General features: G+C 35.5%; 1 protein-coding gene across 1 annotated transcript; it reads left to right on the forward strand.

Annotated features, from left to right (window-relative positions):
- The first annotated feature begins 27,297 nt into the window (after window positions 1-27,297).
- On the forward strand, window positions 27,298-118,998 carry LOC149554441 (MICOS complex subunit). The gene is made up of 11 exons (XM_089828493.1): window positions 27,298-27,521; window positions 63,105-64,001; window positions 83,554-83,691; window positions 84,258-84,398; window positions 84,588-84,665; window positions 114,701-114,793; window positions 114,917-115,036; window positions 115,264-115,341; window positions 115,607-115,786; window positions 118,190-118,294; window positions 118,386-118,998. Exons 1-11 carry the CDS (start codon window positions 27,447-27,449, stop codon window positions 118,623-118,625), a joined length of 2,145 nt encoding a protein of 714 aa, XP_089684619.1. The 5' UTR covers window positions 27,298-27,446; the 3' UTR covers window positions 118,626-118,998.
- The last annotated feature ends 25,181 nt before the right edge of the window (window positions 118,999-144,179 follow it).

Genomic DNA, 144,179 nt, shown 5'->3' on the forward strand with positions numbered 1-144,179 from the left:
TATGGTCAATTTAGGCGAGGAATAAATTAAATTTTCCAAAAGAAAATAGGACAGAGGCATAGGGGCCGATATTTATTAATAGCTATGAAAAAATAAATACCCCTGACATAGTATGTCTGTGCCAGTTAAATCTTTGCATTTGTCTTTAATTGTTGGGAATTAATTAACATTCATTAATGGTTGGAGTCGGTTGGCATTTATCTGGGTATGATAAATTTAAAACATGATGGTTCTGCAAATATGTTCTTCTGCGTTTGACATTGAATATTGTTCGTCCATATTCATGTCTCCCATTTGTCATCCAGGTCTCCGAAGCAGGTGTTGACAAGAGGAATTGTTACCCATTTACTTGTGCTTTTCATTCTCTGATAGCTTCTCATACGCTATCTCATTCTCTATCAGTGTTTTGGTGTGTTCAGCTGAAGAAGGTAAATTGTTCCAGTACATAGTAACATCTGCTCCACAGCCTATGCTTGTTCCAGCACCAAGTGGTAAGGACTCTTTCTGAATTTGGGCATTTCATCGGGGAATTGGGTTTAACTGATCTCCAATTCATATGGGTTAAAAGACTTTGAATTTTTTTTAACTGGGTTCTCAGTTTTAATTCAAATATGAAGGTGGTTTCTAAAATATTTTGAGATGATCGACGCTCATTAGGCTAAATTGTTGTTTGGTATTTGTTTGTTTAGAAAATTACCTATTTGGGTTTATTAAAGCACAAAAAGCAAAGCACAGGAGCGAAGAACAAAAAACTTATATAAATAGAAACTTGAACCTCAAAAACCCTCAGGAGCGGAATATCATATGTAAATCTAATTGATAGCATGGGAAAGTCTAGAAGCAATCTTGGCAACTAGGGCACCTACAAGTAACATCTAAGCTTCACAGTCAATTCAGGAGATCCATTTTTGCTCACCTATCCAGCAAATGATAATCTTTTGTAGCGTTCTGCACCAATACTCTGTGCTTTACATGTTCTAGACAAGTCTTCGTAGGGGTGTGGAACAGTTTGGCATCCCTTCAACCTAGTCGTAGCTTTGAAGGCACAAAAATGCCTACATCTGTTGGAGATGTAAGCAATTCGTGAACTAAAAAATTACCAGAAATTTTAAAAGCTCGGTAGAAAGCTGAAAGGAAGCTAAGTCTTTCACATTTTTTTTGACCTAAAGAAAAGGTGGATTACAAAGTGCAAGAGATTCTAGCCATGGCAGTTTTGTGGATCTAGTTTCCCGCCTTGGTATTTTGCCTACCTACATGGATCAAATGTGTGACATTTGTACTACTGTGCTTTGTAGTTTCTGGGATCCAGCATGTACATTTTTGCTTGAATCATTTCTCTACATATACCTTTGTAGGGAAACTGAGCAGCAAGGAGTGGTTTTTGATGCAAGTAATGGGGATGGTAGATATCACTTGTTCGCCATGGATGGACTAGTTTCATGGGGTTTTGCAGTTCTAGGTGAAGCACCACTGTGTGAAAAGCATGGCCTGCCTTACATGAGCGCCACATTCTGGGAGGCTAATTTCATGATGATAAAGACCTTGAGATGTTGAAGCTTATGTCCAAGTGCTTGCTTTGGGAGACCCTAAACACCTATGGCTGAAAAATGATAAGAACCCCCTGGTGGTATTCATTTACTTAATTTTGATATTTAGATCTATATTTTTGCATTGTTCTTTCTTAAAAGAATTTAAGGTTTCTATTTTCAAATTCGTCCTATATTTCACAATCTCTATTTTTGAGTTCTAGATTGATGGGTACATATATAATTGGATTGTTCTTGGTTTTAAAACCTGTAAAGTGTCAAAAACAGGTAGTCCAACAGCGAAAAAATAGAGAAACAACAAGCTCATCCAAAATCAGGGTACTTGGAGCTAAAAATACTGAAGTCAAATCTCAACTACTCTCAACTGTTGCAAATACGGCCAAATTGTTTTTCAACGGGTATTCCTGGTTGATCAGCCATGACGACTAAAAGCCATGAGGCTGTCGATTATAGAAATCTAAACAAAAAAAAAAAACAAGTGGAGGCCCTTACGGAAACGATTTGTATCAGAACCCTTCACTGTTTATTGTAAAATAGATTTTGCAGAACAACATTTGCTCGTACGAAAGAACTTTTGCCTAAATACAACAACTCAACAGAGCTTGCTAAAATATAGGCCTCTATCAGGCACGCTCAAATCCTCACAAATATGAGAAGACGAGCTACCAAAAGGCCAAACCAATATTGAAGAGTAAATAGAAAGATAAGCCATCTATACACACAGAACGCATATCAAACCTGAAACAATTTTCTAGAGAAAGTAGTGAAGGAAGCAGTATCAACAAATGAAAAACATACCTATTCTCTACAACAAAATCCTAAGCAAAATACATCACAGAAGGAGAAAAACATACCTATTTTCTGCAACAAAACTACTTCTCAGAAGCATACAGAAGGGACTGTCCAATTTTCCCGATGCCTCCGAAATCAACAATTACTAATAAATAGGAACTTTAGATGACCAGAATTGAAGAATCCAATTAAATGCAGTCGACAGACAGCCGAAAAACATTCCCCAAGACAATGAGTAAAAGACAGACCAAAGAATTGTGACCACATTTTCTCCCAAAACTGACATCTCGTTGACAATATGACACCTATACAGTGCACAGTATAAATCCAAATCAAAATACGGTGGATTTCCTAAAGATTTAGATTTGGGAATTGGCTAAGCATAGTGGTTCAGATAAGACAATTGACGAAACATAAAGCCAAGCAATAAAGACTACAAAGAAAAAAATGTCATTGACAATACGCTTATTTAATGTTAGATCAAATGTTGTCAAAATTGGCCAGATATTGTTCAAAGATAGGTGAATAATATTAATGAAATCACTATTGCTATGTTCCATCCATCCGCCAGCATTGCCACAAATTCATTTTTTAATACAATGGAAAAAGCTCAATACCCTACTGTTCACCACAACAGCCAATGGGAAATTTGAATTTAACATGTTCTTATAAATTAAAATAATGGCATGAATTCAAAAACATTATGAAACTAGGTTGGAATGCATATATAAAACATTTCAATTGGTCAAAACTTATTGAAAATTTGCATCCACTTGGATGCTATAGTATCCTGCCATACGGCAGGAACTAATAAAAACTAACTAGCTGAAGGTGCCCATTTATCTCTCTGGAATTTATATGGAAAGGTAACTAAATACCCCCCTTCAATTACAGAGGATTATTTTATTAGCTAAGAACCCACCCAGGACTCTAGAGGAATAAGACATTCCTAGCTAGAAATAATTTTCAAAATAAACAATGAACTATAAAACCAAAATGTCTAATCACTATCCATAGAGAAACAAAACTAAAATAATAATAATCATGCTAAAATTAATGCTATGCATGACTCTTGGGATAGCCTTTTTGACTTCTAAGCACCCTCTTTTATGACAATAAACAAGGTCAAAAAAAACAAGTAAACTAAGAATATCCTATGCCAAATTACAACCAATCCTAGGCGTCATCATTTGGAGACAAGAAAAGGGTATTAAGGAGATTTAAATTGACCTTGTCATAAAACTTATTGCCTTCCTAGACAACGACATATCCCTTGAGTTTAGGAATGGAAAACAAAAGTTTTTATGAGAGGAAGGTACCTTGAAGAGTGTGCTTCCTCTCCCATCCTTTCCTCACCTACCTCCACCCACCTAGGCGCTCATGTGGCAAGGAGGAAACTTAATAAATGTTATTGTGCTAAGTTTTAAAAACAAAATCTGCCTTATACAAGGTTGACTATAAAAGCATGCGTTTGAAAAGAGAGGAAGGGCTAGGTTGCATAGGGTAGATTGGTATGACGGCTGTAGTACTTTAATGATGGAGGCTAAGATCCCTAGTCTAAGTGCTTAGATGGAAGTGGAAGCAAATAGGAATAGTTAAGTAGTTTTAGTTTTAAAAAAAAACTAGATTGGTAGAACAAGTGGGTTTGAATTTTAGTTTAATTTTCATCGATTTTTGTGTGACACTCAAATTAACAAGTTATGTTGATATATAGGTTGGATGTATTTATTTAATTATGTAAATGGTCATATTAATATGTAATGAGTTTAAGAAATTTGAATGCTAGGACAAAGGGGATTATAGATAAGTGGGGATGTAATGGGTAACTAGTGATATGTATGATATTAGTATTATATATATATATATATATATATATATATAAAATTTAAACTATATTATATTATTTTAAACTATATTATATTATTTAGATATACATTATATTATTTAGTGGTTATTTTGGTCGAGAGTAGAATAGATAAGATAAACAAGTAGGGCACTTAATTTTGAATATGTGATCAATACTTGCTTGGCCGTTGCCATTGTTCTTAGTCATAATTACCGATGTTTTGGTGTCAATATAAGGAGGTACAGGACTAGACGGTAATCTGATCGGGCTAATATTCGCACGATAATACCTAATGTAGTAGCTTTGATTTATATTAAATAATAACAATGTTAGCATTTTCATGGAAGATGTAAACTAAGCATAGGAGGTATAGATGTTTTTAAGTTATAACTATAATACTAGTTAAGTCATAGTAGTACAAATAATAATGATTAATATAATGATAACCCGAATACTGATGGAGACAAATTGATTGACAATTCATCCTCTCGTTGTAGTTCTCAGTGCTATCACCGTTGTATTTACATAACTTAAATCATACCAGCGCATTAGAGTGTCTTGGTTTCTGTACAGAGAGTAATGGCTCATAATCTAAATCCCCAGGTGGAGCCATCTTGATCCGTTAGTGAACTTAAACGACTTATGATCGACAAATTCAGTTAGGTAATTTCTGGATCTTCATCGTGAACTATAAGATTAGAATGTTATTCGCACATCTAATTGGACAAAGTAACAGTCAAGTATAACCGCAATATGATAGGAGTGTGAACCCCCTTCATAGTGTACACCAAGTCATTCAACTAAGTTAGAAACGTTAATGTATCCTAAAACTTTTTTTTTTTTTTTAAAGTTATGTTTTTCCGTTAAAATTTATGGCAAGTTATGTTCTTCCGTTAAAATTTATGGCATGACAATATAGATAAAAGATGATTTATAAAGAATATATGATAACATAGTTAGAAGGACAATTTAGAAATAAAAAAATTATCAAGCTTTTAAAAAGTATTTTGTACTTTATAAAAAAAATTAAATAATAATTACAACTTTTTGAGTTAAATATGAGTGAAATAGTAAAATAAAAAAATTGAAAATTTGAAAATTTGAGGAAAATATAATTATTGCAATAACGAAATATATTTGACTTTTGAAATTGTTATTTAGTGATGATTAACTTATAATTATATGAAATTTATCCTTAGTTCTAATAATTAGCAAATGAATATGTTTTTTTTGTTGTTGTTGTGGAGAGCTTGACAAAAATATAATGATATGATATTATATTTGATGATGTGGATTGAAATATTAATATCATTTAAAAATTTAATTCAAAAGCATACACTTTAATAAATAATTATTTGTAAAATTATATATCAATTTAAAAAATATTTAATTTAATTTAATGTATTCTTATTTATTTACTTAATAAGTGTAATACTTTATATTAAGTATTTTTAAAATATAATCTATCTTCAAACTATTTAAATATCTAATATAATATATATTATCTTAAAAATATTTTAATTTATAATTTAAAAATAATTATGATTATAAAAAAAACTTACTCTATATTTCCTAGAAGTTATATAATGGCATTTTTAGAATAATAATAATAATTTAAATAAGTTATATTTAAAATTAATTCTTAATATACTATGTTAAAGTATAGTGTGGTGCTGAAATGCACTCATACACTAATTTCATTCATTTAATGTACCACTTTTTAGTTCCTGCAAAATGGCAGGATACTATAGCATCCAAGTGGATGCAAATTTGGAAATAAGTTTTGACCAATCTGAATGTTTTATTAATGCATTCCAAATTATTTCATAATGTTTTCCAATTTTGTTTATTATTTTAATTTATGAAAAAATGTTAAATGTGAGTTTCCTATTGGTTGTTGTTGTGAACAGTAGGGTATCCAGTGTTTTTTCCCCTTTTGTTAAAAAAAAAAATTGTGGCAGAGGTGGCCTATCGAACATAGCAACAATGATTTCATTAATAGTATTGACCTATCTTCTGAAAAATATCTGGTAAAATTCAACAACATTCAGTTTTTATAAATTTGGGATATGATCTAACATTAATTTTTGGTATTGTCAATGACATTTTTTTCTTTGTTTTCTTTATTGCTTTGCTTCTTATTTTTTCCCTCAAATGTCTTATCCAAACAATTGTTCTCAGCAAATTGTCAAACCTAAATCTTTAGCAAATCTACCATATTTTGATTTGGATTTATAACGTGCACTGTATAGTTGTCATATTGTCAGAGAACATGTCAGTTTTGGTAAAAAAAGGTGGTCATAATTCTTTGGTCTATCCTTTACTTATTGTCTTGGGAATGTTTTTTGGCTGTATATCGACTACATTCAATTAGATTATTGAATTCTGGCCATCTAGAGTTTCTATTTATTGGTAATGATTGATTTTGGAGGCATCGAGAAAATTGGACTTTCCCTTCTAAGTGCTTTTGAAAAGTAGTTTTGTTGGAGACCCATTTTTGGCTTTCAACATTTGTGAAAGTTGTAGAGATCAAGTATTTTTCTCCAATAGATTTTTTTTTTCCAATTCTGTATTCATTTGGTAGCATATTTTGCCTAGGGTATTTTTAATATAAGAATACATTTATTAATTTAATCTTTCACTCTAGAAGCTGCACACATTATTTTTTATCTTGCTATATTTATGAGTTCTCAAAATTTGAAAAATGTAAAAATTAATTTTTTTCTCAAATTTACATTTAACTATGGCATGTCAAGAAAATGAAAGGGTTTAACAAAATTTACAATGCGCTTGAATAAATAGATACCCTTGTACACTAACATGTCTATACTAACAACCATAAATTTTTTTAGTAGTTTTCTAACAAAAGGATTTTTCACATCTTTTTTTAGTAGATCTTATTTGTTCTTTTCATTTTGCCATTCCTTTATTGATAGATCTCAATGTGTGATTTGAAACATTCAATAGAAATTAGTATTCAATAGCATAACTTATTTATTCTTTCGATCTTTTTCATTCTCTTGATAGATCTCAGTATGTAATTTGAAAGATTCAGTGTAACTTATTTGTTCTTTCTATCTTTTTCATTTGGTAGATGAATTTCAGTGTGTGATTTGAAACATCGACATAAATGATACACATAATCAAACCTAGAAACAACAATCATTGTAGAAATAAAATTAAATAATAACAAAATAATACAGTGACTTTTGAGAAGAAAAACATACCAAGATCAGAACAATCAAACCAACTAAAATCGTCATCTTGTACAACTCGTACAATCCTGTGCGGACTAAATTTTAGGAACTTTGGGATGCGAAGTAGAGAAGGAATTTGCTTATATGAAGGAGCCTAGTGATAGACATAAATGGAGGGGAGCAATTATCGATGGTTGTATATCTAGACAGGAAGGAAGACTTTGAAAGATTTGTGAGAAAGTAAAATAATATTAAATATATAGCGCATGTCAAGATCTAAAATTCATAAATTCAATGGTCAAAATTTTGAACTACATAAGTTGAATAAGGAGAATCTTATAGTGGAAAAAGCTTGTCGGGTTCCAGTAACTACTCTAAGCAAATCCCTTGGGTAGTGAAGACTAGGTAAAACTAGAAAAAAATTATGAGTACAATCCAATTATGTGGGTCAAATTCTTTGCCTATGAATTTGTTTAAGGAGAAGACTGCAATTCATTATGGAAGAAGATAGGGATGTTGTATCAATATAAGAGTATTTTTACAAGCTTGTTTTAAAAACAACATAATGCATGAGAGTCCCAAAATAGTACGGTAGAATACAATCAAAAAAGGATCAAGGACACACTTTTTTTCTTTGAGTTCAAAACATTGATCATAAAATGTGTAGAAATCCCCCTCATTGCCTAAAAATACAACAAAGAGTGAACTCTTTTAATATACTATTTGCTAAACTTAGCTAAGAAAAGAACACTTTTCATGTCTCTGGCAAACTGCTCTGCTCAAAAAATCTCCACAATCATCAAACCAAAAAGCATCCAGGAATGCAACAAATATTACCTGACATGTCTACTAAAACCCTTGATAGCTTAACTGCTCTCAAAATGGATTTGTCAATTCTAGCTTGACTTTCTTCGCAAATTCCATCAAAACCCACAACCTTGAAGCTAATTAATAATTTCATTGAAATTGAAAAAGTTTAGCAATTCTCATACCCTGGTTTCAATTTTTTCTACATAGGAGGGTAAATTTTGACTATAGCTAAATCACGTGAACTAGAAAAGGGATAATAAAAAGGGAAAAAGAACAAACCATCGCCTAGAAGAACAAGCTTGAAAGTTGGAGGCCCCGTCTTTGTATGTGCATTCATTTTTTGATCAATTAACAACTCAACTCCATAAATTTTCCAAAATCCATCATTCCAGACTAAAATTGATTGAGAAAACAGCAAGCTCATGCTACAATTACTATCAAACCTTCTAATAGCAGAGAATTGTAAACAAATTGGTGGAATCGTTATTGTTTTCATAGAAGTCCTAGTGTCAATTGAAGGTCTATGATCTATTTTCTTCTTCTAATGAGATGGATGAAGAGTTTTGTGGGTAGATGCATGGGTTAATAAGTGGCTGTGGACATCTATTTTTGTTCCAATGGAGGAGAGATTGTTGGTTGTTGTCGTGTTCACTCAGTCATGCATTGCATGTTTACTTTTATTTAGTACTTTGAGGCTCATAACACCTAGCATGAAGTAATCTTAGGAAGGAAATGGTTGGTTAAAGCGGTGGTCATATCATTGTAAGCAAACATATGTGACTTGTCCTCTTGTTTTACTCCAAAGTTTATGCATCTACTTGCTTTACCAGAGGCCATTATCTCTCAATCATGATTTGGTATATTTGGTAGAGAAATTCTCGGTGGTAGTAAAGATTTTATTTTGCTGATCAAGGCATGCCAACCACTCTGATCATCAATTAGAAGACAACATATATCTGTTCCTCCTAACCAGATCTTCTCTAGTATTTAACGTCAAGCAAAATGAATACAAACCCCATGTGCAATAACTAATAATATTTTATAAAACTTAAATATTCCAACGGAGTCTCTGACTGAAGAGGATTAAATAACAAAAATGAATTGTACTAAATGAATTAGAGTCAAAACATTGAAGCTCACACTATATGCCTTCTTAAGCTTCTCAAGAAGAGCACGAACTGAATGGTAAAAACCTCGCATACTATATCTAGCATGCTTTAGAAGCCAATAAACATTATAAATCCGCTTTAACAATGTTAGCGACCAACATCTGAGAACTATTCACAATGTAGATTTAGAGTCTTGGCCTTTTTCTGTGGGGTCCGTAGAATGTCCAATAGCATACTTAGCAGTGTATCTAACAACAACAGTAGATTCACTAAGTCTAGATCCAGTAACCCATAGAGTTTTAGGGCTAGGAACAAATGGATGATGGATCTCTTCCTCAAGCTTTTGGTACAACAATACTGATCATGGGAATGCATTGAAAAAAAAGTTTCTTAGCTAGTTAATCAAAAAAACCATGAATTCAACTCTTGCTTCTGTTATTCTATATATTACCAATTGAAAAAACATGAATTTAGCTCTTGTTTGAGAAAACATGAATTATAGTTTTTAAAAAACTGGAGAAGCCAGGCTTGATTTTCTTTTGCCTCTGCCTCTTGATAATTATGTAGGGTCGACTCCACTCTAAACATAGGAATACTTCATCAATGGAGGTTGTGTGGTAGTTTTCAGCTTTCGCTATGGTAGGAGGAAATCTTCAATGCAGTGAGGTTAGGGTATTAGCAAGATTAAAAATTAAAATAAATTAAAATGTATATTAGGTTACTTATTAATATTGGATTAATATGATCTACAAATATTAAAATTTCATATAAAAAATAATATGATATTCAACAATTATAATTTAAAAAATATTTAAAAATGTGATAGTTGTTAAATAAGGATTGAATTAGATATTGAGAATCTCTCTTTTAGTGTGAAAATGACTTCTAATATGCATTCTATTTGTTAATTACTATGACAGTATAAGATATATTGTATAAATAATAATAACTAATTATTAGCCCATAAAATTAATATTATTAGTTGAATATTAAAATTCAATATTGCTAAATTAATAAATTATAAAAAGACTCCAAATTTATTTGTTTTACTTGTAATTCTAAATTTAAATTATAATCTTTAAATTTTCATTTTCAATAATTTTCATTGTCAATATTTGATTAAAGATATGTTTAATTGTATCATACCATCTCCAATTATATGAACTTTTACTATTTTCAATATAATAATCTATTTTTTCTATACATATTTTATAAATATTATTAATTTATAAATACATTTTTATATTAAAAATTAATATTGATAACTATTATAAAAATAGTGAATTCTGCTATTTCATGACAGCAAACTCATCCTCATTGGGTTTTTGGAAGCGTCAGCACCCAAATGCAAAAGGATTGATAAACGAATGGGGAGATTTAGCAGTCATACGAAAAAAGTAGAGCCAACAATTGAAGCATCCCGAAACCCACAAGATCTGCAATATGCAGTTAAAATTGCAAACAAATTCTCCATGTTAGAAAACAATGAATGTGCGAAAAAATAGAGAGGGTCTTCCTGGCATTCAATCCCCAGGCAAACAGCACCACAAGAAAGATGGGTGAAGGGAAAAAATGAGTTTGAAGGATATTTGCGGCCTCAATCAATTTTCACTCTAGAAAGTTTGAACGATCAATTCAGAGTATTCAATCTCACCAAGTATGCCCTTTCGAAGTTGATATGGGATAAGTCTGATACTACCAAGCCTCCGCAACCCCAAATCTCCCAATCGGGCGAATCTCATGTCAAATCTTCAAAACCCTACCTCCCTCCGCATCGAAGATCTGCAAAAAAGCATTATAAGGATTCCTCATTTCAAAGGAAGACAGATCTTAACGCTAATCCAGTTCATGTGGAAAACCCCATCTACATCCATAATGAAGAAATCGAAGAGGCCTGGAGCAAATGTCAAGAATTAGGATTTTTTGCGGTATGGAATGGCCCTAGCGAAGATTTGTTCTTTTTCTCTAACTGGTTAGAGGAGATTTGTCACGATCAGGTAAGTATCTCTTGCTATTCAGATAAAACTCTTTACTTACAATGTATTAGTGTAAAAATGAAAAAAGAGTTTATGAATGTATCAAATTGTTTCTTTAATGGTCATTCTGTTAAATTTATAGATTGGACTCCAGATTTTAAGTTAGATAGGATGGATTTTAGATGCCCTAAATGGTTTATTATTCAAGCTTTACCGTCGGAATTGAAACAAGTGGAAACCCTAAAAACAATAGGTTCTGACATAGGAGAAGTCATAGGTATAGATACCTCCATGCGGTACTCCAACAATGTGAAATTATTGATCAGAACAAAATTCAAGCAACCTCATGATATTCACAAAAGAGTGGTCACAAAGAAGGCTGCCTATGAGATAATGCTACAGACTTATAAAGGAGAGATCTGAAATCTTTAAAATAGAGAATCTTAGAAAGACAAACTTGAGTTATCTTCCTCGCACCTCAGACTTGGTAAGTATGGTTCCAAAGATAAGAACCCAGGGAAAGGAAATAAGGAACAAATCGATTGAGTTTAACACACCCACAAGTCTGAGTGAGACAAATTCACATTCAAAATCGAGGTGCATGGATTTAGGTCAGGATGACGGAAAAGAATTGGACAACAAAATTAAATCCATTATTGTGATAGGACACAAAGAAAGTAGTGAAAGCAGATGAAAGAAAGAGGCATCTTACAGACGAAGGTCCAAAAAGAAGCAAAAAGCTTCAAGGAGCAATATAGGGCAGGTAAGCAGCTATGAAAAAGAAAAAGATAGATCAGAAAGTGGAAGTAAGGCAAAAAGGAATCAAGAACAGGACACACATAAAGGAAAGAAAGTAAACTTAGACAACATCAATAAAAGGGATCTACACATAGAAGATATATCCAGCATAAAAAATCCAGTGATACAAACATTAAATGGAGAAGAGAAGGAACAAGGCAAAGGACTTCTAGTTTCTGGGAAAGAATCTGTAACAGAGGAGCTGGGAGAAGATAGAATAGAAAGTTTGGAAAACTCTTTACTTTTTGAAGCAGATTCAGTCACAACTGAAGGAGATGGACAATTAGAGGAAGAGAGTCATAGAAAACAAGGCCAGAAGCAAGTTTTAGCAGAGAACAATAACACCCCCATCCAGGAGATGTGTGTAAGAACTTCTAAGTTTTGGCAAACTCCAGCAGCAATTGTGAGTTCCGCCTTCAATCCAACAGATAAGCAAAAAGAGCAAAACACTAAAGGTGTAGACAATACATTGGCAGAAGAGGTACAAAATTTTCTAAACAGAGACATCAGGTTGGATTTTAATTGGACAATGTAAGTGCAGAAGATGAGGAACTAGAAATACTATCTGAAGAATTACTACAGGTATTCAGTTGGGATAATATTGATAATAGCTCAAAGAGCCAGAAGGAGGAATTAATCCAGAAAATTCTTAAATTAGGAGGAGACGATTATTCAGCTAAAGATTTAAGAAAAGATTTAATTAAAATAGAGATTGAGGACAAGAAGGAACAGCTTTTGACAAGTGAGAATGGGACTGAGAATGAGGACAGAGGGAACAAAAGTATTATCAGGGAAGATCCAGATGGAGAACAGTCAAACATAATTCAATAGATCATTAGTGAACTAGGGCACGAAGACCAAGTAGGGCAAGGTGAATTAATAGCCTCAGTTGTTCAAAATGAGACAGAGCACCTAGGGATACAGATGAACCAAGAAGGGTTGAGGTCACCAAATTATGGCAGAATTAAAGGCAAAAGAGGCAGGAGATCCTTAAAGGAGCTCAGAGAAGCAGAGGGATTGTGCAGAGAACAGAGGAAGATAGATCAGTTATTGAAAGTTGGGAAGGGGAAGTACCTTCCCAAAGAAACATGAGGATCACAACATGGAATGCTAGGGGGCCTAAATGCCCCTAGTAAGAAAAGGTTACTAAAACATAATCTTAAAACCTTTGGCTCAGATATTATTCTACTTCATGAAACTAAGCTAAATAAAGCAGAAGGTATAAAGCTAAATAAGATGTTAGGCTATTGGGATTTCAGCTTTCAAGAATCAGAGGGAGCTGCAGGAGGTCTAGGTTTAATTTGGAACCCTAGGAAAGTAGCCAATCAATGTTTGATCTCTAGGACTAATTGGATGAGTGCAAACGTCCAGAGTCTTAAGTCTAATCTACAGTTAATTTTGATTAATATTTATAGTCCCATTAATATAGTAGGGAAAAGAGTAGTTTGGGATGAGATTAGTTCTTATCTTTCCCAATTTAGGGATAAAACTTGTTTGATAGGAGGTGACTTCAATACTATTCTAAATCTAGAAGAAAAGGTGGGTGGCATTCAACACCTCTCCCAAGCATCGTTAGATTTTAAAGTTTGGATGGACAAACATAACATGATCGATATTCCAACAGCTAATGGCATTTTTACATGGAATAATAGAAGAAAGGATTTTGCATACATAGCTGAGAAATTGGATAGGTTTTTTATGATAGGAAATATAGATGAGTATAACTTAAACTTCCAGTCCACCATTCTGCCTATCGCTGGGTCCGATCACTTTCCAGTTCGCTTTGAACTCAGTGAGCCTAAAAAACTTGTTAGAAACCCGTTTAAATGCGAAAAGATGTGGTTTCATGATCCTAACTTCATTAGAAACATTAAAGAATGGTGGTTGCTGGATAAATTTGAAGGTTCCAAGATGTTTGTGTTTGTCTCCAAGCTAAAAATGCTAAAAGAAAGGATTCTTAGATGGAATAAAGAACATTTTAATAATATTTTAAATACAAAATTGGAGATAGAAGATAAACTAAAAATATTGAACATAGAAATTATCAAAAATGGTATGAATATTGATAGCTTTATTCTAGAGAAAGAACTACTCGCAAGACAAGAAGACATTCTTTCCAAAGAAGAAATATTTTGGAGACAAAAATCGCGAGAAAAATGGTTAGCAGAAGGAGATTGGAATACAAAATTCTTCCATAAGTCCACTCTTTATAATAGATCAAGAAGTAAAATCACTAGTGTTAAAAATAGCTTGGGCATTCGAACGGAAAACTCAAAAGAAATTGTAGATACATTTGTATCTCATTTTCAGGAGATATTGAATAATTATGAAGGATCAAATGGAGAGGCACAAACTAAGATGCTTAGAATCATTCCTAAGTTAATATCCCCTGAAGAGAATAAGTCTTTAATTAAACCCATTACATTAGAAGAAGTGAGAGCGGTAGTTTTTGGTATGAATCCGAACAAATCACCAGGTCCAAATGGATTTTAGGCCTTCTTTTTTTAGAAATGTTGGGATATCATTGGGGAGGATCTATGGAAAGCCATAGAAGCCTCGAGAAATGGGGGAGCTTTACTAGCAGAGATCAATTTCTCCTTTATCACTCTGATCCCCGAAGAGGATGATCCTAAGGACCCAGGGGATTTCAGGCCTATCGCATTATGCAACACAATTTATAAGATTTTCTCTAAAATTCTTGCTAACAGACTTAAAGGAGTATTGCCAAAATTAATCTCTGAAGAGCAAACAGGATTTGTCCCGGGTAGATCTATCTTAGATGGCATCCTAACAATCCAAGAGACTATTCATTCAACATCAAAAAATAGAGAGGCATGCATGTTCATGAAACTGGACATTCAAAAAGCATATGATATGGTGGATTGGTGCTTTTTATGCAAGGTCCTCGAAACCTTTGGCTTCTCTCACCGATGGATAAACCTAGTTTTTAAATGTATCTCTACTCCCAAAATCTTTGTTCTCATCAATGGATTGCCTGAAGGATTCTTTGAAATATCTAGAGGTTTAAGACAAGGGGACCCACTATCCCCCTCCCTATTTATTATTATAGGGGAAACTTTTGGGAGAGCAATAGCTAAAGCATACCATAATCAAGAAATCTCGGGGGTCACTGTGGCACGCAATATGCCAAATATTACGCATCAACAATATGCAGATGATACAATTCTTCCTGGAATGAGTGCAGTTTCTGAAGCTCAGGGTTTCAAAGCCATCATTAAGTCTTATATGGATGCCTCAGGTCAAAAAGTGAATGTAAACAAATTAGAGATTTTTTTCTTGAATACTAAATCTGAGATGGAAGATAGGATCTGCAAAATTATGGGTTATAAAAAAGGTCAGTTTCCTTGCAAATATCTTGGAATTACCTTGGAGAAGGGTACAAAATCCAGTAAGATTTGGCATAACAAATTTGACAAGCTGGATGCGAGAATCAGAAGTTGGAAAGATAAATGGCTTTCAAAAGTAGGAAAGATTACAAAGATTAGTTCTGTCCTGACAGCCATTCCAACCTTCCCCCTTTCATGTCTCCCTTTATCTAAATGCTCACTCTCAAAATTTGAATCCAAACTCATAAACTTTCTGTGGAATAATTGTGAAGAGGATACAAAATTGACACTCATCAAATGGGAGAATATATGCAAACCCAAGGAGATGGGGGGGTTAGGGATTAAGAATCTACAATGGCAAAATGAAGCGTTGGGTGCAAAACTTATATGGCAATTGTATATAGAGAGAGAACATAAGTGGGCAAAGATATTATATTCCAAATACCTTAATTCGGATGATCCTTTGTCATTATTTAGAATGATTAATCTACCTAAAGGATTTGAAAGTTGAAATTTTATGTCTAGATGTCGTCCTCTTATTAGCAACTTTCTTACATGGGATGTGGGCCTGGGCGATAATGCGCTATTTTGGGAAGATTCCTAGGATGGACTTCCTCCGTTCACTGAGAGTCCCTTCCCTCAGGTTCTTAAAGATAAATTGGTGTCTTTATGGGGGGATAAATTTGGTAATTATAAGATAAATATTTCTTCAGAAGGCACCTATAAATGGGTTTGGAGATCTGTGGAAGGGTTGGGATTAGATGCCACATCTGCAAAAGCCTATGAAAAGATTTTGTCATATAGGAGTATTAAGCAAGCAGATAAAAAGGATGAACTCTTATGGGTCGCCTCAAATGATGGAAAGTATAGTGTGAAAAATGGATATAAGGCTATTATTCATTCCCAAAGATGGAGCAATATAGAAATTCCTCTCAATCTGTGCTGGGACTCAGCTTGTCTTCCCAAGGCAGGCTTCTTCTTATGGCTAGCACACCAAAACAGAGTCTTGATAGCTAACAGATTATCCAAAATTGGGGTTTTAGGTCCCTCTAGATGTGTACTTTGTAAACAAAACAACGAGGATGTGGATCACCTGTTATATAGATGTCCTTTTGCCTAAGACTATTGGGATTGGCTGAAATGTAAGTTAGGTTGGTCTACTCCTTTGTCAGAATCCTTCATAGATTTCCTTTTAGCATGGCCTACAGGTAGTAGTATAGGTATCTATAGTAAGCTTTGGAACTTAGGCCCATCTATAGTAGCTTGGGAAATATGGAAGGAGAGAAATCGATGCATCTTCCGAGAGGAGGAATTAAAAATGGAAGAATTTTTATTAAAGTTAGAGGCATGTATTGTGGAGGTGATGAATTCTCATCTCAAGAAATCCATGATAGAGGAAGGTTCCTTCTCAATTTGGGATGGCACTATGAAGAAGCATTGGACCAATCTGATTAATCCACCTCAGGTATATGTTAAAAAAACAAGGAGGACAGGGCTAAATGTAGATGGGCACCGCCCATGTATGGTTGGTACAAACTCAACTTTGACGGAGCTGCTAGAGGCAACCCAGGTGTGGCAGGTATAGGATGCATTATTAACGATGATAAAGGTAAGTGGATAGCAAAGAAAGCTATGCCCATCATGTCTACCTCAAATAACTTGGCTGAGTTAGAAGCTTTGGAGAAAGGTTTGCAGCTATGTAAATATTTAAGTTTAAAGAGGGTCATCATAGAAGGGGATTCTCAGATAATCCTAAATGCGGTTAGGAAGAGAGAGACACCCAATTGGGTTTTGAATTCAAGATTGAGAGAGGTACTAGAGATTTTAGATCATTTCGAGGAAACCCAAATTTGCCATATTTTTCGAGAAGGCAATCAGAAAGCGGATAGTTTAGCCAAAAAAGGGGCAGATGGGATAAATTTACAAATTTGTAATGAAGGATAATTTTCCATCCTAGGGAGAGTGTCCTTTTTCCCTTTCTTTTCTTTCAATCCGTCTTCTATTAAGTTGATATAGCTAGGGGATATTTACGTGTTTTAATTTTGGATCGGGCTAAGTTTGTCAAAAGTTTCCTTGATGTTAGAGGATAAAGTTTCTATTTTATGCAATTTGATTTTGTTTCCTTTATTCCTGTGTGGGTTATGTTTAGAGCTTATCTATGACATTGATAAGAAATTATTATTGTTTGTTGAGGTTCTTTTCTCAAATTTTCTTAGATTTGATTCAATACTAGATAGATATTTTATAAGATTTTATAAGCATTTATTATTAACTAGATTGATGGCAAGATAGTTAAACAGGGATGCAAGCTTTTGGTCACTTCACTTAAAACAAAAAGAGCACCAGAATCATTGCTAAGAGGAGTTGTCGGATTCATAGAGTACTGTGCATTAATCTCATTGTAAATAAATATTAAATGTAATATTTATCAGGATATTCTGACTGGGGTATGCCCCTTTGAATTTGTAATAATATAGGACTGAGGTCCTGGGCAAGACTGGAGGTTTTCTTCCCCCGTTCTTTCCTACCAGTGCCCGTTTGAACAGAGGAACGCTATTATAATTATTTTAATTTTTGTGAATATATCATAATGACCTTGGCCGTTTTACCAATCAAAAAAAAAAAACTATTATAAAAATAGTTATAATCTAAATCGTAAAAATATAAGTTAAATAATTTAAAAATATAATATTTATAATTAAACTATTTTTAAATTTCATAAAAAGACTCATCCAAATATTGCAAAATAAATACAATAAAAATTGATCTAATATTATCAATAAGTATTCTTTAAAACAAATTAATAAATAATTAATCATCAATCTGTAATTAAAATGCAAAAAGAATAATGTAATATATAGATAGAGATAATAGGAGATATAGGAAAAAAATAGAGATAAAGAGGAAAGAAGATATAAACAAGGAGGGGAAAAAAATTAAATTTAAAGTTAATTTTATTATTTTGAGTTTAAGAATACCCTATTTATTTGTTCACTACAAAGTTAAAAGTCAAAATCAATATGCAAAATGCCAACTATTAGGTGTTCATTGAAATCTCATGTCTTGAAAGTAGGAAATTATAACTGCCTTCCTCATGAATACTACAATATTAATAAAAAGTGAAAGATAAAGGTACTAGCTATAATGGAAGTGGATTTTACACGTAGTAATTTTCTTTCAAGATTTATAAAATATAATTTATAATACAATATATTTAATATTGATATTTTCACATTCTAGCTATAATGCAAGTGGATTTTACATGTAGTATTTTTCTTCTAAATAAAAAAGTAGTGGTTACAAATTCCATTTACAAAATTTCAATTTTGCTACATTGCTTCATTTGTACTTTCCCTCTTTTATTGTAATTAGTCTAATTTCTTGTATCAAAGATTAAAGTGTTTAAATTTTTTTATATTAATAATAATAACAAAAGTTTAAACTTTTAATTTTATATTCTTTAATGTCTCTTTTAGTGTGAAGATGACTTCTAATATGCATTCTATGTATAATTTTTTACCAAGAAGTACTTTCTATTTTAAACTTTTTCATCCATTTATAAATTTTTACCAAAAAGTATTTTCTATTTTGTAAATAGTAAATTCTTATTATGAACCTTAAAACTAAAATGAGCTGTGAACAAATTGTAAACAAGCATAACATGCAAACTCTAAGTGAATTCAAACTAGATTGTAAACTAAAGTGTTTGGTTTAGTTTCATAAATCCTAAATTTAAAGACTATTTATAATTTGCACAATCTTATGTACAGTCACTTCTTAAAAAATTGTAAATAACCAATGGTCTAGATGTAGTAGAGCTCTTGTTATTTTAATTCTTAATTAATCATCATTTATGATTAATTTTCAGCCTTCTCAATTAATTTTGCTTTTAGACATATCTTTAGTAAACTAGTTTTCTTTTTAGTTATATTTCTTTTATGGCATTTGTAAACTCTATTTATTCATATAATTTGTTAATGAAATAATAACATTTTATAAGCAATAGATATTGTCTTATTGATCTAGAAAATAATTATTGAGTAAAAGGAGCAATGGCTCTATTCTTCCACTCCAAATTTCTTTTGCAGTGGACTAACAAGCGTGAATACCACAATTCTCACATATGCAATCCTTTTATTAAAACCTAGCCTATTCAACTCATCCTACAAATATTCAGTGTGCTTCTAGATTTTGTAAAAATCAGACAAAGAGAGTCTTGTGATTTTGTACATTTCCTTTCTTTCTTCTCTCATGCCCTTGATAATAAAAGTTTTCTCCAATGTAGATAACTTTTGCAATCAATATCAACTATCTTGCATCACCCTCTAGTTCTACAGTGAAACTTTATTGTAAATTAGAACTAGCCCTTCATAAGGGAGTATGAAGATCCCATCATGAAATGGAGAGTTAGCTCAATACTGACCAAATCATACAAAGGCATAGGACTTTTGGTTTAAATCCGACAATTTCGAATTTCTACATGAACTCACGACATTGGAAACAAAGATACCTTAAAGAAATCAGGTACCATTTAATGGACATGCCCCTAACCCTCCTGTCCCATCATCCTCCTTACACCTTAAAAATTAAAATGTTTAAAACTAAAAGTGGTCTTCTTTAAATTGAATTGTTAAGGAGATCATACAATGAACCAATGGGGAATACCATCAAAGTCGATGCTTCACTTGGGACAAAAACAATAGCAAAAGAGATAAAAAGTTGACATTTCATTCAAGTTGAACAACAACAGGTGTAATTAATTACTAGTATCTTTGTCTATCAAAAAAACCAATTATTTGGTACATTTTATAATTATGTTTTAATTTTAGAATTTTAGGACAACCATGTGACTTTTCAAAAAAAAAAATTATTCATTTTGAATATGTGACAGATATTGTGTTATCAAAATGTGTGAATGAATTTATATTCCAAGTTCGGGTCCTCAGTGGGATTTTCCAATCATTGGTGCAATTCAATCTGCAACTTTGGAGCATGTATTGGTCATAGAATTCATAAATGTTGAGAAAGCATTGCACAATTTACTTGGTGAAGAATTCTTGGAAAATAAATCTGGGTCAACAGTTTATTCAGAGATTGTTTCTAAATTCCTCACCAATTGCATGGATCTTTTAGAAAATTGTGAAATTGTAAAGCAAATGACAAATGCATATAAGAAGCCATGCTTCAAACCTGTTGAAGACTATGATGCATACATTATAAAGATGAGTACTAGCCTCATAGGTGGCTTGTTCTCTCTTGAATCTTTGAGCTCTTGTGATGTTACGACTTGTGTCTATTATTACCTGAAAATTGTAATAAGCGGTAAGTATAAACCTCTCGTGGACCATGCATTACTTGCTCACCAAATTTATTTTTTTGAGGTTAGTGCATCAAGAATCTTAGATGTTTACAATGCAATGATACTTCTACAACTACATATTTCTCCTCCTGTAATTTCATCTTATGTAAGAACCATTTGCTCAACAAAAGTCCCACCTACTGGGGATGTCATATAACGTATTAGACATTCATCTATAGGGAATTGAAACAAATGAGCATATTATACATATATGTACATAGTAAAGAACATATGTAATGGATAAATGAAAATGTTTCGTAACCTTTGCAACAAAAATACATATAATTATTTTGTTTTGGATGCATTGTATTTATTTTCCTTTAGATTATCACAATGTATACGTCATAAACCAAATTAATTTGAAATTGAACCACAACTTGATACAATTTAGTTTAATATTAAGAGATCCATGGTTAGGAAAAAAGAAAAACAAACTAGGCATGTGAGTATTACCATAAAATTTCAAAATGAATATCAATAAAGTAATATGAGCCATATTTCTACTATATTTTTGTTTATAAGTTAATATTATTTAGTACATATTCCTTTTCATTTTCACATATTGTATAATGCATTCCATAATTGAATACTTTATATAAAATTGCTTATTGTTTATATTTTGTACAATTTTTGGTTCAGTAATCTTTATCAAAATAAATATAATAGATTTGCAAGGAGTCATTTTGTGAAGTATGTAATTAATTGTTGTCCTCTATTTATTTTTCAAGTGCAGAGATTGTGAAAGAGAAACTGAGGGTTGTGAAATTGAAATAATGTCTCAAAAACAATTGATAATTGACTAATATGTTTTCATCCTTTTCTGCTCACAAAATAACACAACTCTTGCTAAAAACTTATAATCTAGATTGTTTTAAAAATTAGAACTTAATAAATGAATAAATAAAAAGTGATAAGGAGATTTTTTTTTTTTTTTTTAGCAAGTTGAAAACTCTATTGTCACATGTCATTGAATTCAAATGCATTTATAGTTCGTGGTTTCTCAGATGTTTGCAATGTATTGATATTCCTCCAAATGCATACGTGTCCCATTCTAGTTTCATAATATGTACCCATGACATTCTTGAGCACAATGCACTCTACTACTAAACATATGTAAAGAGTAACAATGCGCAAACTCCTCCTACATCATCTTAGTCTTTATTGTACAAATCTTAAATTTTTGTGCCAACTATTTATACAAACCTGCACATTAATTAGATACATATTACTTTCCCACAAAGAATATCTTTAGAAAAATGGATAACATTGAAGTTAAGTTATATCTTATAATTTAATTATTCACAGCAAAAACTCATAAATGTTGCTCGTTGCCAATAGGTTTTCCTCTCTCCACATTGCATGAATATGAATACTCTAAATGCATCTACTATAACATACCCTCCAACAGATGAATTCTCTGAAATTTCACAATCTAGTGTCCTTGAAAAAATCCTACGGCTTCCAAGTGAATGCCAAAGAAAGATATTGGAAAGCTATTTTTATGACAACCATGTTGCAATGTTTTGATATGATGAATGAGAAAACATTGAGCTGATACAAGAGACCAATGAAATTCATGTTCTATCTCCATTCATGACAAATGGAGAATTAATTTACCTAAAATATCTACTATGGGAATATGGGAAGCTTATATAATAATTCGTTGTCAAGATATTTTAGTCCATCTCCCTCATGAAAATTGTACTGCAAAAGAATTGACTGCCATTTTCAATCCAACATTGAAAACATTATTTTGTCAGCTATCACCATTTAGGGCAACTAACGAAAGTGACACACTTATATGCATAATAAACCTTCTCAAATCATATCTAACTCTTTCACTTTAATGGATTATGATATATGATAATATAGAGCTTGTAGGAAAATGATATGATGATGATACGAGCCCTAGCAACTAAAACCAAGCACCATTACTCATACCATTATTTGTTTGAATTTACAAATAGTGACATGTCACCTGGCATTCATCTTGTAGCAGATATTGGAAGATGACACATCCTAAATGGATGAAATAATTTGATGCAGAGCATCTTGCATGGGAAAATTATTGAAATTTTTTTTTGGAAAAAATAAAATAAAATAAAAATATGGAGGAGAGAGAAAGTGATGAAAATTAAAGGAGAAATAATAAAAAAATAAAAAAGGAAAAAGGAGAAAAGAAAGGAAAAGAGTATTTCTATTTTCGAGGTGCATAGGTAGCATAATAAAACAAAAAAAAAAAAAAAATGGTTGTCATTCCATTTATTGAGGTGTGTGGGTAGAATTCTAGAAAGTTATGAATATTGTAGAAAGTTGTGGATATTGTAGAAGGTTATGGAAGTTGTAGAAGGTTGTGGAGGAATTCTGGAAGGTTGTGGATAAGTCATGTATTGGGTGGTAAGTGCCTATTTAAGCAAAGCATATGAGCATTTCTAATCAAGCTCAAGGAGTAGCTTGAGGAGTAGAAGCTTGAGAAGTGGAAGCTTGAGAAGGAGAAGCTCAGGAAGTAGAAGTTGTGGAAGGTGAAGCTTGGAAAGCTTGGAAGGGCTTCAAGGTGTGAGAGAGAAGGAGGAAGTGAAGAGTGAGTTTTCTTGAGACTGTGGACAGAGCGCCGAATGTGAGGCAGTTTACACTTCGATCTTGGATAAGTTGGAGAAGAGCTAGTGGCTGTGGTTTAGAAACAAGGAGGTTGCTTGGTGGCTTGCGAGCACAAGTTGAGATCTTAGGGGTTTCTACCAGAGTGTGGATCTGGACTAGCCTGGGCTTGGATTGGATCTTGAGAGATCTTGTAGAAATGTTAATGTAATTGGTATTGGATTTTCAAGTTTAATAAAATTTCTTGGGAAGCATTTTATCTCTCTTCATGTTGTTGCATTCTTGGTTATGAGTTGGTAAGGGTGGTGTGGCCCTTCGTCAAGTGGTATCAGAGCGTACCGTCGTCAGTGGTATCAAAGCGGACCTTCATCAAGTGGTATCAGAGCATACCTACATCAGTGGTATCAGAGCAGGAGTTCCTGAGTGTACAAGCAAATCGCCAAAGTGTGAGGCAGTTTGTACCAGGACCTTGGTTGGGTGAAGTTTATTAGAGCAGGAGTTCCTGAGTGTACAAGCAAATCGTTGAAGAGTGAGGCAGTTTGTACCAGGACCTTGGTTAGGTGGAGTTTATTAGAGTGGGAGTTTCTGAGCGTGTAAACAGATCGCCGAAGCTGAGGTAGTTTGCACTAGAATCTTGGGAGGACATGCATATTGATTGATTGATGTGGAGATGGAAGATTGAACTTGTTGAGGCATGATTGTAGAGAGTTTGTGGATTGCAAATCCATTGTCCTAGACTTGTGATGTGGTTCCTGATTGTTCGTGCAAGGTGGCAGGTTGTGATCTGACTTGTAAACAATTCGAGGTTGTCACAAGGAGCGTGGGAAGGATTTGTTGCATAGAGTTTACAAAGATCTTGGGAGATGGCTCCAAGAGGATTGGACCCTAAGATGATTGCGAAAATCCACGATATAGTGGAGAGGAATTTTTCTAAGATGTTTTCTCGGTTGGATGCTAGATTGGCTGATCAAGCTAATAAGGTCAAGGTGGAAGAGGTTGGTTTTGCTGATCAGTTTGTGGAGCCTAATGCAGAACCTGCAGAGCAACTAGAGGTTGTTGGTGAAGATATTCCTAACCTTGTTGATATTGGGATGGAGATTGGTTCTCATGATCAGTTGGTTGAGTTTGACATGGAGATTGTGGAGCACTCAGTCGTGGATGATCCAGTTGTTGGTGGTGACTTGTATCTTGCAGAGCATCTTGTTGTGAGCAATGAGGTTGTTGGTTTGGCATGTATTGACGGTGATCTACATGTTGGTGTTGATATGGAGTTTGTTGTTGTTGATGCGGGGTTTGTTGTTGCTGGTGTGGATTCATTAGTTGTTGATGTGAATAAAATTTTATTGATGAAGAATTATGTTCAGTTTGTTCTTGGGAGTGAGCATGCTAATTGGATGGTTGAGATTCTGGTGTTTGATAGAGTAATGTAGATGTGGAAGATTTGCATGGTGGTTTTCTTGTCCCCGTTGAGGTGGAAACCTTTGGTGAAGATGAAGATGGTCATAGATATTTCTTTTGTCGAGTCAAAGTGTGGGACACGCTTTTCTATCTACTGGGGGAGTCTGATGCAGGAGCATCTTGCATGGGAAAATTATTGAAAAAAAAAAAAAAAATTTGAAAAAAAAAAATTGGGAAAAAAAAAAATCAGGAGGAGAGAGAAAGTGACGAAAATTAAAGGAGAAATAATAAAAAAATAAAAAACGAAAAAGGAGAAAAAAAGGAAAAGAGTATTTCTATTTTCGAGGTGCATAGGTAGCATAATAAAACAAAATAAAAAAAATAAATGGTTGTCATTCCATTTATCGAGGTGTGTGGGTAGAATTCTAGAAAGTTATGAATATTGTAGAAAGTTGTGGATATTACATAGAAGGTTATGGAAGTTGTAGAAGGTTGTGGAGGAATTCTAGAAGGTTGTGAATAAGTCATGTATTGGGTGGTAAGTGCCTATTTAAGCAAGGCATATGAGCATTTCTAATCAAGCTCAAGGAGTAGCTTGAGGAGTAGAAGCTTGAGAAGTGGAAGCTTGAGAAGGAGAAGCTCGGGAAGTAGAAGTTGTGGAAGGTGAAGCTTGGAAAGCTTGGAAGGGCTTCAAGGTGTCAGAGAGAATGAGGAAGTGAAGAGTGAGTTTTCTTGAGACTGTGGACAGAGCGCCGAATGTGAGGCAGTTTACACTTCGATCTTGGATAAGTTGGAGAAGAGCTAGTGGCTGCGGTTTAGAAACAAGGAGGTTGCTTGGTGGCTTGCGAGCATAAGTTGAGATCTTAGGGGTTTCTACCAGAGTGTGGATTTGGACTAGCTTGGGCTTGGATTGGATCTTGAGAGATCTTGTAGAAATGTTAATGTAATTGGTATTGGATTTTCAAGTTTAATAAAATTTCTTGGGAAGCATTTTATCTCTCTTCATGTTGTTGCATTCTTGGTTATGAGTTGGTAAGGGTGGTGTGGCCCTTCGTCAAGTGGTATCAGAGCGTACTGTCGTCAGTGGTATCAGAGCGGACCTTCATCAAGTGGTATTAGAGCATACCTACATCATAATTGTCACATCATGACAATTGCCACAAGCAAATACTTATGATGTATAAAATTAGCCTCCATTTTTCAAAAGTTGAAAAATTTAAAACAATATGTATCTACTCATTTGCATCTCAATAATGTGTGCATATCTAAGTTTACCATACTATATCTTTTACTACTACGAACTAGTAGCAATTTCATTAATTGCATTTGACATGGAAGACTAATAATTTCCTCAGTTTGGAAGGTTGTGATATTTTTTCAATACATAAATTTCTTCATTAGAAATCTAACAGTTTATGAATAATGCACTATTAGTTCTATTACGAAGCTATGATGAGTAGTTCGAAATAATGAATGCATTGAAAAGGTGAATGCTAATAGTTCAACTTGTGATGGATTTGATTGCAATTTTCTAATTTAAGATAGTGGCAACAATGTCTTGTTATAATTAAAGAAGAAGCATGCAAAGTTCCCTTGTAGACATAGTCATAATATTGTCCACGCCTACTCATGCATATTACTATGAATAAATTATCATTTATTTATTTCAACTTTTGTGAATTAAGAATTTTATTTTAAACAAGTCTTTCAAATTCTTCCCTTATTGAACCACATGGAGAATTTGAAGAGTAAGATGTAGGACTGAATATATAAAATAAATTTGTTCATCCATTTCACATTGAGCCATAATCTGCTTTTCAGTGGCAAGTTGAAGTGAATATATTCATGTGGCAGGGTTGACACATTTGAGGGACATTAATATACTATGTTAGAGTATAGTGTGGTGCTGAAATGCACTCATACACTAAATTCATTCATTTAATGTACCACTTTTTCCAAATTAGCAAAGTGTAAAAATAAAAAAGGATTTTTTAATGAGTTTATACATTTACTTTTTAATTTAAAAAAAAAAATGAATTAGAAGTTGGAGTGCTCAAATCAATTTCAATTTTATAGTTTTCAATGATTTGTTGGTTTTTAATCTTTTGATATAAATAAAGTTATAAGTAGCATTTATGATATGGTAGTACATTTGGTATAAATAGTACCTACATGTTCTTTATTGTGAAAATTTGTATTTTTTGTTTGAGAAAATTGATTTTCTCCTTGCAAAAATTAGAATAAGCCAATCAAATAAAAGATAAATCAGAATTATATAAATATGTAAAATACAAACATTAGAAATTACATTTATTAACTAAAAATTCTATTGTTTGATTGGTAGTTTAAATTGAAAAATGGTAGTTTAAATTGAAAAATGGAATTGAATGATACCAATATCCTTGCCTTTGGCACGAACTAAAAATTAGAGATTATCCATTTAGTAAAGTGTTTAAAAAAAATTGAAGAAAGAAAACGTTGAATCGAAGTCCATAAATGTTATTACTTTCTGTAATGTAAGCCAGAGTAGGGCTGAAGTTTTTGGAAAAGACGGTGCAGTGAAATCATTGTGAAGGGTTTCTTGCCGCCTATTTGTATATATCTGGGAAGTTGGTATTTGGCATTGTGCTTTAAATCAATTTGCACCGATCAAGTGCAGGGTTTTGAAAAAAATGCGGCTGCTTCTGCTGCACCTCAGAAATAATGGAATAAGAAATACAATATTGCCTTTACGAAGTGTGCGCCAGGTTCGTTAGCTACTTTTCTTTTCCGTTCATTTTAACATTTAATTTGAAACCTGAATACAATTCACTCGAAACACAAATACAAGCTTTCGTTGGGATTCCACGGACGCCAATAAGATGCACATCGTCTTACTGTACAATCCATAGTCCTCGGATGTAGTTTTCGTAAAGCCTTGCTGTCTGATATGATCTGGATAAAATCCCCTGGCATCTGATAGGGTTTTAAGCTTTATTAGAGAGTAGTTTGATCACCTTCTTTGGGTTTTCTTCTGATTTCCTTTTTGGTTTTGATATTAGTTGAATACTGTTTTTAGTTTAAATGCCACTGAAACGCGGTATTACTTTTCGTTAATCTCTTCGGGCCAAACTTTAATTTCAAATGAGGCGCTCGCGCCCTGTGGGCTCTGAGCTTGGCACAGATTAGCCTTAATCCTCAAAACACAGCTTGGGAATCAAATTGTATAAACATTTAATTTGGTTTGTAAACCGATTTACATGAGATCAAACCTCTTGCATACTTAAAACCTTCAAAAGATCTTTACATTTTTATTTTCTCCCTTAATGCTAATGATTGGTGATGTGCTAAGCTTAATAAATTTACCTTGGGCTTTGGACAGTGGGAAGAATCTTTCTATGAATAGTTGAATGATTACACGTGGCACATAGCAAAATGTTAATGATTGATAGTGCCCTAATCTCAAGGGGCTTTAGACCTGGTAGGGTGCCTCTTCTTTTTAAGATATAAATTGTAGTACTCCTTGGTAATCATATAAATATGTCTGTTTAACATTAGACCTATAACATCTATTAGCTTGGATACCATGTCAAGAGGGATTTTTCTTACGTCTAACTTTACCTTCTATCTGCAATTGGCCTTGTAGAAGGCCCACTTTATTGGCAGAGCCTGAACCTGGGTTAGCATCGCAGTAATTTGCTTTACTTTTTTCAAGAAGATCACTTTGTCTTTTCCTATCATCATGTTTCAAAAACATCTCAAATTTTATCCCTAATCTTGATTCTAGTCCAAATGGTAAAGTAGCAAAATACCCATTTTAAGAGGACAAGCAACAAAGTATTATGCACAAGTGCTTGGGTATATGTAATAATGACTTAGGAACTTCCAATGAAAGTAATCTTTGGTACCAAGATATGAGGGGTAATAGGTGTGGAAGGATCAGTTTTGCTCTATAAGTGTGGGTTCTATTCAAAGGCTTTCTTATGTATCTTGTAGTAGGCATAGGGATATTTGGAGATAGGGGTTGGATTCGGCAGTACATTGGACTTAATCTACCCTTGTGTTGCCATATAGCACTTGGATATAGGAAGTTGTGTGTGTTGTGTAGCTATAGTAAATATGTGACATGCCTTCATGCTCTAAAAAGCTCTAACCTAATATTTATTTAATGTGGTTTTAAATGCAACTTTCTTGTGCTTAATTTATGTACTCTTTTTTTTCATAGTTTTCTAATTGTAAATATGATGCAATTAGTAAAAATCTCTATTTAGTAGTTGTAGAAGAAAAAGATATATGCTTCTAAGCATCTTATCATATAAAACTCAGTGTTCGACGATGACATGTCCTTCCCCCCAACTGCTTGGTAAAGGTTAGCATTTATGGGATTGAGGAACATTGTTCCCAAGTTCCTAGTTGTGCCATCAGTTAGCCGCCAATTACCCCCTGATTCCCAAATTCCCTAGGGATGATTAGAGGCCTCCCTTCACTACATTTTGCCATTTTGTACTTGTTTTGATATCATGCTACTCTATTTGGTATTTTTCTTCTCAATAGTCTTATACATCTTTCATAACATACATTTAAGTAGCATATGTAAAGTATATAGTATGTACAACCCTCTTCTACCCCCCTCTTGCTGCTGTCCTCCTGTTGTCCCCAAATTGAGGCCCCTTTGACAACCTATCCCCCTATCTCAGACGATAGTGTACCTATGATAAAATTGATTACCACTTTTCACCTACTCATGCCATTCAAGATACTGTCTTTTCTTTGCCTATTACTTTGGTCTATGATAAATAAATAATGACTTATGTGTTTGATGAAGCAAAGGATTTGTATGAATTATGGTGCCCATGCTTTATGTGTTGTATATGACATGAATATTCATAGACAAAGGCAATGATCTCAACTGTTGCAATTGAGGGATTGGCATTGAACATAATTTACCTGAATCAAGCCTTGTTTAATCCTCAAGGTTTACTTTTGATTTAGAATTTGGATGAATTTAAAGCACTAGGAAAAATATAAAACTTTGAGACATGGAATTGTATGAAAGCTAAATGGAACTTTGGTTCGCATGCCTCTTACCTTGGTTTGGACAAGGTTCCAACTGGTTCCTTGTTCGGGTCTGGTTTGCCTGTGTGTTCAGACAAGGTTCGATATCATGCAACCAGTTCATCCTGGCCGAACCTAGGTCGAACCAGGGTCAAACCAAGGCAGACCTAGGCAAAGCAACTGCTAACCAGTTACATTTTTACATTTCCACTGAGAAACATTCTATAATTTAGGGAAGTAAACAATTATTACAAAATTTGAATAAAATCTTTAACATTACAAAACTAAATTTGCTGAAGTTTAAACATTTATTACATCAAATAAAACTAGCCCTCAAGATTTCTTCCAGTGAATTTTTAATTTCCAATTACTGATAATAGCGAATGTCTGATTAATTGCAGGATCTCTATAGTGATAAATTATATTATAAACATTAAACAATATATCCAATAGGTAAAGGGAGTTGCAAGTTACTTTTTAAACTTTTTTCAAGTAGGATGTTATTTACAAACAAACAAGCTTTCTGTACAGTGAAAAATTAATAAGCATTTGAGAACTTGGAAAGTGAGAATGTTGTTGGTGCAGTTGATCCCATTGGTATTGCCATGGTTTGTGAATCAACAAAAGCCTTTGAAGAAGAAGAAGAAGAAGAAGAAGAAAAAGAAGATAATCCATTAGATAATTGAAATTTAGTATAAAGTTCCAATTGTTGAAAGTTAAAAAATGATTCTTGAACTCAATATTATCATTTTAATATTTTGATGTTGATATGATGCTATGATTACAATTTTATGGTGTTTTAATGATACTTTGACATTCTAATCTTAATTCATGCATCTAGGCTGTATACATAAATTCATACATTATTTTTAATGTATTCAAATTTCATACTAGCAGACCCATACCTCATTCCAAGATTTTGCTGGACTGAAAAATCTGTTCTTCGAACCTGAACTTGAACTAACAACTTAGCCTTTTTTGGTTGTATGAAAGAACATCAAATTATGTTCTTTTGGTATGGAAATCTTTTAACATACACTAGTTTTCGATTATGAACACTATTTGAAAGCCACAACTGAGTGTGTACTTCCGTGCTCAATCAATGTCTAAATTATTGATGCTTGCTGTTTAATGTTGAAACGAGAGTTGTTTATATTTTTACTTTATAATTGATCAATCAAACATCATATACAGAATACGTTAAATAATGCTTCAATCCTTTTTGGAGTTTTGAAATATTGGAAGAAGTTTGAAGCCAATAGAGAACTAGAGGCTTAAAATAAATGAAGGATAACAAGCTAAAATGTGGTATATTGTCCAAACCTTCCTTGATGCAAGAGCGTTTAGCTTCTAGGTCATTTTGTATTGACCAAAAAATAATTTGGTTTGTTTAATCTTAATTTTGGTTTCTTTGGGTAGTTTGCAGGCATCTCACATCATCAAGTCATTCACAGGTATAGAATTGCAAATTTTGAAAGATAGCTGGAATGTGGGTCAAAACACAAAGGGTTCAAAAATTACTTTTTCTGGGATTTTGAATTAATTTTTAATGTGTTATTTGTTATAGGAAAATTCTAATTCATATGTATTTCGGAAGAGGAAGATGGGAATTCCTATCGTTCAAGGTTTTAGAGCAACTAGAAGATGTTTGCTCATATAAAGATGACACTGAAAAGTGGTCTGTCAACATTTTTCTATGCACTCTGGCATATTTAATAATAAACTGTTGGATTTATGAAAACTATTGGCTTACCAATTTTAATTATTAAACAACAACTTAAAATGATTTGATAAAATCAATCACCAAACATAAGAAGAGTTAAAAATTAATTATTTTCAAGTATTGGAGGCCTATGCTGGAGAAAACTGAAAAGCTGAGCTTCTTGAAGGGAAGACAAAACATCAAGAAAGAAAATGAAGAGTTAGATGCCTTTTTGGGGATCAATTTAAATACATACAACAACATGGAGAATGATAAAAGGAGGGAGAAGATATAGATTGAAGGACGAGGAAGCTGCATAGAGTTGGAGAAGAAAATGGAGAGAAGGATGGATAGTGAAAGGTCATGAAAGGCCATTTGCATATTTTTGTAATATGTTTCACAAATTCAGTTGTTACAACTTTGGATATTTTGTGATGAGTAGAGTGTCTCTCTGCATTAATTTGACAATCTTAAAATCTACTACTTGTAGCCTATCTTCGACTTTTTACACTTTCCCTTTGTCATGTCTTCTTCTTGTTGAATTGACTTTGTTTACTATCATATTTGATAAAATGAATAATTGAAATAGCGAGCAAAATTAGTAGTAAATAACAAAGAGAGGAGTAAAAATATGCCTTTCTTTGTACATTAAGTACCTATAGAAGTAGGCCAAAGATGGTTAGCCAAGGATCAAACTTTATTCGAGTACTTTTTTATGATACAAAATTTATTTAAAGGGTTTGCAATTGCTAAGAGGAACATAATTGTTAATTACTTGACTCACAGAGTCACTTTATTGGATAAACTATATTTTCAAAACAAAATAATAGGCATTGTACACTATGTACACTATTGTCCTTAAAAAAGTCATTATTGAAAAGGAAAGCAAATAAGCATCAAGCAAAGTTGCTGAAGACTTTCTAAATTAATGAGAACATTGTAGACATAGACTTGTAGGAAAACTTGGAAGCATAGTTTGCAAACTTGAACATAAAGAGTGGTTGGCAATTCAAATGATTTTGGGGACAACACCCCTCAACAATTTTACCCCTAACAATTTTCATGATTTTTAAAGGCGATAAAATGCTTGTAAACTCCAAAACCAATGTTTTTGAAGTGTTTAATCAATGCACGCACCATTTGAACAATGCTTATAACAATCAACCAAGGGAACCCATTTGATTGCACATTAAAAGTTGAGAATGTTGTAGCTAATTGATCACCAAGCCTAAATATTTTTGTAAAGAATTTAGAAGTATTTTGTTCATTAAAATAGTGTTTGGTATTCTGTTATTTTGTTCAGAGATAAGCTCGGACCTAGGATCGCCCTAGGCCTTATCCTTCAGTGCTGGATTTCTTTGTACAGAGAAAAGATTGTTAGTCCTTCTCTTGTTAGTTGTTGTTCCCTTTCTTTTCTTTTGTTTCCGCTCTTTTTCTTGGACACTGTTTGGTGCTCCTGCTGGGTTAGTTTTCTCCCTCGTATCTTTCAGTCCCTTAGACCCTTTGTTGGTCTCTTGTCAGACATTAATATCATTATCTTATCTTGTCTTATCTATTCTCAGATTGCATTTTTATCTAGGTCACCACTATGTATGACAAATTCTTAGTTGTTGCCAAAGTCATTGTTGAAGAACCTTTTATAATGCTTGCAATCAAACCTTTGAGAACAACCCAATTTTGTTTGAGGCAAAATCGCATTCTAATAGGTTGTATAACACTTGATGAAGTTACAACCTAATAGGGGGGAAGGTTAGTTCAGGTTGTATGGTGAAGATTGTTGATGTATTTGTTGAAGTTGTAGCTGTGATAGAGGCTCTTATATTTCTGATGAGATGTTGCTCGATCTCATCCTCTTTTGTCTTTGTTGTGATCAAGCTCCATCAATTCACCGTTCTATTTTCTTGGCACATTGCTCTTTCTTCTATCCTTTCGTCGTCATGTGTTTGTTGACCTGGAGTCTTCGTGCCTATATGATTTCCATGTCAAACCAGTAGCTGCTCATTTTAAATGTTCATGTCATTGTTTTCTTATCCATGTCAACAATGTTTATGGCATCATCGTTCCTTCTCAATGTTTGCATATCCTTCTAATGCTTGCCAATTGAGCTATTGTTGAGATGCTTTGCCTTCAACATTTTTGTTGTGTTGATTCATGATGTTAAGTTATTCCTTGGCACTAATAACAATTTTTGTATTAGCATGCATAAATTTATGCATGTAGGTGGTATCGAGATTTTTGGTAGTAAGATTTATCTCTATTGATGCCACGAGTATTGCGTTGGCTGTAGAGGTAATATTTGAAAGAGAGAATATGCGTTGGCTGTAGAGGTAATATTTGAAACAGAGAATATCTTTTGTGTTTTCGTATGTATATTTTTTGTGCATGTTGAAGTCTTTTGCACGTGTGAGGTATTTTTGTATGGCATCAAAAACATTGTGTAGAAGTTTTGATTATCAGGGTTCATCTATATTCATCGTGTATATGCAGGGAGAACTAAATTTGTCTTCATTGGCAAATACATGTGTTTAACTGTTCCTAGATAGCAATACGTGTTTTGATCATCACACGATCATCTATTATATGAACTTCTAAGTATAATGTATGCAAAATAATCTCAGAGAATTGGTTATTTTAATTGACAATAATATACAAAGGATAATTTTTGTATGTTTGAATTCAATCTAGATAAAGGCATTATTTTTGGTGGGATGAGTTGTTTCTCTTGACGAGGAGGGCTTTTCCTAGGACAAGTTTGTGTTATCTGATTGTTTTGAATTATTACATTTCATTTTTTTGCAGTTATACACTTTTGAGTATTCCCTAAGGTGGCATCAATAAGTGGTAGTATGGTAGGAGTTAAGGTGTCAAGTTCCAAATAAAATAGCCATACAACAATTCTAGTAGGATAAAATCATATGGTAGGGAGAGTTGGATCATATAATGCAATGAAATATTTTCATGCAGTCCTAATAATTAATAATTGTAGAATAATGAGGTGCAAAACAATTAGGAGGTTGTATGGTGATTTTGACATATACAAGTTGTATGATAGTCTTACATTGTATAAGTTGTATGACAACTTATGAAGTTGCAAGGTATACAATGAAAACAAAAAGAAGGTTGTAGTATAGTAAATAAATTTTTTGATAAGAAGGAAATATTTTCCCCAACAAGTCAATTGTGATATTGCTATTAGGATTAAACTGTGTAATTTTTGAGTCAAACTCCTTAACCCATTTTTTATGAGTGCTAGTTCATAGGAACCCATCTCTCATGAGAATGAATGGAACACTTAGCTCTCATTGCATCTAAGTGATGCTCAAAAAGATGAAGCACTAAGACTTTTTAGGAGGCCACCCATCCCATTACTATTAACCTAGATGCAATGAGTGCTAATGTTCTATTGATTCATTGAGAGATGGGTTCTTGTGAAACACTACTCATGAATCCTGGGTCAATGAGTTTGACTAAAAAACTACATAATTGAATCTTGATAGCAATATTACAAACTGAAATGTTTACCGTAGGAGCGAGCAAAGGGTGGTTGTACAACTTTTAAATTCTAGTATCACTAGAAAACAAAATTAATGGAGTTTTTAGAATTGTATGGTAACTTATAAGTTTTTAGTTGATTGTACTATATATAAAAAAATTTCTGCCATGTAAAATTTTAATGTGGCTTTGTAGTCAAGGGAAAATAATAATGTTTAACTTTACTTTTCTCATGTGAGCCTACCTATTATTTCCACTGTAATTGCAACGTTTTTTTTGGATAGAGAAACAACAAGTCTTGATACATCACAAAATACATAGATTCATCTAGATTATCAGCTTTTAGTCCCTAGTTAGATTTTTTTGCCTTCCTTCTAGTTCATTCCTCATCCTTCCCTACTGCTTTCGACTAGGATTTGTATATAATCTAAGTGCTACATCTTGCACTTTGTGAAGGATAAAGCTTTGAAAAGCCATAAAACACGAATACAGAAAGGGCATAGAAATGAAATGTAAAGTGATAAAAGCATTTTCTTAAACAAAAATAAAATACACCTCTAAAACATTAGAAAATACATCTAGGAGAGCAAAGTAGTCATCCCTCAATTGAGAAAACATATCTTGGGCAATGTGATTATCATTTTGTTACACCAAAGGGTGTTTTGCCGACTTAGTTATGTAAAAATACAACAATAATAAACATATGTTACTCTACTGGCATAATATGGGGGGAAAGGGGCTCCCTATCATTCTGAATGATTCCAGAACGTCCAAATTCACCTCAAACTCATTTTCCTAGGCTCCAACACCATCTTCCACTACAGATTTGCATATTCAATTATATTGTCTTGGGATGTGAGATGTATGCAGTGGGTAAAAGCTAAAGAAAGACCCCTAAGTCTTTCCTGGGATAACGAGATGTAAACTATGGTTAGAATTCTAAAAAATCTAAACCATCCCTAATTTGAATGGAGTCCCTATATTGAAATTTTGACTTCTTATGTCTGACATTCTTCCATACCTATATTAGCTAATTTACCCGCTCTTTGATTGCCCTCTTGATATATATGATTTATTGTGATCTTGTAAAAGGTTTGACATAGTGAGAGTGCTCTAAATAAAATTGAGTCCAGTTTCCAATAAATGAGGCATACTTTCCTTATAGCATTGTAATTGTAGACTCTCCTTCAATCTCTAAATTTTTGCAACCAAGTGTTTTACACAGTTCTAGTCCTACCAAACTAGGTAATTCTGCCCGATTATTAGTTTCTATTCCTATATATCTTGCTAACTTTGCTATCTCCATGCCTTCTGAGTTACGGAGACTACAATGAACGTGTGCTCTGCCAGGATTCCTTCTTGAAGCTTTGTCAAAGTTGAGTTTAAACCATATCTCCTTGGGTGATTGCCATTGGCGTATCTCTCGTTTGCTTTTTGAAGTTTTCTCATGCTCTTATAAGGGGGGGTAATTTTAGACCTATCCACTTGCCTCTCATTTTCTCATCCCATTGCAACAAATTCTAGTTTGATCTATTTTATGCCATTTTTGTGTTATTTTCTTGTGAAGTTGATTTAAGTTGACAACAATATTTGTATGCTCCAAATTAATGTTTTAATATTATTTCTTTAAGGTGTACCTTAATTAATTTTATGATCTTTGATAAATGGGGTGTGCCTTGATTGGAATTAAAATTGTCACCTATTGTGAACTTTATATTGTGGTTTGCACACAATCTATCCAGATTTAACTGATATTTGTAGCTTCTAGAGTAGTTTGAGGAAATACCTAAGAATCTTCCATTTGTCAATGAAACATGTTATAGAGAGAATATGTTTCATCTTTCACAAATGAATATAATTCCAAAATCCTTTTGTTGTTTGGTCCCATTAGATTTTCATCTCACTTCTCCATCCATTCTTCTTCGGAATTTGATCTTGACAATTCCAAGGAAGCTGCTTCCTCATTGTTTGCATGATTTGTCGAATCAATTATAGACAATTGACGATTGTTCTCCATAGAGAGTATGTTCCTAGAATCTAGTTGTGATCGGTTGCTTTTAGCCAACCTTGACCATTGTAATTAAATGACTACAAAATTCAACAACAAATGCTTGGGTTCCAATAACTACCTTTTTGGCCCATTAAAACTCTTAGTACCTTAATACCATATGTTGATTGTGCCCACAAGTTAAATGTTGGGGGCCAAATGTTTGGCTTGCCTAGACTTCTCCTGGTGTATTTTGAATATACATTCACATAGACTTGACATGAAAATTGTATTGGTGAGATTCCTTCCAAGGATCTCCATATTTACAATTGTATTTTTTTCTCTGTCATGTTAATAGTGGGTGGCATTGGATCAATCACTTGGTCACTTGACAACAATGGTTCGACTATTAGGTCTTTATTGTTATCAAATTCCAAATGGGTTGTAGCATTCATTGTCTCATTGTTCCTTAATACAATAGCCTTTCAAAATTCAAGAATCTTTGTAATAATTCAGTACTTTAAGGAATCTGCAAAAAATTGTGATACCTGATTAATTGGGAATTGACAATGCGGCCAATCTCCAATCTACTCCCCAAAACATTGTGATTATTTGGTAAACAATTATCAACAATTTTTTGGGTGATTAATCATTACAAATTGTGATTAATTGGCAAAAGAAAACCCTATATAGTAATTTCAAGAAGCATTGATGAGTTCAAGAGAAGGATGACATTAAAGGTAGGGTTCCGTGCATATTCATAAAACTGTACTCTGCCTAGGTATTTTTCAGTGTCTTAATTCAACATTTGTGAGAGAAGTCACATTTGAATATGAGATGTCTTTCAATGTTGGAATAAAGAACAGCAAAGGGGTTTTATTTCATGTGTTTATTGTATTTGAGTAGTCATAATTTCCAAATATATAGACATGCTTTTAGATTGATAGGGTAGATCTATTTACTGATTCTTTAGGGGTAGAGATGTCACGGTTATGTTCATAAAGAGTATCCTTTGTCGGAAAAGTTTATTACAGTGCTGTAGATAAGGGTTTCAAAGTTTCATACTATTCCGAAAGATTTTTTATGTTTTCAGTCAGCCTTATCAATGATCAAATGATTGTTTTGAAGATCAAAAGACTATCCATAGGTGAATTGTTGTTCTATGAAAAGAATGATCTACTGTTGTTGAAGAGTTTTTCTCACTGTTTGAAGGTGACATTCACTGTCAAGAGATAAGATCTATTCACTTCTGTTAGGCAATGAATAGGCATATTCATACAGAGCTTTAGTAAAATGCACAAGAACACGTCACCATGACAAAACAAGCAATATGTAGGACAACCCTATTTACTGTCATAAAACAGTGAAAGGAAGCCTTGCTACTCGTGTTCTTCTCAAATGGTTAAGACAAACGTGCAATGCTGTATAAGTGATGCAAGGTCAATGAAGCTTTCAAAAGAATGACGAGGAAACCACTTGACGGTTAAATTTGTAATCAAGAGAAGAAATATGCAGTGATGGACAATAACTCCAGCAATATTTTGGAAAGCCAAGTGATGAATCTCTGCATTAGAGAGCAAACCATACATTCAAGAGAAAGACTCTTGGCTTAGGAAGATCTGAGAAGAAAGAAACTGTGATACATCAAGATCGAAGATTTGCTAGTACAAGTAGTCCTACGGTACCAAGAGCTTCACAGCTTTTATGTAGTGGGAAACAAGTAAATGGTTCTTATAGAAAATCTTAAGTTCTAATTGGACTACGATGATGAGAGAGAACCACAAGGTAAGCTAGGTAATACACTTTGTGTAGGTTTAGAGAATGGCAAACCCATTATAGAAAATTCAATGACATTTGGACAATACCTTCTATTCTACAATCAATGGGTTTAACTCTATAATTTATTTGCCTTCAACATAGAAATACCTTTTACTTTTTCAAAAAAGTAGTTTTGTCTATTTTTTATTAATATTTACATTGACTTGTGAATCCAAAATTTTCCCCATTTTTCGCTGATTTTCTCAAAAAATCCTACACTTTTGGTTTGTTGATTTATCCTTCAAATAATTAATGCTGCCATGCTTGCCATATTTGTCTCAAATTATAATTGGTTAGTTATTGTACTTGATTTTGCATTTGCGTGGCGTAGTTCATTAGCTATAACATTTTCCACTTCAGCCCTTGCTTCATGAAGCCTTTCATTTTTTGTGCATGTGTTCAAGTTCACAACCTTTTTAGCTTGGGCAAATGTGATGGTCACTTTTTAAATTTTTGGTGACACTAGCCTTTTGCTTTTGACATCCAATGTCTTCATGATCTCTAGGTCCATACCATTTGCACAATAGTTGCAATTTGTCTTGCATGTTATAATCTCCCACGAAGTGCTCCCCATTCACGAGTTTTTTGACATTATATGATGAAACATCTTTTGGTGTCACATTGTGTTTTATTTCAACCTCTTTGATTTTGATAATTACTTATAGATGTGCTTTGTGATTTTGGTGAAGTGGACTATTCTCCCTAAGGATGGAGTACTTTTGTACTCTTGGTCTTTAAATTATTTTGGCACTCTTTAATTAAATGATTGATAATTTGGCAAATTTGACAGATTAATTTTCAAGGATAGATACCTCTGGTGGGATGTTCACTTTCATTTGTAGTAGTTCATTAGCTTCATTGTTGGTTTCTTTATCTGCCTTGAATTCTTTCATTATTTAGAACATGTCCGTTTTAAGCAGTGTAACATGGGGAGGCTTCCCCCCATCGAAATCGGGCCGCACTCGAGACAAGGGGATGGTGTCTCGGGTGGCGCCACTCAAAGCGCCACCTTCACTGGAGATGGCGAGACGTCTCCATGTCCCCTGTGGGTGTGGGGGGACGCGTAGGGGCACATCGGGATGTCTCCCGCAACAACAAGATGGGGAACATTAAAAAAAGGCATTATTTTAATATTTTTTTGGTTCTTTTTTTGTTATAATGGTTTTGGGGCCCATTCCTTCCTCCTTTGTTCAAAAGCCTTCTATTCTTCATTTTTATTCACATTTGCATTTCTATATCTGAAGATATATATATAAAATAAATATAAAATTATATAATCGACACTTTCATTTGCTGATGTTCAATGTTCACTGTTTATCATTTGATCATGAATCATGATGTTCCAGTTCAAAACTTCAATGCAATGTTCAATATTTAAGGTTTTTACATCTTTATATCTTATATTGTATAATTGTATACATCTTTTCATAACTAGCAATTTAAGTACCATATGTATAGTATATACACTCACGTCGTCCCCAAATCAAGGCCCCTCTGTGTCCCCTTGTCTCGGAAACTTGTTCCCTTGTCCTGCAGGATGGTGTAACTATGGTTTTAAGTGCTTGTATTATTTTTGTTTCATTATCATTGTTGTTATTTGAACATCTATCTTCCCCTGCTTTTCTTTACCAGAAGAGGGCTTTTGCTCTTACCTTGTATGCCCGTTGCTTGATTTTACACTTCTACATAAGAAGAGGGTGGTACTACCTTCATCTTTTTTCTTATTGATGGAAGTTGAACTTGAATGATCCACCTCTCCTTGAGATCATTAATTGGTTCTTTTTGTAACCATACAAGCAATTCTTGAAGTCCATGATTAGAAGCTCATACTTTTTTGTGCTTACCTTGTTTGTTTAATTAATTTTTGCTAGTATTGGATTAGCATCGCAATGCAACTTAAACTCTTCTTTGAAGGCCTTCTTTAATCTCTCCCACGTGTTTTTGAGACGTGTCAATTTTTTTATACCCATCAATTGCTACACCTTTCAAGGTGGTTGGAAAAGACTCTAGTAAGATAGTTTGATCATGTTGCCTATTTAGTGTCCACATTGTATCACATGTCTAATAGTGTGTCACAGGATCCTTTCCTCCATCACTTGTAAAGTTGGGTAACTTTTGCATTTAAACACCAGGGCTTACCATGGTTTTGTTTTGATACAAACCTAGTGCTTGGATCTTGCTAGGATCTTCTGATTCAAAGATTCTGGTGCTTCTGTCTTACTCCTGGCCATGTGGGAATCATTTACTCCTCTTAGCATAAGTGTTTTGCACACTTGTTTCACTTCAAATTCTCTTTTGTACACCCTTGGCTCTATTGCTTGTTCTTTGATTGGAAACCTTTTGATATTCTAATGGTTGCTATTGTTCACTGAGGTGAAGTAATTTGACTTTGTCTCCCAACTTAAATTGCCTATTGAAGGATGATTTGATTTTGTCAGTTGGAAAGAATGATCCACACTTTTTTGGATAGTAGTAAGTGATTGGCTAGCTCTTTACACTCTCACATCATATGCTTTCTTGTAGACGGAATGTTTTTGTTTCTTTGACTACACCTTTCATTTCAACTTCTTTCTTGGGATGGGTTTGAGCTTTAAGTTGTACTCCTGGGGTTTCTTTGACTGTTTCTTGTAGTCTTCTTTGCTCTCTTTCTCTACGATCTGTAAAGATCGCTTGATATGTTGGTCCTGACCACCTTGTAGTCTCTTAAAATGTTTTTTGGGGTCTAAGGTCATGAATCTCTCAAATCTGACCAGATTTATTTTAAAGCAATGATGCTATTATTACTATCCCTTTTGTTCAAATGAATACTTGAAAGTTGAAATAGTGGACAGAATTAATGATGCATACCAAGTAGAGGAGTTAAAGTATTTCTTTATTTATGCATGAAGTTATTACAAGGTTAGACTAAAGATGGTCACCGAAGAATTGAGCTTGATTTGACTAGATCATTTTGCTTTTCATGATGATACAAAATCTATTTGAAGGACCCGACTGTTGCCAAGAGGAACTGAACTGTCAACTAGTGGACTCTTATTGAAGAACTTAAGTTTACTACTAAGAGGGGGAAGGGTTGAATTAGTTGTAAACAAAACTTTGTTATTAACCGATTTCGAACCTGTACAATTACTTCGGATAACATTGTCAAATTAAGACATCAAGTGAAAAACAATAAAAGAAGCACCATGAAACCAAAGACAACACAGAAATATGATGTGGAAACCCAAAAGGGGAAAACCAGGGTGAGAAATGCTGCTAGGATCTACCTTCATCATCCAGCCTCACAAATTGTTTATCTGTTTACAATTTAAGGGCTTCAACCCTATGGAGCAACAACCTCTCTCTGATTAAGAGCATTAATTCTTTTACAAATAAACACCAACCATACAATCTGAACTTAACACCTTAACATGAGCTCCAACTCTACCACAATTAGAACTCTAATCCACTTGACTTTTCAAGCTATTTAAAGTTTTGATTCAATGAAGGAATTGCCATATAAAACAAGTTTTCAGTCAGAATTCAATATGCATAACCTATAACCTGTAATGCTCAATATATTTCAATTTATGAATAACTACTTCAAATTCAATAGAATATTTGTTCTTTTCTCCAATTCCAGTCTGTTGTGAGACAGCAATGTTAACATAAATAGTGCAGTATATTTTTAATTGTTTAATTAACATATCTCTGCAAATTTACTATTTGCGATTTGATGACATCAAAGTCTTTGAAATAAACTGAGTTGGATGTAAACTTTCTGTATATATATATATATATATATATAAAACCTCTGTTTATCAAAAAGGATCCGATCATGAGTATTTATCACCTGCGTACTATGTCAACCTGCCTTTACCGCTGATGCTCTTTGTCTCTATATCTTTATTTGACAATCTCTGGCCTTTTACTTAATTTATCTTATACCCAGCGCATACAAAAACTTCACAACAATTTATATTGTATCTTTGTCACTTTCTACAACTCGCATAACTTCCTTATCAGACAGACAATTCCTCATTACAATCCCACCACATTATCTTCAAATAAATGAGGCCCAATATAAACATTGTATTTTGGGGAAGTTTCTATCAAGTTACATCTAACTGAAAACTGCCACATATATTGTTTGAATCATGTATGCAACCCGACTCTACAAATTTCTAGCAGCATATATTTTAACATTGTCTGCTGAGTTTAACAGTGACTAATTACCTGCTGTTTTAATCAATACAAACCACTATCAAAAACATTGTTTGTCTTCAATACATAGTTCGCTGTGACCTCTACAATTTGCATCGTCAGATTGATATATATGCATCATATGAACCAACACCAAAATTATCCGACATCTCTTATTTTGTCTATATTATATAGATTCTCCACTGCAGATGATAAGGAGATCATCTTTGGAAATATTGTCGTGTGAGAAACACAACTCCCAACACTATTGACCGGTGACATTAAAGGCTTTGTCGAGACCTGTGTAAGTTGCATCTATATATAATAAGCTCAGCTTGATGTTCATATATTATTTATTGTTTATGTATGTTATTCCTCTCGCCAATCAACATGCCAGCAAAACGTAGCAAGAATGAGAAGTTTAATTGTTATTCCATATCTTTGCTGGAGAAGAAACCCAACACATTTCTGACTATTAGACTGAACCTCTGATGAATTTTATAGAGATCAACATTCTAAACACCCTGTGAAACTCGTTGAAGTTGAGCACTGAAGATATATGCTGTCAACAAGAATGAGAAATACTTAATTGTTATTCCATATCTCTGCTGAAGAAGAAACACGACAGATGGCTGACTTTTAGACTGATCTTCTGATGAATTTTATAGAGATCAACATTCTAAACGCCCTGTGAAACTCATTGAAGTTGCATGCTCCATAAAAACGTGGGCAGTTCTAATGTGATTTTAGTATTCACGAAGGATATCACATGATTTTCACCATGCCTGCTCGTAGAGGATAGAACAAGGACACTTTATCTCAAAACTTCTCCCAGAGAAGGATACATATCCTCCATGCCTAGTTGTAGAGGGTGGTCCACCGTACCTACTCGCAGAGGGTGGAATGAGGGCTTTCACCTCAGACTTTTCTCAGAGAAGAATGCATTTCCACCATGCCTGCTTGTAGAGGGTGGTCCACCGTACCTACTTGCAGAGGGTGAAACGAGGACTTTCACCTCAAAGTTCTCTTAGAGAAGAATGCATTAATAACTAAGATTTTCTCTTAACATAGACTTCCTCTCAGCAGGGACATCTTTAATAATAGAGTCTCCCTCTCAGCAGGGACATCTTTGATAACAGAGTCTCCCTCTTAGCAGGGACAACTTTAATTATCACAATAAGATGGCTGACTATTGTATAAACTTGCAAAGGGTTGGACATCTCCCTCTGTCATGTAACCTCCTTTTGAAGCTGAATAGTGTCTTTCTCTAACTATGATCTCCGCCTTTAAAATAATGTGCCGTCAGTATAGTATCAAGACTGCAAACAATGTTGCATAATCTCTCACCATCCCATTGCATCCTGCAACCATGAGAGATACTAATAACTCATAACTACTAATACTAAAGCAATCACTATCTAAAAATCAATATTCAAGAGACATGATCATAAATACTTATCTCGTCAATATGCACACAAATATTCATAGAGAAGAGATTCTGTCTTGTGCCTCTACAACCAATGCTCATGATGTCAATATAAATTTTACTATCAAATCATCAATATAAATTTTACTATTAAATCATCTCATCATCATCTAATCTTCTTCACAATCCATGTGTTGACTTGTTTACAATACCTGTGTATAGCTTCTAAAGGAACACCACAAGCCTCCAATGTTGTGGTTAATCACAGAGCATTAACACCACACTGATTTTGAAGCCAACTTCTTCCCTTACCTTCCCGTCAGCCTAAAGATATCATAGAGGGATGCAAGAACTACTGTGGAATACCAAAAACTTGAATATGGGTTTAGCAGAGATGAAGATTGCAGAGATGAGCTAGATAATGATCAGACCTTCAAAGCTTCATAATCACATATTGATCAGAGTTTTATGAATGCAAACAAAGTTTTGCCTTCCAATTTTAGAATCATAAAATCAAGAGAAAGAAATATAATACTAAAATACTGATCAATACGAAAAAACATATCTCCTTGTTGTTTGCATTCCTTAGCTGACTCCTCACACTAGAGCAGGCAGCTTTCCAGCTGTTGAGTAGACAACAGCCCACGAGCGTTGGAATTGACAAATCCATTTCAGATGATTTTCTGCAGCAACTGACCTAACTCCATGTTGCCATGCATTTTGCAAACATCAAAAGGGCACCTCGCACAGATGCAATCAGCTCCAATGGCACTTGATTGAAGAACTTGACTGCCTCCTGCAACTACCCATAGCGACCAAGAGGATCAAAGAATTTTAATATCATTGGGAATCATGCCGGAAATCTCAATCTGCGAAAAGGGCTCATAATCATTGTATTACATGCAGCCAGATTTCGTTAAGGCAAACAGTTGAACATTTGTCATGTATCTTCAATGCATCCAAACTTAATACAATAGATTTTGCACCTATGTATAATCATTGGGATTCATTCCAGCAACAAGTGCTTGTTGAAAAAGAGTTTTTTTATTTAAAGCATAACACAACAATGTGAATTGATGCCTTTACATGGTGAATCAAAGAACTTCAAACATAACACGAGCAGAAAAAATCTGTCAGCATAAACTCAAAACTTGTTGCTGGCCATTGGGAGAGGTAATTGGATAAAGCCAAAATCGGCCTTGGCGAATAGTCTGACATCCCAATGTAATAATTTTTGAATTGTTCTTGCCGAGAGCTACCTCTTAAAAAAACATGGGCAAAGTCTGAAATAATTCAAAGAGATCAAGCGGAGATGAAACATGATCACATCCTTCTGCTATGATGCTGTTGTTGCAAAACCGAAGAAATGAAAACTTTCTGAGCATACACTGAAGGTAGATACAATTCCTCCTCCAAGTCATACATGGTTGGAATGATATCCAGACTCGAAGCCTTTTGATTTCCATAAAAAATGTTTGCCAAATATGATGACATTTCATATTAAACAATAGTGACAAAACATGATCTCTTAAAGCCAATGGCTTATCAACTAATAACATTAACCTAGGCACCGTCCAAACTTGCCAACGACTACATGGAGGTGAGCAAGGCTTCCATGTGGTCATTCCACTTGGACAAAGACAAAAGAAGGTTTTGATAGCATGACAACGTGGATGAAGATAACACCGCTTCATTAATAACAAAGGTCCACCAGACATAATCACCAATCATAATGTGAATATAGGAAGAGGGGTTTTTTTTGTTTTGAAACTTCACGGTTGATCATTGGTAAAAATAAAGGAACAAATGATTACCTGTATTTAGAGACGTGGATTCCTTTATAGAATAGCAAAAATCATATTCAGGAAATTGTTCTCCAGACACAACAAAATAATAGATGAACATCAATTATTTATCAAAGAAGACCAATTTTGGAAAAGTTTGGTCAACTGCAAAGGTGCATGGCCTATATTCTTACAACAATTTGAGAGGTTTACCTCAAGAAATGTTAGTATATACTGATAAAGCATAATTAACACCTGATAACATATGAAATTTCTAACCAAATGGATTCCGACCATTTTAGATGATGCAAAGAGGTTATTTTGAGAAAATAATAAATACACCATCACGACACATAAAACCAGAATATCATCGATGAACGGTAAGATAGAGTTCGATCATACAAAAGAACAACAAAAAAATGAATTATCAGCAACCGTAGAGAAATACAAAATGAATCGCCGGTCAAAATATGATATTGAGAATAGAATAAGGCTATGAAGTGCATGAACAAAGACAAAGATCATCACCATAAAGATAAATAAATCAACACACCTCCTGCACAAACATCTAAACACCTGTACCTCTAATCATACAAGAGTCATGAAATCTGGTAAATGAAAACATCATACCTCCATAGATGTCATTACCAATTAAGAGGATTTGATGGAATGATAAGAGGCTTTAGAACGAAGACCATGAATAAAAGGAACTGCTGCCACAGATTTCAATGGTCCATCACATGATCCTTAGCAATAAATTGTGATCGCAATCTATTTTCCACATGGTTCATCTATTTGAACAAACTAAAATTCTCCAACTCAAATGCTCAAAGAAATTCTTGTAACTTCCCAAGTTGTGCATAACAACTTTAATATCACCGACCTCAAATGATCTCATATAAAATGGTGGGATACTAAAAGATACGTCAAAAAATTTCATTGGAGTCGCTGAATCATAGCATAAGACCAAAAACATTAACACTATACCCTCAAACAATAAGGACCTTCCTTAGTTGCGGTTATCTTAACTTGGCTTTAATACCATGTTAATGTTTTAGCCCAGAAATAGAGATAAACAAACAATAAAAGAGCATAAACAATACATAAAACACTCAATACATATATCTTGGGAAAACCCTTCTACTGGAAGGGAAAAACACAGCCACACGAGCAAAAATGTCTTTTATTGATCATAAAAATATTCAAGTACACGGCTTTCCACTTGATTAATTTACAATATAACAATCAATTACATAAGACTCTTCATCTTTCACACAAAGCTCTCTGAGTCCCAAAAATAAGACCCTTCATATTTTCATATATACAACACTTCACATTTCCATACACATGCCTCTTCGCATGACGTATGACACGTCTTTTTACATAATATTAAGTTAAATAGAATCACAAATATCTCTTTCAGCTAAAAATGACCATAATGGTCATAACAAACAACTTGCTCTCTCATAAAATCAGAGGTAGAGCTCTGTATTGTAGCTACAAATTTCAACATTTTTCGCAACAAGTCAAATTGTGATACTGCTATTAGGGTTCAATTTTTTAGTTTTTTTTTGGGGTCAAACTCATTGACTCATGTTTCATGAGTAGTGGTTCACACAAACCCATATCTCATGAGAATAAATAGAACAGTTAGAACTCATTAGATCTAGGTGATGCTCACAGAGGTGAAGCATCAAGACTTCCCGGGAGGTCACCCATTTGAATACCACTTCAGGTCAAGCACACTTAACTTCAGAGTTTCCTCCATACTTGAACCCATTCTTCTTGTGACCCCATTTGCAAAACCTCCCCCAAGTGGGTGACCTCTCGGAAAGTCCTCGTGCCTCACCTTTGTGAGCATCACATAGATCTAATGAGTGCTAAGTGTAATATTTATTCTCATGAGAGATGGGTTCGTGTGAACCGTTACTCATGAAATATGAGTTAGTGGGTTCGACTCAAAAAAACTACATAGTTGAATCTTGATAGCAATATTTGACTTGCTCTGGAAAATACCATCTACTTAACAATTGATGAGCTTAAGGGGCTTTCTAATGAATGGTTCACAAGGTATAACACTTGGTGAAAGTTTTGCAAATGGGGTTGCAAGAATAGTGGGTTTTACTATGGAGAAATCTTTGTAATTAAGTGTGCTTGAGCTGTCGTAGTATTGGGATGCGTGATCTCTCGGGAAGTCTCGATGCTTCACCTTTGTGAGCATCACCTAGATCCAATGAGTGCTAAGTGTTGTATTTATTCTCATGAGAGATGGGTTCGTGTGAACCACTGCTCATGAAACATGAGTCAATGAGTTTGACTCAAAAAATCTACACTATTGAATCCAGAGAGCAATATCACAATTTGACTTGCCATAGAAATTACCTCCTACTTATCAATTTATGAGCTTAAGGGCCTTTCTAATGATTGGTTCATAAGGCACAATACTTGGTGAAGGTTTTGCAAAGGGGTTGCAAGAAGAGTGGGTTTAACTATGGAGGAAACTCTGTAGTTAAGCGCACTTGAGCTGGAGTAGTATTGGGATGGGTAACCTCTCGGGAAGTCTTGGTGCTTCACCTTTGTGAGCATCACCTAGATCCAATGAGTGCTAAGTGTTCTATTTATTCTCATGAGAGATTGGTTTGTGTGAATCACTACTCATGATCCATGAGGCAATGAGTTTGACTCAAAAATCTACACAGTTGAATCTTGATAGCAATGTCACAATTTGACTTGTTCTAGAAAATACATCCTACTTATCAAGTGATGAGCTTAAGGGGCTTTCTAATGAGTGGTTTATAAGGAACAACAATTGGTGAAGGTTTTGGAATTGTGGTTGCAAGAAGAATGGGTTTAACTATGGAGGAAACTACGTAGTTAAGCACACTTGAGCTAGAGGAGTACTGGGATGGGTGACCTCTTGAGAAATCCTAGTGCTTCACCTTCGTGAGCATCACCTAGATCCAATGAGTGGTAAGTGTTCTATTTATTCTCATTCGAGGTGGGTTCCCCCACTACTAATGAAACATGAGTCAATGAGTTTGACTCAAAAAAACTACACAGTTGAATCTTCATAGCAATATTACAATTTGACTTGCTGTGGAAAATACTTCCTCATCAATTGATGAGCTTAAGGGGGGCTTTATAAGGAATGGTTCATTAAGCACAACACTTGGTGAAAGTTTTGCAAATGCGGTTGCAAGAAGAGTGGGTTTAACTATGGAGGAAACTCTGTAGTTGAGCATGCTTTAGCTGGAGTAGTACTAGGACGGGTGACCTCCGGGGAAGTCCCTGTGCTTCACCTCTGTGAGCATCGCCTAGATCCAATGAGTGCTAAGTGTTCTATTTATTCTCATGTGAATCACTACTCATGAAACATGAGTTGATGAGTTTGACTCAAAAAAACTACATAGTTGAATCCTGATAGCAATATCACAATTTTCTTTTTCTTTTTTGCTTTGCACGCTGTTTACAGAGATGCCTTTGAAAATTTTCTAGGTCTCAAGACTTTTTTAAATTTGATCATTAACAAATGCAATTATCTTGCAATATGTGACTAGTAGAGCCAATATGAAAGATATTCTAGAAAACAACTTGTGATCAGAAATAACATAATGACAATTTATGTATATGAGTGTCCAATTAATTTGTTTAAATATATCAATTAAGGATGAAAACAATGATAAACGACCACAAGCTAGGACAAAATTGACAAAAAGTTGGAATTGAGTACCACTTGAACTCTTTGATATTATTCCTGACAGTGAAAAAAATAAATTATTGCACTTTCTCCTTCCCTCTTCATTTTCACAGTTAACCTTCATTTCCCATGAATTACAACTAAACTGAGAAATCCCAATGGGTCGTCCCTTAGGCTTCACCAAAAACTCCAGTTGGAAAATCCCCCAAAAATGGCCGAGTCTACTGTCCATTGGCAAAAACTCATGATTTTGAAACCTTTGTTGGTGTGTGATACAGTTCTAGAAAACCCCTTCAAGTCTTTTTATAGATTGATGGTTGCCTTGGCTCATTTGCTTAATGTTTTATTTGGTTTCCATTTATTCCAAGTCCTTAGTCTTGTCAGCAATTCAAATGGCATGGAAACCAATATTGGGTCTCAACAAGGTTTCAAAACTCTTTGAGCTCCTGACAGGATAGTGATTTTTTACTTCTATTGAGAATTTTAAATTTTGTATCAGTCTTTTGTTTTGGTTTCAAAACCTTTGTCAGACTCTGATGAGGTTTCTGAAACCAAATCAGGTCCTAATAAGGTTCTTACAACTCTTCGAGGTCTCAATGAAGTTCTAACTTTGTGTAAAAGGTAAATCATTCTTTATTTTTTATGGTCAATCGGGTTCTAGCAACCTTTTCTGAAGGAAACCTGATGAGGTTCCCACAACTTTGTCAGAGGCTGATAACAAACTAACAATTGATTAACAAAGTTTTCAATCTTTTTGTAGTCACTAAGTTTCTTGCACGCCAGTAAAGTTGTTTTTGTTTAAAAACCTTTGTTGTTTTCTGGTGAGGTTCTTGCAACCTCAGGTGCTGATTAGGTTTCAAGAACCTTTGCTCATTTTGCTTGAAAAGGGATACAACGGATGAAAGATGTGTTTTCCATGGGGAGCCCTTCATTGTTTCAATACTTGGCCTTGACTTCTACTGGGGAATTGAAGTGAATTGATCGCCGTTGAACTGTTTGATTGACAATCCTGTTTTAAATCCGACATGGTGCTTTACGTGTTGTCGGATAGCCCACCAACGAATCTGATTGAGGGTTTGTATTCAGACAATTGCCAACAATATGTGTTATTTGCAGCAGAGCTTGACAGTTGAGATGGGCTCTAATGTCCTTGGGCTTTCAATGACCTTTTCTTGGGCCAGAGGTTAGGATGGCACCATTGAATCAACCCCATGCCCCACAGTACATTTTACATGATAACATGCTCATTTATCATCTGCAGGGGTGCTCTCAAATATAATGGCAATATACCATTCTGTGCCAGGAGAAATGATAGGTACACATCATAGATCGTTGTTTTATTGGTAGATTTGTTTTCTTCTTTTCTGTTAACTCTGTTAGGGTTAGAATCAAACCCTGATTTGTAATATTTATTACCTGAGTTAAGATTGAACTATAAGCCAACTTTGTAATATTTTATAAGGGTTCTTCCCTTAGTTTTCTGGAGAGCCTTCTGTGTTTTGGCACCTGCATGCTTCGGTTTTGAATATAGTTGACATTTTAATCTTTTCTCACTTCTATTTTACCTTGCATGTTCCTGTGTCTCTATGGTTGAACGTTTCATGTTTTTCATATGCACTTGCTTGTATCTGTTGGGGGAACTATCTGTGGATGCCTTCTTTCCTCTTAGTGCTTGTTAATTTCTTAACCTTAATATGTGCCTTCTGAAAACGTGAAACAGAGATCTGTTTGACGACTTCTTCCACCTGTATTGATTCCTTGTGTTGTAGTGGGCAGGTTGAAACAGTTTTGATCTAGATGTGTCCCCAACCATTTCATTTCATGCATTTTTCTCTTACCCTTTTCTCCTGCAAGCTAGTAGAGTAGTACTAGAATAGGATTCCTTAGTTTTGGGTTGGATCAATTCTTCACATTAAATTAGAAAGCAAGCCAACCTTCATTGGAACTCAACCTCATTTGCAAAGGTTCCACACCATGAGGTTGTTGAAATGCAGGACCCAATTCAGCAGGGTGCAATTTTATGTGATACCATGTGCTTTGCATTTTGTTTAACATGTCATGTGTTGTTTTTTTATTTTTATGCTCTCATCACATTAGCATGAATCCCTAGAGTGTTCTTATATGGTATTTTTGGGGGCTTCCAAGATTCCATGACGGCAGTATTATGCTAAAATAGCGAGGTCTGACTATTTGATCTTGTGAACTTTACTTGTTTGTTGATATCTTTATATGTTTAACTTCTACAGTGTTTTTCTAGTGAAATTGACACTTTATTTGGTGAGAAGCTTGCTTTGGACAGATGCGTTATTGGTAGGATTCCTAAAATCATTCTTCATTACTCTATATTGGATTCCTAAAATAATTTCTAGCTCTGCCTTTCTAGTGTCTTGTTCTTGACTTCAACGTGTCAATCAAGTTTGGACCTTGTTGCTAGACTTTAGTCTCCCCCTTTTTAAGCTTTAGATTGGTGTCAAAGGCAATGTTATCTAAGTGTCCAAGTCTAGGTTGATATAGGTGGTTTTTTTTCTCACCATTTGTCCTTAACCTTGCCTAGACGGGATTTCTGGATCGCCCTACTCCGCCTTCTTCCCTAAGCCTTATTTATGGGAATCATGCAAAATACGTGTATATTGGTCTTAGGTGACTAACACGGGTGGGATTGTGGTTGAGTGTTATCCCTTGACGAGAAGAAGGCCAGGAAGTTGTTGGATCAGTGCAAGATTGCCCAAGTATACCACTTCCGAATTTCACCTGTTTGCCTACTCCACCAAAAAAGAAGCTCACCCATTGAGCTTCCAATATGCGAAGGTAGACAACTTCTAGGTGCATAGTATTGAAGAAATGCAATATGGAAATGCTTAGAGCAATGTACCTAAGGTAATAAGCCCCTGGATTGCCACATAAATGATGAAATCTCTCAGTTTTATATAGTGTCAGAATTCCACCTCCATGACTACAACCTCGACGGTGGACCTCAGAATGCACTTTTTTGAAAGTGCAAGATTGCCCATTCCATGAACCCTATGTATAGAGCTAAGTATTTGAAGGAGGTTAGGAGGCGTCCTAAGCAAGGATGAGCAATTATTGCAATTTTATGATGATTGGAAGAGCCATGTGGAAAATGACCCTTTGTAGTACATCGAAGCACCTGTGAACCTAGTCTTCTAGTAGAACACATTTGCTCGACTATATGGGGTATATGAATATCAAGTATCCATTTCCTAAAGATATTGAGATGAATTGGAAGCCAAAGAAGCAATAAGTTGAGCAAGTCTTGTGTAAATTCATGCCATGTCGAAGTCGCACAATTTTAGCTACTCCTCCGTCGGAGGAGCAATTCATAGTCAACTTCTCTGACATAGTAAAATTGAAATTTAAAATGACTTGTTCAATGGAATATTTGCTTGGAGATCCTCAGGAGATGCTACCCCAAAGTGAAAGAAGTTCAAGTATAAAGGAGTTTCGAGAAAATGAGAAATGCACTTCTCCAGATGTGGAAAAGCACCATGCGGGCCACTTTTCCGATAGGCCATATTAAAAGATACTTTTAAGGAGCCCTTGGGTATAAAGTAGGATATTTGGGCCGAGGTGTTCTTGAAGTACTTCCTAAAAGTGCCCAAGGTAAAGTGGAGGCATCAATATTAAGGTTGCGAAATAGTGAAGTATTAGCTTCTCCACCTACGGAAGTGCACTCCAATAGGTGTGATCTCGGCAAAGAGCAAATGGACTAATTTTAAGCTCGATAAGTAGGAGGTAATTTCCACAACAAGTCAAATTGTGATATTGCTATCAGGATTTAGCAGTGTGGTTTTTGAGTCAAACCATTGACCCATATTTCAATGAGTCAATGAGTTTGACTCAAAAATCACACTGTTAAATCCTGATAGCAATATTACAATTTGACTTGCTTTGGAAATTATCTCCTACTTATCAATTGATGAGCTTAAGGGGCTTTCTAATGAATGGTTCATAAGGCACAACACTTGGTGAAGGTTTTGCAAATGGGGTTGCAAGCTTTGGGTTACCATGGAGGAAACTTCGTAGTTAAGCACGCTCAGGCTGGAGTAGTACTGGGATGGGTGATCTCCTGGGAAGTCCTGGTGCTTCACCCCTGTGAGCATCACCTAGATCCAATGAGTGCTAAGTGTTCCATTTATTCTCATGAGAGATGGATTCATGTTGAAACACTACTCATGAAACATGGGTCAATAAGTTTGACTCAAAAATCACACTATTAAATCCTAATAGCAATATCACAATTTGACTTGCTGTGGAAATTATCTCCTACTTATCAATTGATGAGCTTAAGGGGCTTTCTAATGAATGGTTCATAAGGCACAACACTTGGTGAAGGTTTTGCAAATAAGGTTGCAAGCTTTGGGTTTAACCATGGAGGAAACTTCGTAGTTAAGCGCGCTCAGGATGGAGTAGTACTGGGTTGGGTGACCTCCCGAGAAGTCCCAATGCTTCACCCCTGTGAGCATCACGTAGATCCAATAAGTGCTAAGTGTTCCATTTATTCTCATGAGAGATGGATTCATGTTGAATCACTACTCATGAAACATGGGTCAATGAGTTTGACTCAAAAATCACACTGTTAAATCCTGATAGCAATATCACAGTTGACTTGCTGTGGAAATTATCTCCTACTTATCAATTGATGAGCTTAAGGGGCTTTCTAATGAATGGCTCATAAGGTATAACACTTGATGAAGGTTTTGCAAATGGGGTTGCAAGCTTTGGGTTTAACCATGGAGGAAACTTCGTAGTTAAGCGCGCTTAGGCTGGAGTAGTACTGGGATGGGTGACCTCCTGGGAAGTCCCGGTGCTTCACCCCTTTGAGCATCACCTAGATCCAATGAGTGCTAAGTGTTCCATTTATTCTCATGAGAGATAGATTCATGTTGAATCACTACTCATGAAACATAGGTCAATGAGTTTGACTCAAAAATCACACTATTAAATCCTGATAGCAATATCACAATTTGACTTGTTGTGGAAATTATCTCCTACTTATCAATTGATGAGCTTAAGGGGCTTTCTAATGAATGGTTCATAAGGCACAATGCTTGGTGAAGGTTTTGCAAATGGGGTTGCAAGCTTTGGGTTTAACCATGGAGGAACCTTCATAGTTAAGTGCGCTTAGGTTGGAGTAGTACTGGGATGGGTGTCCTCCCGGGAAGTCCTGGTGCTTCACCCCTGTGAGCATCACCTAGATCCAATGAGTGCTAAGTGTTCCATTTATTCTCATGAGAGATGGATTCACGTTGAATCCCTACTCATGAAACATGGGTCAATGAGTTTGACTCAAAAATTACACTGTTAAATCCTGATAACAATATCACAGTTTGACTTGCTATGGAAATTATCTTCTACTTATCAAATGATGAGCTTAAGGGGCTTTCTAATGAATGGTTCATAAGGCACAACACTTGGTGAAGGTTTTGCAAATGGGGTTGCAAGCTTTGGGTTTAACCATGGAGGAAACTTCGTAGTTAAGTTCGCTTAGGCTGGAGTAGTACTGGGATGGGTGACCTCCCGGGAAGTCTCGGTGCTTCACCCTTGTGAGCATCACCTAGATCCAATGAGTGCTAAGTGTTCCATTTATTCTCATGAGAGATGGATTCATGTTGAATCACTACTCATGAAACATGGGTTAATGAGTTTGACTCAAAAATCACACTGGTAAATCCTGATAGCAATATCACAATTTTAGGCTTATCGGAAATGCAGTGAAAGGTCTACTCTTCCAAAAGAACTAAACATGAGCTTTGCGGAAAAAAGAGGGAAAGGCTTCCCTCTTGATTTAGTTAAGTAAAGGGCATTTCTTTTCAAGGCGGATTCTTACCTCCCCAACCACTTCTCCAAAGCCATTGCAGAGGAAGGAGAATTGGAAAACCCAATTTTTGCTATGCCAAAGCTTAAAGGTTAAAAGCTATTGAACAACTTCTCGTTAATGATCGATTTAATATGAAATGGAATCGTTAAGCAATTAAATTAAATACAAATCCAATTGTTGCACCATTAAAGGAGAAATCTGAGATAAGGGGCCGTTATTCACTTGTGCGACGTGGGAAATTCAATGCCCAACGTTCAAATTTTAATTCAATAAGATCAAATTATTGTTAAGTTCACTTCTGCATATTGCAACTGACATAATCTCATGATTAGCACAAGTTTTCTTGCTTTGTGTGATGATAGATAGCGAATGGCCCGGATGATTGGCAGAACGAACACATCTTTCAGATTTTATAATCTCATAGACTTGCTTAGAAGACTGAACAATCAGCCCATTCATCCTATCACTCTAAAGCTCAAAGAGAGTGGGCTAGTAGAGGCAACTGGTTTTCCAATCCCCGTCCAAGCACCTCACAGACACGTCTTTCAAATTTTATATTCTCATACACTTGCTTAGAAGACTCAACAATCAGCCCATTCATCCTATCACTCTAAAGCTCAAAGAGAGTGGGCTAGTAGAGGCAACTTGTTTTCCAAAGGCTGTCCAAGCACCTGAGCCAGTCAAAGAATGCATAGTTTGATACGATGTGAGCAACTAAGCAAATTAAGATGCGGGACGACTATGTTCTTCTCACATTTGACATAGGTCTTAATCAGAGCACATTCGGTATTCCAGAATGAGCAAAATTCTGTGATGTTGACTTTGGCTCATCCACCTCCATGTACAATGAGAAGAAGACTCTATAAGACGAGGAAATATTTTAGCAACTTGGTTCCAACCTCCGAAGAGCAAGAAGAGTAAGCTCCTAAAGACTTTGTTCGAAACCAGTTTCAAGTGAGAAATAGTAGATATATTGGCCCTATTGTTGAGACTGAAAGGACATGAGGAGGTCCTTAATTTCATAGAGCACCATTTATTCTTGGTACTAGCGATTTGTGCGGATGGCCAATATATTGATTGGGCTCAAATCATCTGTGATGAGTTGAGTAGTTGGATGAACTCAACAAAGGCGTTCAAACAATTTTACATGTCATCATATCTGGTATACATTTTGGCGACCCTTCATTTGTGGTTGGGCCTGCCAAGCATTGAGGATTCAAAGACACAAAGGTTTATGAATTCTATCCCTGCTTGCAACTGGAGAAAAGCAATGAAGAGTATGTGAAGGTGAATGATACCTACACCATGAGGTTATGTAGAAAGCTACAAGGGTGTCTTGAACGAAGATTTTCACTAGAGGCAATTTCAGTGTTGACCCAATATGGATGCTGCTTCATTTAGTTTCTGGCGTTCTCTTACATCCGAATATGTGCATTTGATTGCTATACAGAGATTTGGACTAGAGAGAAGTTTTGGTCTAGGCTCACTATAGGAGAAATTAAATTGTATAATGTGAACATTGATGTTAGTGATATAGAGGACAATGGTTCCTACATGAATTCTTCTAACTATGAGAAAGAAATCAAGGACTATCCCATATTGTCAACTCCACCTGAAGGTCCCACGGTAGATAAGGTGGAAATTCTGATGGATGACATCATTAAGCAGATTGATAAGTGGGTAGAATGGACAAGAGCCAAAAGAAAGAGGACAGGCGCAACAAGCTCATTTGCAGGCATGTCCGGTGGAGCTCAAACAACATCAACAACCACTTCTACCGCGACAACCGCTACTTCAGCTTCTACGGGTCTATCACAATTTGTTGGTGGAGGAGGAGATCAACCTCTAGAAAAGAATATACAAGTCCCTCTTGTGGAGGAGGTTCTTTGCTTGATACTAGTAAAGTTGGAGATACATAGCTGAAGAAGGATAAAGAAATGAGAAAGAGAAAGATCAATTGGTTGGAAAAGACTCCTCGACCATTCCAGTAATCAATCTAGATGGAGATAGCATTCAACCAGGTGATGGAGATGGTGGGGACGAGCAAGTACAAGAGACTCAACGACAACAAGAAGAAGGAGCTATTGATCAAGGTAATCCACTTGCACTTTCTGTGACTAAAACAATAACTTTTTCTTTGTCTAGCAAGAAGGAGACACCCCCAATAGCCAGAAAGTTATTCGATCCTTCAACACTCCAGTCCTCATTGAATGTCCTCACAATCGAGTCTTGGTTGGAGGAGACCATTGGCAAAAAGAAGAGAAGAATGGAGGAGAGTGCTCCACCAAAGGACCTAATTGCTCAAGCCATGCATCAGCCTACTCTTTGCCCCAAATTGAAGAAGGAAAAGATACTCGGGGCCTTGGCTACTGATGTCAACACTGGGCATATGGTTATGGAGATTGTACAACCTCAAAAGGATGGGGGAATTGAAGATCTAAACTGAAGTGATTTCCAGATACAAATTCATAAGATGGGTCCGCCAATGCATGATACCATAGTCATTATCTGGAAATCCACAAATGTCAGAATTGAGAAAAGGCTAGAGGAATTAAAGTTGGCAAAGGCAACACTCAAGGTCTCTAACAAAGAATTGATAGATTTTATAAGGGCAACGCTTGACCCCCTTGCCACGGTGCCAACAGATAGTGCTACTACAAGTGCCTTTTATCCAAAAGCAGAGGAGAATAAGGGTTTGCTAGTGAAGCTACAGTTAGAGAGGCACTTTGAGCAGATTTGCTGTGCCTGGATTGAAGATTTGAAGACCCGAGGTTCTCCCCTAATTGAGAACCTTGGAAATTTGGTACTAGATGTAGATAAGTTGAGAGAGGCTATATTTGAGCACCAAGCCTCAATGTAGGTGGAAGCTGAGAATTTAACACATGAGTTTTCCCTCCTACAAGAGGTGTTCAATATGAAGACTAATGTTGCCATTAGTCATGGTATCCTAAGGTCAGGAAAAGAGCTGTTACACCACTGGAAACAATCAGTGGAATTCAAAAGGGAGAGCTTAGAGAAATTTGAGCATGGATTGAATATTGTACGTGGATTAGTGAGAAAGGTAATTGAAAAAATATACGTGTACATGAAAGATTTACACATTGAATCCCAAATGTCTCCAAATAAGCATCTGGTGGATATTGGGTGGATGAAGTCAAAATTCCTTGAATTCATTGAGGAAAACATCAGTCCTGCCAATTTCCAAAACTTGAAGATTCACGAGCTCATTGTGATCGATAATACTCTGAGGATGGCATCAGACAGGCTCCAATCCAAGATCACCACGGTGGAGGAATTGACAAGAGATCATGACTACTGGGTGGTCAGAACTGATAACATCTTCATTCTAGGTGCCAAGGAGCTAAAGACAGTTTTTGACGTCATGAAAGCAAATAAGGCCAAGTCCATAACGCCCAAGAAGAAGAATTGACATGAACAGAGCATTACATTCTTCTAATGATTCTTCTTTAGTACAAATTTTGACATGTCTCTCTCCCTCTCACTCTCTCTTCTCTGTTTATTGTAGCCATATAAGGCAATTCTCCTCGCATGTATGAGTTTTGTAACGGATTTGTTTTATTGTAGCCATATATGACAATTCTCCTCGCATGTATGAGTTTTGTAGCGGATGATTGTCAGTCAATCCTATTTTGGGCTATCCCATTCGAACTATCTAAATTGTAATGATGAAATGTAACCAGCCAAATCTCTATGAGGGGCCTATAAATGTAATTTTCAAAGATGAATACAAGATTGGCAAAATGTTGGTGTGGACAAACCCCTGTAGCTGGGCCTACTGAGTGGCTCTCTGTGTTTGCACTAAGTTTATTTGCTGTTGATGTTAGTTTAGTTGTGTGGTGCATGGGAATGAAGTTTGATTGTTGATGAAAACTGCTGGATTAATTATAAACTGTGTTGTTACTTTCCTTACAATGGTAATACAAAGTGTTACTCTCATTTGCAGTGTTATTTCATTTCCCCTGTTCTGCATGAGTTAGATTCATGGCATTTTCATCCCCGTGTGAAGAATTGAGATAATATTTAATCAAAGGTTATTAAGTGAAAGGCGATTTGAATGTTGCTATAAGCCTGGTAATTTGGACTATCCGTGTGTTGTCTTATCATTAATTACTTTCCTATCTCCTCTGTAGTTTGCATCTGTTAGTATAGCTTTGCATATAGAAGATAGAGTAGATTGCATTTTAGTAGTTAGAGCAGGAGAGTTAAAAGTGGTTTACATGCATTCATAGTCATGAATGTCATGGGCTGTCATCATCATCAATCGGCCTAAGATACTTAAAGCTTTAGGTAACTTGGTAATTTCCTTTACTGCTCCCTAGTTAAGAGCATACCCCCCCATATCCTCTGATCTACTAAAGACAGCATTTATTGCAAATCTTTGCACTCAAGTGAGCTGTACCTTTCATTTCAGAGAGCAGTGATATAACACATACACTGAGCTTGTTCTTCCCTACATTGGGCACAATAAAGAGTCAATGTATGAGCCAAACCTAGGAAGACAAACTGTCCAACAGATCCAAACCCTCCAGAAGGTGACATGCATCGAGATGAGTTTCACATAGTGCAATGGTCAATTGAGTGTGCTCAATAGCTAAATAGGGGAGGTGAAAATTGATTGGGTCATATCTTTGTCCTGTTTTATAACTAGCTGTTTTTTGTTTCATATCTGCTGGCGTGGATAGTGCAGGGGTTCACGTGTCGGTCTCAGAAACTTTACACCGTAACATTGTGTTGGTTTCATTATTTCAGAAACTTAAATCAGCAATAGAGTTTTGGCTTCAGAAGCTTTACACAGTAACATAGCTGGATAAATTATGATATATATTTATTTTATTGTATAAAATTGTATCGTTTGATATTACTATCCAATCCTTGTACTGATTCTTGCATGGTTCGTACACCATCTGTTATCTTCATAATAGTAAAGTTTAGTAAAAAAATCGGGAATGGAGATTTAAGTAATAGTGAAGACAAGGGAAATAAAATCCTCTGCTGAGGCCTCATTATCTGCTGCTTATTCCCATCATGTTACTGCATATTTCACCCACTGTGCTTGTTTGAGGCTGATGCAGATCAGTGTGTGACGTATGTCTAAGCTGAACAAATATGCCTCTCAGTGACATAGGCTAGGACACATCTCACAAATGGAGACATAATATTAAATTTTGGTGCAGGTCACGTGATACTAACAAGGAAATTCCCCACCTTTACAAAGAAACGGTGTTAGAGCTTCCATCAAATGCCTGAAACAATTAAAAAAAAACAAAAAGTATCTGAAGAATTTCAAAAGCTGTCCGGTTGGCTCAGGATACTGTCAAATTCCACTGCATTTGACATGAGTAACTGAGTTTGTCCCACAGACAAAAATCTGGATTCTTAATGTGTCCTTGCCCAACTTGTTGCAGATTCCAACATGAGGTGGATTGTCCCTGGATCCAGATGGTTTGTGCCAAGAACTGGTCACATATTAGTATAGGATGTTGTCACATCAGGTGTGCAATGTTTGTCTCATTTTAGTCAAGTGGAAGTGAATGTTCCATAATTGGATTGAATGTATCAGGATGAATGATTTCGCATTTTGTTTCCCTATTTGGTATAGCATTTTTTATTTATTTTACACCATCTGATTATTGCAGTTGCTGCTGTATGTAGAATGGAAACCCAGATCTTAATGATTTTTTTGTTGTGTTGGAGTTCATTCCAATCTGATTTCCTATGAGAGAACTTATTTGTTGATGTCAAAATTTCAAGTCTTATTGTAGATATGTATCCTTCTGTCTTGGACATTAGATTTTTGTGGTTAGGTTCAATGCCTAGAAGTTAAACTAGTTAATATTTACAGGCATTCTGCAGTGGCATCAAGGAGTCTCATGTTGTTATTGTTTATAGGCATTTACAGTGGCATCAAGGAGTCGCATGTCGTTATCGTGTACATAAAAACTAAACACAGGCAACAAATTTGTAAAACTTTACAGGCATTTACAGTGGCGTCAAGGAGTCTCACGTGGTTTTGTATACATAAATTCTAATACACAGCCAACACATTTGAAAAACTAACTATAAAATAGCTCTCCAGTAAAAATAATAATTATGAAAACTAAAACTATAAAATAGCTCTCAATTAAAAATAATAATTATGAAAACTAAAACTAATATGTTATAATTAAATAAAATAGGACTATTTTAATAAATAAAACAACTCATATTCAAATTAAGAGCAAAGTAAATAATGTAAATAAAATAAAATGGAACACTCTTAAACAAAAAATAACTATAATAGTATAAAGTAATTAAGTAAATGAAAACATCTCTTCAGATACAATCTAAATAATTTTTTTTATTTGTTCTCATGTAAAATAAAATAATTCTGAAGTAAATAACATAAACTATAATTAAAAACAAAAACTCAAAGCTGATATTTCTTGGAGTTTTTAGATAGATATATTTAAGATATCCATACCAGCTCCAGGCATGTATTGTATGTTTTACTTTGTGTCTTTTCTACGTCTGAAATGTAAGAGGAATGATTTCCTGTCTATCTTGGATGTCAGATTTGTTTGGTTAGCTCCAACTAGGATTATCTTTTTCTTGATATATTGTATTTATGTCTTTCCCATACTTCAAATTTAGGATGAATAATTCCACGCGGCATTTATTAATCTATTATTCTCGCCTTTGATTTCCACTATCTAGATGAGCATTGAATACAAGTTTGAAATCTAGTATGTATGATACTTCTATAGTTGGGTACGAGGATGCTACAAGAAAAGCTCAAAATTTTGTGAATTTTTTGATCACTCTCAGTAGTTTTCCTGTCCAGCAGTATCAATGTTTTTGGCATGTAACTTGGTTGTTGACAAGTGTTTTTTAGCTTTAAGCTGTAACTGAGGTCAGTAGATCCTCACCTTTTGAAAATCCTTGTTACCACTTGGCATATATATCAATTTCATCTCAATCTCGGCTATATCTTGGTTATTCTTGGCACTTGTGTGTGTGTATTCCTGTCCAGCAGTATCAGTGTTTTTGGCATGTAACTTGGTTGTTGACAATTGTTTTTTAGCTTTAAGCTGTAACCGAGGTCGGTCAGATCCTCACCTTTTCAAAATCCTTGTTACCACTTGGCATATATATCAATTTCATCTCAATCTCAGCTATATCTTGGTTATTCTTGGCACTTATATATACACACACATATATATATATATATATATAGAATAGAATCAAACACAGGTTTGTGAGTTTTTGCTTAAAATATGTTAAACCTAAATACTGAAGAGAATCTTTTTACTAATAAATTTTCCTCAGTTTTGTAAATTATGCTGACTCTGGCCCTTGTGTTGACTATTTGCAGTACCCATATGCCTTCTCTTGGAGGGAGGCTTTCTCAACTGCTTCTAAAAGTTCAAAACTGGGAAAGAACTCCCCAGGCTCTGCTCAACCAGTTGGGTCCCAGGATTCAGTTCAATCACTTGGTTCTCAGGGCCCCGCTCCAGCTGGTTCTCCCCCAGGTTCTAGAAGTCAAACACTAAAGCTTCTTTTTGGAAGTGCAGCAGTTGTTGCTGGCATTACTACAGCTTTTTATGTAGAATGGCCTAGAAGGATTCTTACTGGTGAAAGCAAAAGAGAACACACAGATTTACTTAATAATGAAACTAAGCAGGATGATGTGAAAACTTTGGATGCTGATTATGACCATCAAAATGATGTGGATTCTGCCCATAGCAAGGAAGAGCTTGTTAATTCAAGTTTGAATCGGGAAATAGAGCAGGTTGTAGAGGAGGAAGTGAAACAGAGTGACGAATTTGATGAATCCCTTGCCAATTCACCTACACAGGAAAAAGAGCAGGTTGTCAAAGAGGATCGAATTCAAAATGACACATCTCCAGAGGTACATCCAATACAAGATGAATCAGAGGATACACAAGAGGAAAGTATAATTCAATTTCACAAAGATAATGAGGTTAATGGTAAAAATGTGCTGCCTATCTTGAATGATGATGTGCAAGAAGTCAAAACCAGTGACTCATCAATTACTGCTAAGGATGATAAAGCTTCAGAGGATTCAATGTCCCAGTACAAATCTACCCCAGAAGATGTGTTTCATACGAAACATTTGGAAAATGGTGACATGACAAAGGTGGCTGAAAGTAAAGATGGAAAGCAGGAAGTTGTAGCTGACCACAGTTTGGACACTGGGAAGGATAGTGACACCTTAGCAGAACCCCATGATCGTATTGCTGCATCTAAGGTATTGGAAAGGGCATGTGCTAATTTTTTTCTGCGTTTTCATGTAGAGTCAGAAAATTAGACAGCTAAAATCTTGATCTAATGCTTCTTTTTGAATCACTGTGAATTCAAGGGTCTTAATACAAAAGTTTACGAACTTGATTTTTTTAGTCAAGTCAAAAGTGGTCCTAGGAATTGGGCAGAGAGAAAATAAAATGGTGAATACTTTTTTCAAGTTGCATGGAGATGGATGCTATAGGGATTCCTCGAGTTTATAGGAAACTCAGGACATGATAAAAATGATTTCCTAACAGTTCACCAATCTTCTAATGGTATGTGAGTCGTATTCTGACCTTGATTGCTCAATGTTTTTCTTTTTCTATTGTTGCATCCCTTGTGTCATGCCCCCCATCAAGGAGATTGCAGCTTTGATAAAGTTCAGATTTTGCAACAGGCATAAGAACTGTGATTAAGATTAAAGACAACTGTTCATAATGGAATAAATAATATTGTACAATGAAGTGATTATTAATAAGAGGGAGTCAGCGATGTTATTATTGAAGGCAGTGATAAAGTAAGGGAGTGATTAGTAAACATAAAACAAAGGACAAAATGTTCTACACTATAGTAATAACTTTCTAATTATAAGAGTTGTTATAACAACTCACATACAATCTCAACCAAATCTTCTCATACCCAGAAACGCTATGTTAGTTGTTACTACACTTACTTAACCTTATCCGCTCTAACCAAAACATACATTTATTTTAACCAATGTGAATTCTAAATGAATTTCTAACAGTTCACACCAATCTTCTAATCATGTGTTTCTTATTCTGACCTTGATTGTTCAACATTTTTCTTTTTCTGTTATTGCTTCCCTTGTGTCAAGCCTGAAACTTAAAAAAATGGAATAGATTATATTAACAATATGCACTCTTAAATAGAGTTTATAGACAGTATAAAAAGCGTTAAGTAAAAACCAGAGTTGTCTAAATAAAGACAACGTCTTAAAACAAAACTGATTAAGGAAACTCAAAAGAAAACCTAAATTACCATTAACTAAGGTTCTAGGAGATCAAGCTAAATATAGAAAGAACCTAGGATACTTAAAATATTCTAATACCTAAAAAATGAACATGCAAAAAACAAAATAGTGGTGTGGGGAGCAAAATGCAGGAACGATGGGGTTTAAGGTTTAATGGCTGGAAGGATGGAGGTTTCAGAGCTAATGGAAGAAAGAATATGCAGCAAAGAAGATTCGAGCTCTTTCAAAGGCATGAAGGTTTGACCTACTGGGGCCACAGGAATGACAGATGGCAGATGGGTGAAAGATAGAGCCAGCAGAGAACGCACTGGAGAAAAGTTGGGAATACTGATGAAGGTGGGCCGGCAATATGGGACTGGGAGGATCAGAAACTTTGATAACAATGGTTACCCAGTGCAGCATTTTACCTCTTATAACTTGGGGGGAAGGTGGATTTTGGTAAGATTGCTCAACGCATGTGGAAACCACAAGCAGTGGAAAACCAGGAAAATCAGAGGATTGAGGGCCTGCAGCAGGAAAGATGCACAGTAGATAAGGTTATAATAGAGCAAAGCTCATGGAAGGAGAAGGTAAGCTTTCTAGAGAGTAATGCTTTCTTTCTAAAATTGGGGGGGGGCATGGTCTGCAATAGGAAAGCTTAAAAAATGGTGTGATGAAAAATGGGGGAGGGTAAAAGACTTTTAAACTTTGGAAAATGGTTTTTGCATGGTAACGGTGGACGTAGCCTAGGATAGCGATTGGATTTTGAATGGAGGACCGCATTTTATGGAAGGCTTTGGTTTTTATATGAAAGCATGGGTTCCAAACTTTGACCCAACAAAGGAATTTGTAAAACTTTTTCCTATTTGGGTGGGTCTGCAAAACCGCCTGCAGGAACATTGGAATGATAACTGTTATCAGCTGATAGGAAATAAGTTGGGAGCCTTTGTCAAAGTTGTGGAAATGGTGGATAAGGAAACCTTTCAAATGTTTCCTAGGATCTGCATTATATGGAATGATTGTCACCCTTTACCAGAAATGATTGAGCTATATTCAGATAAGGGGGTATGGAGACAACCTCTGTCAATAGAGGAAGGGTTAATGGTGTGTGAGCATTACTTGAGTGAAGACCATGATTCTAAAAAATGTGTGCAAGAGGGCCACCTAAAGGGAAGGGAAGAGGAAAGTAGAAGGCTGGGGTTTGTAAATATCTCTAAAAAACTAGATAGATTTCTAATGGGGGTTGACTGGACTCAGGTTGAATGGATGGTAGAAGCTGAAATTTTACCTATACATGGTTCAAACCACTTCCCAATTGGGCTTAGAATACTGGAAGATTCTTCACCAGATCGATGCCCTTTCAAATTTGAAGCAATGTGGTTGAGGGCAGATGGTTTTAAAGATTTGGTAGGGCACTGGTGGAGAGATGCCCCAATTTTTTCAGGAAATAAGGTGTTTATTGTTTTTAAGAAGTTACAATTCATAAAGGAGAAATTGAATGTCTGGAATAGGGAATCCTTCCAAAACATTTTTAGGAAGAAAGTCGAGTTGGAGCTCTCTTTAAAAAACTAAATGATAGAGTGATTCTGCAGGATATGGGGGAGGAGGACTTTCTAGAAGAAATAAAGCTAAGAAGAAGGCCATACAAAGGGCGCTTGACCAAAGAACCAGTTTTGCGATGTCTGCCAGATTGTCGGATATTCCAACAAAGAATGTCTGTTCAATATGAAAACAAAAGGTCACTAGCAAGTGCTACTGATGCAAGAAGTGTCCACCTCAGGAGTTGTGGGAACAAACACAAATAATGACGTGGCAACTTCAGGAGGGTATCGAAACAACAATCGACGCGGAAGAGGAGACAACCACAATAATAACAACAACAATAACGGGGGTTGCAACCAGATACAATAGGATCCAATCAGACGGCCAATGATACAATGCCGCATGTGTAACCTATGGGGCCACTTCGCTAGGGATTGTACCATGAAGGAAACACCATGGATATTGTGCAGATGGTGTGATCCTGGAGGCCATGAAGCCTCGAAATGCCCCAAGTCCGGGGTGAACCTATTGACTAAAGAAAGAAGCAAGGAAGAAGTATTAATAGTCACCCACACACAAGCGAAAAAGATGACATATCTAGATCCTCAAGAGGAGAAGAGAAGGATGAACCGGGTAAAAGCTGAAATAGAAAAGGAGATGATAGACGAAAGAATGCAAATGAATGACACTGTAGGTACCTCAAGGAGGACCCATGCAGAACAAAACATTATACGGTAGGTAATGCAAGCATAGGTTCTTATGAGATTAAATGACCTTGCAATGCCACAACTAAGAACAACAATTCTAAAGATGACAACATCCCCAAAGACAAATGAGCCAAGGAAGAATACCCACAGTGGAAGTGAAGCCCCCATGACAGACCCAATGTTACTTGCACGGAATACGAGAAGACACCCTATTTTGGTAGAGATGAGTATACTCAGAACCATCATGACAGAGAACATTGTGGATGGAGTATCTGTTGTAACTTGTAGCTATATTACCTGAGGAAACCTAGAAGAAATTAGGACAATCGACCTTATGGCTGCCTACATTTCAACTGCTTAGCACCGACCAACAGAGAATCAAACTCCTCGGCAGTTTAATGGTGCATATTGTAACCATCGAGACAACCTTTCTTGCTCGACTTTGTGGTCATTCCGCTGAAAAGAAAGGGTTACGACGCCATCCTTGGAAGGGGTTGGCTGGTATAGGAAAAAGTGAAACATGGCTGGAAAAGGAACACTCTTTCAATAGAATGAGGGGGTCGCAGGTTCATAAATGACCTACACACCTAGATAGTGGGAGAAGACGTGGCATCCTCGTTAGACTCTGAAGGCGAAGAGGGAGACGACGAAGGAAAGAAAAGGATGGAACTTGACAAAAAAGGAATCCTTAAACTAGGAGGATCTAACGATGACGATTTGAACTCATTGAATGGCCTACTCTATTGGCAAATGGAGGACTATGAACTCTTCCCAAGTTGTCACATGTTAGGAGTAGAAGAAGGGATGAGGAGGATGAAAAGAACGAGTTTTTGACAAAATACAAAGAATTCAAGAAAGGAGTCACACCGATAGATGAAACACCCACGCACACATTGAGTGAAGAGAAACCCATTAAATATGAAGAACCTACGGTGAAGACTGTGAACTAAGTGGATGATGCCAACCTAAAAAACATTTTCCTGGGAGATGATTGGAATCTTGTACTAGAAGAGGCAACACTTAAACTATTCATGGAGTACAAGGACATTTTTGCATGGGCGTACTAAGATCTAAAGGGAGTGCCACTAGAATTTGTGTGTCCACTGGATCCCACTAATACAAGAAGCGGTGCCTCGTACGGAAGTGACCGATCGGATGAATAAAAACTATGCTGCACGGGTCAAGGATGAGATTAATCGAATGCTTGATGCAGGCATTATCTTTAGAGCACAGACAAGTGAGTGGGTGTCTCCAATCGTAATCTCACTAAAAAAGGATGCCACTCAAATAAGAATATGTGTGGATTTCCATTGTTTGAACGCAACAACAATTAAGGATCCATTCCCAATACCATTCACTGATGGTGTTTTGGAGGAAGTTACCAGGCACAAAATATACTCGTTGATGGATGAATTTTTTGTCTACAATCAAATATCCATCGCCGAGGAGGACAAGCTGAAAACAAACTTTGTGGTGGAAGATGGAGTTTACGCCTACAACTGGATATAGTTCGGTTTGTGCAACGCTCCGACAACATTTCAAAGGATCATCTTGTACATCTTTGACAAGATGTCAGTAGGTAACTTCAAGGCCTTCTTGGACGATTGGTTAGCACGGAGGACAAACACCTCATCGCACTAAAGGAGTGTATAGAGTGATGCAGACGCTCACAACTAGCACTAAATTCTAACAAGTGCAATTTCATGGCCCCAAGGAAAACTGTTGTGACACATTGTGTGCAAGGTAGGCTTGAAGACAAACTTGGATAAGGTTTGAGTGATATTGGAAATGCCACCTTCGACAGACGTGACCGAAGTGAAATGATTATTGGGACACATCGGGTACTATAGGAGGTTCATTGATTTTTTTGCTTAAGTGTCTTACCCTCTCGACAAACTGACTTGCAAGGGGGAACCCTACAAGTGGGAAGCAGAACAGGATGAAGCCTTCCAGGAGTTGAAAACAAGACTAGTCGCAACACCTATTTTGGCTTACCCAAACTAGGACAAGAAGTTCCACGTACATGTTGATGGATCAAATTTCGCATTTCGAGCAACACTTGTATAGACAAGTGATCATGGATTAGACCACCCAATGTACTTTGCAAGTAGACTATTGTCGAAAGCAGAAAAGAACTACAACACGATGGAGAGGGAAGCTCTCGGAATGGTGTATGCTATACAAAAGTTTAGACACTACTTACTGGCAACCTCGTTCGTGTTCTACGTAGACATCAGACTTCACTATATTTGGTGAATAAACCAATTATTTAGGGACGGATAAGTAGATGGTTACTTCTCCAACAGGATTTCACATTTAAGATTTTAGTATGTCCCAAAAAAAGCCACGTGAGCACAGATCACCTCTAGAATCAAGTCAGGGGAACAACTTGAGGGAGTCAATGATTACTTTCTAGATGTACAATTGTTTCAGATCTTCATACTTCCATCTTGGTACGCAAGTATCGGAGAGTATCTTTCAATGGGTCAGTTCCCTAGAAATGCAACCAAATGAGAAGGAAACTCGTATTGAGAAGTCGAACATTTCAGTTGATCAACGAGCTATTATACAAAATGGGACCTGACCAAATCTTGTGGCAACGTGTTCTCGAAGAAGAAATAGCAAGAGTATTAAAAGAGGCACATGAAGGGCCAACAGGCAGGCATATGGGACCAGACACAACTGTGCGGAAGATACTTCTCGTAGAGCTATGGTGGTCTACTGTGTACAACAATGCCAAAGAGTGGGTCTTTGGATGTGATACATGTCAGAGAACCAGGAAGTTACTAAAGAGGGATTTTATGCCCTTGAACCCTTCACAAGCGCAAGAACTTTTTGAACGGTGGGGACTGGACTTTGTTGAACCACTAAAGGTAAGCAGAGCCCACAAATGTCGATACATCATCGTAGCAATGGAGTACCTCACAAGTGGGTAGAGGCATGGGCCTTAGTAGATAACTCTGCATTGAGTATGGCAAAATTCATTTATGAACAAATCATTACAAGATACAACATCCCAATCTAGTTGACAAGTGATCGTGGAGGACACCTTGTCAACCATGTCATTAGACTACTTACAACATAATTTAAAATTTACCATTCACTTTCGAGTATGTACTACTCGAGAGCGAATGGGTAGGCAAAATCAACAAAGAAAATCTTGGTTTCAGTGATTTATAAATGTTGCAGTGTTGAAGGCGAAGATTGGGAAGAGAAGTTGCCATCGACATTATGGGCATATTGTACCTCTTACAAGGTCACCACGGGACACATCGCATTCCAATTAATGTATGGTCAGGAGGCCATAGTACTAATAGAGTTTATGGTACCAAGCTTACGAATAGCAATTGAGAACAAGTTAGGAGAGTTTCAAAGAGAGGCTATACAACCAAAATAAGCTCGATGAACAAAGACTACAAGCACAATGGGCTATAGAGATTTCACAGCTTAGGCGCAAGGTCTAGTATGACAAGCATCTGAAACTAAACAAATTCACACCAGGCCAGCTATACTTGAAATATAATGGGCGTAATGAGATCAAACTCGACAAATTCAAGCTGAAGTGGGTCGGGCCATAAGATCTGTGAAGTTGGCGATAACAGAGCGATCAAGCTGTGGACATTGGACGAGAAGGAAGTGGCCGACCTAGTAAATGGTTCAAAGTTAAAAATTTACCATCAAAGGAATGAACCCTGGGAATATAGCAACACCTAGACAAATGATTCCGATAGAATGTAGAAAAAAAATCTATGTATATATAAATAATAATCATAAGAGAGATGATTGACATCCTCCTTGATATCACATCCTTCAGAAGACACCATACTGCCCTAGTCGAACATATTGTACGGATGTATGACTAAGGCTATAAAATCAATTTTACTTGCTTTAAAAAATGACTCAACGTGGCAAATAAAATCGAGACCGTACAACATTTAGGACGCAGTGCAATCAAAGGAGATAAAACCACCTGTACGACCACCGTACAAACAAGTTGGATGAAGCAAAAAAACGGAAGTCAACATAGACACGTACACTGTACGACCAAGTTGGAAATTGGGAGGGATGACGGAGCACCATGTGGTTGTACGACCACAAAGGAGAGCATAGGGAAGGCAAATTGTACGGCTAGAAGGCAAATCGTACAACTAAGTTCTTGAACACCGCATGACTGTCAAGCACATCACTATACAGACTTGGACCCGCGACACCGTGTGACCATACGACATTACAAGGAAAGCACAATGCAGGCAATATAGAGGGTCGTACGGACCGTACAACACCATAATGTGGAAGCAAAATAAGTACTGTGTGATTGTATTGAGAGAAAGCAAGAAGTGTCGTATGACATACGGTGGTTCCAATGCATAGAGAACCCCGTAGGATACCTGGTCATTAGACCCAGTACAAAGGAACTATTATATATGGTGACTGGTCTATTGTTCATTAGGCATTCTCAGATCGCTTCAATAGCATGTAGACATTCAAGCGCGAGATTAATAGGCAAAGTGGAGGCACCAACAAAGGCATACTGTACGACCATATAGGCATATACCAAATTACAAGGCGTGGCTATTCCTAATTTTCGTACTTCCATATGAATGGTTTATTTGAACCCTTTCAAAGTATATTTGCCTTACCATCTTAACAAGAAGTTGTACGGAAGAGTGTGAGGAGCTATTTTAGAGGAGAAGCAAAAAGCCCTAATCGCTTTCTTGCACACAAAAAGACAAACGAGAAGGCAACCATGTAGTCGGTTGGGAAGAGAGCCTAGAAAAAAAAATGGAAGAAGATTGAGCTACCAGTAAGAGGATGATTAGGAATGTAAAGACATTACCCTCAGGCATCTGCATTGCAGGGGGCACGAGCTCGAGCAAAAAGGAGGGCAAACAAGCACAAACAGTTGTAACAATACATCTCATGCCTCAGAACATACCCTTCAAAGGTCTGAATGGGTTGGAGTGTAGGAAATGGTGGCAAGATACCTCGAATGATCACATGGTAAAGAACAGTATAAGGAAGGCACAAGTGGAATGGGCAATCCGAATGTTGGTCTTCTGTATTCGAGAGTATGAGGGCTTTCTATGAACGATGATACACTTATGCCAGGTTTTTTAGAACAAGCTCATTTTCCTTCCTAGGGCAAGATTTGGTAATTTCTTTGAAGGCAGCAGACTTTACAAGGGTATTTGGCATATGCGGACATGCATAGTGAGGTAAGAAGATTGATGACAAACCTAAGAAATTGAGTCGGGAGGCAAAGGCGTGCCTGATAGAGCTGGTGTGTGGCAAACTATCTCAGATAGAGAAAGAAGCATTGGTGGAAACTTCTAAAGGTAGAGGATTGAAGAAATCCAACATTCAAGAGGGTGAGTGGTGTTGCTTGATGGGCTTGGTTAAGAGCAGGCTCATGGGATCGAGTTGGGCGTAAGATATTTCTTTTCTGTAAGTAGTGACGATGAACAAAATTATGAATGAGGTGGTGTATGATTGGGCAACAGTACTTGCGGAACGCATGTACGAATTCATGACTTTGCAGCGCAAGTAGTTTTATATGCCACATTATGCCATTAGACTGTTCCTCAATCCTATGGTAGGAATGATCCCCATTGATAGGTTGGAGGTCAAGCTTGGTCCACTCGCTCTAGATGAGCCCACCATTATGCAGTTGAAGCATTTAGACACATCGAGTGGGTAGAAGGCCACGGTCGGACATAAGCGACTTAGGCAAGAGTTAGACATAGGCTCAGAGCATGGGAACATAGATAGTGGTAGGTAGGATGCGTCATTCGAAGATGATACCAGTGAGATAGATGAAGAGGATGAGGATAGCATTCAGATGGAAGATTATGATGAGGTCGAAGTTATCACCGTGAGACCACTACTATTTCCACGGCCTGCCTTCTCTGCGACATCTCATTTGGCTCCTGTAGATGTACACATTCCTGGCTTTGGACAATTTAGGCAGCCCATAGTCATTACTCCCATTACAGTAGCAGCTCAACCATCACGTGCAAGGATCCCCAAGCCTACATTCGTTATAGAGATAGTGGTCACATTAGTGACAGAGTCTCATACATCGCCACCTATAGCCTTATTGGAAGAGGTGTTGGAGACACATGAGGGGGTGATGGAGATACTTATGCAGGAGGACGCACCTGAGAGTCAGAGGGCACCACAGGTCCGATTGGACATAGTTGGTTCAGATGTTGTAGTCGCCATAGATGTTGCATTATTGGCCAAGCCAACCAGTGAGGATACTAGTAGGGCAAGTAGAGCACTAGGATTGAGTGCTTATCTAAGTTGGAGGTTTAACATCAGGCCAGTAGCGCAGGCATCTTGTATTCTCTCACTTATGAGGGAAGTGCCCTAGGAGGTGGACTCTATAGTTCCATAAGAGGAGGCGAGTCATCCCACTGGTACAGATGAGCTACCACCTCCACCTCCAACGGATAACATTGTCGAGTAAATGTTGAGGCAATTGAGACAGCGATGGGCACACAAGAGTAGCCCATATCGAGATCATTGACAGACATGGGGGAAGATGTAGAGGCATACTTGGCCGATATGGTGACTCGAGGTCGCCAAGTGGTGATTTCTGTGCAGAGACACGTACTGGAGACAATTGTTTAGGTGCTAGAGCATTTTCTATCCTTTATGCGAGTTGGTTGCCCAATTGCATTTATAGTATGCTTTGAGGCACGAGGGTGGCCTAATACAGAGACATCAGAGATTTGCTAGGAGTGGATTGCGAGAGAGCCAATAGTAGAGAGCTTAGTGGAGAACCTCACCTAAGAGATAGTGCAGGTGTATCGAGACACCTACTATGCTCTATAGAGGAGCTAGGCAGATCAGGTAGTAGTAGAGACGACTCAGGAAGAGACAACTACTTGATTAGCGGCGGTAGAAGGTTGGCTACACAACAATTAGCTTAGGAGTCAGAGTGGGCAGCACTCATTGCCCAGTTGGAGGCAGTTAAACAGGAAAGGGAATTAGATAAGGCAACATTCTTATCTCAGCTTGAAGAAGCAAAGCAAGAAAACAGTTGACTACAGATGGAGTCAGAAGTAAAAGAGGTGGAGCTCGGGAATATTGTAGAGATGATGAAGAAAGCTTTAGAGATTTAGATGGAAACTGAGGCGGATTTGAAGACAAGGACCTAGCAGGTGCATGAGTTACGAGCACAATTGCACCCTCCTACCTAGTCATGTTTTGATGTACTTGGTGGTTTCCATTTGTCGTCTGAGACGACTCTTCTATTTGGGGGGGATGATGTTATCGACAAAAAGTATAACAAAGCAGACAGGATTAGTTAGTACCTGAAAGGTTGCGCGACGGTTGAGTTGCCCCTTCAGGATATATATGTATATCATCCTATTCAACTATGGATCTTTATAGTTGTTCGCAATATTGTATGCTCCGCTTATATGAATAAAGTACTATCTTGTTCTCTGTCATATTCTAGTTTCTGAATGCAATAAATTACAATAAATATCCGTTTACCCTATACGGTAAACATTGATTTCAACAAATATAAGATCTCTCCTCAGGAGTAGAAAATCATGTGAAAACATGTTGAAATCAGTATGTAAAACAACACTAAGACAATCTCTATTGTCTTGTAGATGATTGAACTTGTAATGCATTATTTTTTGAGCTATGCCTTGCATCTTGCACTTAGTGATAGATGCAAATTTATTGCATTAATCATATAACGCTCAAGTTGGGGGCTCACAGACGAGCATTGCAACTTCTTCCTCTGGCATATCAGAGTAAGTATAATACTATAAAGTATTGTAGCTTTAAGAAAAAGAGAGCTCTTTTTGTAATATGTGTGGGTCATGATCGTTGGACCCGAGAAGTCATGGCATGACCCACATGACTTGACCCAGTCATGCGGCTCTTGGCTCAACCTGCCAGTGACTGCATGACATGTGACTTGCATAAATTCGCATGACTCATTGCCAGTTAAGGAATATTGGTTTCAACAAAGCTTTAGAAAGAGAATTAGGTACAAAGTGAGAGAATGAGTAAACCCTGGTGTTATGATTTGCTTTTCCCACTGTTACCAAAGCATCATGCTTAAGATTTTTCAGCACAATTGAATTAGGTAGGAACTTAACTTTCATTCCATCTCTACAGTGTGTGATTTGGTAAATTGAAAGGAAAATAAAGCTTAAGTTAGAAACATAGTGGACATCTTTGAATGTTGCGTTATCCATCTCAACTTGACCTTTCCCTTCAATGTCCACTTGAGCATCCTCTCCTACAAAGATGTGAGGTATCTTAGATGCTTCCAATGAAGAAAACTACTCCTTTGAAGAACCTGTATGATGAGTGGCACTCGAATCAAGTATCCATTCCTCTGAAGAACTTGCTGTTGCAACAAATGCTTGCCCTTTTCCTTTTGAAGTGGAAGGAGATGAATCCTTCTTAAGCAAGTTTTCCAACTCATGAATCCTCTTGTAGCAATGATGCTCATCATGAGTATTCTTCTTGCAATATGCACAAGTGATCTCTCCTTCTTAAATGAATTATATAGACCTTCTCATTGAAAGAAGATGAAGCATTATCTTGTTGTGAGCAATTCGCTTGTACTTCTTGTCTCATTGGCTTCCACTATTTCCGCTCATCAACTTTGGTTGCTCTAACATCATCTTTGTGAAGGCTTGAATTGAAGGCATAGTGTACGAAACACCCAAAGTCAACTTGTGAGTTTGGAAGCTAGAAACAAATGTTGAATACTTTGGTGGAAGATTGTCCAACAAATTGTGAATCATGTGTTCGCCCTTTTTTGTCCATTCCACAATCAGCTCTCTAGCTTTAGACATAGTCTTGGATTGTGTCAAAGTCCACGGGATCCAAATTGTCGAGTTCTTTGTCAAGCTTATAACACCTAGTCTTATTAACTTGACCACATAATTTGCCAAGTTTTTCTCGAGCCCTTTCTGCTAGGGTACAATTATCAATATGAAAGATGAGATCCTTTGATACAGTTGTCCTCAAAGTTCCAAGAGCCATAGAATTTTTAGTGAACCATTCTAAGTGAGCATTACCTCCTAAGGATCAATTTTTAGTGAAACATTCTTAGTGAGCACGACTTGGTCAATTTATCTCCTAAGGATAAGTTTTAGGACTAGATGGTGCAGTAATAGTTCCATCAATATAATATGTTAATCCTTTTTCCATTAGCTTACTCCATGCATCAATTTTCTAAGTAACATAACAATGTGGAGATAAAAGTGGAGACTTAGGAGAACCCATGATGCAAAAATGAAAGAGCACAAGAGAAAAGGAGACACAATCACACAAGACACCCTCCCTAATTCACTCAATCAAAGAACTCCCCCACCCTCCAAATGATGATTTTGACAGTTAATATATATTGCGTGTCGTGTACAATTGCCCAATATTGTTAAGTGGACTTCTGATTTTGATGTTAATAATTGCCTTGATGAGGCAAAATTAGACTCATAACAATATTGCTAAGGATTAAATTGAAATGCTAGCATTACAATGATCATAAATGGCCAAAAAAGGACCTAGATCTGAAAGTGATATTTTTGATCAAATAGGTTACAATCTGATAAGATAAGATAAGATAATAATATTAATGTCTAAAAAAAAACCACAAGGGTTTGTGGGACTGAGCATGCAAACAAAAGAGCCGGCCAAAGTAGGAGCACCAAACAGTGACTGAGAAGAAACAAAACAATAAACGAAACAAGGAAAACCATGGTAAGGACTAAGAATACTTCCTTGGTACAAAGAAATTAGTCACAGAAGGATATAACTGTGGATGATTCAAAGTCTTAGATCGTTGCCAGGAGCTGCCGGAGTGTCGTTGCTTGGAAAGATTGGTGTAATGTCTAATTGATTTGGAGGGAGTAATACTGGATGGCCTACCCCATGGTAAAGACAAGGGGAGAAAAGGTGGTGATGAGCTGATTAGAAGTATGTCCCTGAGGTGTGACTAATTGGAGGGTATGCTCACGAAGTTGGAAGGCCTCATGTAGATAAAGTGCCAGACACCGCTGGTCAATATAGCTGAAGAACGCTAAAAGAGAAGAACAATCTCTGAATAAATAGTAAAATCTCTCTCTGATCTCATAGTAGATAGGACAATGAAATATGAAGTGGGTGTCAGTCTCAACCTCCGCTAAGGTACACAATCTACAGACCCGATCATCCCTATCCATATGGTGGTTGGTGCGGGCCCAAAGACGATGAGAGCTAACTTCGAAGGAGCCCAAAGAGAATCGCAGGGCGTGACACCAACACCGTTAAAGACAAGCAGGACACAATAATACCATTCTGAATCCCAAGAAAATGCTCCGCATAAACGACCATCTTAAGATGTATTCCACCAGGAGGATTACTCCAAGTAGTGATAATGTACTGTCTATAGATATCCTGTTTGATATACTGGTTCAATTCCTGATGTAAGGGGAGGAGGTGAGAGCAGGAGCATCTAGCGAGAACTGGCATGGTGGAAGACAATCAATCTCAATCCCAATCGAACCCAATAGAGAAGTGGCCTAGGCGTACCAACAACACGATCTATTACAAGTGTCAAATCTCATAATCCCAACAGAAGAATAGTATGCCAGATGAGAGTATCTGTTGTGGTTGATCTTCGAGTCCATAAAACCTCGAAGCCGATGGAGAGACTAGATCAAGTCGAAAATAGTTGCAAGTTTGAACCCCTGTGGCATCTGACAATCTGTCGTAAAAGTAATGTTTGAACACGCTCAATAGAGGCCCAATCAGGAGCAAGAAGAGAAGGCCCCCAAATCACTGAACCATAGAGAATGGTTGGTCTAACCAAGGAGTCCAAGAGGGAGAACTTGGACGAAGTGTCCTGAAAATGATGTCTAAAGTGTTGTCTCTCAAGCAAGGCCAGAGAACCCATGCCCTTACTAACTCAGGACTGAATAGCCGGTCTCAAGCTAAAACAGGTTCCCAAAAACTTTACCCCGAGATACATGTAAGAAGACGTGATCTGAATCTCATGCCCTTGAAAAAAGAAATGAAGATGAGAGATCTTTAATCAGTTAAAGATCATAACCCGAGTCTTAGCCAAATTAACCACAAGCTGACGCTGATCACAAAAGAAGCCAATCCATCAAGAAGTCTCTATAAACTGTCTGGAGAAGAGGCCAAGAGAGCAACATCATTTGCAAAAAGGAGAACGGAGATCAAAACCCGATGCAAATAGCACTTGTCACTAAGTTGCAACGAGTTCACAAAGAAATCCTCGAGCTCATCAATATACAAGCCCAACAGAGTAGGAGAAAGATAGCAACCCTATTTCAACCCAATGGGAAAACCCTCCGGGTTCTTGAGTCCACCAGTCACTTTCTTATACAGTCTCACAATAGTAAACTTTCTGAGAGCGGTGTCTAGCCTCCTCAATAATAGCTCGCAGTGTGAAGATATGATCCATAGTCTGATAGTTTGCCCGAAAGCCGACCTGCCTTTTAGCCCTACAACCTCTCCTATCAAGCTCTCTAGAAAACATGGTGTTCAGAGCATTGGCATAAATTTTGGCAAAAGTATGCTCGATAATGATAGTCCTATAGTTCCCTGGGTCCGAAGGAGGTCCAGACTTATGGATAGGATAGATCACATGATGCGACCAAGACTTAGGAAATTTAGTACAGACCACTCTATTAAAGAGTGTAAGAAGGTAGGATCCAAGGACTGAAGCATCAAGCTTGAAAAGTTCTACTTGGAAACCATCCTCATCCGCAACTCTACTACATCTCATGGATCTAATGGCCTCACAAATATTGGACGAGGTGAATAGATGGCAGTAAGGAGGTGGGGTGGAATGAAGAGGTAGCTGCCCTGGAATGTCGTAAAGAGTAATGGTATGGGAGGTCAAAGAGTGGAAGTGAAGGGTGGAGGGCGGGGGAACACCTAGGAAAAAGGGTACACCAGAAGATCTGATGATTCTGAATAAGCGTGCAGCAAAGCGATCTGCATTGAGAAGAGGCAAAAGAATAGCGAATCGAAGTAGACAAAAAATTATGCAATTTAAAAAGAATAGCTCTTGAAAATGTCTGTATGAGTATGACTGAAACCTTTGAAGCTGCAAAATCAAGGATTGGACAGGTACAAAAAGCCAAAACTGAGATTTGTGCAAAATCTGTCCACCAAAACCAGAAATAATAGTACCACTGAAAAATATAGGAGATTTTACCCAAACCATTAAAATTTTGCACTAAAAAAGTACATATGACCATGGTATGGCCCTCCAAAGTGGGATTGCAAACAGTGAGGGGTCAAAAATGTGCAAACCCTACTGACATCATCAATTTACTGCTTAAAATTTGACAGTCATACAACTGTCACAACAAGGCAAAAATAGCCAGTTATGTCTAGACAACCGCCAATTTTTTAAGATGAATGCCACAAAATTTTAGTGGATTAAATTTGAGATTCTAGTGACTATTGATGCAAATAGAAAAAATGTTTAAAATGAATGTCATACAGCCATCAATTTTAAAATAGTCATCTAGCAAAAAAATCTCGCCTAAAATTGATGATCTTTCCAGCTGTCAAAGCAAACATAATAAAAAACAGGATTTGATGGTGAGACAGGAGTCAAATTTAATGTCAAGAAAAACTGTGTCACATTTCACAATTACTGATCGGGTTCGTGTGTGAGGAACATGGCTCAGGATTATCGGTACAGATCTGTGTTGATGACACGGTTTTGGGTTTTAGCTGTGCTGTCAGTGACATTGCTGGTGGCTTCGCAGCAGTGAAGGGCAGTGTGGTGTTGGACTATAACATTAGTCCCACCTGCCCTATGGAACTAATACAAATCTCCTTTTATGCAAAGCTTCAACAGAGGGTAATACAACGGCAACAATTGCTAGTAGCGAGGGTGCTCGCCTGTTATTACTTGGTTGCTGGTCAATGTGGATTTTGTGTAAGGAATTTTACTGGAATCTGTGTACTCTGAGAGGTATGGATCTGGCAGTTTGGATTCTGCCCTACGCTTGAAGAGAATATTCTTATAAAAGGAGGGGGTCTGAAATCCCAACAAATTGTGCAAGAAAAATGCTGAAATTGTATATAATTGCAGATCTAAATAAATCTGAAAATGTTCTTTTAAAAAAAAAATAGTCATACCTTCTGCAGTTGATGCTGTACTATAGTTGAATGTGCAAAAAAAAGTTTGCCTCAAATTTGACTTTCACCCAAACTGGGCAAATCTATAGTCAAAATTTGTTCTAACGGCTACCCAAACGCAATGGCAAGGTCAGATCTTGCTCTAGATGCTCCCACAAGCTGCTCCTGTCTGGATTTGAATGGAAGACCTCCAACAATCGAAGCAGAAACCTTCCTAAGGCTATGGAATGAACAGTCCTATGGCTCTAATACCATGCAAGAATTCGCCCAAGGCAATGAAAGAATATGTTGAGATCTGGAAGCTCAAAGAATAGCAGAAGCAAGAGAAACAAATTGATATAATCAAATAATTGACTAGATTCAATAATGATCAATAATCAAATGATAATAGATGTGTACAATGTATATGTGCTTGAATAGATAGGCAATGCATGATAATTAGGAGATAAGCAAGTGATAACCTATCGACTGCACTAGGTGGAATCACATGTCCACCAAAGGTCGACCATCCTCCATTGTATAATGAACTATGTGAAAGAATTTGAGAATGATAATGTGATAAGTGCACTAAAGGCGGATCTAACACAAAGTGAAAATGAGATAACAACTATCACCACCTAAAGTGGAATTTATCTTCACCATCCTGCTAAAATAAGATGTATACTCCTAGGCGTCTACTATGAAAACTACTCCGTAATGCATTTTTCCTAAGTAAGCTAAGTGTAATTAGGAATATTTAGTTACACCAACAATGGATTGGTGGTGTAATGAGCAGATTGTTTCTACCAAAGAGGAACTTCAGCTGAAATTTTGCTCCATGGTGTTATAATTATAACACTAATTGCAATAGTTAAATGGTAGTAACCATGCTCCTAAGCATTTTACAACCACAATAATAATAGTAGTGGTGATGTGAGAGGTTGTGTCACAAGGTTCCCCAAATTTTCGTCTTAAGATTTGAAATTCGGTGAACCTAATTTTTAAAAAACAAATTGTATAAGTTTGGGTTGAATTCATACAGCAGAATTTTTTTTTTTCTGGTTCTCTTCAATTATGGCCTCAGTTAAGTGGAATATCATTGGCTGTTCGAAGAGTGTTTTAGAAGATGGTTAGGGCAAACAAAGTCTGCAACGAAACACATCTGTTACGAGTTTGTTCTGTGCTATATGTTCGCAGCTTTCTGTGGGATTTTCCTCTAGCATTGCAAACAGTCTCTTTAGTGCAACAGAATCTGCAGAACATGATCCGCCAAAAGGCATTCCTCGTCTCCCACCTTATCGAGCTTTTCTATGGTCTGCGATGAACAAGCAGCAATGGTGTCCAAATATTTCAATTTTAATATATTGTTTGTTTTTAAGGTTTTTGTACATTGTTTTAGATGTTTGAGATAGATTTAGATTTATGTCATTTTTATTTACTAATTAATATTAAGATGATATAAGTTTTTTAATCACTATAAATTTTATCTTAATTAACTTTTATTGTTATATTAATTTTTAGTAGGTAATTTATTTATTATTACATCAATATGTCTGTAAATTTTAAATGAATTCATTTATTATTTTGTTTTGTAAAGTTAAAATATAAAATTAATATATGTCTATTTTATGTTTTAATTAATATAGTTAGGGATTTATTTTGTTTTAAAGTTTAATGTTTTATAAAGTAAAAATTAGTAGTATTTTAATTTTTTTGGAATCGAAAGAAGAAAAAATAAATAAATAATTGAATATACTATTAAACATATTTTTTTTTTTTTTGAGTTACCGATTCAGATGTGGATTCAGAAGCAGATACGAGAAGCGTGATTTTTATTTGGGTGAGCATGCAGATGTGTATGGATGTGTCTAAATATTATTAATATTTTAAGTAAAATTTTATTTAAAAACTAAAATAGTTGTAAATATATCTCTACCATTTGGAAGAATGCGTTAAACCTATCCTGGTTGGGTAATGTCGATTCCTCCAGAACCAAAAAAGTGTGAGTACTCAGAAACTATATATTGACCAAAGACTTATTGAGTAAACTTTGGTTCAAGTTTTAGAAAATGTGTTAATAGATGGGTAATGCCAATAAAAGACATAACTCAGGATATAAATGTTAGCAGATATATTGATCAATCTGGAGATGCGTATGCAGAAACAACAATATCTGATAACATTGTGAGTACTCATGATTATGATCCCTCGATTTCAGTAGAAATCTTTGAGCAGGACCAATCTGGAGATGCATCACAATCACAGTTGATTTCAGTGAGATTTTGAGTGGAAGGTGTGTGATGTAGTCCATTGGTTGATTACATGCATTGAGATTTAGACAACCATACTGCACAGAATGTCTGATCGCCTCCATTGTGTTGAGCAGAACATAAAACAGAGTATTAACAGTCGTTCCATCCTGCATGCATCTTGCCGGCATCCACATGGCTTCCGGATGCACCAGGCATTTGCATGCACAAGCTTCCGCATCCACCCTTGACCAGGACGAATCGGTAACTAGTATTTTTTCAATATATATATTTTATTTTTTTAATATAAGGCGAATTTCATATCGATTTAAATTTTTTTTTTTCCATGTCGAACTTCATCCGAATTTCATAATTGCCTAACTCGAACTTGAATTCGAACCTTGTGACATAGGTGAGAGGTATTTTAATACAAAATAGCTTGAATGGTAGTTAAGCATTTGAAATGTGATTTTATAATATGAACAGTTCTGTTGCATATATTTGTATTCGCTGGAAACTTAAATACTAGAGGTAATCTATAATCAAACCCATCTATTCTTTGTTAAGCATTTATTATGAACAAAGAATTTACAGTATTCCTGAGTAAGGCCAATTTGATGTTCAACCGCTCAGATGCCAAATTTGACTTGATCATTTTTTGATTTGGAGTACGAAGCTGGAAGATGCAAATGCGTTTTTTAATTATAAGTATATTAACAGGACTTTCTTTGCTAAAATTATTGAAGCTATATTATTCTTCAGTTAATCTATGAATTTTATATTGCATGTTCTTATAGTTAATGATGCTACATGCTTAATATAAAGAAGCCTAGTACTCAAACATTCTCTTTACTAGCTACCTCTTGTGGGAATTTGTAAAATTTTCGGGTTAACATATCAATTATTAATGATCTCTTGGCATTGCAGGCTGAAGATTCTGAAGATGAAAAACTAGAGAACACCTTGTCTGATAATTATCTTCTGCAGAAGGAAAATGAACATACTTCGCAGAGATTGTTGAATGAAGAAGATTGTGATTCAGATTCCGCCTTCAAGCAAAAAGAGGTCATCTCATGGCAAGAACCTTTAACCCTGCTTTTAATTGTATTGTTTGTTGACGATCATGAGTGGGCCAGCTTTACTGGATGTTTTCCCTGATAAATGAAATTTGGAATCTTTATCCTTTAAAAAAAATGGTATATCTGGGCATTTACCAGACCAGCTGGTGGGGACCACACAAGTGTATCCAATCCCCAAGCAAAACTAGTGGGCCTGTGTAAGTGGGGATTTGAACCCAGATGGTAGCTGCACTAGTGCTAATCCTCTACCCATGCACTATGCCTGTGTCTTACAACTAATCCATTGCTTGACACAAAAAATTGAATTTGGCTAGGCAGATGTGTATCTTCAATTTCGTAATTTACCATTGCCATCGTATTGCTTCTTAACTTTGCCTTCTCCATTTCTTGATGAAATTTTTATTTTGTAATCTCACATAGTAATGTGATTTTTATGGTGCATTCTGATTGCCATTTTTAACATATTTTTTGAACCATGCTTATTCCATTTCTTGATGCAAATTTAATTCATGTGTTTCATCTAGTAACACGATTTGTTTTTTTAACTTAAAGGATGCAAAGGGAAAGATGGTTGATAGCAAGTTGCTAGATGGTGTTTTGGTTCTCAATTTTCTTGAAGCAATTCATGCAGCTGAACAGAGACAAGCTGAATCAGACGCCCGCATTTATGAGGAGTACAAGCGAACACTGAAGGTTTGATAACAAATAGGTTGTTGGAATTTGATTGCTATTTGTTCCCCAGGATCATCTGACACAACTTATGCTCTCATTCTATTCTATATTGTTTGAGTTACCAACGTCGCTTGCATATTGAAGGTATCTCTTATATCTTTTCTATTTTATGTTGTTAATTACAAATGGAATCTATAACTTCTGTCTCAGGAGAAGTATGAAAAGGAGCTGAGGGATGCTAGGGCAAGGGAACTTATGTATGCAGAGGAGGCAGATAGTCTAGAAAAGGTTGATAATTTTATGTGGTTTAGTTATTTTTATTCTCACTTGTTATATCTGTGCTGTCGTGTTTAGAACTCAAACTGTGATTACTTTCTGTACAGTCTGGTTATTAATCATTTCACGAGTACCCAGTAATTTCAAAATTTCTTTCTAATTTAATTGTTTATGCATTTCATATGATATTTTAAAATGTTGCACTTCATGTTCCTTCTAGTTCTGAAATTTCATGGTGGCAATTATTTATTAGAAAATTCACCTTTTGTATTACCCATTTCTTCATCTCTGATAGTTTTGATTTTTTTGTTTGAACCTCTTGCTTTCAATCATTTCCCAAAATATGCTAAGCATATATTTTGGGATTGTTTGATTTTGGTTCTTTATTTCAATTTGTTTTTCTTTTACTGCCTATGAACAATAAAATTCCAAATAATAGTATACGGAGATCCATATGGGATTGCCTCGAAATATTAGGAAGACTTAAGAGGATGTTTCTTTGTGTCCTTGTATTCCCCCTAGAAACAATCTTTAAAAATGGGAAACAACCTATTGAGGTTTCACAAGTGATTTAGATAATCTACATCAAGTTTTCCTTAAGTGCTAATATGTGTTGTCAAAATGAAAAGAACTAAAGTACTCTGATTGAGTTGTAATTTTGTATTTACAAATTAGCTCTCCACTCTCATCTAATAGGGCTGAACATAAAAATTTACATTTCAAGTTCAAGCATGATACTTGGAGACACATCAAGATTGCGAATTCTTCAAGCATGGTACTCAGAGGTTTCTCATGTAAAGGAAAATGGATCAGATAGAGTGAAAAAATAATTTTATATTCAATTGTTCAACAGATGTTTCTGATCAAAATATTGTATTTAATAATCTGTGATCAAAATTGAATGCACTTGAGATTTTCCAGCCTTCTGAGAGAACCCTTTGGCGACAAATCTGGCTTTGTGTTTTTCAATACTACCATCTGTTGCATGTTTGATTTTGAATAGCCATTTAGAGGAGACGAATGATTTTTTCTTAGGTCTAGGTACAATGTCCCAGACATCATTTTTCAATAAAGATTGATATTTCTCAATCATAGGATCTTTCCAAGCTTGGGATGTTAAAGGTTCTTCAACATTTGATGGTTCAGATTTGGTGAGCTCACTTATAAGTGCAAGATAGTATGAGTGACTTCTTGTTTTGTTACTTCCTCTAAAGATTTTATTCAGAGGCTAATTATTTTCTTCAATCATCTTCCTTGCCCATGGTTGTCTTTTTTTGTTGTTTGGGATTTCAGCATTTTCAGGATGAGATGATATGGGTTCATGATCTTGTGAACAATTCTCCCTCCAAATTTCAAAAGTAGGGTTCCATCTAATTTTATAGTTGGTTTATCATTTGGTTCTTCAATATTTTTAGAAAGTTTATATGCAAGATCTCCTTGGAATTTAACATCTCTGCTGATTTCAATAGTTCTTTGTCTTGGACTTTATACTCTCTAGGTTTTAGAGGACTCACTGTAACCAACAAATGCCCTTTTCTTCCCTGAGAGTTCTAGTTTGGATCTCTTTTCTTTAGGAACATGAATATATATAGGACAACCAAAAATTCCTAAGTGACTAAGTCTGGTTTGTTTCCTGTGAAGGCTTCTTGAGGTGTTATATTTTCTAAGATTGTGTAATGTCCCCTTCTCTGCGCTATACCTATTGGCGCCTAGTTGGTCAATCTTCCCATCCGCATAGGCTAATGACATTTGTTTTGAGGATGCCAGTCAATCACAGGGATATACTTGGTTTCAGTGGGTAAGATATTTAAGTGGGAACTCCTAAGGTTAAGTCACTCTATTCTATTAAGTTGATTTATAAAGTACTTTATCTTTTAAAAGTCACTTTATGACAAAAATGATTGAAGTGACTAAAAATAGGCTTTTATCCCACATTGCTTAGTAATTCACATCTTCCCTTACTTCGAGGTTATAGAAGCAATCATCTGCTTTGGTATTATCACCACAAATATAGAAGTACTCTAGGGGAGGTGGAAAATGAGGCTCATTTCCTTTTTCGATGTCCCATCTACTATGAGATTAGAGGGAGATTCTTTTGTCTATTTAGGGAATGCTTTTCTCTCCATGACTTTTTCAGCTACTATGATCAGAGATGTCTTGCTCTTTATATTCGTGAGGCCACCACGCTCCGTGATAGCACAATCCAGACACTGCTTCCCTGCCGGCACTCATTTACTCAGCGCATTACTGCCTTCTTTACACCATTATCCTCTTGCGTGGTGTGAAAAGGTCTTCCAGCTCTATTCGGGCTAATGGTCCTTCTAGATGTGTCAGATCCCATTTTGACTACTTGCACTAGCGACGCTCGTCTGGGAGTAGACAAAGACAGGGCAGTGCCTCTTCGCATCGGCATTTGTTTCATTCAGTGACAGATTTCTTCTCGCCCAGGAAAGACTCCCAGTGCTTTCTTGATCTCTGTTCTTTATTGTTATTTCTTTGGCTGTTTTCGTTTTGTTCGGACATCTTTGTATGCTCTTGCTGGGGTTTGCTTCATTGTTGTAATCTTTTCAGTCCCATAGACCTCTTTTGGTCTTTTGTTAGACATTAATATCATTATCTTATCTTATCTCAAGTCCTAAAAGTTGCTTAAATGTGACTGGATATTTCCCAAGGACAAAATCCCTTAAGGAAAATAGTGAGGTTGGACACAAACCCAATATCTCACTTTGTTACTCAGAACTGAATTTGGAGATTCCTATTGGGATCAGTAGTACATTCCCTGGGGACGCGTACTCGGCTTAAAAATAGGAGTTTCAGAAATGAGGACATCCAGGTGACAGGGGGACATGTATGGGACGTCTCCAAAAAAGACAAATTACTAGGGGACGGGGACAGTTGGGAAACCCGGTACGGAAAGGGGATGCTTAGACGTCCTGCAACCGTACTAGGTATGGCTAGCCGTCCCCAAATGTTTTTTTTAAAAGTTAATTTCCTTTTTATGCAAAAAAAATTAAAAAGTGAATATTAAAAATTAATTTTAAGGCTCCTTACTAGGTTGTCGAGGTGGGCCCCACCCCTCCAAATGCGGTAGAGGCAGAATAGGAGCAATAATTTGCGTTATTTTTCAATGTTATGTTTTTTATGTTGAACGTGAACATGATTATGATACATTGATACTTATTACTTTATGGCAGCCTCTAGCCTTTGGGCATACAGCTATAGGCATATTTAGATTTAGATTTTCAGATTTATCATGTTTATTATTATGATATTGTTCACTGATATTGATATGCATTTTGACAATTGAGTACTGAAATCGGATATTATTTCTTAGATGGCATTCAAATGTTGTATGTTATGGTTCTATAATGTTTAAATGACATGCTTTGTGCTTAGTTTCATATGAATGACATGTATATTTTCAAATTATATATATATATATATATATATATCATAGTTCCAAGAATCACGGCGATTCATGCGATTCACGTGATTCGGCGATTCGATTCAAGCCAAACGATTTTTTGTGAATCGGTGAATCGAATCAGCGATAAAGGGTTTATGAAATAAGTTACTCACTAAATTTCAAGGGTTTTTTAAATTTTCCGATTCATGGCCGATTCGATTCCGATTCATGGCCGATTCACGATTTGATTCGGCCTTGCCGATTTCGATCCGATTCCGATTCTTGTTACTTTGATATATATATATATATATATATATATATATATATATATATATATATATATATATATATATATATATATATATATATATATATATATATAGCTATCCCTGTTTGTCGTTCCTCCATCCCCAAAATCGCCAAAAAAAATTGCCGTCCCTAAATCCCGTCACGCCATCCCATACTGAAAACTCGAGGGAACATAGGATCAATATGAATAATCTAGCTTCAGTGGTAGATAGGAGTAAGGCAGCCAAAAGGCAGTCCTAGGTGCCATTAACGCACAGCTGCCAACAAGTGGAGATTAGTGAAGACGACGGACAAGGGGAACATGCATTGTCACGGCAGTACTACAGAGGTAACTCCTGTGATTTATTTCAGAACTGTTTTAGTTAGCTGAGAGACCTTCTAGACGTGGGACTAGACAATGGAGTTTGTATGTGAAAGGATGTAGAAACATGTTGGCCAACATTGTATCTAGCTTACAATAAACCCTGTGACCTGCAACAAGGGATCATATTCAATCCTGTAGCTATTCGGATAAGAGTGTAAGGAGTGCCTAGATGCAACGCCAATACAAGGACAACGGGCATACCAAAGTGGAGTGACAAAACTCTCATGTAACTGCAACCAGAACAAACTATCATTCATGCAACGACACACTTCACCTGAGATAGAACGGGTCTGTTTACTCATAACCGTTCACTTCTTATAAATTGTGTTTATGTTGTAGGACCTTTCTAAGTACATAAGATTCATACCATTGTTACAACCGTTTGGATTGTTAATGTGGTATTAAATGTAACTTGCTTTTCATATATTCATTAATTCTGATGTAATTGGGCCACTATGAATATGAACTATTGGAGGCATTGAAGCAAATTGTTGAACAACAATCCATTAAAATTGATAATATCATAGACTAGACACGACCGTGATTTTTAAACATTTCCAGCCCACATATTGTATGCCAACTGTTTGTTAAAATACCTTGGGTGAAATTTCAACTTCTTTCAGCAGATTAGAAAGGGGAATTTTATAGTGGTATTAGAGCCATAAGTCCTGCCAACTTGTGGGAAAAATTATCACGTAACAGGTTGGGTTAAACAGGAAAACAGACAGTTAGGCATGAGGATTAAACCTTATAAATTTAGTCACTTCCAACTTGAACAGGAGGAATCTTCGGATCAGATTGACATTGAGGATAGTTATTCAGTTGATGAGGAATGGGCTATTGGGACAGGCGAACAGGTTGAATAGATTGAATAGGTTGAACAAGGTGAATAGGTATAGGACAACCGAATGGCTCGTAATGAGAATGAAGAAGAACGGAATGTGAGGGAAACCTTGAGGGCTATTAGAGATGGGTAGAACAATATATCTACTGCACTTTAGTAGCTTACAAATGCTATGCAATAGTTAGCTCTGCCTCACAGGGCAGCCCTGAGTCATCACAGTGGAGGTCGTAGTGTGGCAGGATCACCCTGAGCTTCTAGGGTCCCCCACACGGAACGCTGTTAGGCCTCTGATGCTTGTTTTTAATGTAGAGGAAGAGGTAGCACCACCCGTAGCACCAAACTTACTGCCGGAAAACGTTATGGCAATGTATGATGAATGAGATTTATTCCCTAATCCGGTGAAAGCATAATTTGTACTTTGTTCAATACTTGAATCACAAAAGGGAGACAGAGAGACCGCAACAAGACATGAGACCTAGAGCACAAAATAGGGACTTGAAGCATGCCATGAACAAACTATCTGTCCCTACTATTGATGGCAGCAGTAAGACATTTGCGAGATCTTGGATTCACAAGCATACATCTGCCTAACACTTAAGCCCATGTTAGAGACAAAAGCCATTAGATTCACTATGATCCATTTAGAGGGAGCGACATATGATTGGTGGCATCATGGGTTGGTCACCCAGGGTCATGGTCTCATTACGTCTTATGAGACTTTCAGCTCTAAGCTGATCACTTGCTTTGACAAGAAGGATATTGAAGTCTATTACAGGGATTTGGCATAGTTGCGCCAAGGTGGATATCTAGATGACTTAATAGATGAGTTTTAGCGGATTTTGGTGATGGTTCTAGATATGTCAGAACAACGTAAGGTAATGTTGTTTACTGAGGGTTTACATGACAAATATAGAGGTTTGGTTAAGGTACTTAAGCCAAACACTTTGGATGACGCTATTAAGATCGCACACGATCTAGACTCACTCTCTTCAATATTATAACCTCCTAAGAAACCTTATAAGGGGTCCACTTTGTTCTAAAAGAACAAGAACTACCATAAGGCTACCCCTCCCAGACTAGACTTTGAGACACAGAATTAGCTCAGGTGGTAGAAGCTATGCTTCACTTGCAGGGAGCCATGGACACTGGATCATAGATGCCTTGGCAGAGGCAAAATACATTACATCGAGGTACTCTTAGAGGAGGAGGATGAGTAGTGCGAGGGCAATGATGCTGATGACAGCAATGAGGAAGAAAGTGAGGAACGACCACCTGGAGAGAGAAAGAAGGAATCCATTTAGGGACAACCTCCTATCATTGCTTCCCTTTCCAGTGATCTCATGTGACATCCCTTTTGTTTGAAGGGAATAGTTAGGGGACAATGTCTTGTGTGTCTGTTAGATAGAGGTGCATCACATAACTTCATAAGCACACGTTGGGCTACAAAGAGAACGTTACAGATTGATAACATACCCGAGTTCGAGGTTAGAGTGGTAGGAGGTGAGAGATTGAGATGCACAGAGAAAGTGTCAGGACTTCCGATTCATTTTGATGGCTCCCTTCTTGAGGCAGATTTTTATGTGGTCGATTTGGATGGATTAGATGCCATGTTGGGAAGACAGTGGTTGCAGACTATTGGTAGGTATACAGTTGATCATGCTAAGATGCAGCCGGAGTTCTTACAGGATGGTTGATAGGTGATCCTCAAGGCTATGCCAGAGGGTGAACCTAGGTTGATTTCAGCCCATAGGATGGAGGCTATTATGAGGCATTATGATATGGAGTGGGTAGCACACTGTTTTATTTCCTCTAAAGCTACCTTAGACTCAGGGCATCAGATTCATATTGACATTCAGCCGGTGCTTGATAAGCACAAGAGGGGTTTTTGAGGATTTTGAGGACATACCTCCTGACATTCCCATAGATAGAGGGTTTGAGCATATTATTGAGTTAGAGGTGGGTGCCAAAACTGTCATCACTACACCTTATCGTCATCCCAGACACTATAAAGAGGAGATAGAAAAGACGATTAAGGCATTCTTAGACATGGGACACATTAGACCGAGCTCCAGTCCCTTCGCTTCTTCAGTCGTATTGGCGAAGAAGAAGGATGACACTTTTCACATGTGTATTGATTACCGTGCTCTCAACAAGAGGACCATCAAGAATAGGTACCCTATCCCTCGCATTGATGAGTTACTGGATGAGCTACACGGGGCAGCTTACTTCTCGAAGATTGAACTTAGAGTTGGATACCATCAAATATGGGTTCGCGAGGAGGATGTGCATAAGACTACTTTTCGATGTCACTATGGATACTACGAGTTCTTGGTTATGCCATTTGGACTCACTAATGCGTTGGCTACATTTCGGTCATGCATGGACCATATTTTTAGAAAACAGCTGTGGAAGAACGTGTTAGTATTTTTTGATGATATTTTCATTTTCAGCAGAACTTGGGAGGGGCACTTGCAACGTTTAGATGAGGTACTTAGTATTATGGTGGATACTCATTGTTTGCAAATGAGTCAAAATGTGAGTTCAGATTGATCGAGATTCTTTACCTTGGTCATGTGATTGGTGTAGTGGGGGTGAAGGTACACCAGGAAAAGATTCAGGCAATCCTAGATTGGCCACCACCGAGGAATGTATCAAATTTGAGGGGCTTCTTGGGTTTTTGCTCTTATTACAGGAGGTTTGCTAGAGGTTTCTCACAGACAACTCTCCTCACCAATCTCAGACGGATAGGAGCATTCAGGTGGACAGTTGATGTAGAGGTGACCTTTGATAAGCTCAAGCAGGTGATGAGCACATGCCCAATCTTGGCATTGCCCGATTTCTCTCGGCTGTTTGTACTATAGTGTGATGCTTTAGAGAGTGGGATTGGCTCAGTTCCAATGCAGGATAGGCATCTGGTTGCTTACGAGAGCAGGAAGCTCAAGGATGGTAAGAGATAGTACTTCACCTATGACAAGGAAATGCTGGCCATTATGCACTCTTTAGCCAAGTTTAGACAGTACTTGGTGGGCGATAGATTCACAGTTAAGATGGATCACAACAGTTTGTGCTACTTCTTAGAACAAGAGGCTCTAAATGAAACACAACAAAAGTGGGTCAGCAAGATTCAGGCCTATGATTTTGATATTGAGTATGTCAAGGGTAAGAACAATGTAGTTGCTGATGTGCTTTCAGGAGACTGTCAGTGATAAAATGTTGTGCTATTTCCAAGGTATTGACAGATTGGAAGTCCCAGTTGCTGGTTGAGTATTCAAGTGTGTGAGATTATGGATGGACAACTTCAGGACAACAGGTACAAGGTAATCGATGATGTGATTTTTTGTAAGGATAGGATCTATCTCATGCTAGGATCTAAACTCAAGGATAAGATTAGGGAAACTCTTCATGATTCACCATCAACAGGACACTTGGGTTTCTTCAAAACCTATAAATAGGTCAAGGAAAGGTTTTCATGGAAGGACCTCAAGTACAATGTCCTCCAGCATATCAGAGAATGTCAGACTTGTCAATAGAACAAATCAGAGCAAGAGTTTACGGTCAGATTATTACAGCCTCTTCCTATTAACGTAGAAATGGGAGAGTATCTCCATGGACTTTATTACAAGGTTCTTGAGGGTGCAGGGTACAAATTACATTTTTGTGGTGGTGGATAGATTGAGGAAATTCACTCACTTCTTTACCATAGTAGCAAGTTGGTCAACGTCTCAGGTAGCGGAGTTATTTTTTTGAGAGGTTTTTTATGTACATGGTCTTCCACGCACCATTGTGAGCGACAGGGATAGCAAATTCCTCAACACCTTTTGGCAGGAACTATTCAGATTGACAGGTACGAAGTTAACACCCAACACGAGTTACCACTCCTAGAGAGATGGGCAGACTGAGATAGTAAACAAATGGGTGGAGGGTTATCTTCGAAGCTATGTAGCAGGGCAATAGAGAGCTTGGGTTAAGTTGTTATATCTAGGGGAGTATTGCTACAACTCCTACCACGTCCCTCTAGATGACTCCATTTTGAGTTCTCTGTGATAACGAGCCTCTGTCATTCGTAGATCTGACTTTGCAGGACAACAGGGCTCCACTAGTTGGGGATTGGATACAGGATCAACAAGACATTCTTAGATCTTTTTGGGAGAATATTCTACAGGCTCACAATCAACAAAAGATGTACATTGGTCGCCGGCGGACAGAGCAGAGTTTTGAGTTGGGTGACATGGTTTATCTTCTTTTCCAACCTTACAGACAGAGTTTCTTGAAGAAGAGTGGGTCTCAAAAACTTCAGCTTAAATTTTGTGATCCCTATTGCATTACTCAGAGGGTTGGGGAGGTCGCTTATGAGTTGGACTTGCCAGATGACAACAAAATTCATTATGTTTTCCACATTTCTTGCCTCAAGGAAGTGATTGGTCAGCATGTAGTACCCTCCATTGGATTGCCTCCACTTGACGAGGAAGGGAAGCTAGTATTAGTTCCAACTGGGGTGATAAAGGTCAGAGAAAGGAAGTTGCGTAACAGGTCCATCGAAAATTATCTAATTCGTTGGAAGGATTTGGCATATGAAGATGCCACTTGCGAAAATGAGTCATTCTTGCAACATCTAGCATTGAGATTGCTTGAGGTCAAGCAATCTCGGGAAGGGAGGCCTGTAATGTACCCTTCTCCACGCTAGACCTATTGGCGCCTAGTTGGTCTATCTTCGCATCTGGATAGGCTAATGACATTCGTATTGAGGATGCCAGTCAGTCACAGGGATTTACTTGATTTTAGTGGTGAAGATATTTAATTGGGAACTGCTAAGGAAGGTTAAGTCACTTTATTCTATTAAGTTGATTTATAAAGTACTTTATCTTTTGAAAGTCTCTTTATGACAAAAATGACTCAAGTGACTAAAAGACAAAATAGGCTATTATCCCAAATTGCTTAGTTATTTGCACCTTCCCTCACTTCGAGGTTATAAAAGCAAGTATTTGCTTTGGGATAACTCCACGAAAATATGTTATTTTCTCAAATCCCAAAAGTTTTAAATGTGACTGGATATTTTCAAAGGATGAAATCCCTTAAGGAAAATAGTGAGGTTGGACACAAACCCAATATCTCACTTAGTTACTCAGAACTGAATTTGGAGATTCCCATTGGGATCAATATGAATAATCTAAGCTTCAGGGCTAGATAGGAGTAAGGTAGCCGAATGACAGTTCTAGGTGCCATTAATGTACAGTTGCCAACAAGTGGCAATGAAAACGACAGACAAGGGGAACAAGCATTCTCATGGCAATACTATAGAGGTAACTCCTGTGATTTATTTCAGAACTATTTTAGTTAGTGGAGAGACCTTCTAGATGTGGGAGTAGACAGTGGAGTTTGTATGTGAAAGGAAGTAGAAACATGCCGGCCAACACTGTATCCAGCTTACAGTGAATCTCGTGACCTGCAACAAGGGAACATCTGCAATCCCACAACTATTCAGATAAGAGTGTAAGGAGTGCCCAGAGGCAATGCCAATATAAGGGCAACAGGGATACTAAAGTGGAGTGACAAAACTCTCATGCGGCTGCAACCAGAATATGCTATCATCCATGCAACGACAGACTTCACCTGGGATAGAATGAGTCTGCTTACTCATAACCATTCACTTATTATAAACTGCATTTATGTTGTAGGACCTTCTTAAGTACATAGGATTCATACCATTGTTACAGTCGTTTGGATTGTTAATGTAGTATTAAATATAACCTGCTTTTCATATATTCATGAATTCTAATGTAATTGGGCCACTATGAATATGAACTATTGGAGGCATTGAAGTAAATTGTTGAACAATAGTCCATTAAAATTGATAATATCATAGACCGACCACGACAGTGATTTTTAAACATTTCAAGCCGACATATTGTATGCCAACTATTTGTTAAAAATTAAAATACCTTGGGTGAAATTTTAACTTCTTTCAGCAGATTAGAAAGGGGAATCTTACAGATTGAATGAGGACATCTATTGTGAATGTACACCTTTGTATTTGAGGCTTCAACCCAAAATACTGTGTGAAGATTTCGATCATGCATCATGGCTTTAGTGGCTTCAATGATGGTTGTGTTTTTCCTTTTTGCCACTCCATTTTGTTGTTGATTATAAGGTATTGTATACTCCCTCTTACTCCCAATAGAAGTGCAACATTCTTTAAAGTTTTTAAAAATGTATTCATCCCCATTATCTGATCTTAGAGTCTTAATTCTTTCGAGTTTGATTTTCAACTAATGCTTTAAACTCTTCAAATTTCAATAATACTTCATTTGATTCTTTAAGCTTTAGAAAATAAATTCAGGTTTTTCTGGAGTAGTCATCAATAAAAATCACTTAATACAAAAATCCCCCTAATGAGGGTACCGTTATTCGATCATACAAATTAGTGTGAATAAATTCAAGTACAACTTTTGATTTATGTTCGCTACATGGAAAAGATCCTTTGGAATTCTTTCCTAAAGCACATCCCTTATAGAGTCCAACATGTTTAGGTTTTAGACTAGGTATGTCAGTCACAATCTTTTTCTTTAGAAGGTAGGGCGCAAAAATAGAGGTGCCCTAGCCTCTTGTACCAAATTTCATTAGTTCTGAAAATTTCATGATTTAATGCTAGGTTTTGAGTATTACAAACTTTATATATAATTCCAGCTCTATATCCTATATTGATTGCATTCTTAATGTTTGAATTTGTTGTCCAAGATAGAACTTTATCTACCTGAAAAGTAACATGTTACCCTTGGTTTGCTTGGGCCAGAAATGGAGACCAAATTCCTCTTCATGCCTGGTAGAAATAGTACATCTTTTAGTTGCAGATTAGCTCCTGTTTTCAATTGTATTGAACATGTCCCAATTCCTTTCAGTGGATAGGTGGAGTTATTCCCTATCAGTTGAGTGTCCTTCAAAAGTTTCAAATTGATCGCCGAATTCGGTTATATGTTGAGATGCTTCGCTATCAATTATCCAAGTGTTCTTGGTAGTGTTTAGTTCACTTGATAAGGCTAAGAACACTTCATTTTCAATTTTCTTGACTTTAGCTATAGAGGCTTGGGTTTTGTTTCTTTCCGGGCAGTACATGTGAGTGTGCCCAAAGTTATCGCACTTGTAGGAATGGATCTTAGACATATCTCTCCTTTTGAAGGTTTGATTAGAACTCTTCTTCTCCCTTTTTCGTTTGAAATTTCTTTTCTTTCTTTTGTTGTTTGTGTTTGCATGTAGGGCTTATATTTCTCCTTCTTGATTCAAATTGATCCCTCTTGTAAGTAGCCTTGATTCTTCCTAAGTGCAGTCATTCTTAAGTTGATCAAATTTATGGAGTTCAGCCCAAGCATTGATTCCTTGAATAGAGGATTCCCAAGAGGTTGGTAACCCTTTAAAGGGTATCAAGGATAATTCTTTTTCATCTACATGATTTCCAATAGTTGAAAGTTGATCTTTTAATTTTGAAATTCTCATAAAATATGATGTAACGGTTTCCCCTTTATTCATCTTGATATGAAGTTGTTGCTTCAATGTAAGTAGCTTGCTTGTATTATTGATTTCAAATGTGTTTCTCATAGTCATGAATTTACCATAAGCGGTTTACAATTTTGATATACTTGGTAGAATACGATCCTTTTCAGCATCTATAATAATTTTCATAGCTTTATTGTTATGCCTTTTCCATATGGTTTTATCTGGTTCATTGTCTGGCATGGATTTGTTTTCTTGCACACATGATTCTAATTCAAGTTCTTGAAGAATGATCATAACTCGAATTCTCCATGATACAAAGTTTGATGCTCATTCGAGTTTGTCCTCGAGTCTAACACTGTTCACCATGGTTGCACTTTTGAATTATTTGAACTCTATCAATTAGGCTTTGATACCATGTAAAGGAATGTGGGTCAGATAGAGTCTGAAAATAAATTAATACTTCAACTATTCAATAGATGTTTGTTACCAAAATCTTATATTTGATAATCTGTGATCAAAATTGAATGCACTTGAGATGTGAGATGAATCACAAGTATCTTCACTTTGATATTACACTCGTAGCAGAGTATGGTATCTTAGATATATGCATTGCAGATTATATGGATGTTGTTGTATAAGTGTTAACTCTGATGGAAATATCGTAGTAGGAGATATGATAGAACACATAGGTAATAATATGTTTGTATTGATATGTTTCCACTTGCGGTCATGTTTGCTTAAATATGATTTGAAGTGTCTCTCCATGTAGGGGCATGACACTACGTGGCTTGTGCCACGTAGGGTCATGTCCCTATGTGGTGACTTTGACATATGATAAACAATCACTAGTCCATTATTAATCGGGATTTGACCTTTTAACAAGTATCGATCTTTATGAGATGTTAATGAGATCAATTAATATATGTGTAAATCATAATATCTAATATTGACAAATTGGATTGTGTGTGTGTGTGTATTATTTATGTGTGTGTGTATATATATTATGTATATTTATAAACACACAATACATTAGCTATATATGTTATCTGATTTTATGATTTACAATAAAAATCAATCCTAGAGAAGCTATTTCATTAAGGTCTCAAATTATCCATTGAGGATTTGCCTCCGCAGCTTATTTCTTCAGTGTGTCATATTCATCTCAACACTTGAGTTTGCATTTTTTTGGCAACCATGCAGTTAGTGAGATCATCCTATACATTGGTTGATAACACAATTTTTCTTGCAAAAGGAGCAATTTTTTATGTGTTGATGTGTCCTCATTTGACCTCGTTTTGCACAAGTGGCTCACATTGACAACTTGACAGAAGGTCAAGTCATCCATGCATGCTTCTAAACAACTTTGGATTACTCATGGTTGAAATCAATATTGAGTTATGTAGTCTTTAGGTTACATTGTGTAGCTGACATAATTTTGGACTATTCATGGGCATCGTCAACCTAGTTTTTCTAGTTTCAGTCACAAAAGTGACAAAGAAATTGAACAATCTTTTTGCACAAATTTCATTGCATAAAATAAATTTGTGGTGGATTTTTTTGCATCAAACAGGTTCGACATTTTTTAGAGATGGGATGTAGCGTCATGGAATGTTAGCTTGACTAAAGAAAACAAACTTATGTTTAAACACCATGTTGATATCTTGGTTCTTGAAAAACTACATAAGAGAACAAGCTATCGCTCAAGCAAAACCCTTTCCAAAACACTAAAGCTTTGTATTGGGAAAGAAGAGGTGGAACAAGAGATTTAGCGGTTTTCCCATTACTATTTCTTATTAACGGGTATAAGCAGTAATATACATTGTCTTAGGACTAATAGGATATATTTATATTTCATATTTCCTAAATATGGTAGAAGTTGAATAGTCATCTAGATGATGAATTCAATAGTCATTTTCATGTTGTTGAATATGTAACATTGTATTTGGTTTTTGTGAATGTAATGGCTAGATGAATGGTAAAGCTTTCATTGAATAGTTTTCCGAGTTGTACAAACCCTGTTCATTTGTTTATCTTTTTTGTTGTAGTAGATTCTCAGGGCTAACATTTGTTTTTCCTCCTACACAAGTGTTTTGATACAACATGTGAAAGTTCAGGTGGCACCTTATAGGATGCTCATTAATCAAACTTGGTCCATATGGATAGAAAAATAAATATTAAGTGGATTACTTTTAGACATTTGGTAGGATTTTGTGGATGTCTCTTCAATTTCATTGAGTCTAGTTTGAATATTATTTTTTTATACCAACATGGATAAGACTTGTTTAGGAGTTTTGCATAGAAGGATGATACGGTAGAATCTGAGGAAAGCTTCTTCGAATAGATACAAAAAATTATTAGAGAGAGATGAAAGATGATGATCACCCCACTTCATCTTACTTCATATGAGTCCAAAATATTATAGTATTGAGGTTTATTTTGTGTCAATGAGTACTGTTTTGTATAGAGACTTCAAAGCCAACCAAAAGGTACAAGGCACCATTTTGTGGGTTTTTGATCGTGATTTCTAAGAACTACTCATTATTGAGGTGTTCATTTTGCACATCCCAATTATCAAATTTTTGAAGCCCTTTGCAAAAAGCTTAAGAAGCATGGTCACTATTGGTGGTGTTTCCATGGGAAAAACACTCCAATGCTTGTCACCTTCTTCTATCAAAATATTGTCACAAGTTCACTTTATAAATATACATCTAAATTAAAAGAAACATTTGAAGCTTCATTTTTTATTTTAAATTATCTAAATCTCAATATTTGTCTCAATAGGTTGGTAGTTTGTCGACATCTAAGTGGAATTGGAGCATATGCCTTCATCCACTTATAATCACTAATGATTACATGAAAAAACTGTAGAGAACTTAGTGAATGTGCATTACGACTTGCTCCTCCTTTTGCACAAACACGACTACAAGGAAGGGGACACAAAGTTGTTAGATATAGAGCCAGAGCATACTAACTTGGATGCTCTACTTCCAACATGTTGTATTTGTGAAGCTAGAAGACAAGCACACTTTATGTGAGAGTTATAGTGGTATTGGCATTTCTTCAAAATTTCGTATGTTGGCTAATGTCAATGATGATGATGATGTTTTTGAAGATCCATATGGCATGGAAACTATGGAAACTTTATTGTTGAACTTTTAGTATTAAATATTGAAAGTTGATGTTGGAAGTTGATCAATAAATCTTATAATATCTATTTTTATCATGACATTTGAGTTTATGGTGGTTTTGTTTATTAAAAGGAGCTATGTTCTGTTCTAAACTTGGTTCATGATTTTGCAAACTATATTACATGATTTCTTATGTGTTTTTTTAACGTAAGAATGTATTTTGCACTTCTTTTAAAGCTTGGGTAGAGTTTCTAAATGTCATCGAAGATGAGTTCAGATTATGATGAACAATAGATGTAATTGTGACAATTGCACCGAGGTTGAGAGCAAATGGTGCAACATTATACAAATGATGTTTCACCCCTTGAAAAATTTTGGTGCATTTGACAATATGAGATGTAGATCTAGTAAGTATTACAACATTTTATAGTTGCACATTTTAGTAAAACTGAAATTCTTGGAGGTCATGCCATTGGGAAAGGTCTACCTTTATGATTAAAAAATTGAATAAATATGCTAGAAACAAATACAAATGCGTAAAAATGAAATGACTTAGAGTGCAAATATCAAATAGAGTGTTCTTTTGCAAGAAAGAATGCAGGAACAATAAGACATTGCTAGAGCTGTACGCTGCAAGAATGTATTTTAAAGCATTCGTTCTCTAGAAAAAAATGGTATGTGCAATAAGTTGTCTAATGCATACACAACATCTAATGCATCCTCTGCATTTCTACAACAAAGGCCTTCTTTGGCATTCATGTTTTCTTCCTAGCCATACCTTAGCTGTGTGCATTCAACACACCCAATGTCAAGTCCACTAAGCATATGCCCAATCTTATTAGGTGCACCTCTTTGCTTGCTGCTCTCTTGTGCACCCTCTTCCCCCTCGTTTCACACACAATTTTCGAACTCATATATATCTCTCTTTGCGACTTGTCTTCCATTTTACTTGAGGAAATGATGCATATTTCCCCCTTCTTTGATTGAATTAGAATCAAATTTTTATTAGGCAAAGTAACCACTATTGCTTCATTTCCTCTACTAGTGTGAAAGACTTAGGAGCTTCTCATGTGACCAATGTGTCTTCTCACATTCCTATTTGACTAAGTTATCGGTTCAAGTTTGGTTCGAAGTTTGCAGATCGGTTTGCAAGTTTGTCAAAATTTTGGAAAGAGTTTGGGTTCATTAATGCAAACTCCAAACAAATTGCAAACACATGTAATATATATATATATATATATATATATATATATATATATATATATGAAGCATGAGTTAAAATTAGAATGTAGCATAGTAGCATAAACACATTTAAACAACAAAAGCACCATAAACTTGTAATCATAGTGATCATACCATCATATAGTTCAACATCAAAGATTCAAAACATTAAAAATAAATCGTACCATCAAGTTCAAGTATCATTGTTTCACCTTCTTCTTCTTCGTCTTCTTGGGACGGACCATGGTAACTTAGGTAATATCGACCCAAAGCATTTTGACTTGCTTTAACTTTCTACTTTATTGCACTTAATTTTGTCAATGACTATCAGCCAATTAGTGAGCATGGGATTGCCAGTGGTACTATTTGTGGTTCTAATTCACCACGTATCTACATCATCTAAAATGGATGCCGATGATGATATTTTGAAGATGCGTATCATTTTTTTTGATAATGCGTAATTGTCGACACTTAACTATTTTATGTTTCTAAATTATTTTGTAGATAACTGCTACCATAGGTGGTAGCTCCTTTTACATGTACTCATGCAAGAGGAAGCCTATTCCTGTACCAATCTCTTCCATCCTATCTAGTTTTTCTTGGACTAAGAAGATCTCCATTATTGCCTATGTAACCACTAAACTCCTCCAAATTATGCTTATTTTCCATACCACCAATCAACCTTCCTACATTCCTCATGCATTTTTCCTTCTTAGCTTCAACATTTAAAATACCCAACATAGCACTAGATTCTGGATGCTTTAGGATACAACTGATTGATTTGTCCAAAGCATCTTGACACTTAGATTGGATGATATAATGAGTAAATTGGAGCATCTAGAAGTGCCTAGCACTTACTCCGGTTGCTTAAATAGAGCCTCATGAATCATCATAAATTGGTCACTTGGACCATGCGTTTGCATCAACAATGTTGATAATCATGTCTCTACCCTTGCCTTTGCTTCAACGATGTTGATAATCATGTCTCTACCCTCTTCATCCAGTAGTAAGAAGAGGAACACAACCCGCTCTTCTCTTGACTCCACTGCACACCAACAATGTGTGCCAAAGAAAAAAGGCATTCCTCTTGTGTTGTTTTGTTCCCCTTTCAATAACTTTTGTGAGCCCCTTCCTACATGTTCTTATTCAGGAGGAAGCCTATTCTTGCATCAAATTCTACAATCCTATATAGCTTTTTTTGGGCCGAGAAGATCTCCATTATTGCTTGCGTAGCCCCTAATATCCTCCAAATTATACTATTTTTCCATACCATTCCCAATAAACGTCTTTGCCTTTGCGTATTTTTTCTTCTTGGCTTGAAGATCCAAAAGGTTCGGCATGACACTAGATTTTGTATGCTCTGGGAGACAATTGATCGGTTTGTCCAAAGCATCCCAACACTTAGATTGGATGATATGCTGAGTAAAGCGGAGCTATTACCTAGCACTTGCTCCAGTGGCTCTAATAGAGCATCATGGACCATGCATTCATAAATTGGTCCCCAAGACAATGCATTTGCAACAACAATGCTGATAATCATGTCTCTACCTGTTCCATCCCGTAGTAGGAGGAGGAACACAACCTTCTCTTCCCTTGACTCCATTGCACACCAACAATGTGTGCTAACATAAAAAGGCATTCCTTTTGTGTTGTTGCATTCCCCTTGCAATGACTTTTGTGAGTCCTTTTCTTTTAATTAAAAATCTTTTCACATTTCAACATTGGTGGGGAAATGAGACTAAACACATCATGTAATTTGTCATACCAATTTCACATTTGCAATATCGAGCTCTTAATGATGCCTGTGTCAAGCACATCCACTATTCATTACAGAGAAGGGAATGATGTCATGTTTCAAATCTTGTAAATGTTGGCCATCTTGGAGAAGCATTGTGAACCCTTTGTCTAACTCTACAATATGCCCATGTCTTGTAGCAGATTTTTCAATAATCCTTCCCATTTTGTGGAATTTCAGACAATTGATTCTCTCCCCTCAGTCACCTTTACATGTGTTAAAAGATCAACAACTCTGTTAGCCTCTCCATATGCATGCTTGATTGAGAAGTAATGTTTTTCTAGATCCTTCTACGCCCTACACATTCCTCACATTGATTTTCAATTAGGTTTTGCTTACATTCCAGTAGCATTCACAGAAATCATTCAGTCACCTTTTCTTCTTTCTTGAGATTTGTATGTCCTCATTCTGTTTGACCACACACTAATGCTTCCATGTCTTCCTCATTATTGTTGGCAACCCCCAAATGTCCAAACAAAGCCCGTATCAACTTGCATCACTCATCTCTAATGATGGACCATATCAACTTACATCACTCATCTTTAATGATGGACCCATATTTTGCCTGATCAGGGTCGCTATCTGGCTTTTAATCTAGCATTGCTCTTCTTTTGTACCTCAAATCCTGTTGTTTCTTTCAACTCTACCTAGATCTTTTTAATCTCATTGTCCCATGTTGTATATTACACTTTTTCAATGGCTATTGATTTAGAGTTTAACACCTCGACGACTCCCCTCTCCATTTTCCCTTATTACTTATATTTTGTTTCTGCTAAGTGGAAATTTTTCTTATTCCATTCTCTCCGCACATGCTACATGATCATTGAAGGTAAAGCTATCCACAAACCACCCCAAATGCCCTTCCACTTCAATTGTGGCCAGCTCTTTAGGAAATCTGCAGTGCTCTTATATTTTGGACTTGTCTGGTTCAATTTATTAGAAACCCACTTGCAATACTGTTCAAGGAAAGGACCCAGCATTAAGTGGTCTAATGTCACTTGTGCACTTTTGCAGAGAACACACCAGCTTGGACCACTCATCTTTGTTTTATGAAGCCTATCTGTGGTAAGGACACCTTTGTTAAAAATGTTCCAAAGAAAAGCACTTGCTTTCAAAAGCAACCGCTGACTCCAACATAGCTCTATTGGGCAGTCGTCATTATTCTGTGTTTTACTAATAGATATTGTCATTGTTTAGCCTAAGCGGGCATAGTATTGGCCTGATATGGTAGCACACCATTGAATTTCAACATTTTTGTCATTCAGTATTAGTGATCTCTTTGCAGGTTTGTTCTTGAATTTTGATTTGATTCTTCCTCGATCCAAATATTTTCAGTGTTTGCCTATACCATCCTACCTTGAATGTGTACTCTGTCAATATAATGCACCACATTCTTCCCCCTAGTTTGAAGTAAGATCTCTCTTAAAACTGCAGGAATCCATCCCACAAGTCATCCCAAAAGTTCGCTGTTCCCCAATTATTCACCCACAAGTTAGATAATTTATAATGTTGATCAACAATCCCACACGAACCTTCATACAACTGAACTGCTGCTGCTAAATGCCAAAGTGAGATTCCTACTTGGATTGAGATTATCTAAATACTTGTTTTGCATGATTTGGCACCACAATTTCTTGGGGTGTTTGAATAACTTTCAGACCAATTTGGCACCCAATGCATTGCTTTTCTACTTTATATCTTTCATTCCCAGCCCACCATATTCAAATGGTTTAGTCGCCTTGTCCTAGTGCACCAACGAGAATCTTTTGCTTTCATTCATCCCCTCTCATAAAAATTTCTTCCAACCTTCTTTCATGTTAGAGGCCTCCTGCCAAGCAAGACATGGTATATATAGGAATCACCCCATAACTTCTTTTAGCATGATTACTTGACTGATGACTGACAACCATCTCCAGTTCCACACTTTAGCATTACCCAATTCTTTTCTAACACATTATTCCATAATGATGTTCTGGCAGCCCCACTGAAAAAGGAAGCCCTCAAATGTTTAGCTGGAGTGGAATCTACTGTGCATTGAAGTGCTGTAGCGATATGCTGCCTCTATTTAAGAGCACACAAATATACGGAGAGGCCGGGGCTGAATCAATATATAAATAATTTGCAACCTTTCTAGAACTTGATTAAATAGAACAGCAATGCTTTATAATGCTCAATCAACACATATGCAAGATTTAGCAAATAAGGACACTAAAGAACACAAAATTTATGTCAAAACCCTAATGGAAAAAAGCCATGATGCTTTTATATATCGTCTTTTACAACGTTTGTAGGCACCAACCTACTAAATGCACCAATCCCTAATAAACTCCAATTTCTTCACTTTGTAGGCACCAACCCCTAAATACAAAGCATCAATTTCACTAAAATGAGACGGTAACCTCACCAATTCCATTGTACTGTAATGGTGATCATAAATCTGCCAGAAATGTGATCACAATATCCTCTTTTAATCTGCTATAAATCCCTCAGATTCTTCTTCACACAATGCACACTCTCTTCACCTCTCATACAAAGTTTTTTTTAACCTTTCCTTATGCTCTTTCATGAAGGGAGGCATCCCTTAAAATTTACACACCTTTTACAAAAACACGACCCTTTGTAGACAAATTTCATTTACTCTCATATGATACACGCCTTTTAGTAACTTCATTAATCACCAATGTTTGTGAAAGCGCATCCTTGATTTAGCAAATACTGATTGCTCCTGATTGCCATTTGTTTGTATTTTTTTGCTTTTGACAAGTCGCCGCCTTTATAATTTAATCCACATCTCCTTTTTCGTAGACAAATTTCATTTACTCTCATATGATACACGCCTTTTAGTAACTTCATTGATCACCAATGTTTGTGAAAGCGCATCCTTGAATTAGCAAATACTGATTGCTCCTGATTGCCATTTGTTTGTATTTTTTTGCTTTCGACAAGTCGCTGCCTTTATAATTTAATCCACATCTTCTTTTTGATAAATATAAATCACTTCTCTTTCACATATATAATCAAACATGTTAATAACTGTTCTTTATGGTTGTTGCTACGTTGATCATTGTCCATTATATTTACCACTTTGACTTTTCTTTTGTTTTGCCCTTTGAGCAATTGTTATTCATTCAACCAATAATTTCTGCTTTCAGTGCTTAACTTGGGCAATGACGCTTACTATTATTTGAGTGCCATAATTCAATGTAAATGTGGAATCATTGCTCTTTAAACTCTGATTGATTAATCTTAATCACTTCTTAGAATATTATCATTGTTCATTGGTTTATTTGTTTCTGCCACAAGTGCTGCCACAGTTATTAAACAGCAAGTGATGTGCTTGAGACAAGTACTCATAAAAAAAAACACATTTCCTTGCAAATGAAGATAACTTGCAAAAGGTTTTGTACTTGCATTCTCACTGTATCACATCAAGCACCACAAATGAATGAAATATAAGCAACACACGTTCCCATCTGCCATATAGCTTTTGAATTTATTTTTCAAGGTAGTGTAAATTAAATTTGTCTTGGTCATGCATTTGTTCAACGCTTTTTTTTCTTTTCTTTCTAATAATGCGAATGATCCTCTTGAGATCAGTGAGAACATTTCAACCGCCATCTCCCGTTGGTGTTGAAGAAATGTACCTTTGATTCATCCTTATTTATTATTTGGCCAAAACTTTTGCTACATAGATCAATAGTATTTTAAATTTTAATGGTTTCAGCCTCTCTGATACTCACATCCCTAAACAACATCGTGTCCTTTGCAAACCGGGTGTGTGTAATTGGATCCATACCTCTAGCCCCCGGAATGCCCCTCCAACAATAAATTTGCTGCCTTTGTTTTATGAGATATCCTAATTTAGCTTCGGCGAGTATATTGAATAAAAATTGTTGCATAGGGTCCCCCTTCTGTAATCCCTGTGAAGAACCAAAGAAGCCATAGAGCGATCTGTTGACTGCAATGGATATATGCATGGTGGATGTGCAATCAAATATACTATGTAGCCACTCCTTATGATAACCAAATGTTTTCAATACACTGAGCAAAAATCTCCACTTAACCCTATTATAAGCCTGATAATGTGGAGCTTGATCATTGTATTACTCTATTTATCCTTGTTTATAATCCATAATTGAATGGATTGTTTCATTTACTATTATCATGCTGTCTACTTTGTGTCTGCCTGCCTGGAGCAAATTCATATTGCTCTACTGATATCAACTGCCCCAAAATCTTTTTGACCTGTAAGTGATATCTTTTGATATGATTTTGTATGCTGTATTGCATAGGGATATCGGTCTAAAATCTGCCATTGATTTGCATTCCGTCTTATTGGGTATCAATGTGATCACTATATTTTTGATTTCCTTAACATATTTATTCTTTTTCTTGAATTTCTCGGCCAAAAGCCACATGTTACAGCCAACTGTGTGCCAACACTCTGATTAAACATTGTTGTGAACCCCTCAGGTTTAAGAGTCTTATTGGGATGCAACTGGAAAACAGCTGTTCTGATTTTGTCTTCCCTGAATGGCGCAAATGACATACAATTATCTTCTCGTGTCGCCATTGGTTCAATTTCTACTAAGATTTCTTGATAGCTCACCCGGTCCTAATCATCCATTGGCACCAGTAGTTTCTGAAAAAAGCCAACCCTTATCCTCAATGTCTTTCCTTTTGCGTAATATTTGGCCATCTATTGTAGCAATCTCAATAATCCTATTTTCCATTCTCCTGCTCTTGGCAGAGTTATGAAGAAACTTGTATTTTAATCTTGTGTCCCTAGCCAGCTCTCTCTGTCTTTAGCTTTTCGATTCTCTTCTTTGCGGGCGAGAATATGCATCGCAACTAATACCTTATCCCTGAGAAAATCCTCTTGAAACATCCCTTGCTTAATTAATTTTTCATTGAATGCAGCAAAGTCAGTTTCTATCCTTACTTTCTTTTTGGCAATGTTTTGAACAACAACACGTTCCACCCTTTTAACTTTCTTAAAAATGTCTAAGTCTTTTGCAGAAGATGTAACTGATCATTCGGCCCTTAAGTGGAATCTCCTCTCACTAGGTATCAATCTGCTCGATCAGATCTGGACATCACAGGCACATTCGTTACAAATTTTAAACTGCTCCTGCTTGGTCATTCATGAGTTTTAATGTCCAAATGGAGCAGCAAATGATTGAACATTGATATTGCCAAAAAACTTGATTCCAATCCGATCTGATCTCCAAACTATTCATTTGAACACAAAAAATGATGTAGTATCTACTATTATTAATTTTAAACTTTGATATATATCATGACATTCGAGTTTGACTAATATTTGACTATTGATTATTGCTGCAAAAATGTGTGGATTTCTTAATTGTTTTCACCAAATCCACGTGTTGATGTGAGTTTTATGCCACTAAATGTAGGAACAAATACTTAGCATTTCAAATGAAACACCAAATCTCCAACTTAGGAAGCTTGTATGATAAACAAGGTATGTGGATTGTGTGAGCAAAAGAGACACCCCAATGTTCCCTCCAGTTTGGACTTCACTCTTATGTAATGTTGTGATATGCTGGTTATCACAAGGACTTACGTTATTCAATTAATAATGGACATCACCTATTTCAACTACTTCCAACCAAACAAATTGATAAGGGATAGAAAGCTATTCTAGTCATACAGTGCAAGAGATGATGAATGCCTTTGTGACTCTGCAATACTTAGTTTTAAATCATCAACTGCAACCAAGCTAGTGCGATCTCCTAAGGTAAATTTATATGTTCAAACTACTACCATTCCATTAACACAACCAATAGATGTATATCAATGTGCAAACAATAATCGAAGTTAAGCTTATGAATATGCCAGTTGATCACACAAAGGCAAACTTACAATCAACAAGAGGCTAGTGGTATGGTCTATGCAAGTTCAACAAAGACGCATCCAAAATATCTTCCATTCAACTAAACACTACTTCTAATTGACATGAAATAAAATCCTAATCTAAGTGAGGATCAGGAAACATAGAAACCATGCAATACTCAAAACGTCACAAATGTTCACCATAGAAAACCAGTAATGAAGAAGGAATAATTTTGGTAGCATTATAGCAACAATTTCAACAATATTCTTTTCAATTTATTGTAATTTATTCTGATGAGTTATAAATAAGGCGGCCTTGGCCTTTTATAATAGATCCCAGTATAGTGAGTGGCCAGGATTATCAGAAATCAAGGGCGAAGATTAATCCAACATAGCCCTAATCTACCTAAACACTACAACTATTAAATGCTACCAATTAATGAAGGCACTACCATGTGGGCCAAAAAGAAAATTAGATTTCATTTAAAAGCCAATGAGAAAATTGATTAGGTAGAATCTTATAGGACATCAATCAGTGGGCCAGTTATAAAACGCCACATGGGCTTACACTAAATCTTCCTTTAGAAGATAATTTTCTTTGACTTTTCCCTTTTTGCAAATTCAACGAATCTAGATATAATATTGCTAAGCTCTTCCACTGGGACACTTGGCATGATTTGATTGATTGGAGATGATTGGGCGCCACCTCAACATACATATCCCGTAGACTTGATAAAGAATCTCTTGATGACGAGAAAATATATCTTGATACCCAACATTATCAAGCCCTCAATTGTGATGGCTGATATTAAAAAATTGCCTCTATCTTCATGAAGTCTTCTTTATCCTTAAAAGTTCTCAATTTTGAAACCTTCTCATTGACATAACTTGAATTTGCTTTTCTTTGATTTACTTGTTTTTTTGATGGTCCAACCTTGATCTTGAATTGAGAACACCTTTCCTCTGACTTTGAATTGTCACCATTATCAGGCCCCTGTAATACAGCGTTTATTACTTTAGGCATTTAGCATTTTAATCTTAGTGTTTCAAACTGAGGATATGGTTAGTAATAATAAATCAAGTTCATGATAACAAGCTCACTAATGAACATATCCCCCCTTGAGTGAAAATGCCAATTGTTTTCACTTCCATGTAACTAAGTTGTATTTGAATAAAATGAAACATGTTTCAAACATTATCTGAATCTAACTCCCAAATCCAACATGTATTATTGAACTTTTACCTTGAAGGTATGATCATGATCAAGTAAAATTAAAAGTTCAGATTTATGCACCATGCGATTTTTACTAAAATTTGCCATCAAGCCATGCATCTCATCAATCACACAACATTACATGGAGTGAAATACTTACCTTGCTGATGCTAAACTTTGAGTCTAAACACTCAGACCTGGAGATAGTCAACCAGTATGATTTCCACAAAATCTGGGTGAAAATTGCTTCCTAGTCTTGAATTATTGCTGGCTAAGTCCAGATTTGGGCTTGAATTTAAATGATTTTGATAAATTTGACTTGCATCTTTGCTCAAAAGGCTGGATGAAGAATTTCAATCTGCTGCTCCTGCTTTTTGATTTCGATCTGCACTTCGTGTTTTGGTTTTGAATTGGGGTTGGTGGAAAGTCACATCAAATGAGGCACTGTGTCGAGAAGGGGTGGTGGAAATTCTCACCAAATAAGATACCATGTCAAGGATGAGTGGTGGGATTCTCACCAAATAAGGGACCATGTCAAGAATGGGTGGTGCAAATTCACACCAAATCAGGCAGGTGAAAGCAACATATGGTGGAAATTCAACCCAAAAAAGGCACCTGCATGATCAAAAGGTGGAAATCAAGTGTGAGTAAGGCACTTGACTTGCATCTCTCATGGGTGAAGTGAAAATGGAGACGAAAAAAGGTAGACTGTGAAGTGGAAATGGAAACCAAGCAAGGCAGATTCAAATTGGAAGCGGAGACCAAATAAAGCAGATTGTTATACCTTATGTCACAAGGTTCAAGTTCGAATTTGTGTTCGACAATTGTAAAATTTGGATAAAATTCGACAAGACAAAAAAAAGTCAGAAAAAAATTCTGTCATTTCATTCACCTATATATATTTTAAATAAAAATAATAAAACCAAAAAGAAAACAATACTATATAAAATTTGAATATATCATAATAACTTTTCAAAAATTACGATTTAAATGCTTAGAAATTTAAGAATAAATATTATTAATATGTAATTAATAATTATAGTTAACAAAAAATAAATTATAATTATACATCTCTAATTAATCGTTTTAAAATAACAAAATTTAATATATAGACAACAAAATTAAAAAACAAATAGTTTTAAAACCAAAATATAATGATATTAAATATTATTTTAAATACAAAAGACTTTGTAGAAAAACTAAATCTAAATTTGCTGACTATGGATGGGTGAAGTTTGCCGTAAGAGACAGATTGGGCGCACATTGAAAAATCAGTAGTTGTGAGAGAGGGAGCCAAGCGCACATCTGCGCAAGCGGGCAGCACAGAAATCTGAATCGCATCTGGATTATTTTTTAAAAATCATGCCTAAGTCATGTTTGAAACTGTGTTTGAGTCTGAATCAGCAATGTCAATTAAAATGTCTGAATCGCATTTGATCTGCAGTGATAACGATGCTGGCCAATGCTATCAACATAGGCAATTTTTAAAAACCTCAAATCTATTCAGTCTGAACTTATTGGCAATCAACAACAAAAAGTTTAGAGCTTCTTAAGTTTGCCGAATTTCAAACCCCATGGCTGAAATTGGTAAATCCTGTGACTAAGGTTATACCATATCAACCTGAAATTATTTTCATTGACTTTGAATTTGATCTTCCCCTCCAAGTTAAATTTGATCTTGATTGCTTGAATTTTGAACTAGTCATTTTCAAAGTTGATCAAGTTGTATTTGAGTCAAAACAATATGTATTGCCACTTGCTTCTTAAGGCTCCATGTTTAAACTGAACATTCCCACAAAAAATGTATATATTTCACTTCTACTCTATCAATCACAACAAATTTCATGCTTCTTCCCTTGATTGCTTACACCAATATGATCAAAATTTGATAGGTCTTGAAAACACGTAGATCGATATTGAATCTGATTTTAAAATTGTCAAAGCCCTCTTGGGCTTGACCTAATTCATTCCACTGCTCATCTTTATATCAAACACCATGGGCCGAACTGTCAATATCAAACCCAAACCATCAAACTCAAACCCAAATCAGTAACGATATTGGTGCTATGAAAGAAGAATTCCATCCATTGGGTGAGAATCCCTTTGCTTGAATGCCAAAGGATGTATTTATGCTGAAGGATTTGGTACATGATTGGATGAGGAGGTAATTGAACATCACACATTCAAAAGTTGGAAGGAAGAATCGATTCAACTCTTCATACGAGTGTTCTGACATTCTATCTTGTTTGAAATAGGACAAATTGACTCGTGGCTGAAATATTGGAAGGAAGAATCGATTCAACTCTTCATATGAGTGTTCTGTCATTCTATCTTTTTTGAAATAGGACGAATTGACTTGTGGCTGAAATAGTTAGTTGCATTTTATACGTATCGTCATAAAGTTGTCTGCAGTCAAAATCATTGGATTGTTTTGCACATGGATACGGATGTCATCTCCAAATATTCTTCCACTTCGTCACCTTTTTAACATTTGGCTCTGCACAAGAAGCTCCTAATAACATTGTTGTTTTCTCAACCACCTTTCTCTGATTGTTTAACTTTTTATGGAAAATTTTGCATTATTTTGAGCATGGAAGATGGGAAGATGCCATGTCAGTTGCAAGGAATACAGCTGCTTGCCTTTCCTTGCTTTGTTTCCTCTGATTTGATGTTTAATGCAAATGCTATCAAGTAGCTGTGTAGAACAATGCTTACTATCTATCTTTTTCAGCATAAAAAAAGAGAAGTCAGAGAATCTTGACATTGGCATGTATTCTTGAAAAGGTCTTAAAGCTTGTGGTGAAGATGGCATATGGCACAAATAAAACTATTGAGTCCTAATATGATCAAAGCTTAAGATTCGTTTGGAATCTGGATCAGTTATTACAAAAGGCCTGTAATTTGTCAAGCACTTGGAATTGCACAAACCATAGATGGACTCAGAGTTCTCAAAAACTTGCAAGTTCTTTGGCTCTGTGAATTTTGCATTAAAAACTTGCGGCAAAAACTTGCCGAGTTTCCTTAGAGAACTCCCAATTTTGTGGGAAAAATTTGGCTTCATAAAAAAAAAGGCAAAGACTTTCAAAGTTCAAACAATAGTCGCAACTTTATATTATTGGGTTTTCCTCTCATCTAACATCTTGTGTAACTTATCATTGCTGCCACTCAACCATTAGGGTTTCGACTCCCCAACCCCCACTTTTTAATGTGTTTTGTCATATAAGAATTTGATTACAGTGAGGGTGTCTAGGAATGGAGACGAAAAGTGAGAGCTTAGACAAGTAATTTTATCATTATCATAATATCATTTATCAAGGTCACCCTTAAACATCACACACTAAGGAGAAAATCAAGCTTGGGAAAAATAATTCAACTTTGACTATTTAACACTTTAGCTTAGGAATCAAATCTTAGTGTGATGTTCCAATATATAAATGATGAAATATCGTACTCAGTATCCAAGATTCAAATGTGGTCATTGGAAATTAAGAATTTATTCCAAAGTTTGAACTAGAACAGGGAAGAGGAAGATGTATGATGCTGTAATATGAATTTTATGTATTGTGCTGAATCATGTTCTAAGGCAATGATCATGAATTCATTATACTAACTAATATATTAGGATTCCACGAGGATGCGATTTTATACTCAATTTGTATTGAAATCAATCAAATATAATAGGAAACGCTTTTGTACTCCTTGGATATATCTTGTCTTTGAATTTTGCAAAAAAAAGTGTTTCTAATGAATTTTAGGCAAAGTCTTAAGTTGCCGAGTTGCATTTTTTGTGTAAGCTGACTTTCTGAGTTTTTCAGCTATGGGCACTAACATCTAGTTTGTTGGAACTTGGAAGTTTACACTTCTAAAAATGATATGCGATTAGTCTGTTAATAGTAGAAATGGAAAATTCTAGAGATGCTCCCCGCTCTAAGAGATGACTTGAGACTTTATATGTTAATGGCTACACTGTTGAATTAGTGGCTATACCTTTGAAATATGTCATCGTTTTCTTAGTAAGATAAATGTTTGTTTTTGTGTAAGAGTAGTAGATTAATAATTCATCATCATCAGATGTATTTATTGAAAATGGATTGTAGTTCTACAGCTAGATAAGTGAGTGAGCTTAAATGCTTCCACAGTTGAAACATTATTATGTGAATGGGAAGCACAAACTAAAATGAATTATTTTCCTTGCACACAATTGTAGTCAATAATCAATAACTCATTGTATAGAAAATCTGAATGTGACCTTTCTTTATTAAGGATTCAGTTTTCCATTTTAGGTGTGAAATTCAAATAATGTGGTTATCAGAAAAAAATGCAATACAGCTTATTGTCCTTGTTCAATGTGCTTAGAAATTTGCATTCAATTAGATGAGGTGTTCAGTTTTTTACTTTATTTTCACTGTTGTCATATATCCAGGAATTGAACAAGGAAAAAGCAAAAGCAGCTGCTGCTTTAAAGTCATTTCATGAGAAAGCAGCAGAACGACTAAAGTCTGAGCTTCAGCGTAAGGTACTTTGTTTATCAAGCCCAGCTGATTTGAACATTTCCTAGATACCTTCTCTCTATTCTCTTTGTAAATGAAATTTGCTTTCTTCAGAATCTATATATATGTTTTTTTACTGTCATGAGTAGGAGGAAGAGGCAGAGATGAAGCTGAAGAAAGCACAACTGCTTGCAAAAGCAGAAACAGCTTCTGCTATTGCTAATGAGATGTCATCACATTTGAATGGGATAGCTGATGCCAACATCCAAGTATTTTCTTTGCTTATTAACTACTCATTTATAATCATTCACTTCTAAGTTTCAATTAATCATTCATCTGTGATTGCAAACATTTTGAAATCTTCTGATATTCACAATTCTCTATTAATTGCTCTTTATGTGATTCAAAATTGTGAATAAATTGTGGTTAATGTTCATTTGTGGATTAGTGGATAGAGTGTCGTATTCTAATTGTTTTCTATTTATTTCTTCTGCAGATAGATGCCCTGCATACAGCATTCTATGCTCGTTCAGAGGAGGCCCGCCAAAGTCACTCTGTGCACAAACTTGCACTGGTAGCATCTGCTTTCTCATTCTGCATTTTGAATTTGTATTAAAGGCTATTTCATGATATTAGGCTGGGAGTTTGACATTCCTCATACATGTTATCTCTTTGACATAATGTGATCTCTTGTTTTGTTTTCCTTTATAATCTGTATGATCTTTAGTCAGTCAGACACATGGCATATATTTTGCCACTATTGGTCACTAGTATGTCATGCATGTTATATATGTATTGAAGCATTTTTGTCAACTTTTCTGAGCTATTATATTGAACAGGGAACATTTGCTTTAGAAAATGCATTGATGAAGGGTGCACCTCTCCATAAGGAAGTATCTGTGCTTCGTGCATCTGTGGAAGGTATTGACAAAGACAGTCTGTTAGATGTTGCACTGTCGTCACTACCCCCAGAAACTTTGACAAAAGGATCAAAAACAGAAGCACAGTTGCACCTAAAGGTTTGTTTCTGTTTTTTCTATTCATGTATTTTTTTCATTAAATAGTTCTTTAAAGAGAACGGTGCACAAACATGTGGCTTGATTATCATTATGAGCTGAAATGTTTTTGAAGCGTCACTGTGGACTTAGGCTTTGAAGTTTTTCTTGCAGTTTCATATTTATTCATGAATTTTTTTCGTTTGTGCTTGACGAATATTAATTATAGGATATTAATGCGAAGACTTGGTAGGTAGAGATCTGGTGAAAGAAACCATTATTAGAAGAAATTTTTTAGTGAGGAATCTGCATGATTCAGGCTCAGTGAAACAAATCGTTGTTGGCAGTGGTTGACTTATACTCACTCATTTCGAGTCAAATACTGTTACACTGCATTCAGTACAATCAAATTAATGATATCACTGTGGACTGCATTTGTGTGATTGAAAAATGCATAATTGAAGAGTGCAACCTTGGACGTGTGGTGGTGGTTTTATTATGGATGGTAGAAATCTCAAAGGCATTGTGTATCACTCCCAAAACCATTGTCCAGCTGGATGGTGGAAATATCAAAGGCTCTAAATACATTTTGACTTTTTCGATAGTACTGTGATAACATTATTTCTGCTTTCTATAATGCATTACATTTAGTGAGTAACTTTAAAACACAAGCAACTCAAGGGTCAGCAATTAAGAACTAAATGTATATATACATGAAAACACAGCTATCCCAAAAATAGTAAATGTGGTGGGCTATGGAAGATTGTGAGAGTGACAGGAAATGGTACGGTATTTTTAAAATATAGGGTAAAGGGCGTGGGGAATTATTGAAATACAAAAAATGATGGAAACAAAGAAACTGATATAAGAGACCTCAAACAAAGATTAAATCAGAAACCCTTAGCTTACATACAGCTCGCAGGGAAAGAGCTCTACACTTAGAAATGGAAAAATAATGGCTGCTTCTTTGCTTGTCAGAATAATTAATATAATTCTTGATCTTTTTAATAAAGTCATTGCAATGATTTAGTAATTAGTTTTTTTGTTACCATTTTTAGTGTTTAAAATCTTGGTAGAATGTCACGTTTTTGTTGCTATTTATGCTTATTTCAATATCTAAATATTATATTGTCAGTAGGTCTTTTTATCAATATGGTGTCAAGTGTGGGAGCTGAAGGACGTTAAAGGTTCACATGGGTGTTGGGCAGTAGAAAATATTTAGTCACAGCCATCATGTAGTAGCTGTGGGAGGTTATTAATTAATAATTGGTGATTATCTAGAGGTGGCTAAGCTAAAAAATGTGAGTTCTTTTGGTTTTTTCGAGAAGATTTGTGGGAGGTCACAGTGCATTAATAATAAAATTGCGGGCATACATCTGTAGAGGTCATTGTCATAAATTGCACAATGCATGTAATAGAAAATTTGTGGTCATACATTTTTTGAAGTTGCAGTCTCGAGTCACCGGTGTTTTATTAGTTAGTTTTTTTAATATATGATATTAGCAGCCACAGCTAGGGCAAGTTCAAACATTTCTAGTTTTTTTTTTCTTATTTCTGTACTTATCATCTGTATGCATTTTTTCAAAGTCCGTAAATTGAAAAATGAACCAAAATAAATTGGAGGGTGTTTTTAAAAGTAAGTAGGCACTACTGAGGGGGTAGTTCCTATAAACATAAAATGTTACATTTGCTCTATTGAGCTAGATTTCATTACACTGATGTGCATTGAGACATCGGGAAACATATTCCTTCAGCCAGTATACTCCATTGTCCAACACAAAAAGGGACTAAGCCAAAGTCCATATTGGCTTACATAGAAGAATCACCATGATGCAGATCTTCCCTTTGGTTGTAGTATAGAGCTCAGAAGGTCGACCAAAATCTCTTCCAGCAACACCATTCTCCCAAGAATAGACTGTTAGACCTTACCAGATTTTTGGGCTTGTGCATTTGCCTTGGGTATATATTACCAGAGACATGACCTGAATTATTGAACTGGAGTCCGTAACATGCACCAGCAATACATGTTTGACTTGATACATAACTGTACCAAATGAGATAAAATAGCAGACAGTTGGCTTGTAGATCACTTGGAAGGTTCAACACGATAGAAAATATGATATATGTCACATTCTTTTAATTATCAAAATTGATTAAACTTTATTGTTTATGTATCAAAGGAAGCAAATTATTTTATTTTATTAATTTGAAATCTATGCACAATATTTCATCATAGTTTGTAGTTGTTTATATATATGTGTGTGAGTGTGTGTGGGGTAAATGTCTTAGTATTTTTGCATCTTTTACTTGTGCAATTTAGTATTTTCTATTCTTCAAGTAAATGAGACCATTAACTGCAATGTCAAAAGAATATAGGCATTCTTTGAGTATTCCTTTGTTGTCATTGATAACTAGCAATCTATGCAGTTTGATTCCCTGAAAGGTGCATTGCGGGAACTTGCACTAATTCCATCTAGTGGTGGAGGTGGTGTATTGACTCATGCCTTGGCTCGGCTTGCTTCTGCTGTCAAGGTGACCTCTTTAGTTATTTTAAGAAAAACTTTCCAACACTTTTATTTAGTAGCGGATTGACTGGATATTTATCATTTAAACTGTGAAGCAGGTTAAAGAAGATGGATTCCATTCCGAAGGCATTGAATCTATAATTTCTTATGTTGAGCGTTGCCTGGTAGAAGGCAGGCTTATTGAAGCAGCCAATACTTTAGAGAAGGGTACGCAGGGAAGCAAAGCAGAAAGTGTTGCTGCAGAGTGGGCAAGACAGGTTCGTAACAGGGTTGTGACGGAACAAACAGTGTCTCTACTACAGGCATATGCCACCACAGTAGCATCTAGTCTTGCCTGAATTTTGAGGTTAAGGTCAATTTTGAAATTTTAATTTACTCTATTCTTGCAGAAACAAGATATCTCTTTGCATTGGTAGTATTTAACACCGGTGTCTTGTCTATGTTATTTTCAATCTTCTCACAAAGCAGTCTTGCTATCTCTACTTTACTGTTTCTAGCTATTTATTACTGAATGACTCGTCAATAAGTGACATTATTTTCAGTTTATTGAATTTGATTGAGGAGCTTACTTTTGTTCCTAATTTTAAGCTCCCAGATTCATTACACTCTTGTATTGGCATTTGAACCCATACAAATTCCTCAGTTTTATTCTCTTTATACCAGTGGCCTTTGAAAGCAGCAAATATTCAATAAAGCTTTATATTGCAGTAAGGCGGCCTTTTGATTTGTTCAGAATATAGTACACTAGAGAATTTTTTTTTTAAATTTGTTGTTACAGGACTTTGTCTCTATGGCATTGTTATTTGAATGTTCCCTGGGTCTTTGTGTCCGTACCAAAATGCATTTTACAACTTCAAGAAATACAATATGAAGTACTTTGAGAGTAAATGATAGATGGTTAACTTCAATTTACTTTCTGAAATACAGTACAATGACAAAAAATAATGAAATAATGATTGGATATCATGAGTTTTATCATTTAATCCTCTGATTAGCACACAATAATATTTGAAGGGTGTAATTATAAGATAATTTCAAACTATGGACTTGCATGTTTTGGGAACAAAAACAATTATCTTTCATGATCAAATAATCTGCCTGGAATGATCTCATGTTGTCATAAATTTGTTTGTATGGCGTTTAGATTTTGTTACCTAATCCATTATGAATGTTTAGATTGCAACACTGCCATCCTCACAACCAGCCCCGTAAGGAATGCCGTGGCTCACTTTTGAATAAATCATTATTAGTCTATTTGATTTTTAAAGGATGCACTCTTCTCTAGGGAAATATATTATAATATATTATTATTTAATTCATTAAGAATGTTTCTCACTAATAGAACTCAACACGAAAACTAGCCCTTAAGGATGTATTGAACGCCATGGCTGATTGTCGAATAAATCACGGTGAACACTTATGTAATGACATTATAATGTATTTAAATGGGTAGTAATGTTGACATGGAGGTAATTTAGTTAGCTATAGGAAATGATTTATTATTGTAGCACTTGCAATGGTGCAATGGTTAGAAATGATATATTGGAGGGTACAAATAGAAGAATTAGTGGTAATAACTTAAGATGTGTTATAGTAAACATAAATTAATAATTGAGATCTTTCGCATAATTCTTCTTAATTTTTTTACTATTGAAATTATTAGCTTATTGCATAGATCATAGTGAATATATTTGATACTTAATCATTGATGTCTTGTTTGTGAGAGTTAGGGATTTGCTAAGATATACAATTAGGGTTAAGGCTCAAATTAGAGTTAGGGTATGGTTAAGATTAATTCCTTGATTATAATTGAAAATTGATTTATGGTTAGTGCTAGGCTTATGGTTTGAATTAGGATGAGATTATGGTTAGGTTTGGGATTATGATCATAATTTGGTTTGTAGATAAAATCACAATCTTAATTATATTCCAACCTTAATATAACACTCTTAATCATGATGCTAACATTAACCCTAGTACTAATTGAATTTGAGTAACATAATTGTTACTTTGATTTTAATCTTAGCATTAATAACTTTAATTCTTAATGACATCTGGAGCCAATGTTAATCCCAACTGAATTATAACTCTAACCCTAAGCTTTATCTCAAAAGAGTAATCTTGTACTTGAATTCTAACACTTATTCTAACCCTAATTGAGGCGTAATACTAACCCTAGTAATCAAAGTTTTATATTAGAAGGAATTATTAATTTGAACCAATTGTTAACTTTCACTTTAATATAAGTTTAGCCCTAGTCCTAACTATAGTTAGAAGATGGTACACAATATATAAAATTACTTTGATTTTATCTTAGCATTAATAACATGAATTCTGTTTGACATTTGAAGCCAATGTTAATCGCAATTGAACTATAACTCTAACCCCAAGCTTTATCTCAAAAGAGTAACCTTGTACTTGAATTCTAACACTTGTTCTAACCCTAAGTGAGGCCTAATACTAACCCTAGTAATTAGAGTTTTATATTAGAAGAAAATATTAATTTGAACTAATTGTTAACTTCCATTTTAATATAACTTTAACCCTAGCCCCAATTGAAATTAGAAGATGGTACATAATATATAATTTTGATATATAATATTTAACATTTACAATAGATTAATATAACTTTTATCAACCTTATTAAACCTTAAGCATGTGGACAATATAATCAACAACCATAAGAAGATACACATACACAACAACATCAGATATGTTAACTAAGGAAACCCTTGATTAAAGGGAAAATCCTGGTGGTGATGGTACCCACAAAATGATGTATTAATATAAAAGTTCCTTGTAAGAGGATTGACTCTGTTAGGAGCCAATGAAATACATTTAGTACATATAATATATATTAGTCCTTGTTAGGAGACTTTGAATCCCTGTTAGGAGATTTTGACCCTGTTAGGAGTTGTGCCAACCATGTTAGGAGTTCTAGAAGACAAATGTACCCACTGTCCAAACAGTTTTAGGGGGAAGAACACCAAATTCAGTGTCCAACTAACCTTTGTATTATTCCTTGCAAAATAATAGAATGTAGAATGACTTGAACTTTCTGTGTCCTCTTGACTAGACCAAACCTCTTCAGATCTCAATAACAGATCTTCAAACTCGCATCACTCTAATCCCTTTGATCACTTGCATTTACCAACTTCACATAACAATTGTACAATTCACACTTGCACACTTTACTCACTCACATACCTCTTTCACTAAAAGGAAATTAACCTTCCTTTATACCATATGCTCGAAATAATCCTTTGAGTTAGCCTTGGGGCTTTCCCAATTAATTACAATATGACCTCATTAAGATATTACAAAACATCATATCTTTTCACAATTACAAAACAATGTTGACTCATAGCAATTACAACTTTTCACAAGTGTGACCTCCGACCTCGCACACTCACTGATGTCATCATTAGGCTGTCTACTGTCACTATCTAACTTTACTTATCACGATTCTATCCTTGTTAACAGATACAATCCAAACATTAGAAACCACTTCTCAGGTATGTACTCTATAAATTGTCCTCTGTGACATTCTTGAATAAATCTTGCATGTCTTCGACACTCTGCACGTGCACTCGTCCACTTCATCAAGACACAATGTAGAATATATCTTGAATTGCACTTAACTGCATCATCATTACACAGTTTGTATGACTTCATTATCTGTCTGCTACTCTACCAATCTTTACAAAAATAATAATATGTTGACATCAATGACAAACATAGTCATGGATGCAACATGTCAATCATGCTAACGAACTCTCCAATGCTTAGGATACACCCCACCCACCCCCTCCAAAAAAAAAATACCATCAACATTCATGCTTACAATCTCCCCCTTTGGCATTGATGACAACATAGATGAAAAACATCTAAGTTCCAAGAATACCAAATCCAACTCTAGCTCTCCTATTTTCAAATTTGCTTCATCAATTAAATTTGAAACTTACAAGAAAAACTCTCCATCAGTGTTTTTCATTCTTACATGGATGACATCAATTGTTCACACTTCTTCCCCATTGATATACTTCCCCATTGACATCAATATCTCATGAACAATTCCCCCCCATACATACATCTCCCACATACTATCACAAGATGTTTTTCATGTGACTATCTACCCCATTGATGTCAATGACAAAGGCATCATTATGTCAATCAACTGCTCAAAGTCTTCAACTAGCTCAAGTGTCCTAAGACACTATTTCATACCAACTACGAAAAGTCCTTGATGACTTTGCCCAATCACAAATACTCCCCATACAAGAAGCATCAATATTCAATCCAAATAAACAATAGTGCTTTGTGCCACTGGATTGATGCACTCTTTGCATCATCTACTCAGAAGTCGGTAGGGGCATAACCCCTAGCATACTTCACAAATGCTCAAATGTATTTGTAGGCAAATGCTTCGTAAAAATGTCTGCAATATGCTCTTTTATATTTACACACTCTAATATGATTTCTTTGTCTACAACTTTTTCTCTTAGAACATGATACTTAATAGATCTATGCTTAGTCTTAGAATGTACCACAAGATTCTTATAGATACTCAATGTACTAGTGTTATCACAATCTATGTTAACAAGCTCTAAAAACTCTATCCCAGTGTCCTTCAACGTCTGTTTCATCCACATGATCTGATTGCAATTGTTTGTTGGTGCTACATACAATATAAATTTTATCAACATTATTAAACCTTAAGCATGTGAACAATATAATCAACAACCATAAGAAGATAGACATACACAATAGCACCAGATATGGTAGCTAGGGAAACCCTTGATCAGAGAGAAAATCCTAGTGGGGATGGTACCCACAAAATGATGTACTAATATTAAAGTTCCTAGTAAGAGGATAAACTCTATTAGGAGCCAATGAAATACATTCAGTACATATCAGTCCTTGTTAGGGGACTTTGAATCATGTTAGGAGTTGTGCCAACCCTGTTAGGAGTTGTAGAAGGCAAATGCACCCACTGTCCAAATAGCTTCAGGGGCAATACCATCGAACTCATTGTCCAGCTGATCTTGTAACACCCCGCTATGTGACCCAAAAGAAGTAACCTAAAGTTTTACTAAAAAAAAAGTTAATAACTTAACAACAACAGTTATAACATAGCAGAAGCAATTAATATTCACATAAACACATACTATAAAACATATTACAATTCTTAAGGGTCCCATGATGTTGAATCACATTTAAGTTTTAATTAACACTAAATCCAATATATAATAAATCTTCATCAAAGAATAATGTACAAGTATGAATCCATTTAAATAATATACAGTCATCTCGAATGCCACTTGGCAATAATCATAATGCACCATCATCCACTCTACAGGTCACAGGGTATGAAGGACCAAAATAATATACATCATGAAATAAGTTATATCATCTTGTAAGATCTATGAAATCAAATACAATGCACTAAGTATAACCATCCATCATAGAAATACATGAATAGATAGAAAAGAACATCTGCACGAACACATCTAGCAGTGGCATCCAACGGTTAGACCTCAATGGTATAAGAAAAAGCACTACCACTCGACCTCATGGAACCCAAAAAGACCCACTCCCACCACGCTGAGGAGATAGTCTCAAGTCCCAAACAGGATAACAAACTCAAAAGTCAAAAACCAACATCTAGGTTCAAGGAATCACTTGAAAGCAAACTATCTCAATGGGTACCAAGACACAAGTATCAACTAATCCCAGAGGCAACACAGACACATAGGAAATCTACTATGCAAGTGGGCAAGTGTCATCATACAAACCAACTCTAGGGTTACCCGTCTAGTCTTTTAATCCTCTGGCCCCTTAGTGACTCTATGCGGCACTAGTATCCTTTCGTACTAACAAGGCATACTAAAAAGTCAACTCTAAGGTTACTCGACTAGTCTTTTAATCCTCCGACCCCTTAATGACTTTCTATAGTACCAATATCTTGTTAATTCGTTTTAAACCCATTTAATGAAATGTTATCCTTTCGTACTGACAATGCATACTAACGAGTCAACTCTAAGGTTACCCGACTAGTCTTTTAATCCTTCAACCCCTTAATGACTTTCTATGGTACCAATATCTTGTTAATTCGTTTTAAACCCATTTAATGAAATGTTATCACTTATTAAATAACCTACAATGAGTTATCCTGGCAGCCACTTTGGGCCCTGGCCTCCATTGCAAGCCACTTCCCAACTTAACATACATATAACCTACCCTAAGCTCAGTAAAATCAAAAGATCACAAAAAACCACATACCATACATCATACATCAATTCTTAAACAAGCAACTGACAAGTATTGAAAAACATTGATTATAATCATGGATTCCATCACTCCAATCACCCTAATAGGACTAATTGAAAATCAAGTACACATAAACCAATTTACGTCATAACATGACATCACCAAGATACTGAAAAGCAATCCAAATACAACTGATCGAAGACTCAAAGGTTATATCAGATAAGTCACACCATTCACCTCAGTTTCATGAGAACACTGGAAAACAATAACAATCAATAGATCAAAACACCTCATAGAGCATACAGGACACATTACCATGGTTGAGTATAAAAGACCGAGATCAAAACATCATCATGACATCACAAAACAAAACTCTCGAGCCTCTGGTAAACATCCTCGCTGACCAAAGCTAAGACAAACCCAAAAACCCCAACACCAGTAAATCAAACGTCACATAAAGCACATACAAAAGTGAATTTCATAATTCATTAGGTTTTGAAAACCTTAAAGTTCAATATTTACTAAAGGTTTTTAGATTAAATCATAGACAATTCTATAATGGAAATCAATTTTCTCAAACAAGAGTTTCAACCCAGAGAAATTTTGAAAATAGAAACATAACATACATGAATTCAAAGAACGAGCAACTACCGCACAAATCCACAAGATCCTACTTGAATATGATGCTAAAACAATGAACACACAAACATGCAAGAATCTTCCTTTTCTTTCGAAAACCCTCTTTTTTGGAAATTGGCCCCTCCAAACTTGTGTATCTAGAAATGAGTTCTAATTTCCTTAATAAAGAGTTTCTCCCTCAAATCAAGGCTTTGATCCTACAATCATTTGAAAACCCTTTGTCTTTAATTACTATATTTCAATTTTCATGCACAAACTTTATGCAATTTAATTAAAATAAACTTTATTAAATTAAAGCTTTCTCTCCCTTATTAAATCATGTGACATTTTTAATATAATATTTATTAATTTAACTAATAATATTATTTAGAGTTTATTAAAAATAAAACTCTTAAATAAATTATTATTAAATTAAATAAATATAAATACGTCTAAATTAGAACTTTAATCAAATATTTTAAATTTAATTCTTTCATGCACATTTAAAGAACTCTTTAATTAAAATATTCTTTTATATTTTCTTTTCCTCCACTTTATTAATTAGTGTAAGCACTATTTAAAGCATAGTTTATTATTTAAATTAATAAGAATAATTAAAGCTCATTATTTAAATGCAACTCTAATTTAATAATTATTAATTAAATAATCATAGTAAAACAATATTAAATCTTTAATCTTTTAATATTTTAATTCTATTTTTATCCACCTTCTTAAATTAGACTTTTAAAATAAATACTTTAAACTGAAGTACATATTTAATTAATTTCTAATTAATTAAATAACATCATATTCTAATCATTCTTTAACCAATTTTTTAAATTTAGACGTCTAAATTTAGACCTCTAATTTAGACTTCTAAATTTAGGCTTCTAATTTAAAATATAAACTTCATTGGTTTTTAATTAATCAAATATTCACATATTTTAATATTTTCTTTTTAATTAAATAATATTTATTACTCAACTAATAATATTATTTAGAGTTTATTATTAAAATAAAACTCTTAAATAATTGCACTCCAAATGCAGAAAGGACGAGCAGAAGGAAATTTGAACTTGAGTTTCCTCCGAACTACCAGGTGGAGCAGTGCACTGACATCATGGATGTGATCATGGTCCTGTGGAAGGAAGGCAGAGGTCTGGCTGAAATGTGATAGTTTCTTAGGATCAAAAAAATCTTATTAGGGCTTTTGTTTATACAGACTAAGCGATTTTGTTAGTACGCTTACGACTCTTTGGTTTAGTTTCCAATTTGATATATATGTATAGTTTGTAAAGCAAAGTTTTCATACTCCAAGACTTATCTCCTTTGTTTATATGAACTTCTCGGTATATATATATAATATATGACTACTATTAAGGACAATTTCAATCCATGGCTTTTGGGGGATTATGCTTTTATCTGAGGATCTGGTTCCCCTTTGTTCTTAATGTGTGTGGCTTTTTGGAAACTCCTCTTGGGCTGTGATCAAGTTGGCATTTATATTTCTTTATATTGGTTTCATTCTGAATATGGGTTGTTTTTTCATTTGTTCCTTTGAATCTGCTCTGTTGTGGGTTTGGCATATGTCTTCTGTATGCGATTTTCCCCTATTTGTGTGTATCCCTTAGCTTACAAGTTATAGTTTAATTAATTGAAATTATCTTCAGTGTATATATCGATTAGGTCTATCTTCTTCTACTTAAGAACATGGATTCTATTTTGGGGTTGAAGGATTTCATTTTCATTTGTAAAACTATGTAGTTTTTAGCTCTTAAGTATTAACACATACTTTTCTATTCCATTTTGGTTTTATCTCTTAGATTACCCTCTGGTTTTCGATTAAGACTCAAAAGGTATCTCTTTGGCTTATATGGATGGTATGGATTTTCTTGGTTTAATTATTTCTTAACTATGAAGGTTGTTTAATTGACTATCTCTTGTCGACATGGGCTCTTTGTTTATTTCGTTATACTCAATGGATGCTCGGTTTGGTCCATTGGATGCTCGGTTTGGCTCTATGATCTTCGAATGCTGTATTTTGTTTGTATGACATTATAGCATTTGTTCCTCTCGATCCTAGTATGACTTTTCTAGACATGGCTGTGTTTTTCTTGAAAGCAGGGGTTTGGTTTGGATTTAAGGCCTTTCCTCTGTTCTTTCACTTCATAGCTATCTGTACTTTTACCCTTCCAGAGATTATTTATTTCATGTACTATCTGCTCTATTCATTTTAGTTATCATGTGTACTATGTTTTTGTTTTTCATTAATCCTCTTAGGTTGATTATTAAATTGCTAGCTTAATTGAATATGAATTCAACTTCCTATGTTTTGATTACTTCATTTTATCATATTCGATCTCTCTAGATTGCAATTCATATTAGTTAATTTCTAGTATGCAAGGTTTTCTACTATTATGTTTCTTCAACATGGTAGAGTAGGGAGCATCTCATAGTATATTGGTTCTTATATAGCTTGTCGTAGTTTCCACTTGTCTATTATATCTTTTTGTTTTGTATATGGTTCAATTCATGGGAGGCTACTACTTTTCTTACTCCTTAGATGGTATATCTTAATTTTGCGTCTTCATTTCTAACTTTTTATATTATTAACTGGTTTGCAGTCTCTTTCAAATATCAGATTCTCCTCTTTGATGGATCAATGGCCTAAAACCATTTGAAAGCAGCTTTAGATTTCAAATGAAGATGTGGTAATTAGGGGTATAGCCCTTTATCGATTGTATTTTTGTACACATAATATACACATAGATTTAGTTCACTGGGGTATGCCCCTTTTAAATTGTAATAATATAGGACATTTGTCCTGGGAAAGATTGGAGGTTTTCTTCTCCGTTCTTTCCTACCAGTGCCCATTTGAACAGAGTAAGCTATTGTTATTTATTATTTTAATTAATAAAATTATCATGGCCTTGGCCATTTACCGATAAAAAAGAAAAGAAAAACTCTTAAATAATAATTATTAAATAAAATAAATATAAATATGCTAAAATTAGAACTTTAATTTAATCTTTTAAATTTAATTTTATTTATTTAATTAATTTTTCAATTAATTAAATATAATTAAATATTGAATTTTCTATATACAAATTTCATGCAACAACTTTAAGCAATTAAAATAAAAATATCTTTATTGAATTAATTTTCTTTCTCACTTTAATTAATCATGAGATGTTTTAAATATCATATTTATTAATTTAACTAATAATATTATTTAGAGTTTATTAATAAAACTCCTAAATAAATTATTATTAAATTAAATAATCATAAATATGCCAAAATTAGAACTATAACTTTATCTTTAAATTGAATTCTTTAATTTAAATAAATTCATGAGACATTTTTAATAATATATTTATTAACTTAATTAATAATATTATTTAGAGTTTATTATTAAAATAAATCTCCTAAATAATTATCATTATATTAATAGAACTTTAATAAAATATTTAAATTTAATTCTTTTATTTAATTAATTTTTCAATTAATTAAATATAATTAAATATCAAATTTCTTTATAAAATTTCTATTAAATTATCTTTTAATTTGATTTGATTATAATAGAAAATCACAACAGACCCACAAAACTAAATATGGCAGCTCAACTGAAGACACAGGACAAAACTCAAATTCTAGGGTTAAAATCATGAATTTAGAAAGGTGAAACTAACTCAGATACTTGTCCTATTTTTTAGGAAAATTAGCTTAGGGTTTAGGATTTGGACTTAAGAGTTATCTCCCCACTTACACCATTGAAATATTGCGATAGGGTACACTCATCCTGGATATTCAGGGAAGTCGATACCTGGTACCTGCAATCTGCATAAAACCATGCATGTACAAACACAATATTCTAAAGTAAACAGACAATGGCAAGAAGTGGTTCATCATGTAGATCCTGACTCGTAGGTGACTATGACATCCTTCCTCAACCACATCAGAAACGTCAAACATAAAGAAAACATACACGCACACCATACACATGCAAGTATGGGGTAAGTATCCATAGAAACTGCATAAAAATCATTCATCTAACTAACATCATTAAATAACTGTAAATCACTGAATGAACATATATATCATCATTGAAACAATCATGAAATAACTGAAATAACTAGTAGTAAAGTAACTCAACACATTTATTAACTAAATATGAAATACAATTAATTAAATACAGTGACTAAGGACTGATAATCATAAAACACAATCAGAAAATTGGCCTAAAAGAATCTGACAATACAATCAGAAAAGTCAAGTAGGGCTAGGCATTACAAATCTCTTTATTTGTTCCTTGCGGAATATTATAATGTAGAATAACTTGAACTCCTTCTCTATCCTCTTGACCGGACCAAACCTCTTCAGATCCCAATACTATATCTTCAAACTCCCATCACTCTAATCCCTTTGATTGCTTAATTGCATTTACCAAATTCACATATCACTTGTACAATTCACACTTGCAAACTTTACTCACATTTGCATACATCTTTCACCAAAAAGAAAATAACCTTCATTAATATCATATCCTCAAAATAATTCTTTGAGTTGGCCTTGAGGCTTTCCCAATTAATTATAATAGGACCTCATTAAGATATTACAAAGTATTATATCTTTTCGCAATTGCAAAACACTATCATCTCATAGTAATTACAACTTTTTACACATGTAACCTCTGACCTCGTGCACTTGTTGACATCATCATCAGGCTGTCTATTGTCACTGTCAAAATTTTCTCATCATGATTCTATCCCTGTTAAGAGATACACTCCAAACATCAAAAACCACTTTTGAGGTGCTCTGTCTACACACTGTCCTCTGTAATTATTGAATAAATCTCACATGTATTCGACTCTCAAAACACACACTTTTTCACTTCATCAGGACACAATGTAGAACATATCTTCAACTGTGCTTAACAACAAAATCAATATAGATTCCATACGACCTCGTTCTTTGTCTTCTCTTCTAGTCTTTAAAAAATAATACTATGTTGATGTTGATGACAAACACAATAATGAATGCAACATGTCAATCATGCTAACGAACTCTCCAATGCTTGGGATACTCCTCCTAAGGAATACTATCAACGCTCATGCTAACAAATAATCTTCGATAGTGGGAGGTTTATTCATTCACTGCTTGTGGAGAAGAGTGAATTTGAAGTATTATTTCTTCTCTATCGTTAATTATCATTTTTATGGTGTGTGAGTTTATCAACAAAGAGAAAGTTTCAGAACGTGTTTTGGAATAATTGATTCAACACCCCTCCTAGTTATTCAATCCATTCAAAAAATTAATCTCTACACAAAACAACATTCTGTATAGTTTCTAAAATCCATAATTTTTGTAAAATTTTTAGGAGTTGAATCTTCATGACCTACATCACCATTTTTGTTAAACCACAAAAAAATGGATTAGCCACAAATGCAAACTTGAAATCTTAAGTAGTAATAAACTTGAAACCTTAAGTATTAGTAAACTTGAAATCTTAAGTGGAAAATATAGAATGGAAAGATCATCTCTTTGTCCAAGAAATACAATTCTCATAGATCATTGGTTAATGCTCAAATATCAAAACAAATATACAAAATACTATGAAAAAGCTATACATTTCGCCACAAATCACAACTTTTGTGATATAATAATCATTGGTTGGTTGACATCAACAAGCTTGTTATAATACCATAATGAGGTGAATGAAATGCATGACTCTTGGTTTGTTTAATTTTGCATGTAAAAAGTAAAATGCAAATGGATTTGACACTTGTCATTTCTCCTTCATGTTGTTATGTGGAGCCTAAGTAGACTCAGAGATTAATTTGTCCCTACTTCATTCGGCGTAGTTTCCCCTCAGATTATTCTACAGGGGTCTGGAGGCAACGCTCCCAAGATGAGGTCTAGGGGTAGAACCCTTTGTAGGGTTTTGGGGCAAAGCCCCAGGTGCACTCCTTGTTGCAATACAAGGTGGGGTCGAGGGGCATCATCCTCGTGGGGGTTTTCAGGGGCATCACCCTTGAAAGCCCAACTAACTTTATTATTGTGAAAGGCATCGTCTGCTAATTTTCTATTGGATGACTTATTGTAGCCCTAATTCTTGAAGTGGCAAAAAACTTGTATAAATGGCTTAAGGTTAGGGATTTTATAATGTCTGATGAGATTGTAGCTTCTTGCAGTGGTATCAAGCTGTAAGGGAGTATAGTTTGTAATCAAGTTGTAATCACTGGATAAGAAGAAGATTGGACCTTTTGTTGGTGGACGTAGCCCATGGATTTGGTGAACCACGTTAAATCTTTGTTTCTTGCGTTCTCTTCTATGTGATTTTTTTTTTGATATTGGTTATATTTGCATGTAATTCTTATTTCTGTCTATTTAATCCTAACACTTCCCTTTTGGTCCAAAGTGGGAAAAGATATATTTGTCAACACATTATTGGAAATGTTGGCTCATACTAGTTTCTTTCAGTCATCAACCAAAATAAGATCTATTCAGAACTCAATACTTCAAAACTCAAATTTTAAATAGGGCTATCTTGATTGACCCTGATAAAATTTAGGAAGTAGTCTAATATTTCTCTTTCTTTTTCTCAAACCCCTATCAAGATGAAAGTTTAGATGATGAGGATCTGCAACACCTTCTAAACAACATTCCCCAAATGGAAAATCCCCAAGATAATGGAAACCTATTAAAACCTTTCCCACTTGAAGAAATTAGGGTTGTAATTTCCTATATGACCCCTAAAAGTGCTCCAAGACCAAATGACCTTACAACTATCTTCTTCCAAAAGTGTTAAGACTTCATAGGATCAGATGTTTGGGCAAAACTAGAAGAGTCTAGAAAGAGTGGTAATGTCTTGAAGCGATTCAAAACTATCTTTATTGCTCTTGTCCCAAAGAAAAGTAGTCCAATTTTATTTTCTAATTATAGGCCCATCTCACTTTGTAATTTAATATACAATATATCTTTTGGAGCTATATCCTGCAAATTGGAAAAAAATGTTTCCTAAAATCATATTAAAGGAACAAGGGGGGTTTGTGTCTTGGTGTACCAATTGCACATGAATTTTTTCATTCCATCAAACACCACACATTAGAACCACCAATTATTATACTTGACATGCTCAAAGCATATGAAAAAGTTAATTAGTAAGTTTTGCAATAATTTCTTATTAATTTTAACTTCTCTTTTTGGTGTCAATAAATATTGGTACGTATCTCAGGAGTGAAATTTTTAGTTCTCATAAATGGACAATCTTGTTGTTTTTTCTCCTTCATAAGGAATTAGGCATAGATATCCCTTGTCTCCATACTTGTTCATCATATAAGTGAGACACTGAGTTGTTCTATGGTCACCAATCATAATTGTAACTTTCAGAGATGTATTACATCTTTTTCTTAAAATATAAAGTTATACATTATTTGTAAATGGTATAATTATATTTGGAGAAGCTTCAATGAGAGAATCTCACACCATTAAACAATTTTTGGATAAATATTGTGGAGTGTCAAGCCAAAATATCAACAATGTCAAATAAAAAGTCTTCTTTCAAAGTTTCTCTGTACTAGTCTCTTTGAGAATAAAAAAATATCTCAGATTCAAGAAAGAACCTTTATCCAATAAATATTTCAATATCTCTCTATTTGTTTGCATAATTAAGAGTTCATTTTAAGGTTCTATTATAAGCTCAATACACAAAAATATATCGTCATGGAAAAATCCTCGACTATTTCTAGTAGAAAGATTAGTTGTGATCATAACAATATTAGCTAGCATCCCAAACTATATTATGTTTGTTCAACCCATTCCTCAAAGGATAGTATTTGTCATATAATCAAAATTGAAAAACTTCCTCCACATAAATAATAATCAAAGAAGATATACTTAAAGCAGAAGTGGTACAAGGATCCACAAGTTGGAATGTAGAAATAATGATATAGGAAAAAAAAACCAATATGAAAATGTTTCAACAACTCAAAATAGGTAGCAATATTGAGAGACAAATATCTGCACATGACTCTAGACAAAATCTTGACTACCCTTAATCCACCTTTAGGATTTTATATGTAGAATTTCATGACGATCCATAGGAAGGTTGTTTCTCCCACACCTCTCATAGATTTAGGAGGACCTTAGTCATATGGATTAGGAGGACCTGCGGAATGGATACTCGTTACTAATAAAACATAGATTCTCTAGCTAAACAAAATAAATTCTTAAAACATTATGAGGTTCTATAGTTAGAGGCTACTTCTAGAGAAAAGATTGTAATAGGATGTGGAATGCCACTCGGTAAGACCTTCAGATTGGTAAACCATTCTCATAAAGGAACTTAATTAAAGAATTCTCCACTATATAGAATCCTAGGATTGACTAACTTGGTCTCCTTCAGACTCAAGAAACTACATAATCAATTAAGAATACAACATAGTAAGAAATTCCACAAACATCAAAAGATTGAGAGGATTCTCACTTTGCTGGTCCAATTCTAGGCTTCGTAAGATCAGATCCTTTGTATGGTTATCCTTAAATTGCAAAATTCTCATGAGTAAAATGCTTGCACATCTTGGTAAAGTTTCCATGCTATCATAGTTTGATTTTTTTAGTTCAAACGCACATGGGGGCATCTTTATCAACAAATATAATGCTTCATTCAAGATTTTAATCTCTTGGCAAATGGTCCTTCATAAGAAAATATTGCACACATGTGCTTAGTTCCTATTCAAAAGACATTGTAGGATGTCTTGCGTGCCATATCTATTAAGTAGATTTAAGTGTAGGAAAAAGATTTGTATTCTACATGAAACCAAGCATGTTCTTGCATTCCAAGCCATCCTCTTCTTCCCTATATCTATTCCTAGAATAATAGTTCCAAGAATCATTTGAAAATTGCCAAAATCACTAGTTTGGTGATTTGATTCTGGCATGTCAATTTTTTTGGAGTCATGAATCGATTCAGGAAATTCTTTGCCACAAATTTCTCGAATCACCGATTCATGCAGAAAATCACTTGAATTGGCTCCATGAATCGGCTGTGCAACAAGGCAAAAAGTAAACTCATTTTTTTAAATTAAAACAAATATTTTTTTTTGTTTTTTTTGGCCTTTCCTCTTTGTTTTATCCCTATATGGCCTTCTAATTGTTAAGCATGAGTAGAAGAGAGGAAAATTGAGAGAGAAGAGAAAAGAAAAACCATAAGTTTCCAACCAACAAGAAGGAAAAGCACCAAAGAGATCAAAAGTCCATTTGGGGAGGCCATTAGATTGCATTAGGAGAAGTAAGGAGTCATTTGCAACACTTATCAAATCATTTGCAAGAGGTAAGTGTTGATTTTTCTCGCATATTAGTGTTTTATACATTTTTTGTTTTTGTTTTTAGTTTTCATTTGCAAATCTTGAATGTTTTTTAGTTTTACTAAATTGTAAAGTAGGGTTTGTTGTTTTCTAACTTTTATTTATTAGTTTCAAACTTTGAGGTTTTACTTGAATTTTCTTATTGTAGCAACCTTAACTTTCATTTTCCACAATGGGTAAAAAAGATGAATGTTGGAAATATACTGAATACTTTCCTAGAAGAAACAAATTTCAAATGAAATGTATGTTTTGTAAAGAAATAAATTCTGGTGGTATTTATAGACATTGTTGTTATACTTGGACATGATATTAAAATTTTCTCTCAACAAACTACTGAGGCAAAACACACTTGTTTAGTAGCATTAAAAAATTATGAACAAGATAAATTGAATAAGAAAAGGCAACTTGAAAGGTTAAGGGCTATTAGCTCCCATGGCCCTGTAGCCGCATCTGCATCCGCATCGACATCCAAATCTACAGGTTGTGTTGGAGAGGGTTCTTCTAGGTGTCCTTTTCATCCTAGTGCTAGTGCTAGTTAGTCTTATACTAAGATTGAGTCCAACCTATATATTGGATAGTTACTTTGTGCCCCATACTACTCTTGGATCACAACCCATGCTTGAGGGCATGGGTTTGAACAAGGAGATTCATGATGCTACCAGAAAAGAAATCTACAAATTTTGGTACTTTTGCAACATTCCATTTGTTTCTGCTAGCTAATTGATTCTTTTTTGTTTGTTTTCTTTAAGGTTAAAGTAAAATTTTAATTACATCTACTTGTTTTATGATTCATTGAATAATCATAGATTCACTTTACAAGCTTACATAATCATGTTAATCTCAGATTGGTTTTGACAAGTGAGTGTCTATATACTTACGTCATTTACTTAGCTCATGCCGAACAAGTAACATATGTTGAGCACAACATATAAGTTAGAGCATGCGGAGTAAATAGTGAGTGCTGAGTCATTCAATTGCCGAGAAAATAGTATGTGTCGAGTGATTTAGGAGCTGAGCAAACAGTGCATGCCTAGTCATTCAGATGTTGGGTGACAATACTGAAGTCATAGTATGCGTTGAGCACTAGGGACTTCAAATGTTGAGTAATACATTTTTGTCATAGTTGTTTGTAGTTGCACAAACTACTATGTAAACCATTTTTGGGCCGACTTAAGGATTGAATTAGATATTTGGTTCTTAGGGATGAATCTTAAGTGAGAATTCCTATGTATTACATGTATCCAATCAAGTAAAAGGAAGGTTTAGACAGAAATATAAATGAATCACAACCATTGATTCATATCTAACCCTAAGTTGCCTAGGTCTTCTTAAGGAGGAAAAACCCTAAACTTCTTATGGGTGAGAAAGGGAATGAATGAATGATCAAGGAGAGTTTTGCATGCACAAATCAGGACATTCATAGAGACCAAGGTATTATGATTTGAATTGCATTGAAGAATCAGTTAAAGGAGAACAAAGGAAGGAAACAATGAACAATAGAGAGACATCTGATCAAGAAGGATCAAGTACACATCAGTATAGAGATGATCTGTCATCAAGCAATAGAGCGCTATATTGCAAGATCATTGTTGAGACATTCTAACAGGTGAATCAGTTAAGTCTCTTGATAAAGTAGTCCTAACAGGTTATATTGAAATCCTCTAACAAGGTGCTTACTTAATTGCGAGTTGAATTCCTTTGACTAGACACACTTCTAATAGGGTGTTGGAATCCTATAAAAGGGTAAGACCTAACAGTCTTTGTAAGCCTTTAACAGGGAAAACTTTTCATCAGGTAGATCATGTATCATGATCAAACATTGTAAGCTTCATTGGATATACTTTATTACTATAGTAGTGAATATTTGTGGGTGTCATCCCCACCCCAATTTTTCCTTCTCATTAGAGGGTTTTGGGTAATCACATCTTGTCATATTTGTGTGAATGCTTGCTTATTTACATACTTTAGATGTATATGCTTTACATGGTATTTCAATTTACTTATTGAATATGTGAGATGGATGTGTGGTGAATGTTTTATGGGTAAAAGTTTAAAGCACCGATTCACCCCCCCACCCTCTCAAAGTTTACCTTTCTTATTGTATTTCCAACAATTGGTATAAGAGCCTAATTCTTTGAGAGTGAAGCCTAACATCTTTGAGGAAAGATCTTGGAAATGGAATTTTACAAGTTGGAAAAATTTATTGAGAACTAGGAAATTGAAATACAACTAATTCTAGATTAGCTAAATGAAGCAGGAGAAGATCTAAAGAAATGATTGAGAAGAAGGAAGATAATTACTATTGAGGAGAATGACACACAATACCAAGATATGGACACTACTAAACTATTGGCAAATGGAAACTCCAATAAATTTGATGCACCGGTTGCATATCTAATGGAAAAGAATAGAACCCTACTTGAAGAGATCAAAAATCTTAAGATAGAGCAAGAATCAGAAGGCATATTACTATGTGAGGTGACCAAACATAAAAAGAAAGCTATAGAAGACAATGTCATGATTGAAGATGACAAAAGAGTTTTGACCAACAAATTGGAAGAAAACAAGATTATTCACATGCAATTGGAAAAAATGAATCAAGTCATGATTGCTAATCATGAAATAAATAATAAAGACATTGAGATAACAAGACTAGAATTGCAGAATGAACAGTTGAGAAATGATCTAAAAAGGGAAAAGGAGTTTTTTGAAATCTTCAATAAACCAAATGAAGCCATTGAGTACTTTGAACAATTGATGAGATCTCCTAGATCTAACAATGATACATCTGGACTAGGATACACTAGTATTGAAGAAGGAGAATCATCCAAAAGTGCTAAAGAAAGAAGTAACAAAGGTAAGGACTCAAAACCTACTTGTCATAATTGTGGTAAGAATGAACATACTAATAAGGTGTGTAGGAGCAAGACTGCAAGTCAGAATGTTAAGTAGAAGAGCATGGGTCACTTCCATAAGTGCAACAAACAAGGTCATCAGGCACATGAATTCAGAACCAAGACCATGCACACTCAAAGATTCAAAGGATATTGTTATAACTATTAGAAGTATAGACATAGAGCTTTTGAGTGCAGATCCAAAATCAAGTGGTCATCAAAGAAGCAAACAAAGGAAAAGAACAATGATAACTCTTATAATTAAGATTATAATACAAGGTATAGTTGTCACTACTGTCAATAGTATGGACATGTTCTTGAGAACTGTATTAGAACACACTTCAGGAGTGATTAAAAAAGGTGAGTGAGTCAAACCACATGTTTTAGCTATTTGTAAACTAGTCACATCAGCTAATATTGTCCAACAAGGTCAAAGGAACCAAGTTGTGAGTTCAAAAAAGGAAAAGGCAAGGTAGATATTGAAAATGTCAGAGATGAGATGAATAAAACATGGAAGAGAAAGGATGGGATCACTTCACCCAATGGGTCAAGTGATCACACTTCATCAAACTAAGTAATCAAGAGGTATGTGGGACTGATATTTAAACAATTCACCATACATCAGTTCCAAAGATTTAGTTCTAAAAAGATTACATATGCATGAATAAAGATGCAAAGTGTTATTAGAAATCAAGGAAAAATCTTTAAGTTTTGTCAAATTTTCATGTTATTGCCGAGCATGAAAAGTATCTTATAATTGCTGAGTAAAATGTTAGTGGATGTCGAGCTAATGAAATTGGTAAGTTGAGGCCAAGCTCATAATGGTTTCCGAGTGAATGGAAAGACATGTGGATGTTGAGTGAGCTAGAAATCTATTGATGCCGAGCTTACAGTTGTATAAGCACTTAACATTAATTGCAGTATTTTAAGGGCTATTTGATTGATTTTTTCTCATTTAACATCATTTAATATGAGAAAGAACACAAAGTGCTAAAGGCGATCTAAAGAATTTGATTTGAGCATTTGTAGGATTTTTGAACGACTGTTTGACACCATTTCATCAGGAATAATAAGGTATTTGCCATGTGTCGAGCTACACAGTTTCAAATTTCACAAACCCTAGATATATGTAATGGAATCTAGTTCTTCTAAAGCGAAAGGTGTAGAGGGAAAAGAGCTTTTAAATGTTTATTTAATTAGCAATGAGATCAAATAACCTATTTTTAAGGCTATTCTAGAAATAGCGTACAAGCAAGATCCCTCTGGTGTGTTGTCTATGATACCACCACGAGTCTTGATGATTCAAGATGTCAAGAATTGTTACACTTGCAATATTGGAAGCATAGGTGACGTGGAAATCAGAGAAGAATATGGGAGATTATGTGAAAATGGAGTATTGAAGGAAGAATACAATATTATTGAGATGAAAGGGTTAACTTGTGCCCTAGATTTCCCTAATGTTTTCAAAACTAAGTGGATTAATATTTTCTTAAGAAAAATTCATGATAGCTCAATATCGTTAGAGAATGGGCTAGTTAAAATCACAAAGAAAATTATTCATAGAGTAATAGGGTATCCATCCCTAGATCAACCAAAGACTATGAAAAGTGAGTCAAAGGAAGTCATTGAAAAGAACACATGGGCTGTATGGAACAAAAGGGGAATGACCATTGATACAATCACATATCCCCTGATAAATTTTGTAGTGAGGGTAATAACACACAAGTTTTATCAGTCAAGCAGATTAAATAGTATACCTTGCATTGCAGTGGATATGGGCTAAAAAATTGTGTAGAAGATCATACTTATGATCTTGCCAAGTTGTAGTTGCAACAATTGATTGAAAATTTGGGAGCTATAAGGAAACCAAGAGTGCTCAATGCAAATTTGGGTCTATTATGGTATGTATTTTCTTCTATATCTAGAATACATTTCCTACATTTGGTAAGGTTGCATGGAAGACAAATAGAACAATTGCAATATAGATAGAAGAATTCATTGAACAATTAGGTGATAACTTTGAGTCAGTGATGACTAGTTATTTTGAAGATTTTAAACAATCTATGAAGAAAAGATTAAGGATACTAGTCTCACTAGTGGAGAAACATTATGATAATGTTTTCTTTCTAGTTGATACTGATCACACATATGCACAAGTAGCCATTCCTAGGGTGAGATCGATAAGGCCATTAGGATATGAGATTAATGTTTATGAGGCCTCTACAACAATCACAACATTACTTATAGAAGAAGTGCACAAGGAAGCCAAAGTTTTTGGTCATTATGAATTGGCCAAATAAAAGATCACTATAGATTTGAAGATTGATTTTGTGATCATGAAGAAGAACAAATTGGTGAAGAAACTAAAAGAAAAATTTGGTGAAGGAGCCGAAGAATAAGAAGAAGAGGAAGATGATGAAGAAGAAGAGGACACATAGGTTCAAGCACCATTGGCATTAACACAAGGTCAAAGAGAGGATCAACAAGAGGAGGAAATAGAAACTGCAAAAGGTGTTGAGGAAGAAGAAGCTGTGGAAGCACCTATTCCTACTGACAAGAAGAAAAGAAAGGCAAAGACACAAGCAGTAAAAAAACCAAAGAAGGTTGCAAAACCTAGTCAACTCAAAATAAAAGCACCTACCACAAGGACTAGTACAAGAGTCACTATGCAGAAGGCTAAAGAGGTAGCCAAGCCTAAAGAGTAGGAAGGTGGAGTACAAAAAATACCAAGTATAATGTATGTTGCTCAGGATGAATTTGATGAGAGAAGACTGAATCTGATGACATCGACCAATTCCAAGTGGTGAGTCATAGTCCCTACTCAAACTTAGACAATTTATGTGAGAACATTAAAACAATGCTGATTTATTAGGTTTCTCTCACATTGAATTTGATAATCTTGGAGAGATTGAAAATAATCAAGTAGAGGAGGCAATATATGCTTGATGGCTACATTGAAGAAAGCTACTCTAGAAATTGCCAACTCCATACCTTAGAGTCTATATGAAAGTGTTGAGCAAAAATGACATTATTGTTTAAACACAAAAAGAAAAATTAGGGAGACATCCCTTGCTCAAGTTATGCCAGAACTTACTAAGGCTAAAATGTCTAAAGCCATAAAGAAATATGCTGTGAGATTTGTACCTAAGTATAGGGCATTTAGCATATTATAGAACAACATAGAGGATGTTGTACTGAAGTCCAAACAGATGTGGAAAATAACATATGGACTGGAAAAATCAAAAGAAGATGATCGAACAACTATTGAGACAGTAGAAGATGAAGAAGATAACAATGAACAAGCATAGTTGAGGGAGGTACTGATATGGATGTTGATAATCAGGCAACAACTGAGGAAGAGCAACAATCAGAACAAAGTGTACAAGATTCATAAATGCCGAGTGCCAATCCTCCATAGGTGATAAGTGCAAACACTAAAACTATCAAAGTAAGGGATGTTTCTAATCCTACTAATTAGACCATCAATCCCCTAATAGAGGAATATATGAAAAGGATACTTATCCAATCTACACTACAAGCCAAATTATATGAAAACTCTGTATTAGTAAGTGTGGATGAAATTCAGAAGTCAAAGTCTATGACTACAAGAGAGGAAGTGAAAATACAATAAATACCTACAATCACTCCTCAAGTCACAAGTGTACAACCTTTACAAGCCTTAGTTGTATATCAAAGGAAGGAGACAATAGGTTGCACTGTTAGTACACTCATGGAAGACACTCCAGTCTTAGAAAATGTGCAAGAATCTAAAAAAGACAAGGTTGAGACAGTTGAAGAAGACAAGGTGGAAATGCAAGTAAATGATGCGACACAAAGCCAAATAGGTCAGGTAGATGCACTTGCACCTCTAGCACAAGATCAAGGTGCAACTAAAATCAAAGAGGCAAAAAAGGACAAGTTAGAAGAGAGAAATTTGGCACCCAAGCCGAAGGAGCTAGTAGAAATTCAAGCACTAGTGACATTACTAAAATTTGACACTCCTTCTAGTCAAACTCTTCAAAGGATGAGCACAGATGCAACACCTTTGCAATTCTCAGTGCCAAGTCCTAGCTCATCTAAGGTAGAAGAGGTAATTACTTATGGAGATGTTAGCCTAGATGAAGAACTTGTATTGCCCAAGTTTGATTATGTAGCAATAACAATTGAGTAGATGGGTATACTACAAGAGGCCCTAGCAAGGAAGAAACATCAATAACTACTGAGAAGGGAGCATAGGGAGAAGAAAGCTTTGATTGAGATCAAAAAAATTTTCTTAGATGCATTTAGTCTTCCTACTCTAGATGAAACAAAGCACATTATTGAACAATTCACCACTATAGTGGAAAGAGTAAGTGACATAGACCTGGATACTAATGTCAAACTATTAGAATGGTTTGAGAAGAAGTTTCAAAACAAAGTGAATGAGAAGATATCTATTGATATTGCACTAACACAACTTGCATTGGCAACTAAGATAGATAGTGTGAAAAAGGTATTAGAGAACATTTTCTCTTTATACACCAAATTGTGTAATCCGACACTCTTCACATAGGAGATAAGGAATCACATCTTGAGTTTGGAGAGTCAAATGCAATCATCCAATGCAAAATTGCTCATGTCTCCAGCTCAAAGTTGGAAACACTTTAGGACCCTTTTGCAATCCCAAAGTCAGTTAGCAACATTACAAGAAGATGAAGCCAACATAAGGGCTAAACCAATCAACATCCAGTCTACATTGCCTCCTCAAATGGAGATTTTACATAAAGAGCTAGGCTATGCAGAAAAACTTATGAAGAAAGACCCCAATCTGTCTACATTAGATGGCTTAGTACACCTTGCTAGCAAGCTAGCCATCCAAATTAAGCCTTTGGAGGTAGCTTGTGTTGATAATAGATTGAGGGACATTGTTGAAGAAAGAGATTGTTGAGAACAGAATGATACAAGTATGAGAAATATATTTCAATCATTGTTTTGTCACTGATGTCAAACCTACTATTTGTTAGTAAGAAAATTGCTCATATGATTTAAGTACTATCACTTATTTGATTGATGAAGAGGATTTTGTCAAAAGATGTAGCAATAACACCTAGAGGAAAGGTTGAGCTATGTTATGTAAAGGAGTACAAGAATCAGTTAAGACAGTGATAACATGATGTATTGATAATCTACTTAAGGTTACAAAGGCTGGTTACACTAAGTATAGAAGAAGAAGTTAAACAAAGTTTGTTTACCAAGCTTGATTGAGTGGATAGTAGGTGCTGAGAAAAGTTAGTGTAGGCCGAGTAAAAGTCTATTCTAGTGTATACCGAGAAAAATAGTGGATGCCAAGTAAAGTTTAATCGATGCCGAGCACTAATAAGTTTTAGTTCATGCTGAGTGATTTTATAGAGGATGCCCAACAACATAGTATGTGCCGAGCATCAGAAACAAGTTAATGCTAAGTGGCTGCATTATTTGAAAGATCGTGACTTTGATGGATTTGAGCTGACAAATTTGTTTTCTTGAATTGTGTGAACTAGGTGGAAGATAAGATTAATGAGCTGGTGACACAAAACTCAAGAACTAGGTGGAAGATAAGATTAATGAGCTGGTGACACAAAACTCAAGGTAAACCATTTTGAGGAGAATTCAAAGATAATTGAAGGAGAAGTTTCTAAAAGAGATATGAAATATGGGGTAGATTCATTGTATCCTACCTAATTTGTCCTAACCCTAAATTGGACGATGGAGAATGAGCAACAAAAGATCTTAATTTCCTATTTATAGGAATGGTTGGTCAGAAGCAAGGGTTTTCATGTGCAAGAACCTAAGGAAGAAAAGGAGTCAAGGTTTTTGCTTCATCAAGTGACTTAAGAGAGGAGTCTGCATTGGCATGTTAAGAAAGAAGACTTAAGGGTATGGATGCTTGAAGGGTGAACAAGCTGTTAGAGCTAAAATGTGTGAAGGCCAAGTAGAATGGAGGACTAAAATAGAGATCTATAATATACAAATGGAGTAGTAAGTTGTTATTAGATCAAGCCTTATGGTTACTTTCTAATAATTGTACTAGTCTAGGGTAATTCTTTGGATTAAGGTTGACCTAATAGTCATTTGTAAATCTTTTAACTGGGTGATATTCCAAGTGAATGGTCTGAAGTCCTCCAACAAGGCTCACTCTTAATAGGGTGATTGAATCCTTTAATAGGGTCACATTTAATAGTGTGTATTGTAACTTTTAACCAGGTTGGCCTTTCACAGGACATCACTTTAGAAGAGTGAAAAAAGGGTAGCATGTTACTGGTGGTTTTTCCCAAATTGGGTTTTCACGTAAATCATTGTGTCAAATGTGTTGCTGAATCTGTTATGTTTTATGTTTACATTTTTACAAATTGATTTGATAGTAACCTACAAGTTTTAAGTGATTGCATAATCTTATGGATGCATGCATGATGATAAATGTTATATGGGTTCACTAAGTTGTGATTTTTTTTTTTAATACATCTAGACCTTGGATAATTGATTCACCCCACTCTTAGTTATTCTAAAGTATTCCAACAATTGGTATCAAAGCCATCTGCTTAAGAGGACTAGTTTGAAGGTACTAGAAGCACAAAGATTAAGATGTTAAAAAGAGAAGTACCCAAGCTTAATAGAAATAACTTTCTTGCATGGAAAAGTTTGATGAAGCTACACCTTGGAGGACTTGGAGATCATGCACAATCTACCATTACTACTAAGCATGTTGATCCTGCTGGAGCTCCAACTC

This window comes from Cupressus sempervirens, chromosome 5, assembly GCF_028749045.1.
Source record: "Cupressus sempervirens isolate cs-2001-9-10 chromosome 5, ASM2874904v1, whole genome shotgun sequence".
NCBI classification, from domain to species: domain Eukaryota; kingdom Viridiplantae; phylum Streptophyta; class Pinopsida; order Cupressales; family Cupressaceae; genus Cupressus; species Cupressus sempervirens.

Excerpts from the sequence above, each read along its gene's own strand:
- LOC149554441 (XM_089828493.1), top strand. The coding sequence starts at position 27,447 with ATGCGGCTGCTTCTGCTGCACCTCAGAAATAATGGAATAAGAAATACA. Across the intron at positions 115,342-115,606 it reads CTGTGCACAAACTTGCACTG|GGAACATTTGCTTTAGAAAA; the intron begins GTAGCATCTGCT and ends TATATTGAACAG. Across the intron at positions 118,295-118,385 it reads GGCTTGCTTCTGCTGTCAAG|GTTAAAGAAGATGGATTCCA; the intron begins GTGACCTCTTTA and ends ACTGTGAAGCAG.